Consider the following 144,179-nt stretch of genomic DNA (forward strand, 5'->3'; position numbering starts at 1 on the left):
TGCAGGTCTGTGACGTAACCTATAGGGTCCTGGCTGAATCCCGGACATGATGGAAACAAGAAATGTCAAATAACCATGAAACGAACGTGTGACCACAGGAGCTTAACGTGCGGAAACGTAGACGCACTTTAAGGATGCGTTGTGTAGTGTATGTATTAGTTACAATAGGGTTAACATAAGCACGATTGTTCAGCGTAGTCCCATGTTTCCACTTCATTTAGTTCAATATTTTGCTCTGCGTCGACTACTTTACTTCTACTTTGACCAGCTTTAGACCATTAAATAAAAAACCGTTAGGCTGCTTGTTTCATGCTAAAGTAGGGATTTTATATTTACAACTGTTAACACTGCCTCTGTATGGTATCACTCCACTTAGACTTATATGACTTATATTGACAATAATGGGACATTTCTGGACAACAAATACAGTAAACACAGAACCCCCTCCCCAGAAAAGTTCATACAACCTGTTGAGCAGTCTCTTTTGTCAGGTGGGGATGCAGCCTTAAGTGTGGCAACAGCGACATCCAGTGTCCAATATGGAGTCCAACCATTATAGATTACAACCTAATCCTAAATTTGAGCGTATTTTTTCCTAAATAAACAATCAGATATTATCATCACCTACACACTAAATCGAGCTACTTAATAAAATAATTTGTAAACAGATTTAATAACCACCAATATTTCATCAATCTTAGCTTCCAGAGGCATCTACGTCACTGTCCAATCACGACCGTTAAACGACGTAAACGGAAGTCACTGTAGAGCATTACAAGCATAGACTGTAGAAAGCATCGCAAGCTAGCAGTTTTCTAAAAGTTGTGGGGAAAAACGGAAAAAAATACATACTGCTAGCTAGGCCGGCCATGAAGTAGATAAAAGGGAGAGCTTTCTGGGTCACAGCCAAGTTGGGGGCCCATGGAAGTCAGCAAAATCATGGTCCATTGTAAGGTAATCCATAATGATTACATTTTGTATAACCTGACTAATAACTGATCTAATCAAAGCAACATAAAATGAAATTTATTTATTCATGCTGTTGTATAGTGTAGCCTTTTTTAAAGATAGAGCCCCTTTCCTAAAAACAGGATTAGCTTTTTATTAGTAATGTTAACAATGTGGATGGGCCCACTGAACTAAACTATTAAGATAGTAATGTCAGATTTCGTAGCTGAGCTATGGTGTGTAGAAACATCAGGATGCCAGAAAATAAAGGAGAAGAAACTGAGACAACTTAAAATAAGTAAATAGAGAAAGAAAGAAATGCAAAAGAGTTTTAAAGTGGGAAAAGTAGTGAAATAAAGTGGTAAAAAGAGATAAGAACAGTTGTAAATAGTTTAACAGCAGTTAAAATGTGACAAAGGAAATGTTTCAAAGTGACAAAAAGGAGTTTAACAGGTAAAAATGGGCTGAAAAGGAAAAAAAGGTTAAAAGTAGAAGTAGTAAATATGGACTAAAAAGTGAGAAAAACGGGATACAAAAATAGATGAAAATGGTGAGAGGGGTTAAAATGTGGCAAAATAAATTACTTGTAGTGGCAAAAATGCATTAAACAGGAAAACATGACCAAAAAAGAGAACCAGATGAAGTGTTAAAGCATGATCAAATATCAAAAGGGGTTACAAAGTGGTCAAAATCGGTTATAGAAATGTAAAAATGGTTGGAAATTTGTGAAAAGGGGTTAAATAGTGCAAATGTTGGTTGAACAGACAAAAATTAGAGGAAAAATGGTCAAAAGTGACTTAAACATTGCAAAATGGCCAGACAAGGTAGAAAGGTATTTGATTTACACAACTTAGTTAAGAATATGCTATGTAAACTTAGCAAATGTTGTCAAGGGAGCTAGGTTGTCTTCTATTATATTTGTGAAATGTCTTACATATTTTTGATACCACATCTGCAACAACATGTGATAGTAGGTCAGACGTACAGTAAACGATTATCATAAATACTTAAAAGTCAATGCTTTCTACAAGAGTTGTAAAAGTCAGACATGTAGTAAGCAGTTTAAATTTATAACATCATAAGCCAGCATTAAACCCCCCTTGACCAGTATCAAATCCAACATAGGCCAGCATTAACCAGCATCAAACCAACATAGAACAGCATTTAACCAGCGATGGCGAGCATCAGAATAACAACGACCAGCATTTAACCACCGTTGACCAATAATATCATATCCAACATTGACCTTATTTTACCAGCAATGACCAGCCTCAAACCAACATAGACGAGCATAAAAACCAGCATTTACCAGCATCAAACTAACAATGACCAGCATTTAACCATCACTGACCAACATCAAATCCAACATAGACCAGCATTTAACCAGCATCAAACTAACAATGACCAGCATTTAACCATCATAACGAACATCGTATCCAACTGTAGCTAGTGTCAAATCAACATAGACCTGTATTTTACCAGCATTGACGGTCATCAAAAAAAAAGACAAGCATTTAACCATCACTGACCAGCATTAAAACAACAATGACAAGCATCAAGTCTAACAATGACCAACATCATGACCAACAATATATTGCATCAAACCAGCATTTACCAGCATCAAATCCAACAATGACCAGCATCAAACAACAATGACCAGCATCAAATCCAACAGTGACCAGCATCAAATCCAACATAGGCCAGCATCAAACCAACAATGACCAGCATCCAACCAACAATGACCAGCATAAATTCCAACAATGACCAGCGTCCAACCAACAATGACCAGCATTAAATCCAACAATGACCAGCATCAAACCAACAATCACCAGCATCAAACCAACAATCACCAGCACCAAACCAACAATCACCAGCATCAAATCTAACAATGACCAGCATAAATTCCAACAATGACAAGCATCCAACCAACAATCACCAGCATCAAACCAACAATGACCAGTATATAATAAGCACTGACCAGCATAAAACAGGGATGGGCCATATATTAGCAAATTATGGTAGCTATTAGCCAGCATTAGCTTTTGCCAGAATTGAATTAGCAAAATTTGGAACCTTTAGATTGTGTTTTTGCACTTTTTGATAACTATTTAGGGTTTTCTGAATAAAAAAACATTTTGCCAGCTTTACAAATCTGTTAATTGGGGTACAGCCACACAAAACACTTTAAAGTCATTTACTTTATTACTTAATTAACAATATAGTTTGAGCTGATACAAGATTTTCTTTAAGAAATGCATGGGACATGAGTTAAATTATTATGCTTCTAAATTATACTTGTGGTGATGAATTTGAAGAAAATTCTATCATGTATTTTAAAATACTGAGATTAGAAGTTCTCAGTAAAATGTAAATTAAATGTGTATTTCCAAGTGAGGCAAGGCTAAAGGTGAGTTTATTTGATCGCTGGGCTGGAAACAAACATCCTCATGCATACTGACTGTATTTGCATGTAATTTGATGCAGAGTAAACAGCAGGCTGTCGTCATTGTTAAAACAACTCTGATCGAGTAGAGAGACATCACCCCCTAGCGGCAAAAATATATCACTGTACACCACAGGGGATCATACTGTTTTCATTTGTTAGGACAGGACTACAACATTCTCAATCATCTTCTTAATTGACAGGGTATTTTCACTGTACTCATATGTCCATGGAGCATAATACAAGTAATGCTATACAAAGTGGACAATTTTTATGATTAACTCCAGATGTTGGAGATTGTAACTTTATGCTGTCTCTATTCCTCTTTAGCTTGTGTTAGTGGATTTCCTGGAGAATAGTGAGACGCTCTTATCCTCGCCCTCGACCCCCAGAGGAACCTAAAGGGACAGCACTCCCTGCAGAGGCACCAGATGTGAGGGGCCTTTTGTGAGGCATCAGATAAGCTCTGTTCCCAAAGCCGGGCCAGATCAGGTATCATCAGCGGCTGTACGGAGGGGCGAAACCCAAGCTCTGCACACTGGATCAGGTTTCTGTTTACACGAGCATGGTCCCTGGATTCATCCAACCAGAGCAGAGCATGGAGGACGGCTGGAGACAGGTCCCAGGGAGGAGAGAGGCTCTGAAATAGCCCTGCTGTCCCGTCTGTCTGTCTACCTGTCTGTCTCTACACATGGGGTTTGGTGTCTCAGAGAAAGTTCTGCAATTTAAGGATGCAGTGGAGTCACCCAAGTCAAGTTTGCTTACGTTTTAACACAGAACTTTATGGATTATTTTCATTCAATGATTGGAGTTTGAAATGGATTTATATGTAGAAGATGGTCATTTTGACTAAACTAAAAAAAAGATTATGGGTTCAATGTTTTACTATCTAAAAAGAAAAGAAAAGATAACATGAGACTGCTAAAATAATGAGTTATCCATCTCGTCTGGAATAACGTGTTTATATAGCTGAATGCAACCTGATCCTCTCCATCTTTTCATCAGCAGCGTGGAAACATAATCTGGTAATAAATCGCTTGGCCTTTACCTTCAAGAATAACCAGGGGACAAATGTTTGTGTTTAAAGACATTTGTGCACATGTACAGGACACACACACACACCTCTCTCCTGTATAATAGTAAATCCAGCCCTCAGGCATGTGGTACTTTTCCCAAGGCAGGCATAGTTAGAGGGCAAAATATGGGCTTTTCAGGTGATTTTGTGCAGCCCACACACAGACACACATATAAACAGTGATCAAACAGATGCCATCTGAGAAAGCCTCCCTGTCATGGTATCATTTGACTCAGTGCACTCTTTTCATCTCTTTATTTTAAGACAAAAGTATTTGTACAGTGTTTGTACTGTGTCCCCTCAGATAAAACACAGTCTTTGCATTCCTTATGAAATCTATCTGTTGAGATTTGGGAGGGGTGGGCGCCAAGTGTTGGGTTACATCCAGTGGGCCCTCCCTTCCCAATCTGCAGAGGGCAGCGTCAAGTTACATGTTAAGAGTACGAGTTGGGCAGGAAATGGGTGACAAAACAGTGGAAAGTTTGAGAATATGACGAGTTGGTGACGGTGACGAGTTGAATGTCATTTTTACAAGTGTAATAAAGCCAAATGCGTCATATTGCACATACCAGAGATGTACAGTATATCTTTAAAAATATATAACTTTTTTTAGCTCAAAAAAAAAAAAAAGATATATGCTGCTCTTTTATACTGGCACATAGTATCTTGTTTCTTGTTATGCTTCACATATGCTCTATAATTATTTTGGGTTGTTTCAAATCAGGCTGTGCTCTGTGTTAAATAGTCATGGAGGCATAGGCCATAATTTTAATTACACTGCTCAGACTCAGACCTGCCCACAGAATTGGCTGCACCCCTGACAAACCCAGAGAATCGGCCCACCCCAGTTGTGATTTATTGAAGATATCAGTGTTTATGTGTTGGATCAGTAGCATTGGTGCTAGCGTCCTGTATAACAGTTACCTCATTTTGGAGCTGAAAAGTTTGTCAAGCTGTTATGTGTCTGACGTTTGTTCGTGCCACATTTAATTTTTAGTCGCTTTTCACCACTGGTCATTTTTTGGCACTTCTTCCACATTTAGCCCATTTTATACACTTTTAATTTTTTTTGCAACCCTTTTAACCCCTTCTTCATTCTTTATCTGGCATTTTTGCAACTTTTTTGCCACTTAACCAATTTTTATTTTTGCCAGGTTTAGCCTGTCTAACCCTGTTTTGCCACTCTTTGCTCATTTTTGCCTATTTAAACTTTTTTTAACTGCTTTTCACCATTTTCTGCCCAAAACAATATAGATAAACATATACGAGGTAAAAGGAAATTGGCAATAATAATGATATTAAGAATTAGATTAATTAAATTACAAAAAGAAACTGAAGTACATAAAACATACATAGTATAAAAAGCTAATTTTGTTTAAGAAAAAAGCTCTACTTTTTGAAAAAGGCTTTATTTTATACGATTCTTTTTTGTTGTTGTTGGTTTTGTAAGAGTGGTTATTCAGGTTAAATATAGAGTATTGTCATTACAGAGTATCTTTACAATGGGCCATGATTTTGCTGACCTCCATGGGCGCCAGAAAGCTCTCCCCCATATCCCCCCGTACGGGTGGCCTTGCTCAAACTAATCAAAACTTTAAACCAAATTCTGTAAATATTTCACTGGATCAGGACAAAATTATCCTGACACTTACTATACTTGTTTCTAACAATATACATAGCTTACATGCCTGTTTTTGACTGCTTTGAACTCCAAGGAAGCGTTTAGGTAAGTTTGTAAGTTAGGTGAGTAAAGACGTTTTTAATTTATTAATTTTTAAGGTTATGTAATTTATAATTTGAAAGTTAAGAACTTTTGTGAGTTCAAAGTCTCATTGAGTCGTCATTTAAAGTTACTATAGTCTTTAATTCGACTTTACTTTGAAAAACGTAACCGGAAGTTGCCACTCTATTCACTGCAGGTGCGTGACGGTGTTGCAGAAGTGAGTTAGGATTGTTCAGCGGCGGATCCTCCAGCCCGGCGCGCACGCATGTTCAGTGGACTCTCATGGTGTGAAGACCCAGATGAGGGACTCGAACGTCCGGGAATGACAGCCGCTGTCACCGGGAGTGACGGCTTTCACTTGGAGCTACACTTCTGAAAAGGCTCCAGTTAACACTCAGCTCTGATCCGGACCGGATCCAATCAGACGAGGACTATGCCAGAGATGGAGAAAGGGAGACCTCCGGAAAATAAACGCAGCAGGAAACCTGCGCACCCCGTGAAGAGGGAGATCAACCAGGAGATGAAGGTGAGAGAGAGTTGATGATGAGTTTATAGCCGGAGAGCAATTCATAACTTGTGGACGAACGCAAAGTCTTCCCACTCAGGCAGGCGAGAGTGAGCTTCGCACAAATGAATGCTGGGAATAATCAGACACGCACTGTTTTTGTTTTGAGTGAATGCGCTCCTTCTGATTTAAATGTAAGCAAACATGATGTATGGATGCACCATTTTTGTTGCGCATTTAGTCAAACGTTTGCACCCATGAGAGAGGATAAATCTTTACAAACTTTTTGAATATAAACTTTAATGTCAAGCAGAGGCCAGAATCACATTTTTTTTTTTAAATTATGGTTGTTTTCAACGAATAAGACCAGGTTGGCCTTCGCCTTTCAGTGACGCCATGCCAGGCCAGCTGTGGCTGGACTCTAATGTCCAGCGGAGATCCAGATGTGCGTCACTTCTTCCCCGCTCTTGCACACTTGCTGTACCACAGAGGCTTGCCCTTATACCTCACAAGCAAGAAAGAGGATATTATTGTCCTTCTGATGGTAATTATACTTGGTCCCACAATGGGAAAACACTTAAGCACACACAGTTTAAAAGAAGGTAAATATGATCAAAGCAAGCTTAAGTTCCTATTAAAGATAGATTGTGTTTATGCTTGGAATTGAAAACTCTCCCCTTTTGCTGTAAAGCACACACAGTGCACAAGCTCTAAGTTCAATCAGAGTAACAGACATTATTTCCTCCCACCATTATGAGTCTATTACTGCATGGAAACTAATCCATGGATTGTCTGCTTTGTTTGGGTTTGGACACTGGCTATTTGAGATTGTCGACTGCGGTGGTAAGGGATACCCAATGCTCCCTCAAGCAGGAGCTCAGAAATCTAAAAAGACATGCAGTTTCTCTGGGGATGATGGGGGATTCTGGCCTTTTCGTGAGAGAGGAAATGTGCACTTTTTGTGTAAGTGGTTTGGATTGTAGCGCTTGATATCCAGGGGAGGTGTAGTGTTACAACTTAACTAATTTTAATCAAAACATGTGAAACGCTATCCCCGCTTGATGTGAGCCCTGCCTGGGCTGAATCTCAGGGTCGGCCCCGGTTTGTTGCCTTTGGCTGCAACTCTCTCTGTGGTTTGGGATATGGCTTGTCACTCTCACAAAGCAGATGTTTGTCTGAACTGCCAGAAAGAAACAAAAACAACATTGTGGGAAGTTGAGGGGTGGGTGAAAGAAAACAACGTATTTTGTTAACAAGAAAACAGAAAATGATACGGGGACTGGATGCAGGCAGGAGAAGTACCATTAATGTACAGTCTTCCTGGAGAACATAGCAATACACATTTAGATCTCATGCTAAACTTGAGTTGTGACAATGCCATTGTTGGTGCCACTGGTTTGGGACTAGAGGGGATTAGTGGAAATGTAGATATTTGTAGCGATGGAGTTTTCCAGTATCTATAGCATTACCATTATCTGCTTTGATACTGGCCCCCTGCACAGAGTAAATAAGGTACAGCGTAGTGTATCAGTCTCTGCAGCAGTACAATGCCTTGGTTTATTTGCCCCTTAATTGTTGATTGGATGCAAAACTGGAGTTATGACAATACAGATATCAGAATAGAAACCAATATCAGTGATACTAGTCTCAGTTATAATGCCAGTAGGTGTATCAATATTTACACTATAAGTGTACAACAATGTATTCCCCACGTAATCCACCAGAGCACCAATGCAAAACCACAGTCAATTAGTCACCTGCACATTGATATGATGCACAACTAGTGTTGCACCAGTACCAATGTTGACTTTGGTTACAATGTTGTCAGTTGCAATACAGATTTCGTTACAAAATTTACTCCATTACAGCATGAGTGCTGAGTATAGACATGCATGTCATCCCTCTATATACAGATCTGATTACAAACCACTGTTGACTTTTGACAAGACAAATTCCAGTATCTATATCTATATCAGTGTAGATTTAGGTCACTAGAATACGTGGCAATACCAGTATCTGTATCAATATTGGCCTTTACTTATGGCTGGCAGATATGGACCAACATTCTTATCACCATCATTTTTTAGCTGAATATGGATACACAATACAAATAAATAAGTAACACAAACAAGGTCAATTCTAAGTCAAATCAGTGTTCATCAAATGCCAAATGTCCTACAGGCAGTATAATTAACATATCAATGCATTGCCAATGTAAACATGAAAAATTACATTTTAAAAACTGCCCATTTCAGCTTGGACCCTGGTGAAGGTTACAAGCCGAAATGTGTTGGACTAACAAAGTTGCACTTGGGAAGTTGTTGAAGTTGTGCCAGAAATACCTGCTTAACTTTTATTCAGCTAAGAGAGCTGAAGAGACAAGAAAATCGTGAGAAAGAGTGGGGAAAGACAGTCCAGTTTAAGGGTGCTTGCTCCACCAATTGAGCTAAACCAGTACAATTTGATAAATGTAACTAAGAATCAGGCCTGGCATGTTACCTTGCCTTACCCTATACATACGGCCTTCTTGCGGTTATGAATATTATTTTTTATTAGCAGTTATTAATTTGCTCTTATTGCTGTTATTTATATTTGGCAATGTTGCTGTTTTGGGATCCGGCTGCCCTACTGTGAGCCTACATGGAAAAAATTAGGCTGGAACAACAGCGCACATTCCTGCATTTCCCATGCCAAAGAAGGAAAGCCTGAGGCAGGAAGAGAGGCAGCAGTAAACCCAGAGCAGAGCAGGCATCACTCACAACAGAATGACATTGATTAAGTCAGATGTAGCACAAAGGAGGAGCTGGGGTGGAGGAGGGTTGCAATAAGCAGCTTGCAGAGGGAGCAGCAAAGCGTAGCCAGGGTAAAGCCATTTATACATGGTAGCATGAGTGCGATTAGCCAATAGCATGCTTAATTATTCTTCCAAGACTTAAAGGAGTCACAAGTCATCACAAAAGAGTCACATGTGGCTCAAGAGCAAAGCGTTGAGTTTCACTGGTCTAAAGGTAGTGCTGGGTAATGCTAGGATATAGCTTAATGTTGGCAATCACTGTTTTTCCAACAAAACTATGTCTATGTAGTCTCTGCACTGGTATCGGATAGGTTGAAGTCTAAATAAATGGTACTTTAGCCGGGAACACTCCAGACAAGTAGAGTTAAACCCTGGAGATGTGCACCTTTAAAATGAGTCAAATTGTGAAGGGGCAAAGGAACAAATGAGAAAAAAAGGCAGGAAGGCAGAAAAACTGACTTCTTGCTCAGCTGAAGTCCAGCCTAGTGTTGTCTCTGTAATACATCTGTTTCAACACAGCATTCGGACCTACTCCCTCCACGTCAGACCCGAGCGCAGCACTGGTCACCGGATACCTCACTTTAATCATCGTTAGGCATATTTAGCTGGATATGATACCACTGCTTGCACTCAACCCACACACTCTCCCAGACACACATACACACACAGCAGAAAAGTGAGCAAGCAAGGGAGAGATCCATTTCTTCTTGAGGCCCGAGTGCAGAGCAGAGGTCGGAGTGAGGAAAGCAGGGGAAAGAATGTGCAGTCAGTACTACAGCACTACAACACCGCCACAGCAGGCCGGGCTGTGCTGGAAAAGGGTGAAACCTGAGAGGCAGAGCTGTGTCGGGTGTCATGGCTGGAAGGTGGAGGGGAGGATGATGAGGATGGGAGGTGGAGGGTAGAGGAAGAGAGACAAGGGGAGGAACAGGGAAAGCTGGGCAAAGAGAGAGAGTGGTGGACACTGGAGAGAGAGAAGAGGAGTGGGGCATTTCCGAGAACCGTGGGACCTTGCTGTGGTGTAGGGTGTCCTGCTCTGATTTCTGCCCGTTCAGGATCATGTTTCTCCTCCAATCCGGTTCTCCCAAAGCCACAGAGAGAGGTGGGTGGATAAAGAGAGAGACCTTTGTGTTGTGTGTGTATTTTTTTTTTCATCTGGTCGTAATAAAAAAAAGCAAGACCACACATCCCATCTGTGGAGAACAGTTTTCTTTTCTGCCTCTTTTTTCCAATTAAGAGAGATAAACAAAGGATGATTCATAGATTTCACACTGGTGTTAGGTTTTAAACCTTTCCGTCTCAGATTTAGCAAGAGTAAACAACTTGAACACATCATGGAAAAAGCGTCATACTGTACTCCACTGTGCCCGTATTCATTTCCAAAGTGGGCTGAGGCTAAGAAAGAATCCCTCACATTGATTCAGAGTAGGGAGGTCTGATTATGTTTAACATAGGATAAAAAGTTCCACTAACAACCCTAAGATGTATGCTCACAATTCCCCATTTGCAAGGCAGGCCATGGCTCAGTTACCCTATCCATTTACATGGAAGTTTAATCAGCAATTTCTTCTTTTCTCATGCAGACGTTTGCCGAAAGCACCATGAATGAGCTGCTGGGATGGTACGGCTACGACAAGGTAGATCTCCGAGACTCGGAGGCCAACGAGATAAGAAACTACAGAGAAAGGAGGCAGCATGTGTCTGTGCTAAAAGGTGAGGGCAGGTGTGGGCATTTCACTTCTACAGAAGAGCTTTCTTGAATTAACTCCAACAGGTTCTGCAGGTTTCAGTGCAGACATTGAGTCACTGTTCAAATTTGCCAGACATAGTGTAGATGTATACTCTCAAGTTTCATTCATTCAGATACATCTGTTGTTTTTCATTACCTTTTTTCAAAGTACATCAATGTAGGGCATTGTTATTTCAGTATCTCATATACGGATTTTTGTATTGCATTACATGATAATCATCTTTAGGTTACGGTTGTGTTATGTCTTCCAGAAAACTCATTGCCAAAGCCAAAAAGCATGGAAACCAAGGTTGGCCACTCAGTCCTTGCCATGAAGAGTGGAGAGAGAGAGTCCTCCAGTGTCCCCTTATCTTCACCATCCTCTTCATCAACAAGCTCATCCCTGACCACCCCCAAAGAGCACAAGAGCGCCCCCGTCATTGTTCCCCTTATAAAGCCATCAGCAGGTAGTGTGATATGGACCCACACATTAAAAGATGTGATTTTGGCCTTAAGCATCATCTTCTGTCTCATGTTACACATAAGGAAATAATAATCGATTACCAGTGTTGGAGTTATGTGTAAGAAGTCAGGGTGGAGGGTCATGAATCAAAATAAGGGTTACTGTGTTTCCCTATGGCTCCTGAACAATACTCAAACAGCATCAGATTATCTTTTACAAGTCATTTTGTTTTACAATATGATACATTAATACAAATATGTTACAATTAAAACTTAGATCAAGTCTAAAAATGCCATCCCATCCCAAGCCAAACCCATCCCATCCAGCCCAATTAACTGTAATTATTAATTAACAATTCAAACCAGACTTTTTTTTCATTAATTGGCTCTTATGAATAAAGTTTTGAAATACAATTTTGTCATTTTGATGACAGAAATCTATTCAAATGAGATCCTAATGCGCACAACGTGAAAGCCTGTACTATTGACATGGCATAAGTATTGTTTATGATAAACAGAGCTGTAAAGATGATTGGCTGATAAGATCACTGGGTTCTGAATGAAATAAGCTTTTTAGAGAGCATCTACAGATTGTACTGCTCTTTACTCACCTCATACGTAAACTGAAGTGCATTCGATCATGTGATCAATTTGGGTATTTGCTTCTTTTTCTTCCAACTGTGTGTAACTGTGCACTGTGCTCCCTCTCCCTCACCTCACTTGCCCCCAACTACACTGTGTGCTTGTAGAGTGGGGCAGACTCACAGTTCCACTTTTTAACATCTACATTTAAAAAAAGATCTAATATTTATGAAATATACCTGTTTGAGTGTAGTTTCAAAAGACTTCTTAGTTTGAGAAATGTGACAAGTTGACCTTTGCAGAAATTCTTGGACTTTGTGAAGTGGGTCTGCACCAAGCAAAGTTGTTCTGGGTTTAGCAAAGAAAAATGGGCAAAATTAAAAATCTGGGGTTAGATTAAAGATTCAATTCAAGATTCTAAAAGCTTTACTGACATTCTGCAGCATGTGACACATGACACGAAAGACATTAGATACTGAGGTCCCGGGTTTAAAATAGAAAAGAATAAGAATAGACTTTAGAAAATCACTGTACACTATACAAATACAAATATACAAAAGAGATAAACAATGTCCTGACTGTTGCAGTATGAACCGGGTGTGTATGGAGGTGGGAATATTTCAGTTGTAATATTGCACATTTGTAGTATTGCAGTCACTGCTTTGTACTGAAGCAGTGTCCTGGGCTGCTGTTCAGCAGCAATATAACTTTCCTGGTATGTCTGGCAGGATTCTTTGACTGCTCTCAAGTCTGTCCCTCTCTTCTGGCCTGGACCTGAATAGAGGGACAGGGATCCTGGCCCAACCCAGTTCCTGTAACCCCAGTTCTACTTCAGGCCAATCTTGGGCAAAGAATCTAACTTCTAGTCACAATACAGCAAAGCATGGCAGGGCAGGATTTATAGGATAACACACCTGGTTATGATACCTTACGATAAATTATGGCACAGCAAAATACCATACAAAATAATATAATCCGTATGATACTGCATGATATGCCGTGATAAAGTATAATTTGATAAAAAAAATACTATTATATATTATATATTACATTATAATAAAATATAATATTATAATGCCATTGACAAAATATAATATGAGATAATGCAATACGATATAATAGGATACAATTTGATATGATACAATACCACACAATACAGTAGTACTTGATATGGTACAAAACGGCATGATAAGACCCAACATCAAGCCTATCCATAAGGGGGGCAAAGGGGAGAGCTTTCTGGGGTCAAATCAAACTGGGGTCCCATGGAGGTCAGGAAAATCGTGGTCCATAGTAAAGTTAGGTTGTGATAACCATACGTTATATTTAACCAGAATAGAATACACTCTTATAAAAGCAACAGTTCTGTATTACAATATAGCCTTTATCAAAATGTAAACCCCTTATCTTAAAACAGGAAAGGGGTTTGCATTTGCTAGTGTTAGCAATGTGGATTGGCATATTGACTAAAACATTTGGAATGTAGTGGCAGATTTCATGACAAAGCTATGATAAGCTCAAACGTCAGTGTGCCAGAGAATAAAGTGGAGTGAACTGAAATAACTTTGGGGGAAAATAATGAAATAATTGCAAAATGAAAAAAAGGGCAAAAGTTGGTTAAAAGTGGCAAAAATTGGCTGACATAAAGTGGTATAAACTGGTTACAGAGAGGCAAAATTTGGTTAAAAGGGGCAATAACGGGATAATAGCAGCATTAATGGGCTAAGAAAAAAAACAAGAACAAAAATAGGCAGTAAATGGTGAAAAGCAGTTAAAAGCGACAAAAATTGGATAAAAATTGGTTTAATGTGGGAAAATATAGCGTAAAGAGGTCGAAACTGTGTTGAAAAGGGATTAAAAAGTGGCACGAATAAGTAATTTGAATACCAGAGCCTAATTGATACCATGGCACACTTTTCAGCTCTGAAGTGAAGTAACTGTTAGCCAAGATGTTTGCATCAGTGCTGCTGATCCAACACACATGCATTGACATTATCAAAAAAAAAAATCACAACTGATGAGGGCCCATTCACTTGGTTTGTCAGGGGCCCAGCCAAGTCTGTGGGCAGGCCTGCCCAAAATTAAACGATTTGATGCGATGGGACGCAATGCCATGCCACGCAATGCAATAAGATACGATATGCTTTATCATTTCTGTAGAAAAAGTTGCAATATCTTATTGTCTTTCCAGAGATAAGTAAAGGATTAGCTTCTTTTTAAAGTACGCTAGGAAATGAGTGATACCCACACACATTGATTCACCATTATTTTGAGAAAAAAAAGCTATGCTCTTAGTCAAAACTTTACAATCTAAGATATTGCAAGGGGCAGCTCAGCATGAGTCAGCTCACTAAATCCTCATAAGATAATGCTGATGCTTTATTGGCTTGCAATGATACTCTTTGCTGCTCTTGAGTATTTAAACTGCAACACTAACAGTTGTTCTGACAGTTCTCAAAATTTCTGGGTCTGTTCAGCTATTCCAAAAAAAGTTTTATGCGCAATACATAAAGAGGTACGCTTTTTATTTTGTTTGCCAAATATTGATATAAAAACTAAAACTCTAGATATAATACAACTGTTGCATCTCTCGTGTTGTTTTAGTGAGTCTTACACAAATACAGCCGATGTATCTACAGATTCACAGCTTGATAAATGCACAGAGCAACAGTGCAGAGAAAAGATCTCTGGGTGCACTTAAAGATTATTACTCAAGGCTTCTTTAATTAGTTCGTGGTAGGGTATATCCCATAGGAAGCTCAGGAGCCCCTCCAGCTGAGGGCCAAAATCCTGTAATTCTCTAACGTACTGACATTGTGTAAACATACTTTATCAGATAGCCACATAAAGGATCAGTTTCTATCCTAAGAGATAAAGCTGACTATTGTCTCCTGACCTAGTGTTTGATTACATTGTCACACATTTGGAGCACTTAAAATCACTAAGTTCTGTCTGTTTACAAATGCTTCAAATAGTCATTATTATTAAAAAATAGTAAGATTAAGACTTTTGAAATAAAACATTGCTAAAAGTAGTCTAACCACATAACAATATGTAAACCCAAAAAGCCTCAGAGCCTCCTGAAATGAACTGTTTTGACAAACAGAGGAGTAATGCATTCATTACTGAACCTCACACTTATTTGTCTGCTTTTCCCCTTTCAGTGGAAGATGTACAAAATGTGCAGATAGTGTGTGTTTGGTGCCAGAAGGAAGGTGTGAAGCGCTACTCTCTGTGTATGGGCTCTGAGCTGAAGAGCTTCTGCAGTGAGAAGTGCTTTGCTGCCTGCAGACGGGCCTACTTCAAACGCAATAAGGTCAGTGGTAATGGAAGGATGTGTAAAGTACACATAAATAGTTATTTGTCTGTTGGGATTCTAATTTTTTGGTGAGATGTTGAAAATCCTGATATCTGTATGGCCATATGTGACCTGTAGATGTATTTCAATGTGATGAATTCAGCTAACTGTCAGACACTAGTGTATATACATGCACATGCACACCAGCTGTTTCACTCTCTGTAAACATGACCCAGGCATCATCAGTCTTTGGCAGGTAAAAAGACCTTCAAAACAAGATACCCCTGATCTTGTGAGGTCATAACTGATGGTTTAATTTACTAGAATTTAAGAAGGGGTATCTTTGAGAACAAACTTTTTAGTTATTATTGAGGCGCTGGTGTAGGAATGGTGGGTGGAAGGTCAAAGTGTGTAGAGGACACTTAGTATCAGTTTCATGTTAATGGAGAAGGGCCCTGCCATTAAGTGGCTTTGGTCTGCAGGACAGAAAATCTACAACTTTGGTGAACCGCTCAGGTGCGCATTTCTACGATTTTTCACCTTCCATTCTGACATGGATATACCCTCTTTAGATGTGCGGTGTGACAGCCGCTTCATCACCTTTCGCCCTCACTGTTGTTTATACTGGGGTAGGTTTTACTCTCACAACAGAGACAAAAAAGGAAGGCAGAGCAGACTGTGTGCAACAAGCCCTCTAGTTTTTCGAAGGCAGAGAGGAAAGCGTTGCCGTTGGCTTGTCGCTGCTTGTCTGAGAGGAAAGCCAGGAGGCCTGGGGCGAGGTGTCCACTTTCAGTGCATACCTTACCTTCAGCTGCCTCATGTTTCGTAACTCAACACGACTCAGTGGGTCACAGAAATGGGGGAGCACTCCGATCCACAGCAGATCAGCTTACATAAATCAAGAGGAATTTCCTATATTAATACTGGCAAGGTCATTAATAAAATGACAAGCCATGACCTGCATTATCTCTTTCTTTGGTTGAAGAGTCTTGATTGTTTCACAACACATTAATTCCCTTTTGTCAGGCTGATCTTTAGGAGTTCAGAAGTTTTCCTACCTTGAGGACTAAAAAATTAACTTAAAACCACAGGATGATCTCAGTGAAGTATTTTTAGCTCAGGCAGGTGCTGCTACATTCATGAATAGGAGATTAATCTATCAAAGGAGGTCTGATAAACCGCTTCACAGTGTTTCTTGTCAAATGTGTCACATTGTGGTTTTCCCCTATCAGGCCAGAGATGAAGACCTCCATGGTGAGAGATCTCCTCAGCACCCTCATACGGAGGACTCGCCCAGACTGGTGTTGAAGATAAACAGCAATGTCAGAGTAAGAAGACACTACAAATAAATCTTTTGTTTTCCCATGAATATGACATAAAATAAGATTAAATGAGCTGTAATACATCACATTACTTTATACTTGTGCAAAAAAAACAATTAAGCTAGGATCTGTTCCTTCAATGACCCTCCACAGTCTCTCTCCCCTGTGCCACAGGTATGTGATTGGTGCAAGCATGTCCGCCACACTAAAGAATACCTGGACTTCGGCTCTGGTGAAGAACGACTCCAATTCTGCAGCACCAAGTGTCTGAATCAGTACAAGATGGATGTTTTCTACAGAGAGGCTCGTGCAGCGCTCACAAGCTCCAGCCCCAGTAGATCCAGCCAGGAAGGGAGGGCAGAGAACAGTTTGGGAGGCCAAAAGCTACTCACTCCTGATTCTTGGAACAGCAGCAGTGCAGGAGAAGCTCGTCGTAGAAACCTTTCCCCCAAAGTGCCTGCACCAATCCTTGGATCGGCAGAATCCACCTCTATCTCCCCCTCAGAGGCTTCCTCTTCGAATTCCAAGGTCACTGTATCTGGGTTGAGGACACTGGAGAGACCCATCCAGCCTCCTCCACAGCCCCCGACTGTTGAGGTATCACCCCATCCTACTTCCCTTCATCCTCCACCACCTCCTCGTCCTCTTCTGGAACATCCACCAGTACCTCAGATCCCCATACCGTTCATCAGGCCTCCTCTTCATGCTCAGGGCCTGAAAAGCCCCCTTGCCAATCCTCCCAGAAACCCAGCGCCCTCTTCAAGTCCTATCCACAGACCTCCCCATTCTCCTCACTTGCAACCCCCCACCTCCTCATCCATGAATCCCCCTGGACTGATGCACCCTTTCCCAGGAGCATACTTCCCTGGCTTACACTCCCCACCCTTGAACATGATGCCAAGAGGTCCTGTCCCAATGCCTCCAATAATGAACTATGGTATTCCCTCTTTCAGCCCTCTTCTGCCTCAGCCCACTGTCTTGGTGCCTTACCCCATCATTGTCCCACTTCCTGTCCCTATACCCATTCCTATTCCCATTCCAGTCCCTTCAAAGGCTACCCTAGAAACTCCAAGTGTAATCCAGCCTGTGCCAGAGGGGACAGAGAGGGGTAGATCCAGGGCTACAAGGCCGCCAACACCAGGGATTCCTGAGGGGAGTACCAGATTGATAGCCAACAAACTGGGTGGAAACTCACCAAGTGACCCCAGCACTGATTGGGTTAAATCAGAAAGGTCATTCCCATCCCCGGCATCCACCCCCCACAGTGATACATCCTCTCCTAGAGCACAGTACAATGACTCCCCCAGCTCAGCCCCAGAGTCAGAGGGCCTGACAGACTATAAGCAGCACCAGTCAGAGCGACAGGTCATCCAAAGGGTTCTTCAAAGGACCCAAGTAAAACTGGGAACAAGTGCCAATGGAGTGGTTGATGTATTAGGGCTCGGGGAGTCAGGAGTGGGGCAAGGTACCAGATCAGGGCTCCACAATATTATCAGACCAACCCCTCCACTATCTCAGTCCCCTTTACATGACACCTTCTACCACCAACAGGACTCCCACTCTCCGCTTTCAAACACGCCAACCAGCCCCAATGGGAGCAGTCATCCAATGGATGCCCCATCCTCTTCCCTGATATCTCAGGATCATGGTCCAAATGGAACGACCTCCTCAACACCGGCAAGCCCAGACTCATCCTTAACCCAGAGAGTGCCAGCATCAACCCCTGACCCTGCAGTCAGTGAGCTGGAGGCCATTAAAGAGAACAAGTGCTCCGTGGTTGGTGCAGTAAGGGTTGAGGGTACAGGTAGTCAGTCAGAAGAGCCCCTAGCAATAGTTGGGGAGGTAGGAGAGGACCCCCATGTTCCTGATGAGGACCATGCCTATGCCCTTCCAACAGCGCCAAAGATGGGTGGTACCACCACCCCGTTGCTCTTGCCCAAGCTCAGGGACAAGGGTAGCCTGAGGAGCCCTGCAAATATTCCCAGTTCTGGAGACATGGAGCCAGCTCTGAAGAGGCGATGCCTACGAATCCGTGATCAGAATAAGTAGAGGAAGAAGGTGAGAGATTCATATATATGACTAGGAAAAGTATAGATAACATAAGACTTCTGTGGCATCAATTTTTTGTTGGGTTTCACTTGGAATGTGAAGCTCTGATATCTTCGCCATAGATTTAGAGCAGGGGTGTCCAAACCTTTTCCACCGAGGGCCACATGCAGAGGAATTGAAGGCTGGCTGGGCCACATTGAGAAAGCTCATTTATAACGTGTTAAAGACATTGAATCCAATGGTAAACTGTTTAATATATTCATAGAAAATATCCTACATCACAGCTTTCCATTAATGGCTTTTTAAAATAAAAAGCTCATAACTGTTAAGGATTTTGGGATTGCCAATCAGAAGAGGGGCCTTCCCCTCTAGATCTTCCCTGGTTAGGATGAAAAAATGGTGACAGCTGATCTCCACATTCAGACTCAAAACAAGAGCAAACTGCAGGAAGCTGTGTAACTTTATAGTAGTGATGGTACTTAAAGATGATCAGAGCCATCTGCTTTCTGAACTGGACCAAAGACGGAGCAGGAAAAGGAACAAATGAGCTTGATTAGCGCTATTTTCTTCTGTAATCCATTGTCTTTATTCACCAGGGCGCTATGAATCGAGTCTTTATTTTGGTAGTTAATTTTTCACTATTCATGTTCACTAACCCTGATGTTAAATATAAACATGTCAGCAATTTCTTCTCAGCAGATGTTAGTTTACAAATTAACTCAGAGCCTATACAAATAAAATAATTAGGAAGGATTATATACAATTAGAATATACTACCTTCTTTCTTTTAGCTAATTGTCAAATTTGTTTTATTAAGATTTATGGCTTTTTACACATAAATACTGGGTGTCATATATTTTAACTCACCCATGACGGGAGCGGGGCTGCATTCAGTAGAAGCAGTGATGCTGGGCTTTTGACTGGAGGATGCCTGGCACGTCTGGAGCAAGTTTGGATGTTGAGATGCAAAGGATATCACAGGGATGGCTGTCTGTTATATTAGTTCTCAGTCTGCTTTTGTTCAAAGTAATCAAGGAAAATGTTTGCTCACATATGTAAGTTGAGCCGAACAGACACATTATTCTTTTTGCGTGGCGTGTCATCAGAGGAAACTTTTCCTTTTCCAAGCTTCGGTAGAAGTCGGGTAAGGAGAGAAAGTGGTGTTTATTCTTCAGTGAAGCCGCTAACACGGCTTCAAAAATGTTCTTACCTGTTGTTGTGCCTTTGAAAGTCATCAGATCAAGCAGCTCCTCTGTAAAGCAAAGTTGTCGTCAACTACTCGTTAAAAGATTAAGAGCTGTGGCATCGGTGCTCTTGTCACATGTGATGGAGTAAAAATCAAAAGCACAGGCTTTGTCTGAAATTTGTTGTTTTAAGTTAGCTGACAAGTCTTTGATTCGCTGGGCAACTGTGTTCCTAGACATACTAACATTGTTGAAGTCCTGCATTTTCTCTGGACATATTTTTTCTGCGACTTTGGTGAGGCACTGCTTTATGAAGTCTCCCTCAGAGAAAGGCTTACCATGACAGGCAATGAGATGAGCTATCTCGTAGCTGGCTGTTGTGGCATTTTCTTGAGTTTTGTTGGCCCGGAAAAATGCTTTTGCTGAGCTAGCAAGCTGGCGGTAATCTGCTTAACTTTCAGCTCTCGCTTGGCACCGGTATATGAGGTGTAAGAATGTTGCTTCGTTTTAAAGTGTCGTCGAACGTTATAATCTTTCATAACTGCAACGGTTTCATTACAGATTAAACAGACACTTCTCCGTGACCTCAGTGAAGAAATATTTGTTTTCCCACCGTGCCTGAAAGTTTCTGCACTCACTTTTTATCCTGCGTTTCTTTGCTTCTGTCATGTTTCATCACCCATCAACACTTCTTTGAGTGATGAGCTACCTCTTCAACAAAGCTACACCACCTAGTCTCGAAACTAAGAAGTACAATACAGTCAAGCACAAGCTTCATTTTGCTTTATTTTTAGAATGTACAGCGGGCCAATAAAAACGGGCCGTGGGCCGCAGTTGGCCTGCAGGTTGTAGTTTGGACACCCCTGATTTAGAGGCTCTGATAGTTGTTATCAATCAACTGCTTCCAGATTATCAGCAACTGAAAAGATCACAATACTTTGAGATAAGACAACCAATGTGTTCCAAATCACATACTTTGATTAGTACACTTAACTGCAGTATGCTTCAATGCGGTGCACAGCACTAGTCTCAACAGTGTTGTCCGAAATTGTGTACTGTTGTTTTGCACTATCAGCTATAGTTTAACCGTTTCCTTTTCTTCTACTCCTTTTTTGTAAAGCCTTATTGTGGCTGTTATCCAACTTTCCAGAGCTAACACTAGCTACTGCATTTGTACTAATATTTACAACTTGCCAAAAATCTGACATCTAATAAAGAATGCCCTATAGTAAAGACAATACATCAAAAACCAACAAACACTACAATGTTGAAGCCTTTTTAAGATGTGCTACCATTGCTAGAAAAACTTAAGCTAGCTGGCAAATTCTAACATTAGCTAGCACACTAAAAGTACCAAATCATGACAAAACCAATAAGGCATTCGTTAAAGGTGGCAACTGTCATCTTCTTTACGGAGTACAAGAGGATTGGCTTAACTAACCTCACATAAGCTTTGAACAAACAACTTGTTAGCTAGGGATGAGTATCAAAATCCGGCACCAACATGGTACCAGTACCAACATATCCAATACCTACCGGACCAATTTACAACACGGATGTCGATACTTCATTTTAGTACCTTTCCACTCCAATGTGGCCAAGGCAAGAAATATGTCATGGAATTTCCTTTTCTTTTCCCATGTTCTACTGGCATCTGTTCAAGATATTTCTGCAAATCATTTACGATACCCAGACTGCTTTTATTCTCTGCAAACTATGAACACACACTCTCAAAGTATTGATTCAGGCACCAGTTAAAAAGTATTGCTTTAGCACCAGTATCAGAAAAAACCCAAATGATACTCAACCCTATTGTTTGCGTACTTGCTAACTAAAGTAATATTAGCCAGGGAATGTTATCAGGAAATGTTTGATTGCTAGTTGTGTTCCAAAGCTAGATGACGGGTTTTTCAAAAAAGTTATTCTACTTTGAATTATGGAAAGAAAATTGCTGGGCCCCTGAAAGACCCTAACCCCTCAACAGACATGATTGACTTATACAAACTGATAACCATGGGATCAGTCACACTGCACCTGCTTTTGGAAAACATTTGCCTCCTTGGCTTGGCTCTGATCAGCTTTTGGAATCTGTTAACGCGTTATTGTTGGGGTTAAAAGCCCTAACTAGCTTCCTCTTTTTATTCTGCTTTACTTTCTGCCCTCCCAACTTTTGTCAAGGCCTTGGAAAAGCATTTAAAAGTCACTTAAGTTAAATTGGACCCCACACAAATGTTCACTGCATGTACACATCTTTGAAGCTTGAACTTTGAGCCACTTAAGAACATTTAATATTTTAACCCTGAATAAGTCTTAGTTTAAGGATAGGAAAGTGTGCACATATACACATTGACACAAACAGTGCAAGCTTAATCACAGGTCTCACAGTATGCGCGTGATCACTAAACAGCATGGCGCCAAAGAGAGAGAATCCCAGTAACCTGGCACTCCTCGGGGCTCTAGGGTTACAACAGGGGAAGGAGGTGGAGGGCACAGGCAGTGAGAGTCACTTTGAAAGGCGATCACTTCACCACTATTTGCCGGTCACAATGCTTTGTTTGCTGCCAGTTTTTAAGAATCAGTTTTTCATTGATACATGAGTGCTTGTCTGTTTTAATAGGATTGAAAGATTTTAATGGTACATCTGGTTCAAAAAAGTTTGCAATGAATGAGATAGTCGGAGAATCAAGAACGGATGGCTGCCGCTGAATCAAAACCATGACCTTGAGGTTATCCAATGGTCTGTCCAACCTGACGCCCAGACCAAGGGGGAAGAGCCAGAGGGGGATCAAATTTGCCCCTCTTTTCAGTATGGACAGTGAGACAGTGCAGATATGTTTCTTTTTTATTTCTTTTGGGGCTTTTATCCTGTATTAAAGGACATTTTAATAGAGTAGGCAACCAGGGAAAGAAACACAGGGCTTAAATCTGGACTTCTCACTTGGAGGAAAATAGCCTTGGTACATGGGGTGCGACATAATCATTAGTGCCCCACAGACAGGACGAGAGGCATCTGGCTGCAGACCTCTATGGCAGTTTTGGGCTAATCTGTTGTAGACCTCTACAATGGGGCATCCTCACCTGTGGGGCAGGAAGTGATGCACTAACCCTTGTTGGGTTTTACCTTAGTTTGTGTTGTGTTATTTTGAATTTTATCCCCCTAACCCTAACCATTTGGGTTTGGGTGCCTAACCCCAACCCTCTTTGGATTTTTCTTAATGTGGTGGGTTAAATTAAAATTTACCCTCTGTAAATTTTCCATTTTTATTCATAAGATTCTGCTGTTGTGAACAATAGCCACTTATCACTCATTCTAATTCAGGCTTAGGTGATGTATGTCACTTCCCACCCCACAGCCAAGGTCGCCCCATTGTAGAGGTCTGCAGCAGAACGCCCTACCACAAAGGTCTTCAGCCAGGTCCTCATTTAGACATGTCTCTGAGGTCACTACAAAGACAGAAGTGATTGTTAGGGAGACTACAAGGCGCTGTGATATGTGAGATAACCCTCTGCTGTGATAGAGCTCTGGGCCTAAGGGGCACAATGAGAGCATTCCCATTACACATGTCATAATGACACCCTGTTCTGACTTTGGCTTGTCTCGACTCCCGTGTATGCATTCAGAACTCTCTGCTACTTGCTTTCCATCCGCTTCCTTCGTTTCACTCAGCACTGACATCCACTGCCAACCAGATGTTGTTGTTAAGAGTGCAGCAGAAAATCCTCCTCACTTTGGACCAATCAAAGGCCCTATTGATTTCACTCGCCTGATTGGTTGTCCAAATGGCCGTAACACCACCCGATGTCCTCACCCGCTGGTATCTTGCCATAATGAGATCACGTTACCATTTTACTGTATGCCCTGAGATTAATCCGTTGATATTATTGGGATGGTTTGGATTTCATCTGGCTCACTTTTCTCTCCATTACCCTTTCCAAAGGCCACAGGTCGGCTTAATAATTATGTTTTAAATGACGATAGAGAAGGAAAAGCACAACATGAACCTTTATCTTATACCCCAGATGTTTTGTGTCTAAGTTACAAGATCCCCTTTCACCAAATGAGTTCCCACTTAATGCTTTGTCATTTGTTGTGGTTTCATGCATCCCCTTAGTAACCAATACATATGAAATCACAGCATGCTGCTTGTGTCGTGCAGACGGATTTATGGCCCTGCGTTTTGTGTAATGGGAGCTGGCTGCTGTATGTGAATGACTTTAGCTTGCCACCTCTGAGCCTGTCCTGTTCCATTGTCTCCAGTGCTAAAAGTTTTTTAAACAATCTCCCACTCTGACAGAATCTGCAGCCAACTGGAGGATTTCACCTCAGGAAACAGCTCTTTTTTTTTTTTTTTTTACTCGTCTCAGCTTTCCCTGCCTTTATTTGGGATATTTTATAGCCCCGTGTAATCCGATCCCACCACATGGGTATTCGCTGAGCGTTTGAAACTAAAACGCAATGGGACAGAGGGAGTACAGAACCCTAGTTTGGCCCTTACATGTGTGTTTGAATGAAAGTCTGTGTTGGTGTGTGAGGGAGAAAGAGGCCAGATGTTCTTGGTTTGATTGTGCCCTGTGCGACAGTTATCTGAGTGTTGACATGACTAAAAGCCTCGTTCCCTGTTTATGAAGGGTGGATTAAGGAATGAGTGTCCAGAAAAGGAGTGGGTGGTAATAAGATATGCTAGATATGTAAATTTAAAAGAATCAGCCAAGAATCTCCAACATCTCACCACTTTTTCTGTTTCTTTTTGCTCTCCCTCTCTCCTCCTGATGAACAGACTCCCTGTTTAACACTGTATGGCGGTGCCAGATTCAGTGCCACGCCCTCTTGTGGACAACGCCAGTGCTAACACCCTCAAGCCAGTCCCTCAGCCTGTCAGCCCACCAGAGTGCTGCTCTGCCTGTAGACCAGCAGGGTGCCAATCCAGGAAGCTGTCCAGATGGCCGTAATATCACAAATCAAAGACGGGGAAGAACGACACAGTCACAGTCACTCTGTGTTGGACCAAAGAATATTTCTAGCTGGTGTGTTGTTGTGGTTATTAAAGTGCTTCACGAGGAGCATTTTGGACCTTGTGTGACATTGACCCAAAGTGTGGCTGTGTGTGCTCTTCCTCCTCCTCCTCCTCCTCCTCTCCTTGCAATCCACAGCAGACAGGGCTTAGATCAGCCTTGTGTGGTCTTCTCAGATGGAGCCTGAACATGATCTCTTTCCAGGGGAAACGGTTTGTTTTCTCTGCCCGCCTCGCACAAAGAGCCACATTGTTCCTCTCCCCATATCCCACGCTGACTCCCCACTCCAGGTTTTGGGTTACCTGGCCGACGAGGGCTCAGACTTCAGGAGCTTTTTTTATTTTTTTGAGCGACAGCCAGGAAAATGGTACACTCTTTCTCCCCCTCCAACCTCGCCCGCCCAATCTAAATACGGTACACAGCAACATACAAATTCTGAGGTTTGATTCCTCACAACCGGTTGCTTGTGATTCCTTACCCTGCCGGCGTCCTCCAAAGGAGGAGAGGAATTCTGCTGAGATTAAAAGTCCATCCTCTGGCAGTTTATTCAAAGAGCCGAACTGGGCTGTAAAGACGGACGACTGAGGAGGAAAGGATGCTCCCGCTGCATCCTCTAAAACAACTACAAAAAATATTTGGGACATGTAGAGCTGAATGGTCTGAGAACATTTAACTCGTCCTGATGACGCTGGTTCATAAATGTGTGATAACAGACCCTCCCTTACTTGATCTGCCAAAGCTTTCAGAGCAGAATTTGAATCTCTTCAAGCTCCACATGCCATGCTTGTTTGCTGAAACATCCTTGGCACATGGAAGTTTTTCAAAGGCTTGTAATATTACCAAATGTGGTGTTATGCAACAGTCATTTGCTGTAGTACGCAGCGATCAGTATTACAGTCCCTGCTACCAGGGACTCCTGAGATTTGATCATTTAGAGGCTTTGTCAACACTTTAACCCCATTGTAAAGTTTCATTTTTTTCTAGTTGAACTCTTCACAGATATTATTTGATGTTACAGTAACTTATGGATGATGCATCTGTAGATTTTCCACAAAAAAAAAACGCTTTATTTCTTCATTTCTTTTCTCTGTTATGATTGTACTTTGTGCCTGCTAAAGCCCTTAAATGCCCCCTTGCTGTTTTATGTTTGTATACTGAATCCCCACTAGAGAGCAGTGTTTGCCTTTGTAACTTTGCACCTGCCCTTTCTTGAGAAGAAAGCAACAAGAGGCCCCAGAAGACGCCTGCTGAAACCGTGAACATGACACTGCACTCAGTGCCACCTAACTAATATCAAATGCCAAGCAGATAGCTGTTCTTCTACATGTCTCTGCCATTATTTAATCATTATAAACCATCATTTAGTCGACTATAACAGCAGTGTCACCGACAAGAAAATCAAGGCTGCCCCTTTTCTTAATCAAGAGTTCAAGAATCCCCTGGGATAAATAATCATCATGGCCTAAAATAACTCCAAATATGACCCACCCCCCCCCCCCATCATTCCAAAATGACATCAGCCTGTATGTGTGCGACAGGTTTCCCCCCACTCATTCCAGCCTACATCTTCACCACAGGTCATGCCATCGTGTTAGTGTCATCCCCTGGCCAGGGGACTCTTTGTCAACAGCTAATATGAGTCGGTGTTGACGTCACTCTGAGCAACAAGTGGCCAAACGAGAAAACATTTTCTTCAACTGCCATCATTGGTTTTATGCACATTTTAATCATTGCCATTTCAGATCTGATACCTGATATGTTTTATCTGTGCGGAAGACTTGTGTCTTTCTGTCAGACATTTTTGTTGCTGTCAATGCCTAAAATACATTTCTGACCTCCCCTGTCAAACATATATCCCACTGTCTACATAGATTATTCACAAATTGTTTGTATCAGAGTATAGAAATTTTATCCGAAAGCTTTCTTGGAGACCTCTTTATAAAGTAAAATAAATAAAAGTTATTCTAAGAGAAAGGACATCTCTGGTGTGTTTCCACAGATCTGTTATTATCAGGGTCCCCATGACCTGGAAAACAATTGACCAGTTTTCCAGTCATGTAGCATGCATGGAAAATGTGAGAAAAGGCTAATCACCCATGAAAATGTTTCAAACAGGGTTCCTGAGGGTCTTAAATTGCACATTTAAAAATTAAGGCCTCAAGAAGTCTGAATTTTTCCAGTGAGGGGTTTTTGTTTGCTATTATTTTAAATGTTTTTCTCCACAAATTGTTGCATAAATATCCTTCAGATTTCAGGGAATTCAGTGTTGGATGCTCTAACTAACCTGGGGGACTCTGCACTCTGTGCTCTTTTATACATTAGTCCAGTCCTGTAATATCTGGGCTACCAGGTTGCCTTATTTTAACAGGTCTCACCTGACAAAGGTATTTTTCTGCTTTTTAATAGTTAGTCAAAAATCATCAAATGCAAGTGCCTATAACCAAAAAAAATGTCTTTGCTTAACTCCATTTGACATTTTAGAAACGATTCATTAAATCAGAAAATTCAGCCCTGGTCTTGTGTACTGAGAAATCTCATAATCATTTTATTTTTGACCATTTACTGTGCACAAAGTGGTATTCATTTTTCTCAGTTTAGGTCTTAAAAGGAGAGGCATCTGGCTGCAGACCTCTTGGGCGTTTTGGGTTCATCTGTTGCAGACCTCCACAACGGGGCAACCTCAAGCGTGGGGTGGGAGGTGATGTACTAACCTTCGTTCCTTACCTTGTGGTGCGTTATTTTTAATTCTATCCCCCTAACCCTAACCTTTAGGATTCAGGAAGCCTAATTCTAACCCTCTCAAGGGGTTTCCTTAATTTGTGGTGTGTTAAATTTAAATTTACTCCCCTCAGTAAATTTTTGATTTCTATTCGTTAAATTCTGCCATTGGGAAAAATAGCTATATTGTAACCTCTGACAGCGAGCGGAAAACATACATAACTCAGTATCTCATTCTGAGTAATGTCCTTCACTTCTCGCCCCACGGTCGAGGTCACTCCATTGTAGAGGTCTGCAGCTGAACACCCTGACCATAGAGGTCTGCAGCTAGATCCTGTAAAAAGGTTTTAAAAAGTCTTAAATTATTATTATTTTTTTTTTCAATCCTGTAGAAACCCTGATCAAACAGTTTCTTTTAAATGTCTGAATTAAAACCACGTCATAATATTTGAGGGCAAATTACCCCGAAATGAAATAAAATTGTGAAAAACAGGTTACAAAAATGCAAATTAAAAAGAACAGTAAGGGGGTATTTTAGGGGAAAATAGGAAGAAACATATGGTTATAAATGCCTCAACCATTGTTGTAACGAACTTATATTTATAAAATTAGTGCTAGACATGCAGATATTTGGATTGTTCTATGATCAATTAAATCACATTTATAAGCAAGTTCATGGTTAGCCATAGACCTTACATCTTTTGAGTAAGTGGTGTATGATCACAATTCTGTCATCTCTTAAAATGTGATTAAAAAGCTCTGGAAATTTCTCTCTGGAAGAGTGGGAACCCTGAGTATTTATAGTGGGCTATTTTGACTATCTTTTATTTCTTTTCCGAGTAATTAAGACTGTTCTCTAAGTATCATTGTAATTTAAGTATGAACCACGTATCAGTTTAAATGATCCAGACATGATTTTGTAGATAAGGCCTGCTAACTCACTGCTGTTCCTGTAAATGTCTATTTTTAGTGCCAGCAGTCTGCAAGGCAGCGCATCAACATTCCTAAAATACTGAAAGTTGGTCTAGTCTCTGAGCTGTGACGGTAAAACTGATGAATGAGATAAGAGAGCAGGAATTCCGGACTGGTCAGGGCCTCCCGGGCACTGATTGGAGGTATAATGGGGGGCGGTGATATCCCGGACTAAAGCTACTTTTCATGGGTACAATTAAGACGAGAAGACCGGACATGTCCTTTAAAAACTAATTACTACAAAAGCGAAAAGAGAACTGAAATTTAGAGCGATAGCTTTCAAGGCTCCAACGGTAGTCAAGCTAACACCGGATGTTGAACTTTGCCTTCAGAATAAAAGCGTCAAACACCCATGCCATTTTAATGCTGCTAGGTTGCAAAAAAAAAAAAAAAAAAAAAAAAAAAAATTTTTAGATGACAATTAAAAAGTTTCATTTTTTTTTATATAGGTGCTGGGCCAAAACCTCACACATCTAAAATAACAACTTAAAAAAACTCACAGTTGTAGCATTGATTTTTGAAAAAAAAAAACAAAAAAACAAACAAACAAACAAACAAACAACTCCCAACTCCAACTTTTCATAGAAACATACTTACTAATATTTACTAATATTTGTTTATTCACTTAGACAGGCTTCATTACACATATATATATATTTAGTATGTAGATTTATTTTCACAAACATTTGCATTATATACCCAAGCATACATTGCACGTGGGTTGCAGTAGCTCAGGCTGTAAGGGCTCAGGGAACTGCAGGGTTGCTAGTTCAGATCCAAACTTGGAAATCTGTCTGGTAGATGAAGAGGTGCCAGTTCCCTAACTGCTGATGTGCCCTTGAGCAAGATACTGAACCCCCAGATGATGCTCCATGCGGGCAGCAGTCCACCATACTCTTTACATCTTCTTTTTAATACTCTTTGTAAAAAAAATTAAAATAAAATAAAAAAATAAAAAATAAAAAACTTTTAAAGCTCCAGTGAGAAACTTTTGGTTTGTGTTGGCTTTGGCACCCCCTCTGGACATACCTCCTTGTTGAAAATGTTGCTAAAGCACCAGTTTTATCAGAACTTGATGAAATTTCTTCGTTAAAAGAAGAACAAAGAACAGCGCTGAGTTGTTTTCTTCTCAAAAACGACAAAAGTCGTGTACTGACATGTCTATAGTGGCCACGGTTCGCGTTATGCTGTTCTCTATGGAGCTTATTCCTCGGTAGCGGCTACAACGTCATGTGTTTAGTTGCTCTGATTGGCCTGTAAAGATGTGACAGACAGAACGTTCATCCAATCACCCACCGGGTTTTTTTCAAAGGCTCTGCCCTTTCCCAAACGCTGTGTATTTCCAGATGGATGTGTGAAACAAATGCATCTGGCGTGTCAGGTTAGTGTAAGTGGTGTTTTGTGACAAAAGTTGCATCCCAGTCAGATGTACATCACTCATTGTTAACATTTGCCCTGCAAGACTTTAAAAAAGTCTTCAATACAGCACCCAGTCTGACACCTACTCAGTTTCAGAGCTCACAAATATCAAAATTACCTTAGGGTTAGGGTTAGGGTAACTTGTCAAAGGGCCTTTAATTCCTGATTTTTAAAATCAACCTCTTTCTGTTTTGAGTATCTGGTATATTAATTCAACAAAAATATGTTTACATATCATTATTATTCAACTAGTAGTACTAGTGGACTGTTATTGCCCTTACTAGTGCTACTAGTGGCACTTTTTGCTCTACTAGTAAGGCCTAGTTGTGCACTAGTAGGCCATAATTTGAGTACTAGTACACAACAGTCGATATCACCAATGTCAAATATATGCTCCAAAGGCTTTCTATACTGTTGTACTGTAGACCTTATAAACATACTTTAATGTGTTATTCACGCCATGAACACCTGCCAAACGAAAAAAAAACCTTAATGACCTCTACACTGATTTCATTTCAGGAGCATATAAGACAGCTTTGATTATTAGTGCAGAGATAACTAACGATCTTCATATTCATGATAGTTCTTGGTTAAATTTAAAGCATTCTTACGGCCTCCCTGATGATGCCAGAAGGCACACCAGGGTGCCATGGCAACCCTGTTATGAAAAGCTGCTTTCCTCATATGCTTCTTATGTATATTTGCATGAAATGTATATATCATTAATTGATTTGATAATGTAATACTTATTTAATAGTTATTTAGACTATATATTTAAATAAGATTAAGGAAAAAGTCATTGTTGAGGTTAAGCCTAGACCTGTAAGGAAGCTGGGCATTCAGTAATGAAAGATTTATGGAGAAGAGATGTAATTCAATTCAAGTGCACATTTGTCCCTTCTTTTTTGATATGTGCAACAAAACATGTTTTTACCAAGCTTATATTGTGTTATTTTTCCCGTTTTATGTCAGACCATTCTTTTGCGTATGAAATTGTATCTTTATTTTTTGCATTGTCGAATATATTTCAACTCAATTTGTAGTTGTTGGTCATGGGAGTTTTACTTTGAAAGTCCTTACCGGAAATCATGCTCGCGAATCCCGCCTAGCTTGCCCGTGCTCAGTCCTACAGGTTGAACACGTTGTGGTCGGATCAGATTTTGTTGTAGCTACCTGGGAGCAGACCGGGCACACCTGGAAGTTCACCGCGCGCCTTCTTTCGGCCTTAACACGACTCTTCCTCTCGGTTTCACTTTCCTCCAACACATTAAAAAATAAAACAGGAGCGAGACTGAAGACTTAGTCAGCGGATAAATAATTAACCTGACAAGTCAAAGCGCAGTTTACAGGACAGCTGACATGACGAGCTGAGGAGTGTCGCTACCGCCCGCCTGTGCGCCGAGACAACAGGCCTACAGGTGTTTGAGTATTTGTGATTTTTGTGGACTCTTGACCTGGATACACTGGACTGGAAGCATGCTGGGAGCGGAGAGCAGGCTGGAGAGCCGGCTGAAGAAGCTGGAGTCCCTTATGAAGACTCCACAGTCGGCTCTGAACTTTCAAACACTACTGGTGAGTGTAGGCTGATACCGTAGGGCTGGGCGATGTGGATCAAAAGACACAACTCTGTAGTTTCTGGCTCAATGGCGATGAGGGATGTATATCGAAACTTTACTTTATAAGAAAATAGCTGTCTCAATACCTATATTTAAAACGCTGATTCTATCAGTACAAGTCAGACGATATACCGGCTTGATAACATGGCAACAAAATGAAAGTCCTACTTACTTTTTAATTGGCAAATTTTGCTGTTAAAACGCTCAACAACACTGTTTAACTTAGCCACTTTTACAAATGTTGTCAGTTTATTTGCGCATTGAGACAGTTCGCAGGAGATTGCTTGCAACCTGTGTCTGTCTAAAATGTCTATGTGCTATTGTATCAAACAGGTATGAAAATCATAATATGACAGTTACTTACAAAAAAATGAAAATATGATAATTGCCTATTAAGTCTAAGCATTTCAGAAGCTAATCATAGCGTATTACTGTGGGCTTCACTATGGCCTCACATTAGGCCTGACGTCTATTATTTTTCTTTTGAATCAGTCAGTCAATAAACAATATCATTTAACCCTATCTCATTTAAAATACATCGATATATCTTTTTTATTATTATCAACTTTTCTCAAGTATGAGCAAGATAAACAATAAATGTGTCATATCTACCCTTAACCTGAATATGTGGCAGGTAAGTCAAAACCAGTCATACAGTCACACAGAAAAAGGAAGAATGCATGTTTTTGTCACTGTGTAAGTGAAAGTTTGAGCATGTTTATCATTACTCTGGCATTAAACCACAGAGAAAAACTCCACTTAAAACTATGTGCATCTGTTCCTGCATTTTAAAGAGTTGTTTTATTTTATCTCTATCAGTTATAAAGGGACTCCATGAGGGAAATGGACTGAATAAGCATGACATTAGAAATGACCAGCATACCCTTCATTGATTCTTTTCTGCCTTTCATCATTGCTGAGTTTCTTGGTGTGTCCTCTAATTGACATGCCCTCTCTCTGACCTGTCCTAAGAATGTACTGGGCCAACTTTGATAAAACTACTGCCAGTGCTAAGCCTCTGTGGCCCGACCTCTGACAACAGATACACATTTTTATGCTGATATGGCACAGCTTTTGTTCTGATCTCTCACCAGGCTTCGCTCACCAAAACTTCATCTCCTTTGTTTGGTCATTTAATGTACAAACCTTTTTAGCAGTGTATGATCAAAACAAAGGTAAAGTCTGGTAATCTGTCTTTCATACAATCCAGGCACGCCTCAGGAGTTGTCATAAGAGATGGACATGATTGTCTGCATAGTTACGCTTTCATGCAGCAAATGAAGAGTTTGAAGTTGCTGCATAGAATGGCGTCAGAAAAATAACGTTATTAACAGAGTGGTAATGCTTGGGCATCATAATGAGGAAAAAATAATAGCCTGATGAAGTGACGAGATATGCTTAGGGAGCATAACATGGTCAAAAATATAACTTCATCAATGCCTGAGTCATGCTTGGAGACTGACGGATAATCATATGTAGAGATCAAAGATCAAATGACATCAATCTGTACCAAGTGTAAATAGATGAGGGGTGCTCTCAAATAGCAGCCGACCAATTTTGTTTTATAAGGGCCAACGCTGATAGCAATTATTAGTGGTTCATGAGACCCAAAACCAACATTTGGAACTGACATGCATTTATTATGACAAACAAAATACACTTTATGTGAGAAAAGGAGAAATGCATGATAAAAAAGTGCATGAGTGGTCGCAGTGTTGATTGCCAAGTAATTGCTGATCAGATTGTGTTTTGGGCGGGACAGTAGATGAAACTGGGGAGGGAAGAAACATCTCGCAGTGGAGCCAAAATAGCATATTTTTTGTACACTTTATTGATTATTGGTCAGAGAGTGCAGAAACATATAATAATCAACCAAATATCAGGGTTAGTGGTCACCCAGGTCGATAACTGGTTGACCCCGACTTTCGAATCATAATGGGGTCAAATGATAACATTCTGATCAGATGGTTGGGAAACATGGGGTCAAAATGAAAACCCCAGTGATAAAAGGGATCATGCGTAGAAGGCACAATGCGATCAAAATGATGACATTACAATATCAATGATTTACTGATGCTTAGAGATCATAACTTGGTAACCTCATGAAAAGACCATTGAGGCTTATTGTCAAAAATTATAGTCCACTAAATATAAGGATGTGTCATACTTGGAGATCAAAACGATTCCCTGACACAAAGATACTGGATGCTTAGGATGCTCACAATGGGGGCAAATATAAAACTGGTTTATCAACTATCTCAGTTATGGGTTCCAACTGGTGATTTGATTTTCAAATGAGCTGTAGTCATCTGAATGATAACCATATGTTTGTGCGAGGAATGCTAATAGATCAAGATGGTGGCAGACCTTACTTATATTGACAGTACTGGGGGGGTCAGTGGTGTCAAAATGGTTATCAGATGAATTTAGAGACTTCATTGGTGTGCAAAGCCTGATTAATGGATGAGTCAGGACTTTATAGTCATGATGGGGTAAAATATGTGCCCTGGTAAATAATGAGCTATGCTAAGGGGTCATAATGGGGTCAAAGTGATAAATAAGTCCTTCTTTGAAATAAAAATGGGGTCAAAATGGTAAACTGAGTTGTAAAAGTGTCATGTTGGATTATCTTTACACCACTAATGAATGTGTCTTCCTTGGGGTTCATCACCTGATTAATGCGTGAGTCAAGATTTGCGGTCGATTCATAGTCTGATAAATACAAAGCAATGCCAAGAGATACAAATGAGATCAAAGCACAAACTTGATGAACTGATGGCTTTGGGTTTTAATGGCTCAAAAATCATGTCCTGATGAATGGATGAGTCTAGCTGATGGATCATGATGGGGTCAAGTGATAACCTGGTCAGTAGTCTGGACATGCTGAGGGATTAAAATGGGATCAGAGTGATAGCTTATCAAACAGATGAGGCAGTGGAGATTTTGGGTTGTACTTCCAGGTGAATAACATAGGTAAGCCCATTATTCTATTTTGTTTCTGTGCTCATTGTTGATTGTCAACGCTTAAAGTCCCTACTCTACTTGAACTAAAGACAGCCAAACTTGTCATATACAATCAAGCAGCTTACTGCAGTGAGTCAATTTAAGTCACTGACTTCCCATCCAACCCTCAGCAGTCATCACTCTCAGTTTGATCACTGCAGTCAGCTGCATCTGGTTCTGAGCTGCACGCTGGTGGAGTCCACAATGGCCAGCATGCTGCCTAATGCAGGGAGCTACCACGCAGGAAGCTGGAGTGACTTCCTGGAATTATGATGCTGTTAACCTGCTGTGACCTCACATGACTATTTCCTGTTTGTCCACAATCAGCTTTGTCGCAAAGTTGTTTGAAGCATTTTCTAAAATCTGGAGAACGAAGGATTTAGTTCCAAATTAGTCCCTTTAGGATTTCCTTTTTTTTTTCCTCTCTGTAACCTTTAAAGTAATTAATGCTATTCCACAGAAAGCAGAATTTGCATGTAACCAACAACAACCTTTGCAAGTGATGAATATCAGTGGATTGATATGTTTTGCAGCTGTAATTTGACTGTTATATTTACCTTTATAGATTTTCCATATAGATGCAGCCCCATCTACTCATGGGTCTGGATTTGTAGGATAAAAACAGTATTATGTTTCGGCAGGCTTTTGTGCGTTCAGGAAAAAGAAGGCCTATTTGGAAACCGAAAGCAGGCTGAATGTTATCCACACTATGTACATAGCAGCTCAATGAACAGATATCTGCATGGCAGAGCTGAAAACAAAGGTAACGTTCTCACAAAGATGCAGCAAGACAAATAAGACTGAACAAATGAAACCACCAACATCAGCAGAATCCAAAACACTTACAGAGTCTAATCAACAATATAATCAGGAAAATAGTTTAACAACATCGTGAGACATCAAGAATTCAGACGTCATATGATGCCGTGTGTTTGTGCCAGAAAACAGTAAATTTAATCCCCAACTTTCGTCTTGGCTCTGGATCAGAGCCAGACAGCTGTGCTCTGACAAGAGTACACCATAAGGTCAGGGAGCAGGTTAATTACCAGAGTGCTTGTCTATTTTTCTACTTGATTCAGATGCAGAGGGAATAAACATCTTACCTGCTGAAGGTGTGTTTTAATCCACATTCCACTTGCCTTTAGTCCTGGATGATTAAAAGGGGCAGGCTGTGACTCTCTCTACGGGCGACAAAAATTCAATCCCTTCTGTCTGTTAGCATCACTATGCTAAAGTTTAGTGAAGTATCAGATGATAGACAGGTTCTATTCCTGCCAAGTCTGTCACAATAAAAGCCTCCAATGCTCATCATCATCATAATTTTTAAACTTAGGGACGTATTTCATGACTTAAATTTGGTCTGGTGGGTTATAACTAAGTGGCCTGTCAAACGACAAACCTAAAATACATTGTTTTTATTCGCTTGAGAGAGCCTTTAAGTTTTCTGTCCTCCTCTACTCCGCTAATCCAGTTGACAGTGCTGTGAGATACCTCATTTTTCAACAGAGCTGTCAATCACAGTGCATTATCGGATGTTCATTACGTAATGAACAATTAAGAGAAATATATACCTGTGCAATTATGAGCATGATAATAATATTTAAGGCAGAACCTGGGGTTTTTTGACTTCATAGTTTCCCCATCTGTTGACACAGAGCAGGTGGGCTTTCCTAGATATACTGCAGTCTGTCAGCAGGGGGAGGTTTAAATATTTTGGCTTCACTCCCAGGCAGCTCCTGCACTCTGTCACTCTAAATATACAGTGAAGACATAGACAAGCATTCACTCTCTCATTCACAAGCCTCTTCATGTGTTTTAACTATGGAGTACACAGAGAAAACGTACTCTTTCTGTGCATGAAAGAGCCTGCACATAGAAAGGCCCAAGCTCTTTGTCCAGAACCTTCTTTTTATGAGGCACCAGAGTATAATCAAAAGATTTACAAACACAGCTATTGTGTTTAAATAGTCGACATTATTATTCCCCTATCAGCATATTCAGTGATTACAGAAAACAAATGTGCCAGTAACAGTGTTTTTAGTCGTTGTCTTCACACCAGAACTCTCAGAGAGGATGGAGGTAGCGATTATAAAGGTAGCTAATATGCAAATACAGGCTATTTCAGAGGTATGTGACACATCCAGTGTGCTAAAGCATGTGCAGATCAGACCCTGCATGAGGAAATACATGGAACAAAATCTAGCACAGTAGAAACTTGTCTTCAGTTTCTCTGGTGACAGGACTCATTTTACATTCTGAGATCCTGTCTATTGTTGTTTGTGCTCAGACTGTATCAGCTAACAGAGGAGTAGGTGGGAGGTGTTGTCTGAGGGAGGGAAGAAACACACAATAAGCCGTAACTAGAGGATCATGTTCAGATATGTTCAGATTCCAGCCCAGGAGTGAAAAATCAAAGCAATTGTTTTCAGCTCTGACTGGTTTAGACCCAACCAGCAGGCGAGGACTTCAATCTTTAAGCTCTACGTTTAAAATAGATGTGGGATCATAAGTTAATGTGTGTTATCTCTAAATCCCATGACCAAGCAAGATAGCCATCCACAATCTTGATGATGTCAAGATAGGGAATAAAAGCCTGTTTTAAACAGTAAGAAACCAACGTGTCAGATTCCAGGAGTTTTCTGTTTGACGTCAGACATTCTTGTTTAAGGATTCAGGTTGGATTGTACCTTCCACTCAGCAAAACCTTTACATAATGTACATTAATAAATGTACATAATGTAAAAGCCAGTTATAACAGGGGTGGAAACTAACACATTTTAGTTCTGTATGTACTTTTAGGAGTAGTTTTTCAAAGAAATAGTTGGACTTTTACCTAAACACACAAGCTGTTAAAAAGTATGTCATAGCTGCACATGATGCAAGCAACAGTGACGAAATCAGCTTTATTTTCCTTAATTTTTTTCACTTCCCTTACTCAACAGATACTATCAGCTTGTTTTACAAAGTGGAGACAGTTGTGCATTGTTCATAACTAGGGCCCGACCAATATGGATTTTTGGGGGCAGATGAGATACTGATATTGGGGAATAAAATTCCCAAACCAGCTGATTAAAATCTTATGTATTTTTTTAAATTAATTAATAAATAAAAAGAATAAAATTAGTTACTTCAGATCGATTTAATATAGTTCAAACATTTGTTACATTTGTTAAAGATTTAAATTGAAGGCATTTAACTTTTTCAGATACTTTTATTGTCAAAAAAGATTTATCATGAACAAAATGCTGTGCAAAAATGCAGTAACCTCTGGAAAACAGAGATATTGGTAATGTGCATCACATTCTACAGATTTGTCTAATCAAGTGGTCAGTGAATTTATTTACACATGATGAATTTATTTTATGTAGGTAATAGGTAAGTGGATAAGTGCCGTCATAATGATGAATGAAATGCGCCTCTTCGATGTCCTCTAAACTTGCATCCACATCTCTCTCCTCTATCTGTTGGAACCATGAAGTCTTTATGACTCAAGCTCCAACCATAAACACACCCCTCACCCCCCCGCTGGTCGTAACGCGTGTTATTGTAATTTGTTCTGGTCTTATCCATCAGCATTTGGCTTCCTGATTAAATTTAATATTACTGTGAGAAATTGCACCATTACGTTAAATGTGCGATTACTGACTCGGCTAAAGTTTATGGCTAGCTAATGTTAAGCTAGGCTATCCTAACTTTAGCTTGACGGACACAACGAGGCACGTCATGACTCATGGACAGGTGTGTTGAATTGAAACAGGAAGCACATGGAGTAATTGTTTATTTCACAAACTTGTTGTAATTTACCATTGAGACAAACAGTTCTCTCCAACAAATGTGATGCTCAGCCACGCTGCTCTGGGCTCTTGTTCACTCTGCTGTAAGGAGGTAAATAAAGAGTGGCCTGAAAAGATTTGGAGCACCCTCTACTGAATAAATAATTAAACACAGACATTCAGTAAAACCAAGTCATATTCCCTGCACTTTATTAGTGAAAATACAAGTGTTAACATGGATGTTAAATAATCGTTAATCAGCCAACTTTTGGGTGAACTTTGGCTAATCAAATCAGCTGGCCAATTAATCAGCCAGGCCCTGATAACATCCATTTTTGTGATGAGCATGTGCTGTTTATTGTGTCAACACAGAGGCTAGATTATACAGCTCACCGCTGTCAAAGGCTCATTAATACAAAGCACAGCACTTTAATTTCTCTGCATTCAAATTAAAAGCACTATATGTTAATTTTTTTTAAGAGGTGAAACAGAAATTCACAGGGCAGAGGATTAAATATTAAACTAATGCTGAATGGACAGTGAGTGTGCTAAGCAATGCATTTTATTTGAATGCATTTGTTTCACTGACTAGTTTTGGTAGGTGCTATATGACTAAACTTTACCTGCTTGCTTGTTTCCAGTTGTTACATTTACATTAATCGTACAAAATAAAGCACAGACTATAAATTTAATGAAAAAAGTTGCTTTCTGTGTAAATTTATAAACTTCTGGGGCCTGTATCTGTAAGTATGTCTTGTAAGTATATCTCATAAAACTCAGGACGCCTGTGGTCTGGTGTTTTGTCAATGTTTCTCATGTGCAGAAGTTGTTGTCCTCGAGGTAGACAGTTGTGGTTTTTTTTTTTTTTTCCCCCACACTACACCCTGGTTCCTGACTCGATCCATGATGTCTTCCCGAGTGGGAGGCCAAAAATAAGTTAAACAAGGAAATCCCATCAAAATTCAGTTAGTTTCTTCACAAACCAAATATGCTTATGGGTTCTGTGAAGTCTTCTTCCCAGCAAATGTTAGTTATGTTTACATTTAATTTTTCTACAGAAAAATCATTGTGTAGATTCCCCAGGTCTTAAAAACCTGCTGTTTATGTTTGTACTGTCTTGTCTAACCGTTTGTAAAGGTAAAATTGAAAAACTCCTCAGGGAAGTTTGAGCTATCAGGAAAAAGTTTTCAGTATAGCATACATGCATAACTTTCCTGACTGAGCTAAACAGATGCCCACAAAAACTCCCTTTAAGGCAAAATAGTGGACTTTCAAATACAAAAGAAAAGGGAGAGTAGTCACTATTAGCAAACAAAATTCCTACATTTATCCTGACCAGAAAGTGTAATCATATGACAGCCAAGGTATGCATGATACTATTGGCATGATAACGGCAGATATTAACATAAAAAGTTAAAAAAAAGTGACGACAAATATGAACATTTCTGCTGATATTTACAACCAGTATATTGGCTGTTGATATCTGCCATGGGTGCAAAAAAGTTTTTCAAATTTTCGGCAGGACCGAAAGTCAGCTGAAGTCTTTTCTTTGTCAGTCACATTCCTTTAACTTTAAAGTGTGTTTTTAAGGAGTGAAGTTTTACGTCTTAACTAGGGCTGGGAAATTAATCGCAAATTAGATTAAGTCGTAATATTGCCTGCTGCAATTTACAAATTGCAGAAGTTGCAATATTTCTTTAACTTGAAATTTTAACTTGAATTTTTTGAAAAATACATAAGATAAGGAACCTAATAATAATCATCTATTAAATTGCAATCCCAATATGGGGGGGGGGGGGGGGGGGGTGCAGGATGCAGTTAAATTATTTTTGCAAATCGTTCAGCCCTAGTCTCTGTGTCGGGCTCTGTGTCAGCCAGCCAAAATCTTCCACACTGAACTCATCAAACCATGTCTTTATGATCCGTAGTTTGGAATAGAAAAGGGCCTTCCCCAAACTGTTGCCACAAAGTTGGAAGCATAGCATTGTCCAAAATGTCTTTTGTATACTGAAGCAGTAAAACTGCCCTTCACTGGAGATAAGGGGCCTAGCCCAAATACTGAAAAAACTGCTCTGTACCATTGTCCTTCCTTCCCCAGACTTCACAGTTGGCACAATACAGTCAGGCAGGTACGTTTTCCAGACATCTACCAAACTCAGACTTCCCCATCTGACTGCCAAACAGAGACGTGTGATTTGTTCCTCCACAGAACATGTTTCCACTGTTCCACAATCGAATGTTGGTGTGTGTAACACCATCCAATGCTTGGCTTTGGACTTAGTGATGTGAGGTTTGCATGCAGCTGCTCGACCACGGAAACCCACTCCATGAAGCTCCCGCCATAAAGGCTTTTGTGCTTACATTAATGCCAGTGGAAGTTCAGATCTCTTCAGCTATGGAATCAGCAGAGCGTTGGTGACTTTTACGCACTTTTACTCAGTGATTTCACATGATCTTCCACTTCTAGCTGAGTTGCTGTTGTCCCTAAACGCTTCCACTTTACAAAGGTGGCATCCTATCACAGTACCACACTTGAAGTCACTAGAAAGACCTGAATACAATCATTTACAGGTGTGGCCAAATACTTTTGTCCATATAGTGTAGGTAGGGCTGTTTATAGATGCATAGATAGAGTTCAAATGCTATAGAGTTCAACATGGCAGCCAGACTGTGGCAAACAGATCTCTCTCCAGTAGTAACCATAGCTGCTAAGACACACACTTGTATACACACGCACACACAGTGTAAAATGATCACATATCCTGGAGCGCTCAGCCTGAATCCAGAGCCATAAGCTGTTTGTCCCACAATAGCTTCTGAGCCTTCAGGTCTATTTCCACCCGTCTGCACTGGGGGGGATCTCTCCACACGGCTGCTATTTAAAGGTACAGAATTGTTCCACATGCCTCTGCTGCCCACCCACTCACATGTCGCCGAACAAACAGACACTAAAGACCTGACTCAACCCACACACACACACTCACTGGATGACTCCACTTGACCCTTGTTTTTGGGGAACAGAGAGTCCTACTACTCCCCCCCTCCCCCCTCCACCTGCCCAACTGCCCCAACTGGCCCAGCAGCCTCATGAGTTTGGATCACGGGGACATTTCGGTTCCTATGTGAAACTCAACACCGCTGATTTAAGCGCTGATGGCACTACAGAGACCCCTGCTATTAGTCTGATACTGCCAACTGCAGATTTACATGTGCCATATTGCTTCCATTTCTTGATGATAGATTTAAGCTGAACTCCAGGGATGTTCTGTGCCTTGGATTTTTTTTTGTATCCATCCCCTGACTTATACTATTCAGTAACATTTTCTCTGAGTTGCTTGGAGTGTTCCTTTGTCTTTATGGTGTAATGGTCACCAGGAATACTGATTAACCGGTGACTGAACCTTTCACACACATGTGTCTTTAGGCACATTCACTGTCCTCAGGTGATCTCCAGTTCACTGATTGTGATTGGCTGGACCTCTGTTGAATTAGATCAGTCACTTTAAAGGGGATAAATATTTTTGCTGTCATGAATATTTTTGTTTAATTTACAGTACTTTGTCTAAATCTGCTTTCACTTTCACATTAGAGTTTTTTTTTGTCTTTTTTTTCTCATAAAGGTCAAATTATATTAACCATGATAGCTTTATAAAATCACTAAAAAAGTGAAAAATCCACAGAGGTGAGTACTTTTTATAGCCACTGTATTTTTTATATCTGGGGGCAGAACCACTGCACACAGTCACTGATGTTTTGTTATTAGATAGATTACTCTGATTGTAAAATGTAACTTGATTTGATTTTCTCTAAAACTCTGGACAAAGTGTTTATTAAACAGTCATTAGCGCTGTTGGTTAAAGCCAGGATTAATTATCAGTGAAGACAATAATATTATTCCTTCCATTCCTCCTCATTATGTCCTTTTTTTCAGTTTTGCCGTCTTTTACCCTTTAGACAAAGCCCAGGGTCACCAAGTTTACAAAACTCATCCTGACAGATTAATGAAAGTCATTAAAATATTCCTTCCTTCCTTCCCAACATAAATGAAACTTCAGATCAGCTTTGAAACATGATATTTTATTTTCAAAATGAGAGTTTCAGCCAAACATAAGAAATAAGAAGTCCAGTGTTTGACCATATTAGCTGTATTTAAAGCAGTGGTTAGTTTAAGAGGTAAAATCGTCAGTAAATGAGGTTTTTAAACACAAGAGATAACCTAGGAGTTACATCTTCACACTATACTTTTTTTTTTTAACTTCTCGTTTTGTTAAATAACTTTTTTGTCTTTTGTGTCTTTCAGGATTCCATGAACGCGTTGGCTCATGATTTGAACTATCCAGCCTTGAGGAAAAACAAAAACATAGACGCCTTTCTGAACCGATGTAAGAGCTACAGTGTGCTTGGTTAAAGGTCAAAAGTCTTGTGCTTTGATTGAGAACATAGCTGCTCTGTGGAGCAATGTGGATATGAAAAGATCAATTAGTTGCTTGTTTGCAGACACACACAAACTGTATATGAAAGTAAAGTTAATGGCCAGACACTGGTAGACATAATCTAACAACTTAATGCTTAAATGTAGAGACTGAGTAATAAATACAGTTTTAACAGCAAAAGTCCACAACTCAAAAGATGAGTAAATAACAGTTCAAAGTGATCAGTATCGAAGGACCTGAACATTTTTACCCATATTCACCACTAACAATTATATGCGATATAAATGTTGGTCAAATGAATGGATCTGCCTCAATTTATTTATTTATTTTTCTTTTTTCATCCTCATTCCTTAAACTTAATTGCGTTCTTAGGACTGAAGTTTCAGGTCTGAACTATTACTAGTTTATTTCCTCAGATAATGAAAAATTAATTGTTGCACTCAGGGTGTAAGTGGCCAAAAATGGACGCCATTCATAGAAAGCAGCAAAATCATATACATGAATTTTCCCCACTTTTTCTTCATTACTTTTTAAAATCAAGATTGGACCTGATCATAACTATAAAATAATAATTAATTTTAAGGATTATTAACCTTTCAATGCCAGTTTAAGAGCAGAACCCCCTGATTTTTAGAATTATAAAAACACAAAAAATGAGGGGAAATAATGGATATACTACATGCAAAAAGATTTTTTGAAGGGGGTTTAAACAACTTTGAATATGTCAAAAAGTTAGCAACAACTTTGACATTTATGCATCAGTATTTCTTATTATTTTAAGGTTTTCATAAATTGTTACACTCAGGTGTAAATGCCCTAAATGGACAGCCACACAAATAGCAGCAAAATACATATAAATATATATACATTAAAAATAACTTTCAACTTTTCTTGCATTATTTTTTTGATCAAGATCAAGATATAATGTAAATAGCAAATCAAAGAAACTATTTATTACCACAAATTAAATTTAAATGACTGGGATTATCATGGCCTAAAATATGTAAATAATGAGCAAAAACTTTAATGTATTATTTATTATATATTTGTATCTTAAGATTTTCATTAATTTTGAAACTCAGTGTGTTAGTGGTGGAAAATGGACACTATTCAAAAAAAAAACCCTGCAAAATAAGAAGAATCTTTTTTGCTTTTTGTCATTGATTTTTTGATCAACACCAGACCTGATCATCATTAAAAAATATTGAGTAGCTTTTAGGAATTTAACCCTTTAAATGCCAGTTTGAGAGCAAAAAACAAACAAACTATTTTTTGTATTAAAATAAAAAAAAATGTTTTATTTTTCATATATTACAATCAAATCAAAATTCCTTTCAGGGAATTTATCACTACCATGAATATGTGAATAATGAGCAACATCTTTTGCTTTTATGCATTTTTTATATTAAGATTTTTATTGATTCATACAACCAAGTTGTAAGTGGCCAAAGTTTGTACACCAAAATTAAATTGCATCTTTTTTTTTCAGTTTTTTTCTGCAATAATATTTTAATGAATTTCTGACCTGGTCATAACTCTACAATATTGATCAATTTTTAGGAATTTAAAACTTTTAGTTTCAGTTTTAGAGCACAAAACCCCTGATTTTTGTAATGTAAAAAGCACATAAAATGAAAGCTTTTTTATGCTACATGCAAATTGAATTTCCTCAAACGGGATTATCATAGTTATGACTATGTTTATAAAGACCAGCAACTCTGATTTTTATGCTCAATTGCTGTTGTGTCCAATTTTAAGATTTTCATGAATGGATTTCATGGAGTTGTCACTCTCAGGGTTTGTAGTGGACAAAAATGACGGCCAGGGTATATTGTAGCAAAAAAAATCCCTACTTATTTTGCATTATTTTTGTTCAACGTCACCCTGATCATAACTGTGAAATACTGATAATCTTTTATTGTAATTTAACCCTTTTTAGTTCCAGTAGAGTAAGAAAACCTGATTTCTGTTATGTAGAAAACATAAAAAATGATTAATATTTTTATACTACAGTGCAAATTTGATTTCTTCACAGTGGATTATCACAGCCATGAATACGTTGATAATGTGCAACAACTTATTTAAGATTTTAATGAACTGTTACTATAGTGCACCTATGGAAAACCATGGGGAAAAAAGCATGCAATTTTCCCTCTGACCAAATATGAGAAAATGGCTGACATTTGGTGATGAACAGGAAAATCTGCAAATTTGAAGCAATGACCCCAGAATGAAAGTCTAATATCATAAAATGTCTGTTTTTTCCTGTGATGGCTGGAAGATTAAAAATTGTGGTTTTGTTGGGTTTTAATGGAGCCTTTTTGGTCACAAACAACCCGAGTTTAAACCAAAATTGTCCAGAGCTTATTAATGACCTGTTACTGGTCTGTTATTAGAATTTAAAAATTGTATTGAGAAACTAGAAAAGCACTCAGAGAGCGCAGACCTCCGCCATTAGCCCTATCTCCCAATAGTAAAGAAACCTTTAAAAAATTACTGGATCCAGACGGTGATCTGGATCACTCCCAAAATCTAATCAGTTCTTCCTTATGCCATTTCTGACATTTCCTGAAAATTTCATTAAAATCCGTCCATAAATTTTTGAGTTATGTTGCTAACAAACTAACTAACAAACCCTGCCAATCAATAACCTCCTTGGCAGAGGTGAAAGACTTACCCGCCAAAATGTATGTTTTTAGTATTGAAAAGTCAAAGTAATGAATAAAAGAACACAAAAAATACACAAAAAAATGCGGCTAAACAGCTTGTATACCTCTGAGTGGTTTTAACTTTAAATAACCTCATCCACCTCTCTCTGGTCAAGCGGTTTAAAATTTTCCTGTTCCTTCTTAACCTAACAGTCTGTTGCCATGGTAACACACTTCGTTTGTCTATCTCCGCAGATGAAAAGGCGGTGAGTCAGCTGAGGGAGCTGCAGGTGAAACCGGACGACTTTGAAAAAGTGAAGCTGATCGGTAGAGGAGCATACGGAGAAGTACAGCTGGTGAGACGTTTGTGTCTGCAGGGAGTCGATAAATGAATCAGCGTGTTGATGTTGTTCGCAGTCCGTTTTCTTATTATGAATAATGCAGCAGCAGTGCCGTCAGGAATATAAATGGAGACAGAGCAGGAGAGAGGCTTAAATGTTTCTAAAAGCAGCAAGTTGCACCAAAACACCTCAAATGTTGACCAATAGAGGGCGCAGGAATCCTTTAAATCCCCAAACATGAACTATGTAACCTCCTGCAACTTGTTTAGAGACAAAATTAGCTTCTCTTTCCACATTAACTCCAATTAAAATAACTTTGAGTGCTAAAAACATCATGAATGGTTGCAGTACTTCCTTCTATAGCGCCATGTTTTCCAGATGTGTGATTCTGGTGAGCTAGAGTCTGGTTTTTGCTAAGTGTCTTGTGGTAGAAACAAGTCTGGACAGGCTTAACGTGTAGGAGAGGAGTGTGAAGTCGACTGTGGAGGAAGGGTGGGAGGGGGGCTTACTGTGTTTTTGCTTAAATCTTGTATAAGCATGTCTTTCTGTGGGTGTGTTCCTGTAATTATGGGTTCCCCTCTCTTTCCCTCTTGCTCCGTCTCTTATTTTATCTCTGTCATTGTGACATTCTTACCATTTTGTTCTGGCTGTCCTCGCGCAGCTATCATTGTTTTTTAAAGCTGATGTCTCGTCTCGCTGTGTTGTCTTACTTCTCCTCCTGCAGGTCCGTCACAAAACCTCTCAGAAGGTTTATGCCATGAAGCAGCTTAACAAGTTTGAGATGATCAAGCGGTCAGATTCGGCCTTCTTCTGGGAGGAGAGATACATCATGGCCTTCTCCAACAGTCCCTGGGTCATCCAGGTGTGCACATTAACAACTGAAAACAAACAGCATGTCATGAGAGGGATGGAGGATTGAGAATTTAGACATAAGAGAAAGATGCAGAGTTTCTGTCACGTTTGTTATGTGTACATTTTATAGTAGCAGCAGATCATAGTTTGTGTCTGGCATTTAGGCTCTGACCTTATCACTCCTGGAGGATTGATCAGATAATATCTTACACCCCTGTCAGCGTCTGCAGGAGGATGCTGTGGTGGTGGTGGGATTAAAAGCCAGAGCAAAGTACTGATGCAGGTCAGGGCTGGCAGTGGCAGAGCAGAGGGAGGGACCGGAAAACTCAAATACACGTGGCAGGATATTTGTCAAGTGATTGGATAATCATGAATGTCAAGTGAAGTCAGCGTGGCTCGTGCAGGGTGACCGTGAGGTCTTAAAAAGTATTAAAAGTTGATAAATCAGTGCAGTGAAAAGCTTTTAAAAGTATTGAAGACTATTTAATGCAAGACTATAATGCCTTAACTTTTCTACTTTTAAGTTTTAGCTGCAAAACCTGTGAATGTGTACCTCTAGATTGTGGTATGACAACTTTTTGAGAAAAATCAGACCTTTATGGTATGGTAGTGTAAAAAATGCTTTGCAAACTTTTCTAACAGTAGATTGTTTGCTTCTGCCATGTCTAGGTCCACTGCAGGTGCCACATTGTGAAGTCAAATCTTCTTTGCTGCAAAAACAGTAGATGGCAGTGTCACAGCCTTAGTAAATCCATGGTGCAAGCATCCATAATAAAGAAATAATCCTTATGAAACATGTTGATTCTAAGTCGAATAAATTAGGCCTTTGGTTTGGTGCATAGACTGACTTACTTGCTGATACCATATTTGGGCATCATGTGATGCTTTTCCAGCATTTGTATCAGTATTAGATACACTCTTTTTAGCAATCAGTGCACACAAGGAGTTTAAGTTCAAAATCATCAATTCAGCTTTTACAAAATGCAGTAAAAATATTTGTACAGATAAGTATTATGCAGAATGAGCATAATTAAGTTTTTTTTTGTTTGTTTGTTTGTTTGTTTGTTTTTGTTTTTGTTTTTTTTGCTAGAATGCCCATTAGGGTTAAATAAATTGCTTGAATTAAATTGAATTGGATGGGGATGTCCTTGAAGGTCCTTGAATGTCCTTCAGGAATTATAGAAATTGAAGGGAGTGTGTTTGGCTATTTTGGGTGGTTTGCTTGAAAGTATTTCCATGCAAAAGTTTGGGTTATGCTTGAAAAGTTTCACTGGAAGTTTTAGGGCGTAATTTGATTTAAAATTTTGAGGCATTTTCATTGGAATTTGTGAAATTTGCTGTAAAAAATTTAGGTAAGTTCATGAAAATTTAGGAATATGTCTATATTGGATAGTTTCATTGGAAGTTCTTGTTAAAATTTGCTTTGAGATTTCTTGGCAATTTCATTGGAATATGGGAAATGTTTTTGAAATTTTGAAGGTTTTAGTTTGCACTGCATGGGTGAATTTGCTTTCAGAATTTAACCTATTTTCATGAAAATTTGGGGAACTCAACTGGGATTTCTTGGGGTAATTTGGGTGGGGATATCCTTAAATTTTCAAAGTTTTTAATGGAGTTTGAGGTCGTGTATTTGTAGGTTTTTGGGGAATATGCTTACAAATTTTGTTGGAAATTAAAAATTTTCAATAGTATTTTTATTGGACTTTGAGAAAAAATCTTTGGGAGTGTCTCTTATGCATTTTCAATGATATTTGGGAAGTGTGTTTAAAATTTCGAAGAATTTGATTTGAACTGTTGGGGTGTATTTGCTTTGAAAATTTTAAGTATTTTCATGAAAAGTTGAAAAATGTATTTACATTTTTGGGGAATTAGGGTGGGGATATCCTTTCAATTTTCAAGATTTTTCATGGAATTTGGAGGAATGTATTTGTTAATTTTGGAAAATTTGATAAGAAATTTTGGGGTAGTTTGCTTTAAAATTTTGGGTAATTTACTTAAAAGTGTCCAGAAATTTACATGGAATTTTTGGGTAGTTTTTTGTGGAATATTTTGGCTTCTTGGCAAAAATTCACTGAATCATTAAGGGGAATATATAAATGAATTTTGGGTTACTAATTATGGGATACTTTAAAAATATCTTTCAGAATTTTCACAAATTTCTTAGTAATTTCTTTGAAATTCTAGTGAAGTTGTGTGGAGTTTGAAAAGAAAAATTCCAACAAAAGCTCAGGTCTCAGGAGGTTCAGTTAATGTGGTAGCGAGCAGTGAGCCAATAGTGTAAGAATGTGACAGACAAAAGTAAAAGTAGTTAAATCGTGGTTGAAGTCCGTCTTTATGTCTTGCACAAACATGTACAGGAAAATTGTGTAAAAGTAAGAGAATAAATGATGTAAGATTTAAAAAATAATCCTTTATGTGATTATGATGAAGCAGAGACTGATTATTAAAATGATCTAACTGAAACCTTTCCTTAAAAAGATTAATGATGACAGCCAAAGCCTACAGGATTTCTGAGATTATGATAATCTTGTAAGACGATATTTATTTTCATGTCTTTTAACCAGCCTCAACCTCATGTTCCTTGATATTAAGCTGATGTCATGGAGATTATGACATATGACTGGTGTCTGCTGTTTGATAGTAGATCCAGATTATCCAGAAATAACACACACACTCTGGAGTTTAATCTTTTTTCCCACTAATACAGCTTGCCAACCTGTGTGGTGCTTTCAAGGACATAAACTAACAGAGTTTGTCATCCTGTAGCTTTGCTGTGCTTTCCAAGACATCCGCCACCTCTACATGGTGATGGAGTACATGCCTGGAGGCGACCTGGTCACGCTCACCATGAACTACGACATACCGGAGAAGTGGGCTCGCTTTTACACAGCTGAGGTGGTGCTGGCGCTGGACGCCATCCACTCCATGGGCTTCATCCACCGTGATGTGAAGCCTGACAACATGCTGCTAGACCAACAAGGACACCTCAAACTGGCCGATTTTGGCACTTGTATGAAGATGGACTCAGTAAGTCTGACTCTGGATCTATTTTTAAAACTTCATAGGCCTTGATCTTTTCATCTAGAGAAGTATGTATTTTTTTATATAGAAATGAGTATATGGATTATTTGAATAAAGGAGGTCAAGGAGGTCTGTTCTGTCTCAGGTGGCTTTTTTATCAGTGCCCCATTGCACCACCTAATGTTGAAATATAGATTTGCAGCTCCATGCAGCCCTCTTGCATCAGGTTGTTTTGAAAGTCTTCAGGAGTTATTATGCCTAACAACCAATCAAGAGCACAGCTGAGGTCCCGCCTTTTCTGTGGGTCAGGAAATGTTTTTCCTTCCTTTGTTTTTTATGAGTGCAATTTCTAAATAGCCGGTTTATGAGTGGTTACACACGTTGGAGCTCCCTGAAAATATAACAGTTTACAGAGTGTCTTAGAAACATGATCAAAACAGCTCAGAGATTTAATTCTGCTCTAGATTTGTTGTTGTTTTTGTTCTCTATCCTCATGTTCTTTTTTCTACTTCTTCATCACAAGCTGTTTTAGTCTGAGTGAGTGGCTTTATCCTTTCTCGGTATGTCTTTTCAGAATATGTAGTTTTTGAAAAGTTTCAGGATTGTTAATCAATTGCAGATAGGGTGAGGGCAAAGAAAGCTTTTTGTTCCACATATTTACCCCCTTAAAAACAACTGTTATTCAGTCATAGTAGCAGTAGTAGTAATAATAACATCTTCATTCATATAGCACCTTTAAAAAGGTATGAACAAAGCTTAAAACCTCAGACACAAAATAACCTAACCAACAACAACAAAACATGCCGTATTGTGATCGCTCTGTCCATTCGTTTTGACGTATATTATGTGGTGAGTGTTTGTTTTATTTTGGCCAGAAGGGAATGTCTCTTCAGTCTTAAAAGCAGTTATTTTGGCTGTGATTTGGCTGCAAATCACAGCACTGAGTCTGTGTGGATAAATCTCAATCAGGCTTGCAAATCTGGACACTGCAATTTTACTCCATTCTTTTTTGCAAAGCTGCTCAAGCTCTGTCAGGTTCCACGGGGATTGGCCCTGAACAGCCCTGTTCAAGCCCAGGCACGAATTCTCTATTTTATTAAGGTCTTGTCTTTGACTCAGCTACTCCAGAACATTCACCTTGTTGTCTTTAAACCATTTCTGTGTAGTTTTCACTGTATCTTTCGGGTCATTCCCTTGCTGGAAAATAAATCTTCCAAATCTTCGCTCTCACAGACTGGTTTTCTTATATTTTGCAGCATTCATTTTACACTCTACCGTTACAAACCTTCCAGGGCCAGCTGCTGAGATGCATCCTCACAGCATAATGCTGCCATCACTGTGCATCGCAGTGGAGATGGTGTGTTTGTGGTGATGTGCAGTGTTTGGTGTCTGCCAAAGATAGCGTCTTGTCTAATGGGCAAAAAGCAACCTTTTGTTTGAGTTGCTTGGAATGTTCCTTTGTCTTCATGGTGTAATTGTAGCCAGGAATACTGATTAACCAGTGACTGGACCTTCCAGACACAGGTGTCTTTATATTCAAATCGCTTGAGATCCATTCACTGCACTCAGTTGATCCCTGTTTACTAACTGTGAGACTACTAGCACCAATTGGCTGGACTTCTGTTGAATTAGGTCGGTCACTTTGGACATTTCTGCTTGAAACATGACAAAAAATAACTGACAAGAACATTTTGGTCATCTTACCAAGTAAGAAATTTATCTATAAACTCAACCAAAATTTCACTGAAACGTTTCACCTTTCAATTTTTTGTCTGTGTTTGCAGACAGGTATGGTTCACTGTGACACAGCTGTGGGCACACCGGACTACATCTCCCCCGAGGTGCTGCAGTCTCAGGGTGGTGACGGTTACTACGGCCGAGAGTGTGACTGGTGGGCCGTTGGAGTTTTTATTTATGAGTTATTTGTCGGTAAGTGCTCTAACCTTTACACTCCTATGTTTTATATTTAGTAAAATAACATGTCAGCAGGAAAAATTTCAGGTGAAATGAAATGAAGTTTCATTCCTGTTTTTCAAGGTGAGACTCCTTTCTATGCCGAATCCCTGGTTGGGACTTATGGGAAGATCATGAACCATAAGAACTCACTCTTTTTCCCCGACGATGTGGAGATGTCTAAACATGCCAAAGACCTCATCTGTGCCTTCCTGACTGACAGGTTTGCACATGGAAATCATTTCATCACACTCTTCTGCTTTAAAAAAATCTGAATAATTTATATAAACCAGGCTGCAGCTGACACATAACAAACACAGATATTTTCTGCTCTGGGTTGGAGAAGATTCTGGCAAAAGCTGAATTAGAAAGACTGTTTTAGAAGCAACATGTTAGCTGTAGATAGAGCTTGTTTCATAACATGATTAAAGATAAATCTGTGAATATGCATAGCTTACCTTTATATTAATACTGTAAATGAACACAGTGCTGTAGATCCATTTTAAGCAGGAACAAAAGATTGTCTAAAAAGTGTGTGAATTGGACAGAAATCCTCTAAATTGAAGTGCACTGCACAAGCAGTCTTCTTTAAACATCACTTAATTCAGAAGTTTTAATGCTACATGCAGCCTGGTGAAGGCAAAACAGCTGTACATGTTTGGTGACTAAAATATTGTGTTTAATAGATCAGTTTTCTTCATAACTTTGGTTTCAATCAAGAAACATGCAGTACAGTCTGCCCACATATCTCATCTTTGCCACGTATGTCATTTTTATTCTTTTTTGTGCGTTACATGCCTTTATAGAGAGGACAGGACAAAGGATAGAGTCAGACACAGAAACAAATGCTGTAAATGGCCAGTAATGGTGAGATTAGACACCTTTGAGAGACGCAGTGCTCATGCAGGCTGTCTGAAAGCCCTAACTTGTTGACATGCAAACTGAACTGCAAAGCAAGACTGCTGAGATGTGGCCGTCAAATCCAGTCTGAAACGGCTGTTTGCAAGTGTATTGGCCTGTTCTTTTTTTGTATACTTATAAAAGTATATGTTTACCCGACATATCAAGATAAAGGCCTCATTTCAAAATTGAAGAGGTAAAAATGAAGGGTTAAATTGCTTGTAATGCAATTAGAAAAATTACTTAATGAATGTATCCACAAGAGATCTACAAACTGATAAATAGACATCTTAAGACTCTGAAGTAAATTTTCAGCATGTTTCAGGCCCAATTTTCTGCTCATACTGAGGCTGCAGTCGAAAAAAGAAATTTTTCGTCCTCCTTAACTTACACTTAGTACACCATCATAAAATATGAAAACAGAATTTAAAACCTGTATGCAGTAGTGCTGATCCCAGCTATAATTAAAGAAATAGTATTCTTTTGTATCAGTAAATACATAGTAGTACTATTTCAGGTAAACTTTACATAAATCTGTGGGTGTGGGTCATGCACTAGGTTCCAGACCCATCCCCCTGGAAGAAACCACTTCCTGTTTACATTAGTAGCCCCGCCCCCTCAGAGCTCAGACACAGGCCCTTTCTGCTCCCGTACAGAGCAGCCTTTCATTTGTCCCTTTATTTACCTTCGCACTCACTATTCTCCCACCACAGACAGAATCTCACATGTGCACGGCTGCCCAGCCTCACACACTCACACCAGTACATTCATTTACCAGTTAACCCACACGCTCTGTCACTGTCGATCCATCCTGCTGAATCATTCCTGTGAGAACCACCATCCTCTTTCCTCCTTGGCCTTTCTTTTTTACATCTTCCCTCCTTTCCATGTGTTTTTCATCAATCAGTTTTTTTTCCTCATCTTGGACCACTGTCTTTTCCTCCTCCTTCTTTTTTTCCTGCAGAAGCTCTTTCTCCTGCATGATTTTAGTAGTTGTACTTCTGCTCCTTGGTTACAAGTCAGTTTTTTTTTGCTTATTTGTGAGGGTTTAAAAACTCTCCCTATTCTCGTTTTTCTTCCTCTCTGCCCCTGCCCTCTCCTCTCCTCTTCCTCTTGGCTGGGTCTGGAATGTCCCACACGTGGCAGGCCCAAAGTGCCGCACCCCTCCAGCCCTGTACCCAGAGAGCAGGGAGAGTTTTAAGAAGGTAGAAGCAGTAGGTTTAGCTTCTGTTGATCCCGACTTTTTCTCTCCTCCTGAATCTTTATCATCTATCTGTTTAGAGGAGGTTCCAGTGCTCACCAGCGGTCATGTGGCTCTCCATGCTGGTCAGTGTGGCCACCGGTCACTTGGCTGTGTGTCGATGACGATGCTGGTGGGTGTAGGGGCGGAGCCGGGTGTGAGTTTTGTGTTGAGTTTTTGCTCACAGTCTGGTTTTTGTGTGTGCAGGGAAGTTCGTCTGGGCCGTTCAGGAGTGGAAGAGATTAAAAGTCACCCATTCTTCAAGAATGACCAGTGGACCTTTGACAACATCAGAGAAAGTAAGTGTGTGCACGTTTCTGAATCTGATTTTATTAATGACTTCTATGCATGTGAAGATTTTCCATTTCTGGTAATGTCTGACCCGTTCTGCCTCCTATTATCTCAGTTCTTATCACCTGCAGCCCATTCCTCTGCAGATCTGTTTCTTTTCAGCATGAGCTCATGGTTTATTTCCATCTCATAAGCAATAAAGCATTTATAAATGTGTCATATACTCTTATATTCTCCTTCTTTATTTTCTTATGTTTGAAAGATTTGATGTTGTACAAAACCTGCAAGATTATTGGCTTACTGAGAAAAGACTTAAGAGCATTGAAATACATTAAACAGTGTGAGCATATGCAAAAGTATTATTTGAAGTGTTTCAACATTTAAAAGTAGATGAGGAGTGTATAAACTTTGCTTTTGCTCCCTCATATGAGATATACATAGTGTTTCAATGAAGCCGTTCATTAAGAGGAGCATGTTATGCTTAAAGGAGTACAGCAGCAGAACAGAGTTTTATTTAGTTAAATACAAAAGAGAAGATAGCTTTTGCATTTTCTTGCAAATTAATTTTAATGGTTATAAATGGTATGCCTTATGATATGATGAGATACGCTGTTCTTTCTGATTCTTTGTTACTGTTATCTTTAAACCCAACAGTAATGGAATCTTTCTTAAATTATGAACATATGCTACTAAATGTGATTAATTATAAAGCCTATATTTAATCAGATTAATTATAGACATTAATTTGTGTAATTGATACACAATAAAATATGCAATATGATATGGTAAGATATGAAATAACAATATGATACAATGCAATAAATGAAATAATATGATACTGTAACAGAATACAATACTAAACAACATGCATTAAAACAAGATTTAATACACAATAAAATAAGATAAGCCACACCTAAGTTCAAGCCAAAATCTCAAGGCACACCATCTTCATAGCCATGCTAAACTGCCTCTAAAAACTTTCTGATAGTATTTTTAGTTGATGTATAGTTGTTGTAAGAACTTATGGTTGTTCAGATTCACAATGCTACACAACATGGGAACAACTGAATTACACAAATACATTCTAATATTTATATTTTTTTGACCATATCATCCTTATTCAAAGCTGTTAATAAAAGCCATCTATTGTAACTAATCCAAGACTTTCTGTACCATTTATAAGTCATTTTTACACCAAATTATCCAAAAAACATGCATATGAAACTAAGGCACAGTAAGAAAATACTAGAAATACTACGGAAAATGTTGGTTTTCTATATGGTTGTCCAACTTTTTTAATACTTGTATACTCATAGTAATCATGCATGGTTGTACAAATTCTCAAGGCACACCAGTGTGTCTTGCCATGCCATTTGAGAACCGCTGCAATACACTAATGGACACTAGGACTGAACAATTTAAGAAAATAATTAAATTGCAATTTTTTTCCCCAATGTTGCAATTGAGATTGCATATGCAGTTGTTTCTTAAGATGCATCATCTTATGTATTTCCCAAAAAACAAGCAATAAATCATTTTATATTGTAATAAAAACAATATTTGGTAGATTAAACCAAGGTCAAAAATTAGGTCAAAAAAAATCTAACTGTGATTATTTTGACTCATTTAGTATGAATTGTTGTATTGAAGAGAATGGTTCTATGCCTTTCTCATTTTTAATAAGAAAACATTTAAAAAATAAAGAAGGTGGGATTTTTTTGCCAACTTTTATAGAAAAAATTTATGCTTGAAGGTGTGCATGTTTGCATGATATGTAATGCAGAATGTCGCTGTTTCAGAAAATGTATTAATCTGGTATTTTGGCACACATTTTGGATTGAAGAAATATTGCAAAATTGCAGTAGGCCGTTTTGTGATTTAATCTTTATTTTTGATTCATGCCCAGCCCTAATGGACAGAATACAGCACAATATCACCAGAGACACCATGATAAGACACCTCTGCCTTCTACAATACAGTACAGTAGGTTATGATATGATATAAGACAATTAACAAGTCAATATGGAAAGATACAAAATCATACATTACAATACGATATGATACAATGCAATTAAAAGAATTTAAAGTACTGATACACAATAAAATACAGAACAAGATGCATTAAAAAAGATATGATACATAATACAATAAGATACACTAAGGTACACTATCATAAACAATACAACATCTGATGCGTTAAAATATCATACAGTTTGGTGATGGATGTGATACAATATTATATAACGCCCATTATACAATATGATACCTACTATATACACAATATGAAAGATATGATTCCAGTTACGATAATGTATGATTCATAAAGATAAGGGGCACCAAACAAAATGGTAAGATGATATACTGACACAGGATAAACCAGGCCATACAATACAATGCCACATGATAAGATATGATGCGATATAATTAAAGTTAGGACAAGATCAGATAAGATGAGATGCATTCAGTAAGATATGGGACACCACACAAAATAAGATAAGGTAAGATAATATACTGATACAGGATAACACACCAGTCCATATAATACAATACCATATGATTCCAATACATGCGATACAATATAAGCCAGAAAATACACCATTTTTCCCAGATATTGTTACAGTTACAAATGTTTTTGGTATACACATGTTTATTTTACTTTATGTGCATTAGAGCAATAGAAAAAATCAATATATATAATATAATCAAGAAGTTTATAACCCATGGAACTGTGGCTAATCTCCCTGGATGTGGACAGAAGAGAAAAATTTACAACAGAATGCAATGCAGGATAGTTGGAGTGGTCGATAAACATCCTCAGTAAACTTCCACACAAATTCAGGCTGTCCTGCAGACTCGGTGCAAAAGTGTCAGCTCGGACCATATGTTGTCATCTGAATGAGATGAAGCGCTACAGCAGGAGACCGAGGAGAACCCCACTGCTGACAAAGAGACATAAAAAAGCCAGACTGGAGTTTGCAAAAATGTACCTGAGTAAGCCTCAGTCCTTCTGGGAGAACATGTTGTGGACAGATGAGACTAAGGTAGAGCTTTTTGGAAAAGCACGTCATTTTACTGTTTAACGGAAAACGGAATGAGGCCTACAAAGACAAGAACACAGTACCTACAGTCATACATGGTGGAGGTTCAAGGATGTTTTGGGGTTGTTTTGTTGCCTCTGGCACTGGGTGCCTTGACTGTGTGCAAGGAATTATGAAATCTGGAGACTATCAAAACATTTTGGGCTGCAATGTAGGGCCTAGTGTCAGAAAGCTGAGTCTGTGTCAGAGGTCATGGGTGTTCCAGCAGGACAATGACCCCAAACACACCTCAAAAAACACCAAGAAATGGTTGGAGACAAAGTGCTGGAGAGTTCTGAAGTGGCTAGCAATGAGTCCAAATCTAAATCCCTTTGAAAACCTATGGAGAGATCTCAAAACTGCTGTTGCAAGAAGCACGCTTCAAATCTGAGAAACCTGGAGCAGTTTGCAAAAGAAGAGTGGTCCAAAATCCCAGTTGAGAGGTGTAAGAAGCTTGTTGATGGTTATAGGAAGCGATTGGTTTCAGTTTTTTTTTCCCAAGGGCGTGCAACCAAATATTAATTTGAGGGTGCCAATAATTTTGTCTGGCCCATTTTTTGAGTTTTGTGTAAAATTATGTCAATTTTGTCTTTTTTCTTCTGATTTGTTTGTGTTGCTCCAGTGCACATAAAGGCAATAAACACATGTATACCAAAAAAATTTGTAATTGCAACAGTTTCTGGGAGAAATGGTGTATTTTCTGGAAAAATTCCAGGGGTGCCAATACTTTTGTCCATGACTCTACATTAACATATGATTTCATACATTACTGGACATGATATAATTCACTGTGATAAGAGACAAGATACAACAAGAAATCTCTTTACAATATGATATGTTATGATATGGTTGATATAGAACACATTACACATTCAATACCATGCCATATTATTCCATTATGATGCAATGCAATATGTTATATTATAGAAATTAAGAACAGTAATAAACATGCATTCATGCTGTTTGCTTCCCTGTTATAAGAATCATTAAGTTCCTGCAGAGATCTTGACTTCACTTCAGAGCAGTGTTTTCTAGATTAAAGCCATAAACTTCCTGATGGAAAATACAGCAGATGCCTGTTCAGAACAATGCAAATGGAGGAGACGTGCCAAGAAAAACTTTGTTTTAAATCAAATGGTTTTGTTCAGTATTGCTGTAATTATGAATATGATTGACTAGTGATTTATTTTTCTTATTACACTTTGTCTGAAATGGGCACACACAGTCTGAGACACTGTAGAGTGGAGGGACATGATCACTGAGTTAAACTTGTAATAAAACCAGTGTTTGTTCAACTAACCTTTAAATCTTCAGAAAGATTCAGTCTTATCAGACTCAGCATCTCTAAGGAAGGAAGGAGAGAGAAAAAGGGGATAAATGAAGACTTTAAACAGGACCTCTGTGTCTGAATCGAATCAAGTGTAGGCTTTTTCTCTGTCTCTCAGCCTCACCTGGCTCTGATTAAGACAACAGACACAACTTCAGACTGCCTGGCGGTGTGGAGCATAAAACACACTACTGTGGCACCGCTGGGCTGCTCAGTTTGCACATTCACGTCCTGTCACACACAAACGCCCACTCAAAACATGACTGTGCTCCCATTCTGGCATCCTGTAGAGCTGCACGTTCCTCCCAGTCCTCTGTGTCTCACTTGGGATAGCTTTGCCCCCTGCTGCGTGCGGTTTTCTGTTGAGATTTTCCCATTTGTTTTCATGTTTATGAAGATTATCAAGCTCTGGGACGGTTCAGGAAAAAGGATCCAGCACCCAGGATAGATGGGACAGGAGGCAGCACCCCCCGTAGCGGCGGGCGGGGCCGGCTGTGTGGCCAGCTTGGACGGCCCTAATGAGAGGGGCGCCCCAGTTTGGAGGGCTGCTCCCGCTCTCTCACTCTCACTGCGGCCATGGCTGCCTGTCATTAACCGCCCGCTATCAGAGAGCATTCTGGGAAGCCATGCCACAAGGGCCTCCATGGAGCGGCCTGTGTCTCTTTCTGTCTCACCACATTTCTGCTGTTTTTTTTTTTTCCAAGTTCTTCTTTTATTCCCCGCGTTAGCTTCATTCCTGAGCTCGGTTCCTGCCTGTATTTTCTGCACCGTCTTTGAGGCGCATTTGTCACGCTGAGGGTTTGTGTTCTGACCCGACAGTAATGAGCTCTGGTCTGAGCAACTGGATCCATAATGGCTGCTTTCTTTTCCAATTAGGAACTATTTATAGGCTAAAGACTAGCTTAGTTTTATCTGATTGGCCCTTTGACACGTTTTTGTCCATCTGTTGTGCAGACTGTTTAAAGCTCGCCTGCTCCTGTGAGAAGAGAAGTGAGCGTTTAGGCTCTGTCTGTGAAAGGAACTGTGTGTGGGGCACAAAGCGAGCTCTGTGTTGCGAGAGGAGTGGTGTCAACCTCACGCCAACCTGCAGAGAGTCGCTCCTACTGCGAGCAGTGCCAACGCTGGCAGAGTTTACTCCTGAAAAAATGTGCAAAGTTTTTGGAGGATCTATTTTAAGTTGAAATGCTGTTAGAAGCAGAGGTTAATCTTTAAATCTTTGTTAGTCTGACTTTAAATAAAGCATCATTCTTCTCTTTTCTCAAAAGAACTCCCTTTTTTAACCAACTTTCATCTATCAGTCCAAAATATTTTATATGGAAAGGAATATTTTTATCTTTGCACACTGTACATCAAAATTTCCTATGCTTTGGCAGACTGAATAAGATTGTCCTCCAGGTTTTCCTACATTTTGCCACATTCATTTTACCCTTAATCTTTACAAGCATTCCAGGGCCAGCTGCAGAGAAGCATCCCCACAGCATGATGCTGCCACCACTGTGCTTCACAGTGGGGATGTGTTTGTGGTGATGTGCAGTGCTTGGTGTCTGTCAAACATAGCGTCTTGTCTGATGTCCAAAAGCACCTTTTTGGTCTCATCAGTAAAGAACTTTCTTCTACTTGACCATGGAGACTTCCACATGCCTTTTGGTGATCTTGAGTCATATTTCTTCAACAGTGGCTTTCCCTTTGCAGCTCTCCCATAAAGCTTTGACTGGTGATGAACCCGGGCAACAATTGTTGTATGCAGAGTCAATCCCATCTCAGCTGCTGAAGCTTGTAACTCCTTCAGCGTAGTCATAAGTGTCTTGGTGGCATCTCTCTAGTCTCCTTCTTGCATGGTCACTCAGACTTAGGCAGCGTTACACGTGAGCCATATTACTTTGATTTCTTTATGATGGATTTAACTGGACTCCAGGGAATGTTAAGTGCCTTGGATTTTTGTATCCATCCCCTGACTTACACCTTTCAATAACCTTTTTTCTAAGTTGCTTGGAGTGTTCTTTTCTCTTCACAGTGTAATGGTAGCTAGGAATTCTGATTAACCAGTGACTAAACATTCTAGACATATGTGTCTTAAAACTAAAATCACTTGAGACAAATTCACTGCACTCAGGTGATCCATGTCTCACTCATATTTTCATTTAATTGATATGACTTTGCAGTATCAGTTTTCACTTTCAAATTAAAGACAGATTTTTTTGTGTTTTTTTCTTGTGAAAAAAACAAATCATATTCACCATGATTGATTTTTAAAATCAGTAACAGGGTTAAACATCCAAGGGGGGAATACTTTTTGTTGGCACTGTAACAAAATCACACGTCCTCCTCCCAGTGAAACTACTAAAAACACTCGCATGCACTCAAAATAAAAAAGAAAGCAACAGCACCAATCAACACACAAATACACAGTCATAAAACCATGGCAGGGTAAAGTGCATTAATCACTTTGTTCACTTGAATCTCGCCCAGGGTGATACCAAAAGAAGTACCTGGCAGGTACAAGGTAGGATCCCTAATGTAAAAAAAAATAGAAACTGTTTGAGCCAAGACAAATTGAGCTGCTACCACATATGGGGCAAACATTAGTACTCACCCTCAGTGATTTTTTTTTTTCAGACTTACTTTCTCACTACATTCACTGAAACATCAGGCTTAATAAACTCTTATCTTATCATAAACAGAGAGCCAACATAAATCCAGCATTAGCAAGCTGTTAGGAACAGTGGACAGAACAAACGTGCTTCAACAGGCAGAATACTCCAACAGAACCAGTGTGAATGAGGGAGAGGTAGAGAAAAGATGGATAGAGACCTCCTCCTCTCCTTAACTCTCTCTGTGATTCTGTCTTCCAGCTGTTGCTCCAGTCGTGCCCGAGCTGAGCAGTGACATAGACACGAGTAACTTTGACGACATAGAGGAGGATAAAAAAAATGCTGAGACCTTTACTCCACCCAAAGCCTTTGTGGGCAACCAGCTTCCATTTGTCGGCTTTACTTACTTCAAAGAGGACCAGTAAGTGTTTCATACACCTATTTTACTTCATGTCTGCAGTTTTGCATTCAACTTATGTCTGTGCTTGTCTTTTTGATGTATTTTTGTGAACGATGCTTGGATTTTCTTTTCAAATAAAATGCTGCCTTCATGTGTGGGCACTTCTATAAAGGCTTTAAGGCTAAGGAAACAGGCTTTTAAGGATATTTCTGTTTCTAAAACGACAGCTTCACACCCAAACCTTTAACACAGCCTTACAGCAGTCAGACACTGTTTGCCTGTTCCAGCTTCACACTGCTGCCTTGTTCTGACAGCCCCTTTTAAAACCCTCCTCGCTTATGATGGAGTTTTAAAGCTCTGCTTTCTGCTGTTTGGAAAAGAAGTAAAAAACAAAAATAACACATGTTTCAGCTTTATGATCCTGCTACAATTTAATCAGCAAAGTTTTTAACTCTGGGTCTTTTAAGGCTTACATTTATGAATCTGAAGGAAATAATCATACATCAACTTTATGCAACAGTATAGATTAAAAGTCTAAGCATAACTTTGCTGATACTCTGGGAGAATGGGGCTGTTTTAATTCCCTTGCCACAGTCCACACATCTGTTTTTGCACATTGTCACTTTGGTTGTATCTGGTTCAATCTCTCAGGAAAAGACTAGCTTTGACTGCAAGAATTTTTGGTTGAAAATCCCAGAAGAAAACCTTCCCTGTTACCAAACTTAGCTCAGCATTCAGCAGAGTTACTGAAAAGACTGCTAAAGGATACAAGTCAAAGAGAGGCAACTCTCAGGTAGAGAGGTGAATTAGTAAATTTAATTGTTACAACAGTTTAGGCCTAAAATCAATCCCAGAAAGTGCCTTTTCCTCTAAAATATTTTGCTTTAAGTCATCAAATAAGCATAAATACAAGGGTTAAATGGTAAAGGGAAATGTGACATCAGGATATCATTCCTTTCCATGATATACTGCAGTGGTTCTCAACTGGTGGGTTGGGACCCAAAAGTGGGTCGCGAAGCTGCGGATGTGCGCCTGGGAGAAACATTGCACCAACTTGTCTCTGAGCCCTTATAAAACATGCAGGTTTTGTCCTGTTTCATTGTTTTGTTACACCTTTTGTACTGCCTTAGGCCCAAGTTCTACTATTTTGTATTAAATACATCTGATTAACCGAAAAGAGCTCTAAAGTTTGGGTCACTATTCTCCTTGAGGAGTTGATGGTGGGGCCCATGGCCCAACCAGTTGAGAACAACTGATTTACATAGTGTATACTGTACGTAAAGTTGTGCCAAGGAAATGCAGTGAGTCTTAAAATTGCCAATCAACATTTGGATCTCTAGATCATTTGTAATTATTATCAAACTCATCCTGATTTCAGAGGAAAACTAAAAGAACTCCAGATGTTGTACTTTCCATCAGGAGTGGGCATTGCTGGGTAACTCATGATATGCTTTACAATGTGCATCATGTTGCCCATGATAATAATATTAAAAGGATACAGTGTATCTGTAACGTGTTATATTTCAAGACAGTCATACAGGGATAAATATTTATATCTGATTAACTGAAGAATATTACAAATATACAATTGCATTTGTTCGCTGCAGTTTGTTTTTAGTTTTTGCCTCTTATTCTCATCCTTGAACTTCTCTCCTCCTCTGTTTGACATTACTGTTGTATAATGCATCCAGGAAAATAGTTGGCTGTTAATCATTGAAAACACATGGAAAACAACAGACTAAAGCTAAATTTACTGGAAAATCTCTTGCTGTCCTGGAAAACTAATTTCATATCAGAGTTCCCTTAAATAACCTTGATACTTAAAAGTTGACTTGACCAACTCAGTTAAAGTCAAATTGAACATTTATTTCTCTTCAATTTTCTTTGTATTTTATTTTTTGTATATTACTGATTACATAAAAAAAGTATTTTTTTATCTCATTACTTTGTTGATTATTCAGAGGAACACACTAAAATAATTCATGGCTGCAACCTGTTGATTTTTTTCTGTGTAGTCTAGTTATTATAGTTTAGAGAGATAAAATTCAAAATTATATTGAATTTAAATTTATATGTTATGATGCGTATTACTGTGTAAAAGTTTTAGGCATGTTTGGGCCAAAAATTGAGACTGTAGTAAAGTGTACTGCACGTGTAGATGTAAAGTGTAGATGTTGCAAGTAAGCCTTCTGAGGCGGGAAGCAGGATTGACACAACCCCGGTCGTTCTCTGGATGTCCTTGCATTTAATAAGAGGCATGGGGAAATAATCTGTTGAAAGAAATAACAAAGTCCACACCTTTGAGGCAGAGTAAGGGGTGGATTCGGTGAGTAAACATGGACAAGGGCAGGGGTTCCCAAACTTTACAGCCCATGACCCCCCAAAAAAAACGGCGTTAGAGATCGACACCCCCTTCTTCCCTTGAGAGGGATAGAGTATACAATATTGCACAAAGCACCATGTACAAAACTTGCATTTTTGGTGGTTTTTACAACTTTTACATGCATTTAATCACATATATTATGTAATAACTATTTGAACTGTTTTTAACAATATTTTCAAAAATAATGGACGCAATTTCTGAATTTAAATCATATAGATTTCTCTTTGTTTTATGGAAAGCATCCTGCAACCCCCCCTTCACTGACCCCAACTTTGGGAACCACAGGACTAGGGTACTGTCCGTGTGAGTAGTAGCATCGCCACAAGGGTCGAAAAACGCCATCACAGTGCTTATCACCAGGGATAAAATGGCACGGACAAAAAAACATTGAGCTGGACCCTAACTGCTGAGTGACATGTGTTGACATGTGTCGAGCTTGACTCTGACTGCTCTCCTCCCTTCCTCCAATCCAGAGTTTTGGCACATCAGGCCCATTAATGAACCCTCTACATCCTACATGCCTAAAATGTATGCACATGACTGAATATAAGTAGGTTATAGATGCCTTAATCAATATTTTTGTTTACTTGAAATTAAATTAAGTGGGATGTCACTTAAAAGTCTTGGAGAATGATCTCTGGAGGAGAGTGGGGACCCTGAGTTAGTTCCAACCAAGTGTTCTGATTAGACAATAAACTTTCCATGAGTGCTGATACAGAGCACAACACCATGGTGGCTGCTGACATCATCTATCACGCCACCTCACTTAGGTGTTCTTATTACAGTTCGTTATCATCACAGCAGACAGAGTTTGCTCTGATTAATCTAGCTGGTACCTCTGAGTCCCTGAGCAGACTTTTATGTAACTTGCTGCATAATTAATTAGAACATACACACAAATTTTTATCAAACCAAGTCCCCTGAGGTATCCATGGACACAGACAAAGTAGCAAGAGGAGAAGCAGGAGAAAGTTTGGGTTACTTGGCGCTGGTTAGGGTCGGTTTGAGGTGGCAGTAGCTCAGCTGAAAGGGACTCTGATTAAGTCACACTATGGACTAAGGTGTGGAATTGGTGGTTGCTGGAAAGGAGACTATTTGAACTGCTTGGGCAAAGGAAATAAAAAATATCTTGTATGGTATTGCTTCATTAAACCATGGTTGTCTTTGTCATATTCTTTTTTTCATTTTCCTTACTCTCACTCATGTCACATGCCACTGTGAGAAGTCATAAAGCTGTGATGCAAGGAGTCAAATTGGAAGGAATATCAGTATTATGCCTTCTATCCACTGCTAAAGGTTTCAGTTGTTCCCTGTAAATGATGATCTTATGCAACTTATGAATTCAGAGTAGAAATCATGAGGCACTCTCTTGACCATCAAGTGAGCATTTTGAGTCTTTATAGGCCGAAATCTTTCACTTTATTGTAAAAATTTGACAATGTGTGAGCGTTGGTTGTTGCCAGTGCTGGAAAATTACCCGTGTTGAACTCATTTACATTTATTATTGGTTTTCCTTTCTCACTCAGGCTGTTGAAGGAAGACAACAACAGCTCTGTGGAGGATTCAGAGGAGAGTAAGGAAAGCTCTGAGGATAAAGAGAAAAGATCAGAAAGCAAGAAAGAGGTAGGTGTTTTTGTTGGTAACAGAAGGCAGACAAAGCACACAAATTAAAACATGGAGATTTAAACCCAGTAGTATTTTTAATCCTGCATCTGTTGTGTGTCTAACCAGCTGCAGAAAAAGCTTCATCAGCTGGAGGAAAAGCTTGACCATGAGATGCAGGCCAAGGATGAGCTGGAGCAGAAGTGCAAGTATGACTTTCAAATATGACACTCTTTGGTGTTTGAATATGACAGAATAAAAAGCTAAGTTGTCATTTCCCCACAGGAATGCCACCAACCATTTAGACAAGCTGGTCAAAGATCTAGATAAGGAGGTAAGAACAGTTGGATACATTTTATTTAAACTTTGCACAAGTGCGTTTTATTTCAGTTTAAGTGTGAGGAGTTTAAAGCTGGTTATATAACAGACTAAAATTAAAACTGCTGCCTCAATATGACCAACAAAAACAAACATACCAACAGCATAAAGATTTACTGTTTTAAGTTGTTATTCTAACGCCTGAAACAGATGCAGCGGGGAAGGTGTCAGACAAAGTGATAAACTGTGAAACAGCCTTTGGTTTGCATTTGTCAAGACTGATTAAAGAAAGCAGGATGAGAATTTTTATTGTATATTAAGGGAAAATGCCACCCAAACCCACCTGGCCCTATGCGACCTAGTAGCCTCCCCCCATTGAGTTAAGAAATCTTTTAAACAGAACCTGTCTGACAAGGTGAAGTTGCCTAAAAGATGTCAAAAAGCAACACATCATGGCACCATTTCAAGAAATTCAAGAACAGATGAGAAGAAAAGTCATTGACATCTAAGAGACTGGAAAGAGCAACAGAACCATTTTTAAGGTTTTGGGACTCCAGCAACCCATGGTGAGAGCCACTGTCCACAAATGGAGAAAACTTGGAATAGTGGTGAACCTTCCCAGGTATGACCAACTTATCAAAACTACTCCAAGAGCACATGGATGACTCATCCAGGAGGTCTCAAAAGGGTCCTGAACATCTTAAGACCTGCAGGCCTCACTTGACTAAGTTAAGGTTAGCATTCATGATTCAGCAATAAGAAAGTGACTGGGAAAAATGGAAAAAGTACTGCTGACCAAAAAGAACACAAGGGCTCGATGCACATTTGCCAAGACTTAGGGTGAAATATTCTGTTGACTCCCGAGACAAAGGTTGAACTTCTCTTTCATCTTGCATAAAACTAACAGTGTAAAATGAACATCATACAAACAGTCAAACATGGTGGTGGCAGTGTGATGGTCAGGGTTACTTTGGTGCTTCAGTACCTGGACCACTTGCTGTAATTGATGGATCCATAATGTCTGCTCTCTACCAGAAAATCCTGAAGGAGAATGTCCAGCCATCAGTTTGTGACCTCAAGCACACTTGGGTCACGCAGAAGGAGGATGATCAAAAACACACCATCAAGTCCATTTCTGAATGGTTCAAAAACAAAAAAAATGAAGGTTTTGGAGTGTCCTAGTCAAACACTGGACTTCAATCTGATTAGGTGCTGTGGCATGACCTTAAACAGGCTGTTCATGCGGCTGACTTAAAAAAAAACTCTGCAAACAAGAGCAGCACAGCCAGTTACTAGGTTTAGGGGGTGATACTTTTTCAAATAGGGCCAGGCAGGTTTGAATGAGTTTTTCACCTTAATAAGTTGAGTCATCATTTAAAAACTTAATTTTGTGTTTACTTTGGTTATCTTTGTCAAATATTTAAATGTGTTTCATGATCTGAAACATTTAAGTGAGACAAATATACAAAAGGAAGGGGGGCAACACTTTTATACAGCACTGTAAATGCTCGTAAAAAGCTGGTAGAAGACTCAAGCTTCATATATGGAAACTACTGCCAAAATCCTATAAAAGTTCATATAAAACCATCATATAACCATACTAAAGTCTATTCATTTACTCAAATTGTTGTGATTTCCTCTCTGGTCAGATGAACAGCAGGCAGAAAGTGGAGGCCTCACTCAGGCAGCTGGAGAGAGAGCGAGCTCTTCTGCAGCACCAGAGCAGCGAAAACCTTCGCAAAGTGGAGATTGAAATGGACAGGAAGCGCAGCCTGGAGAACGAATGTGAGCGCCCAGGAATTATCTCAGTGTTTGGCTAGAACATCTACTTTTTTTATCCTTAAATGTCATATGATTTTCATGAAAACGAAGCCCAGTTATAAAACAACACACTTCTGTAGGGCTCAGTTGTTTTATTTTCATGTATTTTACATGCAACATGAGTTTGGCCTGGAGGGTTTCTGCAGCCCACTTGTTGTGAGAGGCATGTTTATTGTATATGATGGCTATCAGAGGATGGGTGGTTGTATTTCTAGGCTCCACTAATCAAACCAAGTACTACATAAAATCATTTATTCTTTCATATTTTCCTCCAGTGAACAACCTTAGGGACCAGCTGGAGGATCTCAGAAAGAAGAACCAGAATTCTCAGATTTCCAATGAGAAGAACATTCAGCTGCAGAAACAAGTAAGAGCGAGCCTTTTTATATCAACATCTCTCTTCTTTTAATAACTCTCATAAAGCTTCACTGTTTCATGTGTTTGTTCTTATGCAAATGAAATATGCTAATTAAATAAGTAATATTGAGGCAAATAACTGTGCCTGGTGTTTTTATCATTCTTCTTCTTCTGCTTCTCTCTCATTAAATCCCTTTAATAGAGCTGCTGTTCTGACCCACTTTAGCCTGCAGTGAAATGTTTCATCCTCTCTCATTTCTTGTCTTTAGCTCGAGGAGGCCAACGCCGTCCTGCAGGATGAGCAGGAGGCGTCGGCGCGGCTGAAAAAGAGTCAGACTGAGGCGCAGAAACAGACTCAGAACCTGGAGGTCAGCCTCAGGGAGATGCAGGAAACAAACAACCAGCTGGAAAACGGCAAGATGGAGCTGGAGAAGCAGCTGAGGGGGCTGCAGGCCGAGCTGGAGGAGGAGAGGAGAGATCGTAGCCTCCGGGCTGAAACGATTACTGACCTGCAGGGTGAGACGCAGCTCTCTGTTAGACTTTGATTTCAGAAAAAGTGTTAAAATTCTCTGGATAAGTCTTTTAAAAGTTAGACTCTGCAAGTGAGACTGTTCTCAGCAACAGTACACTCTGCAGTTCACATGAACATAGTCAGAAAGCTCAATATTACACTGCTGCAAAATCAATAAGAATGCACGGAGGCATAATAACAGTGCACGCTGTTGCAGAAGCACACTCTGAAAAGGGCTACAGGGTTATTTTGCCACAGTTTAACTGACCTCTTGTGACTTGTAGTATATTGTGACTAGAGGTAGGGAGTAAGGAGGGAAGTTAGAGGTATCTGTACTTGTACTGAATATTAAGTATATTTACTTTTCAGATACTTTTTGGGATCCCTTTTGCCTTTAGTGACAGGACAGTGGAGTAGAGATAGAAAAAAGCAGGGGTTTGAATTGAGCTAAACCTGCAGCCAACCTTGCTCTGCTATCAGCTCAGTCTTAAGGTTGCCGAAATATGTGTGCAGTATAGACAATGTTTAGTAGTGTGCCTGCAGTTTTTGATACTGAATATTGGGAATTTATGGCTTCTATTTTTGCTGCCATGGTATCAAACAGGTATAAATGTAATTTTTTTTTTACCTATAATAGAAATTTAGCTAAAGATAATTGAGTTAATAAAATGATAACTCTCCTTTCAGACTAAAACTTTAGATATTTTATGCTCTGATCAGTAGGCTTGATACTGTTGGAAGAATTGGGACTTTATAAGGCATCACTGTTCAGGTGAATGTCGATGAAGACTTGAATAAGTGCAGCCACTGTATGGCAGTGTGATCCAAACCTTTTAAATGAGTTTTACTTGAAGAGGCAGCTTGATATTGGTCTGTAGTTGTTGGTGTCCAGGTTTGTCTTCTTTCAACTTGGTTTAGTAACTCAAGACTGAAGCTTTATGTTTGAGGTTACCGCTGAACATTAGATCATCACACAGTCTGCATGCAGTGTTTCCTAATGAGCACGGGGCTGAATAAAAATGCTGTTAAGAAATGGTTGTTAAATTTTACTTCCATAATCCCCACCATAGAAACCAGCCAACGGGTATTTATGAGCTGTTTATATTCCAAACTTTAATGTGCCAGCCTAAATGTGAAAGGTCAAACTAAGTTTTGAAAGGTTAATTTGCTGCCATAACTGCCGCTAATCAAACCCTAATCATCTGAGCTGCTCCAAGCATCGCTTCAGGAAAAAGTTATTACACAACATGTAGTGAGCGGGTATGTGAGTGTTTGGACTGAATATTAGAATGAATGTGAGTGAATCGTTGTTTTGGATCAGGCTTTGGGAAATATCAGATCATAGGTGGAAACATCTGTTCAAAAGGCTGAGAGTTGGAGCCAGGGTAGAGCCAGAACCTCTTGTAAGCTGCTGTTTGGAAACTTAGTCCACACAGAGGTCAGAGGGGACAAATCCAAACAACGATGTCGACTGTTTGCCTTCATATTTTTTTTCTTAGTAAAACTCTCCATAGGGGTGGAGTTAGCAAAGGGAAAAACATGAGGTGTGTTATTTTTTGAACATTGGAAGCTGAAAACTTGCGGGAAAATCAAGCAACGTCTCATTCAGGTGTATTTTCTTGATGTTTTTAAAACTTTATATCCTCTTTTAAGCTCTCCATATCTTTCTGTTCCTGTTTCTCCGCCTCAGGGCAAGTCTCTGGCCTGAAGGAAGAAGTGAAAGAGAGGAAGGACTCTCTCTCCAAAGTGAAGAGTGAGAAGAAGAAGCTGCAGGAGAAGCTCAATGACCTCGAGAAGGTTAGTCAAGCCAAGAAAGACTCCTCCTTTAATTTGACATTTGAATACAATGATGGAATAGAAAACATTTCTGTGAAAATATTGGCAAACTGACCCATTTTTTGATTTTGTAGGAGAAGAGTAATCAAGAGATCGACTTGACTTTCAAGCTTAAGTCGCTGCAGCAGAGTTTGGAGCAGGAGGAAGCAGAACACAAGGCCACCAGAGCCAAGCTGGCAGATAAAAACAACATTAACCAGTCCATCGAGGAGGCAAAATCCGAGGCTTTAAAAGGTGAGCAATATGGTGCCGGTTACCTAGTGGGTATGTCCTTGAAACAGAAGGAAAAATGCAGCCTGTGGCTCCTGCATGTCATTTTCCACTCTGTCTCTATCCACTTTCTAAATGAAGGGAAGAAAGTCCACAAAAAATAAATCTTTTAAAAGGTGAACAAGTGGGAGGATAATCTCCTGACAGATGGTTGAAGGATGGAGGAAATTATCAGTGCATTTTTAGTTTTTTCCAGCAACAATATGTTACTTTAGCACATTAGAAAAGTAGTTCAGGAGCAATTTGTCAGTTAAGTTGTACACCAGTTTTCAACAGGATGAAACACATTTAGTGTTTTTATTAAGACTGACAAGACAGCTCAACCTGTGTGCCTTGATGGCAATCTTCATCCTGCTGTGAGTTAAGCTTAAGAGCATTTCATTTAATTTCTCGAGACTGATTTACCCCCAGAAACAAGAATTAAAGCTTTTTTAATCAGAATATTACTTTAGATTGCATTACAACAGCCCCAGGCACAGTACAAAATGCTCCTCCAGCTGTTCTTCAATAGTACCACTTACTTTTCCGCCTTTTGTTGCCCTGTCCCTACTTTTTACCTCCGCCAAGGAGATTATGTGATTGGGAGAGTTTGTTTGTTTGTTAGTTAGTTAGTTAGTTTGTTTGTTAGCAACATAACTCAGAAAGTTATGGACGGATTTTGATGAAATTTTCAGGAAATGTCAGAAATGGCATAAAGAAGAACTGATGAGAATTTGGGAGTGATCCAGATCACTGTCTGGGTCCAGGAATTTTTTAAAGGATTCTTCACTATTGGGAGATAGGGCTACTGGTGGAGGTCTGCACTCTCTGAGTGCTTTTCCAGTTTGAGATGTTACGCTGGCATCATATTCAAAAATAGTTCCTAACGGTAAAATGTCTCAGGTTCAACATCTGATATATTGTGAATAAAATCTGTGTGTATGAGATTTGCAAATCATTCCATTCTGCTTTTGTTACATTTAAAACAGTGGCTCAACTTTTTTGGAATTGGGGTTTTATTTTATACATGCCTTAATTACAAAGTATTTTTTCATGACAGTTATCAAAGCAATACCCTGGCTATTTTTTAATACCCAGGGATAGCGTATCACTGCTTAGTCCTTTAGTATTTAATAATTGATCCTTTCAAATGAAGGATCAGACATTCTCTGTCAACAAATGCATGTTGTCTATGAAGGGCAGGGCTAAGCGGCTAACTGAAGATGCAAAGGTAAAACACAGCAACAACAATGATAAAAGAGTAAAAGTATTGCAATAATATTGCTCCAGTAATTCAGGAAGGCTGTAGAGGAAATTGAAGATATCTTTGGAATTTTGACATCCTGCATTTGGAAATATTTTTTCTCGTGTCCAGCAGGTAGAGTACAGCCCTCTGTCCTGGTTGCCATTTATCTGCTTCTGAGAGCAGCTTTAATTAAAAGCAAAAATTGCTTTGTCAATACTGTGAAAATGAAATGATGACTGATTTGTTTTCCTGGCTGTTTAATTTCTCCAGCGATGGAGAGCACCCTGCAGGAGGAACGCAGCTTGAAGCTGCAGGTGGAGGGAAAGCTGCTGCAGCTAGAGAAAGATTACTCCATGCTGGACTGTGACTACAAGCAGGCGCAGCAAAAACTGGACGAGCTGCGGACACAGAAGGAGAAACTTTCTGAGGAGGTCAGTCCTACTGTTGATAACATCAAGCTGCAGTTAACAAAAGCACTTTTGTCACAGTCTGTACTAACAAGTGCCTCTACTGAACTAGAAAGTGTAGTTACAAGAGCTCAGAGAGAAGTAATTTACAACAGTCTTGAGTGAAATAAATTTGTTATGCAAGTATATCAGAGAAAAATAAAGCTTAACTTTAACTCAACGAGGTTTCCAAATATTTGAGCTCCAAAAGCTGACAGAATTAACACTGACCATGCCACTCTTTAATCAAATCATAAGCAGGGACAATTATTGATCTGCTTGCAGCTGTAATTCCCTCTGAAACCATCAACCATGCCTGTGTGCTTTGCTGTGTCCGTGCAGGTGAAGAACGTGAGCTCGCGTCTGGAGCAGGAGATCCACAAGCGCAGTCTGAGTCAGAGCGAGCTGAAGATGCAGAACCAGCAGGTGTCAGTGCTCCGCTCCTCAGAAAAACAGCTCAAACAAGAGCTCAACCACCTGCTGGACATGACGCAAGTCCTGGAGAAGCAGAACCAGGAGCTGCGCAGGTTGAACACACAAAACAAACAGCACACTCTAGTAGAGAAATATTACATAAAAAATTATATAGTACAACTTCAGCCTATTACAAACAAGCTATAAAGAACTGATGTTTTACATGTAGAGGTTATAACTATCACTAGTTTCCATCTCCTGTCCTGGGTTAGGCTTTTAGAAAAAGAGAGAAAGAAAGGTAGAAGGAAAAAGTTTACATAAGAATTACATACAGAGAATTTTACACTTTGGGCTGCTGTGTTAATTGGCCTTAACTCATGTGGTGTTTTAGCCAATCAGATAGAGTTATGGGTGGGACAGTGTGAGGGAGAGCTCAGCACAGAAGCACAGCCAAAGTAGGGGACTTCTTAATTGATTAATCCTCCTCCATTGATGCAATAAAACGCCGATAACAATTATCTTTAAAATGCCAAATATTGGCGCCATTAATCAGCCAGATTGAGCTTCATTTGTTTCAAGCTAATTTTAAGTTAGCTATGTATTTGTGCTACTTACACTTTATAAACTAGGTAGCTGAATGCTAACTTTAGCAGTTGTCCGACTGTTACTAACAGGTTATTAAGTATGTTGCTTTATCTGAAATGTGGCTGAGTACCCTCCTTTTTTTAAAAACAAAAAAATACCTAATCAATTCCAGAAGAGTTTAATTTTTAATTAAACAAAATATCACAGCAACAGGTCATTCTAACAGTGTTTGAGCTTGCCCTCATGTGCACTACATCAGAAAAATGTCCACCATTCAAATATGGTCACTGAACACAATGCATATTGAACATAAAGACATAATGGAGTTGTTTGTTGTTTTACTGTCTGCTAATTGTTGTGGAGAATCTCATTCAGCATGTTGTATTTAAGGGAAGTGTTTTGGCTCTGGTGGGTGGCTGGCAGGCTGAAATGATTGACAGCTTATTGGTTGGTCTCCAGGGAGAAGCAGGAGGCGGGCGGCCAGCTGAAAGAACTGAAGGACCAACTGGAGGCAGAGCAGTATTTCACGGTAATTCTACCCAGTAATTCCCGTCCTTTTGTGCACCTTGTCAAACAGAAGTGACAACCAAATATTTCTCACTCAGCATCGCTAACATTATATTGTCAGACAGGAACGGAATCTAAACTGATCCACAATGTGGGGCTGGTGTGGGAAGATAGGAGCAAAGCGGGTATTTTTTCCTGCATAGCATGCCATATCTGTGATAGGAAATTAATTAAATCTCCACCTTTCCTCCTCCTAGACCCTTTACAAGACGCAAATACGAGAGCTGAAGGACGAGTGCGATGAGAAGAATAAGCTGTACAAAGAGGCGCAGCAACGTCTGGCAGAGTATGAGGAGGAGAGGTAACTGCATTGTTCTGACCTCTGAGTTTTCAGTTTTTCAACAACAGACCCTAGACACATAAAAACACTTCAATTAAAGCACAAAATTAAACAAGAATACATGAGTAAATTTAAAACATTCATAACACTGATAAATGCATAACGCAAAACACATAGAAACTCATATTGTGATGGTGTTTTCCAAGCTAAAATCGAGATATATTGAGCCTTTAATAGTGTGATATTGCACGGTTAACATTTATCTATTTTAAGAAGAATGTAGCAGACTTTCAAGATTGTTATTTGCCCTTTGTGAAGTCGTCTCCTACCTGAAGCGGAGGACTTGACCTTTATTTGAATGACTTCAGTTTTAACCAGATTAGCAGCATCTACAGCCAAAGTTTACTGCTGATAAAAAAAAGACCTCTGACAAAGTTTCATTTTTGTTGAAAAAATGCTTTTAAGCACCGCAGTGACAAAAAGGTCACAAAAATGAATGCACACCCAGGCATTTTAAAGTGACTCATACATCAGTCCGTCTCTGAATGGCACAATCACAGCAGGGATTTTTGTATTTCAAAGATTAATCTGGTTGTATAACTTCAATAATTCCATACTAATTGGTTTTTCCCTTCTTCTCTTCATAGGGACTCCCTGACAGCTCAGCTGGAGGCCAGTCTGACCAAAGCGGACTCAGAGTATCTGGCTCGCTCCATCGCTGAGGAGCAGTACTCGGCCCTGGAGAAGGAGAAGATCATGAAGGAGCTGGAGATCAAAGACATGATGGCGAGACACAAACAGGAGCTCGGTGACAAGGAAGCCACCATCAGCTCGGTGAGATCAGAGTCACAGTCAGAAACTGTGAAATTCATAATCATGCTGTTTTTGCTTCTAAAGTCTTTTCTTAATAACATATTGCATTCCTGACAGACAGCTTAGCACAAAAAGTAAGGAAATTTGTGGATGGTAGACCATTTCTTTGTTGTAACAATGCTCCCTGGCAATAAATCTTATACTGCTGGAGAGCCTGTTTATTACCCTTTTAAATGGTGCCACATTTGTAAGGATCATGCATTTGTGGGATGAGCATGAGAGCTGAGTATGTGGGTTGGGCCTGTGAACAATTTGCCAAATCTTCTCTGCCAATTCCAAACAGCTTATTTTGCTGTTGCTATTGACTCTTGTTTTAAGCTTCTGGTACCTCCAGGTGCTGCCAGTCAGTTGCTTGATTGGCAGCACCTGTGAGCATGGACCCTGCTACAGTGATCAGTAGATGTCTGCTCCAAGAATTAGCCTGTCACGTTTGACTGATCTGGATGGAGCCCGTGCGATAGGCTAACTTCAAGCTGGTGTTCCGCAAAACCAAGTTGCACCATTTTTTGGAGTGAGCCCTAGTACCACCAATAGAGTAACCTCCTTAGGTTGAGGCAGTGTGACGGTGTGGGACGGTGTGGGATGGCATCTCCTTCACTGGAAAAACGAGGCTTGTCATCATTGGAGGCTATCTAAATGCTGAGATATTCAGATGAGATTCTGCAACCAGTGGCAGTCCCATATCTCTACAGTCTGGGACCAAACTCTATCCTCCAAGATGACAACGCTCGCCCCCCACAGAGCATGGTTTATCAGAGAATACCCCTAGATTTTTTTTTTTTTTTCAATTTTAAAGTCATACTTTTACCAGAAAACAAACTCAGAATTGCAGAGTTTTTAAAAAGTGAAAATTAACAAAAAAAACCTTGCAATTTCTGAGTTTAAAAAAAGTCTCCAATTTTGACACTATAATTAAAAAATTGATTTTATAGAATTGTAAATTTACTGTATTAAGACAAAAATGTAAAGAAATTAAACTAAAAGCCGTGGTTTTTTTTTTTTTTACTTTTGGACTTCATAATCTCAAAAATTGTACATTTTTGTTCACATACATTTATGACTTTAAAGTCAAAATTTTCTCTTTTTTTGTAACTTGAAGATTTTTTAAACTTGAGAATTTCGATAGTTTTTTCTTGAAAATTAACAATTCCTCCTTGGGTTTTTTTTAACAGTGGCCCTAATAATGCAGTAATGGATATTTTTTACATAAATCATTTGTCAAGAAAAAGTGTATGTTGGCCTATTTTGTTCAGATTTTGTCAAAACAATTAAACTGATGTGTACTTTTTCCAAGTGGGTCGTCGGGGGGATTAGCTCTTCTTAGATACCAGTCGGGGGAGCCCTAAGGAAAAAAGGGTTATGAACCACTGCCTTTGAGGACATCTATTTAACACAAATGAACACATTATCATGGGAAAACCAGCTCTAATTTCCCAAAATAACACAATAATTAGGTGAGCTCCAAGAAAACAGCCAAAATTTACTTAGTATTATAGAAACGCTGAGTAAAAATAACATAAATGGATGTATCCCTACTTAGGGCTTCTATATTTTATAGACTTTTTTCTGTGTTTTGAAGCACTCACTCATGAAAAGCTGAAAACAGGTCCGCTACTCAGTTTTTGACTTCTAATCCTGCTGAAGGTTGTATTAAGAGCTTTGACATCATCTCCTTACCTGTACTTACAGGTAGACTGTCTAGTCCATGACCTCGTGATTTAATCATGATTGTGGCCTGATTAAGGGTAGAAATGTCATGAAATCACTTGATTTAATTGCTCATGCAAGTTTAATATGCACATTATGTACGTGTGTAATCCTAAAATAATAAACCACTGAGGAGAAGATCAGAATGAGTGTCTGCATTTGTAAAACAATTACTGATTGACTCAGTGTTAATAGTAATATTAACAGAAATAGAAGGCATATTAAAGATGCAGGATGAGACCAAAAGGCTTGACAAAGGCCTGACCTGTTTTGAAAGACTGATAAGTTAGAAAGAAGTACCCTTTAAGACTTGAATGAAAAAAAAAATCCTCCTCTCCCTTTGCTGCTTTGTATCACTTCCCTAAGCCCCACCCGCCCCAGATGTACTCCAGTCATCACCACTTCAAACCGTTCCACTCAGCTGTATATGTCAGACTGAGAGGACAGTTACACTGACAGGAAATCAATATCCCAAAAACAGTTAAAGAGTTGCTACAGGACTGTATCCCTCTAAAAGTTCAGCTCTGAGCACCACAGAGGCGAGGATACTAGAGTGAGATAGGAGTGAGAAAGCTGCCAGCACCACTCTGCAAAAGCTTTTGTTGCTGCTGCAGACTTACCAATGTAGACAACAGAGAAGAAAAGAATAAATGACTCAGAAAATGTTGGTGCATGTATTTTGGAACGTAATTTTAATGCTTTCAGTAATGCATTAAATATTGTTAATTCTTTCACAATAGTGATAGACGACGCTATCTGCATTTTCCTGGCATCGGCAGATACTAGCTAATAAGTTCTTTTGACCTCACAGCTTGGATTTTGCTTTGACACTGGACTCCAATAGTGGACTCCAGCAAGGTATAGAAACATCCCAGCAAAGATCAAGAGAAATGGCAGGCACCTGAGCTTCACTCTAAGTGTTTTCAAAGGGTCTGAATACTAATGTCAATGTGATATTTCAGTTGTTTTATTTTCTAAAGATTTGCAAACATTTCTAAAATTCTGTTTTTACTTAGATTAATGAGAATGAAAATTACTTTTTTCAACTGTAGTAAAACGGTGAAGGGAGTTTGAATACTTTCTGAATGCGCTGTATATATCAGTGTCAATATCGGTATTTGCTAAAAAAGAGTAAATATAATCATATTAAATATGTGATGAACTCCGATATCATGCACCCCTAGTTAGGAAGTAAAAATAATTATTTTTCATGTTTATAGTCATGTATAAATTTGTGTGTTTTTTGTAGTTTTTTGTTTGTTTGGAAAAGCATTTGTTACATAACATCCCTTTTGGGTACAATTCAGTTTCCACACCTCAATTGTGGTCAAGAAAATGATCTCTGCTAATCCATATTTTCAGTAGAATTAAAGAACAATTGCAACAAGTGGGCGGGAGGGGCAGGGCTTGCTCCATTTCTTCTCATATTAGGAAAAAACACATTCAAGTTTATATGTTTACACAAACCTAAACAAAAATGTTTATCATGTAGATGGTTTCATATTACAATCATATCCAATTCACAGAGATTACAGGTTTTATATATTCTGTCCTTTTTGACCAAATCCTGAAAAAAAAGAAACCCTTGAAAGAAAATGACAGTTTCTCCAGAATGTAAATATCCTGTACAATATCAATCCATTCTTCAGTTGTGGGTGCTTCAGGTTTTAACCATGTTCTAGTGGGAGCCTTTTTGTTTGCTGCCAGGAGCATTGCCAGCAGCTTTTTATCTTTCATAGTCCAGTCATCAAATGAAATGTCTCCTAAATACAGGGCTTCAAACTTACAAGGTATTTTCCCCGTAAAGATGTTATTTAAATGTTCAAATTTGTGTTTTCTATGTTAAATCCCTATGTATTTCATGAACTACACTCTTTACAGTCATGTGTCCTAGTCTGTCTGCTTTCATTGGCACGTTGCTAGCTTTCCTGACTTTAAGCCGTTACCAAATGCCAACTAGACAGACAGATTTACCTTAAAATACCGACTATAGGTGACACCGATAGCTACACTGCAGTCTGTTTTTGGGTGTCTCCCAGAGGGGAAAAAAAGCATTTAAAGGTTGATATTGCCTGATCGCTTGTTAAAACTAGCGTTCCACAATGTTTAAATACTCATCAGTAGGCAACTATTTTCTTCACATGCAGAATTTTGAACTAATGAGGGAGAAAAGATGGTAAAAGGTGGTGCTTGCCTAGTCTGTTGCTGTGTATCAGAGCACATTGTGAGCAGTGAAGCGACCGCTGGCAATACATCATGAATCGAGCCGAATTTTTCAATCAGGCCTTGTGCAACGTGGGATGATGGCAGCTGCACTTGGGGTACTGATGATGCTTGTCTCAGCACATATTGGTCATGCTAGCACATGGGTTACAGCCAATTGTTGATGAATATATGTATTACAAGTGCATCTTATACACTGGATTTTACATTATTACGAATCTACTCAGTCACAAAAATGTTTTTTTTTCTTGTAGAGAAAATGTCCTTGCTGCTGTTTTTACCAATAAGATTTACCTTTCCCTCTCATCCCCTCCACAGCTCGAAGAGTCCAACCGTACTCTGACGGTGGATGTGGCAAACCTGGCGAGTGAGAAAGAGGAGCTTAACAACCAGCTGAAGGAGCTGCAGCAGCGTGAGTGTCATCCTGAGTTAATGAGCACCAGATTTCTGCAGGAATGACATTCCCTTAGTGCTGGAAAAATGTGTTACAAAGCTGTCTTACACATCCGCATGATTTATGATGAGAGGGCTGTAAAAAAGCAGTCATAAATGTCTCTATCAGGGAAGCAAATGTCCATAAACGCAGCAGAATACTGGTAGACAAATTTGCAGCATAAGTTAGACTGTTTCTGCTGAAATATGAGGAAAAATACTGCATGAATTAATATTCTTTACTTGTTTTTATACAGAACTCCAGAAAGCAAAGGAGGAGGAAAAGAAGTTAAGCTCGCTCAAAGTAAGCTTTGAAAAGCAGCTGCAGAATGAAAGGACGCTGAAAATTCAGGTATGATGTCTGGGCACCTACACAGGTCTGAAATACTTCCTTTATTTCATTCTTTTACTCTTCACAAGCAACTGTTATGCCATGATAAGAAAAATGTCAAGCTGCAGGCTTGTGCTGCACTCAGATATCTAAAAGGAGCTTAAAAATCTATCTGACATTCCTGCAGCCTTCCCTGTTTACCCACAAACTCAGATTTATCCTGAAAAGATCTCTGTAAAGCTGCATCACCCTGTTTTTCTCCATTGTTCTCAGGCTGTCAACAAGCTGCACGAGGTGATGAACAGGAGGGAGACGATGAGAGGAGGCCACCGGGGCACCAACACAGAAGTGCACAGGAAGGAGAAGGAGAACAGGAAGCTACAGCTGGAGCTGTCGGCCGAAAAGGAGAAACTGAACAGCGCCATCGTCAAATTCCAGAGAGAAATGGCAGAGATGCAGGCGGTCAGTACACCCACGCAGCACACCGGCATACCAGCAAATGGCACAGCGTGAATACATACTGCCACATTTACTGAAAAAAAACCATCTGTGTTTCTGACTGATACGGAGGATTTTTAGAGCTCATTAGCTCTCTTGGGTGGTGTAGGAAAACACTGGTTATCGGTTGAAGACAGGGCACAGAAATAGGCATCTTTCTCAAAATGCATATTACATATGCATCATAAAGATCTGTCCATGACTGTTTCCAGGCAACTTTTAAGCTCCTCTAAGGACATTTTATCTTATGAAACAGACTAAAATTGATACAGATGCCCGTCTGTTATCTTCTAAAACCCACAAGACCTTCAGCAACAAGGCTGATTATTTAAAAACTATTATCAGCCTAAAAGCAAGAAAATGGCAGACAGTATGCTGCCAAAATAGACTTTTCTGAGACAAAAAGCTCTGAGGAGTGATACATGTGGGGCAGGCATTTTACCCCAGTGAGCTTTTTAATAGTTTTTGAGTTTCAGCAAACCAGTAAGAATCAACACAGGCTTTACATTAAGACGGGCTAAGTTGCCTGTAAAATGAAAGTTCCATTTTCTGACTCTCCATAACTGGGGAGTGGTCATAAGAGAAACTATGTTACTGTTGTCCACAGGGGGTGCATTCCCTTCTCTTCCCTGCTACACCCCGGTTTCCAACTATCTTCTTGAGTCTTGTTCTGATTAAAAATGTGGCGTATTTCAGATGAAACTTTTGCTAAACAAGGGCCACATCTGAGCTAATTGGTACACTGGCAGCAGCTATTGTATATATTGGCTTAGAGTACAGCTAGATCTCACCTGTTACTGTCCTACACTGAAACAGGTCAATAGAAGAATGAAAACATCTTTTCTATAAGCGGAAGCTTAAACCGAGGCTGGTTGGGAGCAGTGCAAAAGCATCTTCAGTGCCAAGAGAAGCTTTCAGTGTGGTTCTTTGCTCTTGTTGTAATAAAGAAATGTGGTCTAATTCTGATAAAACTGCCGATATACTATAGCTACATCCAAGCTAATCACTACACCGACAGCAGCCATTGTTGTCAGGTTCCAGTACAACTAAACTCTGCCGTAGCTACCGCCTTGCTCTCATCAGTTGATGCTGGTCAGTTCTCAGACCTTTAATCAGACCCTAAAGGGACTTAAAACCTATTTGCAAACCAGAACTTAAAACAGTTTGCAGTGTTGTTGCTGTTTCACTGAGGCCAGAAAGCAGCGCCACTTCAGCATTAATCAAACATGATCCGGGGTCCTCCCTGCTCTTTTGTGTGCAGATGTTGAGGTGTTTCCTAAGTTTTTTGTATTGTAACCGCTGTGAAACAATCACAAAATAACATATTATTTCTCTGTATCAGTGTTTTGTTTGTAACTAGCATCGCTCGCTGTCTCTGCTTGATCCTTATACTGATCACCCACCACTCTGTATTTGTGCTCTGTCTTTCTGATTTTTTTAAGACTATTTTTTCCCAACTTTTATACTTTTCAGTAAAAAATTATTTGAAGTATGTAGTATTAAAAAGTATCAAAGAATTTGAAAACGTTACCAAAAAATACCCCCACAATGGTCAGATCACAGCAGAACCGATTCATACATTTTTTAAAGCAGACATCCACAGTTTGGAAAGTCCAATGACTGAATGACAGTTTTTTTCTCTTTTACTCTGAGCTTTATTTGTTAACAGAGCTCTAAATCAGGGCCTCATATCCTCTTTTCAGAGCATCAGAAAGTCAGAAAATTTTAAAAAAGAAAAAAAATGAACCCTTGAACTTACATCAGCCTGATTATGGAAAACATTGATGACAGAAATCATGCTTGATAAATGTTTATCAGATGTTTTTTTTTATTTATTTAATAAATTAGCCTGTGTTCTGTCACAGAGGAGGTGGTGTTATACAGCAGCCAGTCACAAGAGGGTGCTCCAAATGTTTAGGTGTTGTTTTGGGGAGTCATTTAAAGTCTGGGCATCAAATATTCATTCAAGTGTCTACCAATACCCCTTTCCATTTTGTACTTAAAATATAGGTAGGCTTATTCCATATTTGGGACAAATTTAGCTCTGCTTAACTTGTGATGCCCTTAATACTGATTCTGAACAAGCAGTTAAAAAAAAGACTGAATGCATCAGAGGAAACTTGTTATTTCAGAGTATTTGCTCTGCTGTATTATTTATAACTTATTTGTTGTATCATGGAGAATGTCTGGTCCCCTTTTCCAACACTGTACTTTGCTTTGTCATGTGTCTGGGTGTTTCTTTTGTGTCATAGCACACAGGTATAACTATATACACAGACGGCTCTGTGGGGTTTTCATTACGCTTAATAGAAAATACCTTGGAATGACAATGGTTCATGTGTTTTGTTTAGGTGATAGCAGAGGAGAACCAGGTGCGTCTCGAGCTTCAGATGGCGTTGGACAGCAAAGACAGTGACATCGAGCAGCTTCGTTGCCAGATCTCCTCCCTGAGCATCCACTCTCTGGACTCCACCAGCATCAGCAGCGGCAACGAGCTGGACATGGGTGAAGGATACCCAGGTAGACCACACCCCCATCTCAATCCTTCCACTTTTAAACCACTTCTGCATGTACTCTGTGTTCTCCTCTCTGAAGAATGTCTTCCTGAGTTCTTACTGTTCTCTTTGTTTTCACTGCGAGTTTCTCTGTCTTCCAGGCCAATTGATTTTGACCTTTTCCTCTTAATGCTTCTTCCTTTTCCACCCTTATTTGACCTCGACTCCTCCTGCGGGATCTGGCACAGTGCGCATTACTCACTCCCACACCTCTGAATCAATGTCCTTCACCTACCAGCGCACGCACAAATCTGTCTGCATCGATACGCGGCCCAACCTTCACTCTGCTCACTCTCTCTTTGACTCTGACTCTGACTCTGAGGATGATGATGAACATGATGGGCGGGTGGAGCAGGGACCCCGTCCCCTAGCTCTCACCTACGATCAGCCCACAGAGGATGAACCTGCAGGTGACCCTGCATGATGAATGGGGTTAAAAATAGAACTCTGCATTACATCTAACAGCTATTTGTGACATTTAACAGCAAACTATTTGTGTTTTCAGACTCTTTTTTTTCCTAATTGACTGGAGTTGAGAAACAACCTTGGTGTGTCCCTGCAAAGTCTCATCTAATCCCTCTGCTCTGTTGTCTCTGTCTCTGCTGTGCGATAATCCTTTTTATTGTGCACTGGACACGGGAATTCTCACAGCATGATGCTGCCCTGCTTTGCTTAAAATTTTCCACTGCAAAAGATAAGAGGACACATTTCTCAAATACTTGAGGTCGTGAAGTTTTCCAAAGCTTGCATTTTTTCAAGCTGCCAATTTAACTTAAATTGTACTAACAGATATTTACCATATTTTGTGCAGAACACTGGTTATGATGCCTTTAACTCCTGCAGAACAGTCTGTTAACAAGCAGCAAAGCCAGTGCCCTTTGGTTTAAGTGAGGAACCATTTCTCCTCCATGCAATAATAGGAATATCATACCAAAGTCTGAAAATGTTAGTGTTCTGTCACGTACTTTGAAAGCTTTCCTCTTAAACTTTCTTGTTTTTCCTCTCAATGATCTAGACTCCAGGCTAGAAGGCTGGATTTCACTTCCTTCCAAGAGCACAAAGCGCTTTGGCTGGGACAGAAAGGTAAAATATCTGCCTCTTTTATCAAATCAGAATTATTTTCACAGTAATCACCAACACCACCGAGTCATTTCCTCTTCTAACCCTTTGGCTCTTGCTTCCTTTTCCTTTTCTTTACAGTATATAGTTGTGAGCAGTAAGAAGATCCTGTTCTACGACAACGAGCAGGACCGAGAGCAGGCCAGCCCTTTCATGACCCTAGACATCGAGTGAGTCATTAAAAACAGGGATTAAACACTATGCCATGAATAAAAGTTTAAAATAAACATCATATTTTCCTGGAACAGTAGTTTCTACTCCAAGTAGCAAATTTTAATTGCTTTGAGTCATGCCAGTGATTTAAGGAGACTGTGCTTCAACCCTGCATGATCAGACAAATTCATCAGATTTGATAGATATTTGTGACTCCTATATAAATATATTGAACAAAGACCTCACTAAATATCTGCATTTTTAGAAAGCTTTTTTAGTCTGCACTACCCTCTTGGTAGTGTGATGTCATCGGGCTTCAGCGGTCCTCTGCCCATACTATTTCTATGCATTAGTCACCCATCAAAGATTCATTATGCGAGCATGATCGCACTGTCAATGAAGAGAAAATCATGAAGACGTTACTCTCAGTGTAAATCAAAGTGAATGCAGTCAAAGAGAAAAAAGACACAAGTGGAGCTGTCTTATAGTGTCTGTATTAGTGCTGACTTAGTGAGGGAGAGAGAGAGCATCTACCTGGCTGTGCAGTGAGTCCTGGCTTTTGACACCAGTACAGCTCTAAGTCAACACCTGGTTTGATCCTCCTCACATCCTAATGTCTCAGTGATCACATGGATGCTTTCCTTCTCTGTAAGCATGTATTAAAAAAGATGGACTGGTGGGATTCACGCCATCCATTAACCCTTAGAGCTCACAGAGCACGGATTTGGTAAATTACACACACCCCCAGGATGTCCATATATGGACATGGGGGTTGTCCACACCAAGGTTATAATAGTTTTGGATTTTTCTTTAGTTTTTATTTTTATTTCACTTTCACTTTTTGTGTTCAATTTCAATTTAGTTTTATTAGTTTTTACTGCTGGTTTGTTAGTTTCATTTAAATTTTGCAAAATGCTTTGTTTAAGTTTATTTTTTATTTGCTTTAGTGTTAGTTTTAGTTTTTTTTTTTTTTTCAGATAGATTTCAGGGCTGAGTGAACATCATTCATTCAACTCCAGACATAAAACTACCACTGTGTGTAGTCTTAACCAATCAATTCTGGCAATTTTACACTCCCCAGACATGGGTGTAGTTGCCAGTCAGTATGGTTGTGTCAAAGACTAAAACTAAGGATATTTTATCTCTATTTTTATTTTATTTCAGCTGCTTTTGTAAGTGCACTCTACAGTTTCAGTTAGTTTGTTGGCTAAAGCTTAGTTTTTATTTAGTTTCAGTTAACTAAAATGATTTTTTAATTATAGTTTCAGTTATTTTGTTAGTTTTAGTGAACTATAATAACCTTGGTCCACACGAAGTAGAGCCAAGGCATATAAAAATTCCGCTAGTTTTATAGGTGTTCAGCCGCAAACCAAACGACTGAACAGTCTTTTTTTACACTAAAGTTATCACAAGATATCCTGGGGGATAATACAGGATCGTACCAAATTTAAAAGCTAATTAACCTAGCAATGTAGATACATTTCAAAGTAGATATGATGCTGGCTTAGATTAAAAAAAATTAAGAGGGGAGAAAAAAGAATAAATGTGAAAAAAGGGTAAAAAAAAAAGGGTAATACAGTTTATTACATTAAGGGTGAACTTTAGTGATAAAAAGACTTATTCTCTAAGTTTCATCACTTTTTAAATATTTTCTACTTATAAAGCAAATTGCAAAGTTACTCATCCTAATTTCCTTGGTCATTTTTAACTCTTCCATGTCCCTGTCTCCTTCAGTAAACTGTTCCACGTCCGATCTGTCACTCAGACTGATGTGTACCGTGCAGACGCCAGTGAGATTCCAAGGATATTCCAGGTAACACTCGTCCTGCTTCGTTCTCTGTCTGCCACCTCCCCCTCCTTTCACACTCTGTCAGTAGATATCAGGTGTGGTTTTCTTAATTCAACTCACTGTCACTAAAATTCCCCCCGCCTTCTTTGATTCTGTCAGATCCTGTATGCCAATGAAGGCGAGAGTAAGCGTGACCAGGACGTTGTAGTAGAGCCGGCACCGTTTGGGGATCAATCCTCTTTCATCAGCCACAAGGGCCATGAGTTTATCCCCACTCTCTACCACTTCCCTTCTAGCTGTGTGGCCTGCCCTCGACCCCTGTGGCATGTTTTTAAACCCCCGCCGGCACTTGAGTGTCGTCGCTGCCGCACAAAGTGCCACAAAGACCACCTGGACAAAAAAGAGGAAGTCATTGTGCCTTGCAAAGGTCAGTTTGCTGAAATAAAGAATGAAAACACATTTCTTGTTGAGCATGGATTCACAAGTTTGTCCATTTAAAATGAAGGGGAGAAATCATCCTTTGTGTTGACTGTTTTGAAACCATTTCAAAACTTCTCTGTTTTTATTTTTACCTCATTTCTCTTTCTTTCTTTCTTTCTTTATCAGTGAATTACGACATGTCCACGGCCAAAGAGCTGCTCCTGCTGGCAAGCTCTCAGAGGGAGCAGCAGCACTGGGTCAGCCACCTTCTCAAACGCATCCCAAGGAAACACCCGACTATGAGTCCGCCCTCCGCTGCTACTAGCACCCCTCCTGAAGCAATTCCAAGGTCCTCTCCCCGGAATTCTCCACGACCTTCCCCTCGGAGTTCACCTCACCTATCTCCCCACCGTGGAGCCATGAAGATTCAGTCCACCAGACAACCGCATTCATCAGGAAAGGGCAGGTGAGTCAAAAAAACATAATAAAGCTTAGTTTGTGTAATGTTTTTTCATGGATTAACCACTGTAGGGCATTATTATTCTTATAGTGAAATTCAAAAAGCTGTGCAGAAGGTATCTCTAAATTCAGTGTTTTAGTTTTGCAAAAACCACACATTTTTTCACATTTAAATATAAAATTTGTAAGGTTTGCTCTAACTATAATTCAGTCACATTTTAATCATAATAACACACATAAACACCAAGTTAAATCTCAATGACAAAGTGTTCTAGTAATTTACTTCTTAATGAGTCATGTTTGTAGTGTTTGGAAGCCATTTGTCTTGACACACCTTCATTTTACTTTATTAAAACTTAAAATCCCTTGTAACTCAAGGCTTTTCTTGAGCTTTTAATGTCATGCAAAAATCAAATTTACTCCAAATCATTTCAAGACTCGGTTTAGGTGCACATAAGAGCGAGATGCTGTTCTCCTGGAATCAGGTACAAGGTCTCACAGAAAAACACAGAAAACAGAGATACAGACATAAACAAACAAGATACACTATATGGACAAAAGTATTTCATTTCATTTATTTGGCACATTTTAAAATACAATGACACACAACAACAATAACAATAATGGACGGACAATGACAATAAGCGATTAAATTTTAAAAGGCATGCCAAGGAAATCCCAAAAAACCCTCAAGGGGCTTGGAGAGAAGGGCTTCCCAACATAACAGTTAAACTTTAAAGAAAAGACAATCAAGACAGAAAAAGGACAACAAGACACCAAAAACAGAGGCAGAGCAAAAAACAGGAACAAAAAACAACAACAACAAAAAACAAATAACAACAGATGATGGATTATTCACATAGCAGTAAGTTTTTGACAGAGTTTTTAAATGACCTTGGGGAAAGTTTGGCCAAGTGAGGAGGAAGTGAATTCCATATCCTGGGAACGCTAGATGTTATACTAAATTGTGTAGAAATTGAGCAATTCAGAGTTTATTAATTTAATAAATATTAAGTATGCCAAGTTTGCGGGACAAGGGTAATGAATGACTTCTTGGAGCTAAGAAGGTAACAATTCTCACTGCTCTTTTTTGCAAGTGGAAATTTGGCCACCTGACCACTACACCAACAAGGACTGTAATGTCATTGTATTAAAATACATGTACTTTAATGTAGAGTTCTAATAATATCACTTACAGTTGGCCGTGGAATATCCAGCAGGGATGTAATTCCATGAACTGTCTGATTGCAAAGGTGTCATACATCACAGTACCACACTTTACCTCTTCAGGACGGCACATTTTTATGTTTACAAATGAAAACTGCATGGCCAGGTGCTTGCTTTTATACACCTGTGGCAATGTGTCTGTTTGAAACACCTGAATTCAATATTTAATATCTATGACCAAATACTTTTGTCCATGTAGTGTATATGACAGATTAAAACAAGGAACATGACAGTGTAAAAAAACACAGGACACCAGTGTGAAGCCGCTGCAACCACATGCACCACCACTAGGGATGCACCGATACCAATCCTGGTATCAAGTATCGGCCCAATCCAGCCCCTCAAAGCTGGATCGGTTATCGGTGGGAAAGGGCCGATCCCTGGTGTGATCCAGGCAACCAGCTCTAAGCCTTTTTTACAAGGTTGTTTGCACTATTTTTTCACAGAATTGTCACTTTATTTACAGTATGTGGTTAAAAACACTTGTGTAATGCAGTTTTTAACTGGAATGTTACCTCTGATGTACTTTCTTTGTTTTTTGCTGCATTACCAGTCTACAGGGTATAAAAGTTTACAATTGAATTGTAATTTCTATAAGTTCTGAAGCATTGCTTTTACCAAACTGCTGGTAAACATTTGAACACTTTATAGTTTAAATAAATATCAACTTCAGTAATCTATATGTACTCATTTTTTGCCTTTTACCCCAAAAGAATGACCAGTCTTATCTTACAGTAGGGTATGCAGGTTATTCTTTTAACACTGGTATTGGATCAGTATCGGTATCGGTCGATACCCAAAGCCCAGGTATCGGAATCGGTATTGGGACCAGAAAAGGTGGATCGGTGCATCCCTAACCACCACTGCCTAAAACAGTGGTTTCATACTTGTTTTTGCCCAAGGCACACCCAGGATCAAGCCATAATCTCAAGACGCACCATTACTTCCATGCAACATATCCTCATCAACATGTATTTCTAGTTCTTGTCTTGTTGTAGGAATAGCATATGGTACAAATTCCCATAGCACACCTAGACTTGCCTCAAGGCACAGCATTGTGGCGAGGTGCACCATATGAGGGACACTGGCCTAGAGCGCTTCCCATAACTATCAAGTTAATTCTGATGACATTTTTCTGAAGGAAGCATTACTCAATGAACCACAATTAGAGTGTGGAAAATCCTTAAATCTGGGATACGTCTTCAAAAAGATTAAGTGTCTTTCAGGATATTTGAATATAAACTTACAATCTCATAAAACCAACATGGTCATGGCTCTGTTGCCTCTGTTGTGATTTTTTTCAGTCATGTGCTGTTTGAAAGGAGCTGAAAACTGCGACTAACAAAGGATACACTGCTTTATAGAAGATTCCTGAAGCATTTGCATGTGCCAACTGCACTAATGCAAAAAAAAAATGATTTTGCACAGCATCAATACCCTCTAGCAAAGTAGGCAAGTCATGATAGGGCAACTATACTATCACAGCCACCCTGGCCAGTCAGCACCAGAGTCATAAATGCAAATTATTTTAACAATTTATGAATGTCAGCCCACAATGCCAGTTAAATGTTGCGTTTAAGCTGTGACATAGCATGAAAGAAGGCTACTCAAAGTAGTAATGCGGTAACATATTCAGTACAGGAATGTGGATATTAATCTGCAATGCTGGTGCTGCTAGCATTGATAATGCAGCATATCAAGTTACCTTTGTTTACCCACAGAGTAATGCATATTGCTAAGTGTAAATAATTTCATTTAAAGTCTTACATTTTGTCTTTGAAGAGTAAAATCAGCTGAAATTACAAAGGCTACAAGCAACATGGTTGTAGATGGTGTTTTGTGATGTGAAATTAATTGTGCTGAAATGTTGGCTGTTTTCTGAGTTTGAAACTAGTCTGAATTTCAATTTCTGTTTAACTGACTCTGATGTTTGTCGAAGTATCCCTAGTAGCTACCTCACTGAGTAGGAAGAAGGCACTAAATAACTTCAGTTTCTAATGTGTTGCGATTAGTTGTCAAAGTTTGCTCTCAGCCACATCCTAACTGGCTCTCGTCCCCCAGCACTGGCCCCATGCTCCGTATCATCCTCCACTGACCTCTTCACTCCTGACCCCACCATGCTAACGTCTCTCATGCAGGGAGGCTGTAAGTAGTCGAGCTTGTTGTGCCCGTCTGTAATGCTGTGCAGCCGTGTCTATTAATACCTCACCTCATCTTAACAAGCAGCACTCACACCTCACATAGTTCCACACCGCCCCTTTGTAAACCAAGCATGTATTATCCCTGCTGTTTAGGAAGCTCATGAGCCTTCAATGAACTTCACATTTACCATTTCAGATTGCTTGATTTTGGCCTGAAAGACTGGAGTTGGTCGTTGGATGATGTCGATAATGATGATGATGATGATTTATTCTTCTGAAGGAAGTGAAGGAGGGGGGGTCGGAGGGTAACTGCACCTCTGCATGTGTTTGAAGTTATTAGGAGGTCTTAATGGAGCTAGAGGAGTGTTTATGTTTGCTTTTTTTCCATTTTATGTTTGAGTGAAACGTGTTTGAACATAACCACAGTAACTGTGTGATGGTTTGGAAAATGTGTGTGCTCATATTTAGCTTGTTTGTGGGAAGTAAAACAATAAGGCAAATGTTCATTGTAAGGGAAATGAGAGACATGAGGAGATTCATACCATTTATCAATCAGGAAGTCGCTTTAGCCTGGGAAAAATAGCTTGCATAGCTCTATCCAAAGGTCATAATTCTTTTGACAAATACTCACATATAGAAAAATGTATCATCTGAAATGAGTTCATAATATGTTTTTTTTAAGTCAGACACAGGCAGGTAATTTTTTAACCTTCACACTGACCAAGTCTAACTGGTTTACATTGCTTTTTGTCTGATACTAACAGTGTACTGGCTGTGACTTCATATTTACATGAGGGCAGTGTTAGTCTTGCCCTCAAATTTTATGTAAAAAAAAACAAAAACTTTTTAACACATAACACTAAATATATCATGTTTTTGATAATTGGATGTTAAGATTAAAGACAATTTGCTAACAGGTTAGCACAAAGACTAGATACCTAACCTAAGCTCCTCCTGCTTGCTAGCATCAACTACATAACATAAAACTTTTTTAAAATGGTTTTTAATAGAATTTGTAAAACTAACAAATCAAACATTAAATACTGGTTCAGAAAATAATTAATCACAGACAATAAGGAACACTGTACAAGCAGAATTTGTACAAGAATTAAAAGGTGAGTCATGCTAGCTACTAGCATACTGCTTTGCCACTTATCAGGTGACAAACCTTCGGCCTTTTTTTTGGTCTCTTATGTAAATATAATTATAGGTGGGACTTCAGGTGATTTAGCACGTTGGTTCTCAGCTGGTGGGTCAGGACCCAAAAGTGGGTATGAAGTCATCAGCTGAAGTGCATCTAACATGAAATTTCAAAACAAGATGCTTTTATCAAGTCATTGCATCACCATGGAATGGGCAGAGGGGGTTAAGAAATTCCCATGCACTCCTTTGTGCCCATTCACACATGCATGAACTGATTAGCAACTTTAGCTAGGGTAATTAGCCATGCACCACGACTCAAGAAGTATTTTTGCAACAGAAATGTTTGAAGTTTAAGACCTCTCTCCGCCAGAGTTTCCTGTAGGCCACAACCACGGCGGTGCAGAGCAGCCGTATCTGTTTGAAGCGTTTGCACAGGCAGCGAGAGCTGAGATAGCCGATGCCACGAACCTGGAGGGGCAGGAGAGGAGGAGGGCGTCTTTGAATGGTGACAATGCCCCCCTGGAGGATTTTAATGTTATAGCTTTAATATTTTTGAACAAATTGCCAAGTTTTTTGCACTTTATAATCACCATATTTTTTACATTACAGTCGTAATCAGTCCTGAAACTCTTAATCCACCTGACTCCCCACAGTTTGCTGAATCGGGTGATGTAGTTTTTATAGGATCTGGTGAAGAGAGCTGGCAGAACATACAGTACATAGCTTGCCTCAAGATCAGCTATTGCAGTGGCCTGGTTTCAACTGATAGAGTACAGCTGCTATGCATATTTCTAAAATATGCATAGCAGGATTTAAATACATTCTACTCAAATGTGCAGATTTGAAACCAATTTAATCAACTTCCTTAAAGAAATTACTTAATACCCATACAAAGAAGTTAACAGCTGAATAAGTGGTCAGGGGGTTTAGCTGTGTTTCATTCTGACCGTACTAAAAAGATGTCTGTGTGAATCTTCTCACCTATCTCTCTGTAATCAGTCAGTACAAGCACCATCTGGAAATAGGCTTTAATATTTTACTTCTTTCCAAAAACACGGATGAAGATAATTCCAATATTTCTCTGCTATTTCTGCATTTTACTCATGCATTGTGAGGTTGTTGTTGTTGTACTGGATTGCTTCCTTGTGTAATAAGTGTGGATTTTGTGTGGGCGTGCGTTTGAAGTCCAGCCATCCTGTTGGTAGCATCCCAGGTTTTCACATTATTTTGTTTTTCTCTCTCTGTGTTCACAGTTAACCCCGGCTGATCAAAGATGTGCATTTTCATCTCCGTGGATTAACGGCGGTGGTCTGGAGGCAGTGTCTACATGTGTTGTTTCTTCAGGGAAGTAGACAGGAAAAAAAAAAAAATGCTAATCACAGAAACTGGCTGTCGTCATGAGAACCAGGACTGTCTTTGTTATTTTAACAAGAGGGAAAATCAGCAGTATTCATATTCGAGTGAGATTTCATTTTCATCTTAAAAAAAAGTAAAACCTCAGCCTGACTCTCAGTGATTATAGCTGCCTTATTTTAATATCACAGAAACATGGATGCTTGATTCAACCAGCTGCAGTGACTCACGTGGATTTGTGTGAGGTGTAAGCATGTGTGTGAACATTTGTATATAGGATTAAGAGGTCTGTCTGTGTATTGTAGCACAGATACTTTAGCTCCAATGATTAGTTTTATTTTTATTGATGCAAGTCAACAGGACATTATACAAAATGCTTGTTATGTAAATGAATATGATTTTACTGAAAGAAGGATTTTTCACCATCATGACTGTTTATTTCTTGGAAATATTACAACTCATAAAGAAAATCCAATAAACAGACTAAAAAGAATCAAGTGAAAAGAAACTGTTTTCTTCTCATTTTTTCCTATATTTGAAAAAATTCCATTATCTCGTAATGAGCCACTTATTCTTCATTCATTGTTTGAAATCCCTTTTATAGGATTTGTCTCAATACACTGCTGTGAAGGATTTGAGGAAAAGAAAGCAGTTCCTAATAACTTTTTTTTGTGCTTCAGCCCTTTAGATTTAAGTGTCCGGCTGAATTCCTTTTAAAAAGTTTTCTTTCTAATGGTGTGTTCCATTTGATCCTGGAAGTTCTGAGATGCCAGGCGAATACATCACCCTCTGAAGTTGGAAACCTGAATCAGAAGCAGGAGAAACTTAAATAATCCTGAGTCACAAACTTGTTTATAGAACACCGTAGAGTTGGATGTGGTGTCACTCCCTGCTGACATTGATAAGATCAGTCCAAAGTCACGTCCTGCTCTCCAGAGTAACCACACTCCTATTTAGGTGAACACAAGCCCTAAGACTGAATAGCAGTATATGAGAAAACGCCAGGAGGTCTGCTAGGTAAATGGTGATATTGATCACCTCCATACCAGGAAAATCTATTAAACTGTGGGAAAAAAAAACACTTTTTAAATTTGGAGGGATCATGCTCAATGTATGTAGAAATTTTCAGATAGCAGCCTAGAGGTCCATTTAGAGCTTTAAAGTACTAACTTTCCTGTTCCCATTCATTCCTAACGGCCATCCCCTAATTCCTGACTGCCAGCAGACATTCGGGATCACGTTTGATCATTAGTCATAGTGTCATAACCATTCAAGATAGACTTACAATGAGCTACCTTAGTGTTAATAGATGGTGCATGCAGGAGACAAAAATTAGTATGCTGTCAACCTTGTTTGAAGAAAAACATAGTTAATATGCAATCTTGTTTAAAAGAACAACATTACTCAATATCCCAAAGCGTCATAGTGATGTCTCTAAATGGAGGAGCCTGCTGTTACATGCGAATTCAGTCAAGACCACTCTTTCAAGAAACACACATTATTTACTGTTATGATTGTTTCTTTATTAGCATTCTTTAAGTTGCACTTATGGCTATTATTTATATTTGGTGGTGTGGCTGTTCAGGGACCCCCCCACAAACCTACGTGGAAATCCTCATGCAGGAACAGCCTTTCCTGCCTTTCCTATGCCTACAAGGAAAGCTTGAGGCAGGGAGAGAAGCTGAAAAAGAAAGCCAGACTAGAGCAGGCATCATATGGTATTGATTAAGTCAGAAGCAGAATAAAGGAGGAGCTGGGGTGGAGGAGGGTTGCAAAAGCAGCTTGCAGAAAGTGGCAAAGCTATGATCTCAATTGTATGGCAACACTTGACTCCAACTAACACTATATGCTTAATTTTTGGCCATTGGCTGCTGCAATTGAAGGTTAAGATTGGGGAAAAAGTGGGTGGTTACATTGAGCTCTGTGTTGACTAAAGCTGGCACCACATACATCACCTGTCACCTGATCAGCTAAAGCCTGGCACACAGAGATTATTAAAATCCGAAAGACCCCTCACAAACACAAATAATTACAGATTTTATGTTTTGTTCTTATATTGGGCCGTGCAGCAAGATGACAAACATGGTACTCCACACACTAACAGATTCATTCACGAACAACCAAAGTCTTCACTCACGTGGTTCAAATCTCACACAGTTAGCCATGACATTAAGGGAAACAATCTAAATGTTGCTAACTGTTAGCTACCTGCTACATCCGTTGTAGTAGCAGCTCCTCTCCTTGTCATTTCAATTGTGGTATGTTCAACAGGAAGGAAACACCTGTGCCACAAATTCAGTCGTCCATTTCTGGTCCATCCAACTTCATGCTTCATGTTTACAGTCATTGCTATAGCTGTGTTTGCTGTGCTTCCTCTTTCAGTCTGCTTGCTTCCTGATTGGCTATTGCTCCTTCTGCTCAGTGGTCCTTGGTTTTCTCCCAACACAACAGGATTTCTGATTATAAATATTGAACACGTTAAATATTCATGCTCTTTAGTTGGAGCGATTACTACGCAGACTGGAGAGGGAAAGATAATTCTTAAAAACACCAAAAACAGGAAAATCTGTCAGGTTAATGTTAAGAACTGTTATCTGGTGTTATCTCTGTGTTGCTGACTTTGGTTGGAAGGGGGGGATAGGACCCCACATTGTAGTGTACTGTTTGCCTTTCTGTACAGGAAAAAAATGGGTTGCAGTAGTCTGTTTTAAACCTCTAGAGGGCAGTCACTATGCATATTTCTAACAAAAAATGTAGAATTGAAACAGTAACTAAACACTGGGATATGAACCCTATACAGAAAAAGCACAGGTTAGCAGCAGGTTGACTCTCCTTTCTAAGATAAATATCAGACTTTTCCACAATATTTTTCCAGTTTTGCTACCTCCATGCTAAATTTTAAATAAATGCACATGATAATGACTGCTGAAATGTAACAGCTTAGATTTACTCTGCATTCTCTGCAAGCAGCGCTTAGTAATATTTAAAGACATTGCCAGTGGCAGCTGAAATAAATACTTTTTTTTTTGCTGTAAGGGCTGCTGTTATTGAGAAGAAAAGTCAACCTTTAAGGGGGCAAATCATCTATCTAAGAGATCCTTAGTGTGGACTGTTGTGCTTTGCAGGTGTGTGATGTCTTATTTAAGCTAGCATCAGAAGCATTTACAATATTGGTATCAGCATCTTTGAAGCTTAATTATGCCATACCTGAATTTAAAGAGTGGTATGAGTGGTGTCTAAAATATTTTTACACATTTTCATTAAAAACATTGTAAATGATATGCAGTGTACACTCTATAGTAATACTGAATGATTTCACAAGATAAACAAAAAAAGACAGTGGCATAATTATAGATTTCTTCTGCACATCTAGAATTGGACCACTGTGATCCTCCATTGGTCTTCTATCTGACTGAAGTGTATTTAAGGAGACTATCTGAGCTATACCAGAAAAAGGTCCGTCTATTGAACTACTGCATGTGGAGTGAGTGGGCTTGACTGAAATAAATCTTTCAGAACAGCCTAAAGCCAACTGGCACTAGTCATACATAATGTAATGCTTCATCATGTTGCCCATCTGCTAAAATGGTATCTCATACTGCAGGGCTAATCCATTTTCTCCATCAGCTGTGTGACTGTATGTTCCAGTTAAATAACCATGAAAGCTGCTGTACCTGCCTGTTCAAGTGACCTCAGGTGGCACGCAATTCTCTCCCACTGTTCTCCTCATTACATCTCCTAATTAAAGCTCCGCCCTTAACACTGTGACTCTACTGAACCCCTCCAAGACATGTAGCAATGTGCTGCTTAGCTCGACTCACCTCCTCTGGTTCCTTGCTGTTTTGAACAAGGTCTTTCCAAGGAAACTGCACTCCAACCAACATAAACCACCATTTTTGTTTCATGGATGAATTTCAAATAAGGAGGGAGAAACCCCACAAAGAAGGCCACTTCTAAACAGCTTTTCTCCTTTGTTATGTAAAATTCATCCATGATACACAGCACGTTGTGCTTATCAGCTTTAACTGTTTTAATCGAGAGCACCCTGGGGGCAGTTTACTTTCTCTATGTGTTTAAAGCTCCAGTTAGGAGCTTTTAGCTTGTGTTGCAATAGCACCCCCTGTGGAGAAAACATCACATCTCACTTCTTCTGAACGTGTCATATATAACCAGTGCTTTCTGTTGAAAAACCTCATCCTGCTAAGAATTCTTTTGAAGGGAGCTGTAAACAAAGACTGTTTTTTCAAGAGTTAATAACCTCCCTAACTTCAGTTGATCCATGCACAAAGAATAATTTTGCAGCACTAGTAAAACTCTATGCTGGTTTTTATTACCTGTAGCTCAGATGGAGACAGCAGTATTAATTTCAGTCTGTTTGATAACCTGTTCATCACTCCTTGCAATATCTTTTAATCGTAATTTCCTGCTTTGTACCACCATGACAGTGGGAGGATTTAAGTACTCCTGCTTTTCACTAAAAATAAAACTCGTATTTTGTATGTGTAATTGTGACTATTGTCATTACTATTATTATTATTATTATTATTATTTCCATTTTCATCTGCATGTTGAGATCTACTGCTGTAATAGACACATGCTCACATGTTGTCAACCTTGTTTTAAGACTAACATGGAGTTTTCACAATATCAGGTAAAAGAACTACACCACTCACAATCCCAGAGTCGAAGTGACATCTCTGATGAACCTGCAGTTGCCAGGTTTCAACCCGTAGAGGATGGTCACTTGTCCTATTTCTGAAACAAAAGCTGTTTCTCAAAGTCCTTCCTCTTTAGGAAGGATCCTACTGAGTCAGGTCCCTCTGAGGTGAGGCCAGAGTTCTCCCTAGCTGGCAACTCTTGAACACACATTTGGAACAGGCTAGTGAGTGTGCGTGATCATGTCATAGGAATGGTCGCACCTATATACATGGCGGCAGCAGAAGTAAAAAAGAAGGGGTACTAAGAACAACTTGTGCAACTTTTACCTAGCACCGTCTAATATGCTATCACATTATCATATAATCATAATACACATAATAATATGATTATATAATCCTATTCATCATACAATGTAATCATATTATATGACACTACTTTTACCTATCCAGCTTTACTTTGATGCCATGAAATAATGATGACATATTTACAGCGGAAAGAGGAAATTTAAAAGTGTATTAAGCACTCAAGAACCAGGGTTCCTTCTGATATTGTGCTATTATACTGTATTTATTTTTTGAAGAGAAAGGAAAAGGGTGCACACTGGATTGTGAGTAATTCCTGTAAACAGAGGATACATACATCCTTGAAAATTCTCTGTTTGAAATATTTGGTTCTTGGAAAAATTTTGAGGCTCCTCGACATTGGAGCAGTCCTCCAACGGCACTCGATGATGTAGTATCCTCAAAAAACGCCGTTCAAGAATCCTTCCTTGGCCTTGAGATACAGCAAAAATGTAAAACTTAAATGCCTTGAACTCAAACGCTGAAATCTCAACCCTAACTGATGAAAAACATTAATTTATACCTATATCCATAGATTTATAGCAGAAAAAAAGAGGTCTTGAGACTTTGATATCAAGGTTTAAGGTAAAAAATACTGACTGGCCTGATACGGAGTATGATGAAAAGATACTTTACATACCTATTCCTCTTCTCTGATGAGTTAAGTTTCAGCAATATAGATCATAGTCTTCAGGACTGACAGCCAGTCGTGTCTATTCTTCCCCTCCTCTTTACCATATACTTTAAATGTTAAAGTTAGTCAAATATGTCTTATTCCCACTTACCTGCATACGTATTTAGTCTCTGTGTCCCTTCTCATCTAGCTTGTCAAGCCATTTCAACTTGTGATCCTTGATGGTATTTTCATGTTGCATTCAGTACTGGCTGTGTTCAGTCCTTGCTTTGTTTGACATTATTTCTCTAACAAAGTAAGCTTTTTCGTTTGGCCACTCTCCTTTCTCTTAGATAATTTGTGTCAGTTAAATCAAATCATTTCATCTCTGTGCTAGAGTTGTTTTCCTCTGAGTAATTTTCTTTGTTTATGAAATGAGGGAAACCTCAATGATTTTCAGTAAAGGTTGCTGATGGTATTTCTTTTGTCATGTTGCATTTAGATTGAGTCTAGTTGTACTGCACTGGAACACGACACTGTAACATGAGGATGGGATGTGGATTTAAACCCAGCACAACACACTGCAGCTCTAAAAGTTGGTGAATAAGCACTTCTTAAATTTATAGAATGCACACTCAATATAACTACATGAATCAATTCTTCTCTGCCCTGTGTCAGAGGAGATCTGATACTCTACAATTTACACAGTACAACTCAAAATGCTGAGCCTCTGAGGAGCACAGCCTTCCTTGTCTGTGGTGTGTCTGTATCTGCCGGGTCCAGAGAAAGAAAGCACAATCAGTGACAGAAACCCCTGTGTCAGTTAACTCTGGCCCTGCTCCCTGAGCCAATCTCCACAATCCTCTCCCCTGCAGATGAGTTTAACTACACCCCACTACCACAGACACTAAAAAACAGAAAATGTAGTCTTTTTCTAGTGATAGTTAGACTTTAAAGTAGCACCAGATTTATTATTTGGTAAACCCACAGCACAAATTGTCCAGTTTTGGATGTCCCCTGGATTTTGACTCGCAAATCTGTTGCAACCACCTGTCCTTGACTAATGGCGGTGCAGTGACGGGTCCTTGTTTACACAATAAGTAATGATTAGAATGGGGGAACCTGCTCCCTGAATGACTCAGTATTTTGCAAGAGAACACAGCCTGGTCTGATGTAAGGAGCTGCCTGCATGCAATTTTAAATCAACAGTAAGTTATTTTTTAGCTTGTGATTCAGAACATTATGTGCATGAGTGGGAAATGAGGAATGTTTAATTTGTGCTGAAATATCTGTGCAGGGTATTTAAGAGCATGCTGCTCCTTCATTTTTAATTCTGTTTTGTCTCCTCATGTCTTCAGTAATGGGTTCCTGGTGCTTCTTCGCTTTCCTCTGGTCGGCGTATTTCTGCTATGGCACGCTGTCCTGCCCACCTCTTTGCAAATGCTACCCCAGGAGAGCTGAGGTTGTCTGTAATGAGGTTCCCCTGACAGAATACCCCTCTGAGGATCTTCCAGAGGACACCACCATGCTGACCATCCAGTTCACGAATATCACCTCGATCTCTGAGCAGCATGTGAACACAACACCTCGGCTGGAAGGGCTCCACCTGTACGGCAACCACCTACAGAACCTCTCCTCTCACTTTCTCAGAGGTGTTCCTCTATTAAACACAGTGGATCTCACCGGGAACAAGCTGTCTGAGCTGCCTGCAAATGTCTTTAGCCATGCCCCTCTCCGCAGCTTGGTGCTGAAGAATAATCTTATTGAACAAGTCAATGTCGAGTGGCTTACTGATAACAGCAGCCTCACCTGGTTGGACTTATCAGGAAACTGTCTGACAGAGATCCCCTCTGCTTTTCTACAGAAACTGCCCCATCTGGACAATCTGGACATTTCCAACAACCGTCTTGGGAAGCTTTCTCCAAACTCTCTGCTTCCCTTAACCAAACTCGAACGGCTGAACCTGCAAAATAACAAGCTAGAAACCTTAGATGAATCCACACTTTCGGGGCCCCGTAACCTCACGTATCTGTTCCTCAGTCGGAATAAGCTCAACAAACTGCCCTCAAACCTTTTCCAGGGGCTGAGTCAGCTTCAGCTGCTGAGTCTCGATGACAACCAGCTGAGCCACATCCCAGTGGGTCTGCTGGACCCCCTTGAGTCTCTGGATGAGCAGGGACTGGACCTGTCCAACAACCCATGGCTGTGTGATGGGAAGGTGGAGTACCTGTGGAGGTGGCTTCAGAAGAACAAGGTGAAGGTGTTCCTGCCAGAGACCGTCATATGTGCCAAGCCACCGCCTCTGAAGGGGCGCCCAGTCATTTCACTGACAGACAGTGAAATAAATGTCCAGTCTTAACCTTCTCTATCCTCACAATGGTTTAATGTGATATGTCAAGGGCTCCATTCAGCCTAACTAAGCTGCCTTACCATTTGTGAAATGTTGTCTTTGTTTTTCTAATGTGAATACGTAATAAAAGATTTGTGGAGTAAAAGAATTTAGGGTTGTCTGTCTTTGTTACATTTCAGTGGCAGCTAAATATGCTGTTAAATGTACAGTTTGACTTTTAAAAACTTTTATAAATATTTAAAGACAATCAATATCCCTGTCAGATTGGTAGAATGGCCATGAAGCTTGGCAAATTTACTTTGTACTTTTATTGCCATTAAAACAAACATGTTGGACTGTGTTGATCTATGGGCTTAAAAATGCTAAAAGTTGGGTCTGTGGCCAGAATTAGCTTTGAGTTTTTTAGTCCATCCAAAATGCATAGCTTACTTCTGTACTAAATACTTTGACTGCATAAGTGCACAGTGGTGCTGTCCATGAATCGACCATAAAATGATGGACACTTCACATCCTCAATGAGCGCCATATTGGTGACATAGCTGATGATGCTGTAACGTTAGCATGCTAGCGTGCTAGCATAGGTTAGTATTCCCTAGCTAGCTAACGTGTTATACGCACTGGTAGCAAATTTCAACCAATAAAAAAAGCATTTAAGACAAAATAAGCTTATTTTATAGAAGGGAATAATGTTCACAAGGGCACTTACATATATTTGTTATTTGTTATCTGTAGAAAATCGGGCCCCCTTTTAAAAGCTTTAAATAGCTTCCTTGGTGCGAGCCCTTTTCACACAACTATGTAATTGCTGCAAATGTTGTTTAATCATTGCCTGTGTGTGAAATAAACCTGTTAAAGGGATACTTCAACGTTTTGGCAAATTCGCCCATTGCCATAATTCCTATAGTCTTAGTAATAGGTTCGTTACCTTCAGTTGTCACTGCAAGCTATTTTTAGATCGGCACTGCCGAGTTCGGAGCTGCTGTGCCAGTTCAATGTTAGCAGACGGTATTCTGGCTTTCCCTCATCAAACACATCAAATACACAATCCAACAACTCCAAAACACTCATGTGGACAAGTTGTGACCTGTACATTCACCACCAAAATGTTTTTGCCAAAATGTTGAAGTATCCCTTTAAACCTGTTCAAGCCTGCATCAGCAGTGACCGCTTTTCTCGAGACAGTTTCATAAACCTGCATCGGAGAAATGTGGGCTTTGCTGAATGAGGACTTAAACTTGTCCGTGCGGCTGAACCATCTGTGCAAAATGGCATCATCTGAAAGCCCACCAACAAAGCGCCAACTCTTTTCAGGACAGTGATGTTACTTCAAACTTAGCCAATTCTGAGGACTCCACCTACCTCCCCACTGAACTGATTGACACCACCACTGCACAGTAAGTTCACATTTCATGTAGAAAACTTTATTTATTTAACTTATTATTTTCTGTAGGGGTGAAATTTTGGAGTCATGTAATAATAGTGCACATCACTGCACTGCACCAAACTCTGATGTCAGGAGTAATTCACAAATGATCAGAGGTCCATGGGTAATACTAATCCCGGTAGAAATATGCTTTACACTTTTATCAGTATGATGTGATGTTTTAACATTTGTGTATACCAAATTCACAGTATGTACAGCCATGAGGTGTTTATTACTTCAATAAAATATTACTTTGTTATTTTTTACATCAATTTTACATCAGTTTTTTTAATCATCTTTAGTCTTTTTTCATGATTTATTTGTTTTTTTCCATCATTTTCTGTCAGTTTTTTTAAATCTTTTTTTTCTTTTTTTCATGATTTTTTCATCAATGTTTTCATCTTTTTTGGTCAATTTGTTTTGTCATTTTTTTGTTTCAATGATTTTCATCATTGCACTAAGTAATTTAAGTAGTTATAGTTCATTAAAATGTTTTTTTTTATTTAATTTCAAAATATGACTGATAGAATAGTTCAAAGAAAATAAATGCCTTGACTTGAAGTGAAATCGAAAATGTAAGAACTTTTATTGACCAAAATGTTTTAAAAACCAAGAAGAAAAGCAGGAAAATCAAGATTTGTGTGTTGTAATGTATGAACTTTTGAAAAGTACAGGATGTTGGATGAGCTGGTTTGTTTGCTCGGGGTTTGTTTGCCTCTTGCAACATTTTGTCCTGATTCACTGCTGGCAGCAAATAACCAAACATTACATAAACTAAGTCCGTGATCTCAAACAGAAGGGATTCAGCCGTCTTTCTTATCAGGTAAGATCCTGCCTGTATGATCAGATTGAATTTTGACATTTCCTCTGTATCCTGTATGAATGAGTCTCTTATCCTCTACATGTTGGTATTTTCCAGTGCTTTAAATATGAATTTGTGGATACTCCTCTTGGCTTTCTCTGCACTGGCTGAGTGTGTCTGTCAAACACAAGGCACCCACTCATGTCCAGATCTGTGCTCCTGTTCCTTTTCACCTTTGGGTGCAGAGGTGGAGTGCAGCCAAAGCCTTCTAACTCATTTCCCTGAAGAAGGTTTACCCTCCAACACCACGCGACTCTCCATCCAGTCCACAGACCTCCACGGTCTAACAGCTCAACATTTGAGTGCTGTTCCTCTTTTAAAGCACCTCCAGCTCTATCACACCAACCTGACAAGCCTTCCAGCGGATCTGCTGAAGAACGTTCCTCTTTTAAACAAGTTGGATCTGACAGGGAATCAGCTGGTTCATCTTCCTCCAGATATTTTCAGCCACGCTTCACTTAGAAGTCTTCTCCTGAGGAACAATCAGATTGAAGAAATGGATGCTGAGTGGTTTTCTCACAACACTAGCCTGACCTCGCTGGACCTTTCTGGGAACCGTTTAACAGCTATGTCTGCTGCTTTCTTTCAGAAGATGCCCAGTCTGGAGGATCTAGACTTAAGTGACAACAATCTGCATGACATCCAACCTGACCACCTAAAGAACCTTCACCACCTGGAGAGACTCAATCTTGGTGGTAACAAATTAAGCTCCCTACAACCCACGACTTTCTCAAACAACCTGAAACTATCCCATCTGTTCCTGAACCAGAATCAGCTCAGAGAACTACCAGGCAGCCTCCTCAGAGGTCTCGAACATCTTGAGCTTGTGATGCTCAATCAGAACCGGCTGCAGAGTCTACCATTTGGACTGCTGGATGAGAGAAAAGATGATTTCAGGGTGGTTTTATCAGGGAACCCCTGGGTGTGCGACAAGAGGATGGTGTATCTGTGGAAGTGGCTCAGTGCCAATGCTGACAAAGTCTTCTTTTTGGAAGATGTGACATGTGCAGAGCCAGAGGCGGTCAGACAACGACAACTGGCCATTTTACCTGAGACTGAGCTTGAACTGGGCAACACTGGAGAGTAGAGTCAACAATCTACAGAAAATCTGTTGCCAAACTTTGAAATATTGCTGTATATTCCACTTTATCAGATGCTGAAATAAAACTTAAAGGTAACAATCGGAAAAGACGCCATCTAGTGGTGAATAGTAGAAGTAATATGTTTCACTGTTTTCTCAAAAACTGAACCATGATGTTAGTAAATGAGTGTGTATATTTGGTTTTGGCTGTGAATAAAAAGTGTGATTTTAATGAAACTGAATGGGACATTCTTGTCGTGACCAGTTAAGGTTGTACATTTTAAATCTGACACTGCACAGAAACTAATAATGAATCACATCAGCTTTGCTGCTTATCTTTGAAAAATAAGACTGAAAAGAAAAAACTATCTCCCCAGCTCACAATCATTCATTATAGAAATGTAAAGAACTCATTTCACGAGTATTCTTTATTTAAAAGATAAATCATGTTATGAAACTGGTATTTAAAGGATTAGAATCCCAAATTTGATTCATTATTGGGCCGTTTTGAACAGGACTGAAGCTGATCGACAGATTTGACTCAAAATTATTCCTCTGTCATGTTATGTATCATTCTGCAAGGATTTTCTTCTTTTTACGGCTAAGAGGTGGCAAAGTGTGTACCTAACACCATATTACAATAAAAATACATCAAAATTCATGTTTTCAACAATCTTTGGCATATCTGAGACTAATTTCAAAAAAATCCCCCAGCACCGTTCAGTCATGTTATAGAAAATAACTCCTTTTTGACCTGATTTTGTATTAGAAAAACATAAAAACAACAAAAAAAAAATTGACATAATGCACCCAAACTGGCATTTAAAGGGTTAGATTACCAAAAGTTGTGAAATATCTTGATTAGGACTTAGGTTGATTGAAATCTTCAACCCAAAAAGTGGATAAAAATATTCATACATAATATTCATATGTATGTTTTTGGAAGTGGACATTTTGTCTTTTATTGTCTTTACAGGAAGAATATTTCAGTGACACTTGGTTTTTTTAAAATCATACTCTGAGTTTAGGTAAAATAATGATCTGACGGCTGACTTGTCCTGGTTTATAAGTGATAATAAGCTGCTCAACATGAACAAGCTCATTAAAACTCTAAGTTTTGTTTAGAACAAGCTTGAAGCAATGTCATATGTAAGGATAAGTGTAGCCAGATAACCAAAGGAAACTCTGGGTATGTTTGACTTTCTTTGTACAAGCCTCTGATCATCTGTCTTTTGATGTAGCAGCTATACACACTTATTCACAATGTGTGATGAGCCAGGCATGAATATTCACATCTGACACCCGCTTGTTTTTTCCCCTGATATTAACAGAAGCATCATACGTCTCCCAAAGCCACTCTTTCAGCAGCAAGCTCCAAATACCACCTGGTGGTTATACTGTATGCCCTAATAAAATACACAATTACCTCTCCAGATGGTGAGAGAGCAGAAAGAGGGCTGGAGTGGTTTTTCACCTTGACCTATTAACTTTAGTGTATTTAGTTGACCATTGAGTAGGAGTGGACTTTTATGCAGACTTTGAAGGAAGTCCTCTGATGCATTCTTGATATATCTTGATCTCTAAGGGATAAACATGAAGCTCAGTGAGCTTGACCTATGACCTCTGACCCAAAAGCAAGACTCAAAACTCAGAGCAACAGAAAAACTGGTCAAAATACGAACTGGAAACACGAGAGAAATGCTGGGACGCTGACAAGAATGACCAGACGAAGTGGGAAAAAATGACTTCCTAAGTCCTCTCCTATCCACTTTTCGACCTTTCCATTCTTTCTTTAATTCTCTCGTTTCTGTTAATTATATAAGTCTACTTGGCTTCTGTCTTTTTTTCAGCTCGTTATGTGAGAAGCTCTATACGCCGCCAATAAAACAAAATATCAGTGGTTACAGATTTTTCTGGTCTTACTTCCATAATGATCAGAAATAAATATAATAACCACAATTTAGAAAATATGCCAGCTTTATCGCTTGAAATGGTTTTGATTTATACACTTTCATCACACTAACTTAACATTTTAAAATAGCAAAACAAATGCAGTTTGAAATACAGACTGATTGATTTAGCCTACTGTTGGGATAAAAAAGGGAAAAGAAAAGAAATAGGCTAGTTATATGTGGGACCATATAGTTGTCATGTCTGTACTACACCTGTTTTTATCCTTATTTCCTCCCATTTATCACATGAATAATCAGTCTGACAGTGAAAATTACTCATCCTTTGCTCTGATGAGTGGTCAACAGGTGCGTCACTTTAATTGAAACCAACGCAAAGAATTGTGGGTTGTCTTTTCATCTCCCCTTTGTTAAAGGATGGTCCAGTGGGACTCAGGAAACATGAGGATGGACTTGAGTACAAAAAAGTTTTAGAGTTAACTCAAAGACATGACAGTATTTTGCACTTCACAATGCACCATATTTTTTTCAATGGTGTTGTAACTTGTCTTGCTGAATTAGTCAGGGACGTCCCTGACAATGTATGCAGCACTGAGTATTGATGGTGCTCTAGGGGTGTAACAGTACGAAAAAATTTTAGTTTGGTACGAACCAGTGTTTTGAAGTCACAGTTTGGCACTTTTTCAGAACGGTAATTAAAGCAAATAGATAACAGAATTTCTTTTTCTTTTTTTAATTAAATTGTATTAAAATAAATAGGCTGAATAAATTACATTTAAATAATTAATCATGCTGCAATCTCCCTCCAAAAGGTCTTCAATTAATAAATAAATACATTTTGGAATTACTAGGTTATTTTAGTTGATATACTGATACGTTTACACCCATTTCTTTAAACACTAAAATTTCCTAGCCAACTTGAACATATCATCATGCAACCGAAAGTTAGCTTGTTAAGTATGCTAACTGGCGTCTATCCTGCAGACTTCAACAAGGACTTCAGCACTTGATTATTTTTTAACCAATGGGACCTACTACAAAGTTTGGAAGAACTTTTCACAGCCCATCTTGGCGGACAAAGAGGTTAGAGCCGTGTGAAACCTGAGGATAACTTTACCTATGACACAGCTGCAGACATGATGGAGCCCCCCCCTCCTCCGAGGCTGACGGTTGAAGGTAATTTGATTCACAAAACCAGAGCACCACTGTTATAATGAAAAGATCTTAAATCATGGGAAATTCATAACCGGCTGGTGAGACTTCTTGTCGTTCCTCCTCGTTACAGTGATGTTCTTGTTTGATTGGAGCCTTTTCAAATGTTTTGATTGATCCGCTGGCCGACCTGCTGTCAGCAACACACCTACTGTTGTCTTTGTCCACTGTTGTATTTTACTGGAAAACAAAGTGTTCCTTAACAGGACCCTTTTATCTGGGAATATTCAGACTGCTGCTGTCGTTTGTTGTGGTTTTGTGGTTGCAAGGACAGTGTGGAAGTGAGTTGTTGTCTAGTTTATGATGCCATAAACTAGAGAACACAGATACCATGGAGCTGAAAAGAGTGCCAAGCAATTGTTAGGTTCTAAGGTTCAAATTGTTAATTAATGACACTTTTTAACCCCTTTTCATCACTGTTTCCACCTATGTTTGGCACATTTGTTTTTACTGTTACCCACTTTTGCCTCTTTTAAACAATTTTTGCCACTTTTAATCAAGTTTTGCTACTTTTTACCCCCTTTTCAGTACTGAAGCCACCTATTTTTGTGATGTTTACCCCAGTTCTGCCGGTGTTAACCCATTTTTGCCATTTTAACCACTTTTCAACATTTTCTATCAATTTTTTGCTTTCTAAACTCATATTTGCCACTTATATCACATTTTTTACTCTTTTCACCCATTTTTGCCACGATAACCGCTTTTTAATATTTTGTCACTTTTTACTTTTTTTTTTTTTTGCCAATTTCTCCCTTTGCTTTGCAATTATGTTGTTATTTTTCCTTTTTGTTTTAATTCCCTCTACTTTATTCTCTGGTTTTCTGATGTTTGTGCACATCATGGCTATAGCTATGAAGTCTAACATTACTTTTCCAGTGGTTTAATCAGTGTGCACATCCACATTGTTAACATTACAGAAAATTCTGTTTTAAGAAAATTGTTTTACATGTTGAAAATGCTGTATTGTAATACCCCATAAGCAAATAAAGTTAATTTTAGTTTCTTTGATAAGAGTGGTTAATATCCAGGTTACATATAAATAAAGTTATTACAGCTTAACTTTACAATGGACCATGGTTTTCCTGACCTCCATAGCCCCCCATATGTATGGGCCCCAGGAAGTTCTCCCCTTTATCCCCCCTTATGGGCGGCCTTGATTGTAAATCATCTTACTATGGCTACAGCATAGTGCAAACTGGCAACAAACCACAGGCTGTGCTGCTCAAGTCTTCAGGGGCCCCAGCAGAGGGCGCTAATGTTACAGTAAAAGTAGAAACTAATAAGAACACATTGTAATCAGTTTAATACAATTAAAGTAGTATAAAGAGAACATTATGGAAAACATTGGCAAGTAGGATCATCAATCCAGCTACATTTGGATTTCATCCAGTCCACTGGGCGGCGTACGACACTCAATAGATTTCCAAAGCAAAGTGCAGCTCATTTAAGAACCAATTTACTCCGTGGATCGCAGCCAGCAATGTGATGAATTGAGTCTTGATGCCAGTGTATATTCTGATTACATTTGGCAAATAATCTAAAGGAGATTTTTAATCTTCTCATCTAACCTCATGATTGATGTTTACATAAATAAACACCTTATTCCAGAAAGCTGTCTCCAGGAAAAGAAATATGCAGATTTGTCCAAGAAAAACAAGAAATTGAAGCATTTTTCCTCTGTGTTTTTTTTAAGGATGCTCACTTTAAAAGATCCGTCTCACTCGTTGTTGGTTGCATCACAGATTGCGGCTTTGTTTCAGTCGTGCTTTCTCATTCCTAATGATGTTGAGCATGTGGGAGTGTGTGGGCAGCGCAACGGCTGTGTCTTCCAGCTGACCTCTCCGGATGTGTTTTAATATCTTTGTCTTTCTTTAAGTCTCTCTTTCTCTCTCTGTTAATGTATATATGTGTTTATTTCCTGTCTGCACTGACTGTCCCCCATGTCCTCAAGCCTTGATCACACTGAGTGCAACCCAAATGTAATTTATCACTCCTATAAAATATAAAACATTGCTTCCTCTAGAGGCTGTTACTTATGAAAATTAAACCTTGTTTGTAAATGCTCCCTAAAGAGTAGTTGGAAAACTTCTGAGGTTTGATGTATGCCTTTCATTCCACCTCCCGTAACTGTTTCCTTGAGGTTGAGGGTTGAGGAGTTTACTGGTCTGAATCCTAATTTGCTCTTATGAGAACTCCCTGCAGACCTATACATCTGTACAAAGACACTATCTCTAAACTGCTTCTCTTGTGGTGAGGCATTTAATCTCCATCTGCTTCAGCTAACCCTGCAGGTTCTTGTGTTTGTTAGTGTTTAATGGTGTGCAGGTTGTTTAAATGAGGAAGAGGCTCCTGACATCAGTATGGAGGAAGGAGCGTGCTCTCTGACTCGCTGCTGTACTGTCTGCTAATGATCACTGACTTACGTTGAACTCCAAAAGGTCACTAGCAAGCTCTTCACGCACTTTAAAATGACTGTGGCCTTTTTGACTTAATGTTCTAATAATGGGGACATGATCGCACCTGAAAGCCCCTTATTAGCGCAGAATGGTACTCTAATTACTTGACATTTTTGTCAGAAAGGGCTAACACATAATGTCCCTGTGTGTATTTCTAGATTAGAAACTCAGCTGAGTCTTTGCTTTCTGTTCTGGTCATTTTTAATGCCTGACTTCTGCCTGACTTTTTCTCTGAAACACAAGAATTTATCATCGGCTGTAGAGCAGTACAGCCTCAGCTCACAAACACTAATTCCAAATAAGTTGAGACCTGGTGGAAAATGTATTGAAAGCTTAAATTCAGCTGAATACAGCAGAAAGAAGATATTCTATGTTTAAACTGAGAAGTTTTGTTTTTTTGGAATAACACATTTTCCTAATAACTGGGACAGGAGCATGTTTACCACTGTGTTACATCACCTTTTCTTAAAACAACTCTGAGAATCTGGGGACTGAAGACACTAATTGTTGAAGGATTAAAAGAGAAATTCTTTCCCATTCTTGCTTGATGTATGATATATGCAGGTTTATGTTTTCCACTTTTGCACTTGCACCATACGTGGAACTCATGCAGAATGTGGCTCTTGCGGAGTTACTCAGGGATGTCCCTGAAAAAGACGCCATCTGGATGGAGTTATACGTCAGTGTAGAGAATGTATCTCTGAGTTTTAGTAGTGCCGTCACAGATGCGCGAGTTACCCATGCCATGGGCAGTAATACACCCCCACACCATCGAAGACACTGTGACAGTAGCAGTGGTTACATTTTTTTTCACAATTTGATTGAATTTATTCTGATCAGAGATTTAAACTTCTCTGTTCACATGGACACTAAAAGATATGATCTGATTCAGATGTGCATGCTCATGTTTCATACATTTAATCTGAGTAAAACTGCTTTGACATGCGCAGCATTGATCCACTGGTCAAATCTAAGGAAAACTGCTGTAGAAGAAGATGCGTTTGTTGCAGCCAGCACTCACTTTTTTTTTTTTCAACTCCTACTTGCATGAAATATTGTTTTTCTCTATTATTTCATGTCTGTACCTTATATTATCAGATCAATTTGGTGCTCTTTTAAAATTTCAAGTAAAACAGCTGTCTCAGCAACAGATCAGTTTTGTTTTGCTCCCGCCATGTTTCTGTCTGGTCCGTCCGTTGAGTATCGGCTTAAACCACCCCTCTCAATCAGAATGAAATTTCTTTCCAAATAAGCCCAATCTAGGGATTTTATTCCACATGAAGTGTATATGTATATATGAAGCATTTTTATAAAGATAAGGCATTTATTCTGATTACAAGTGATCTATGTAAACATAGCTAGTGTTAATAAATAGCTGATGACTCTCTAATACTCGCTGGCTTTGGATCTTTCTGTCATTTCTTATCTGGAATTATCAACAGCAAGGGTTAAGGGTGCGAAGTGGAACACTTATGATTATGGACTGATAACTTAAAACAGTGTTCATCAACTGGAGGCCCAGGGGCCACAACAGGCCCCACATGGCTTCAAATCCGGCCCCCAGAGGATTATTACATTCAGACAATTTAATAAGCAGGCAAAATATGGAACGACCTTGTTTTGCCTTCTTTCTTGAAGTTTAAATAAAACCTTCAACCTAGCAGCCCTGAGTATCTGCACGGATCTGTTTCCTGCATTTTTTTTTTTTTTTGGCCAATCGTGACGCAGCATATTAGCATCAAGCTCAGATAGTCATCAAGAGAAATCATTTAGAAATATGTAGCTAAAGTATCTCAATCGCCCCCTTGTGGCTGGCCACATAGGCGACAGGGACTGCTCTCACTATTAAGGAACTGTTTTTACAGGTATGTGTTAAAAAGACGAAAACATTGATTTGATATCAGTTTATTTCAATGTCTGGCCTCCACAGTGTCAGTCAAGAAAAAGCTGGCCCAAGTGAAAATGAAGTTGACCCCTTACTTAAGGATCAACTATCTGAAAAGGAATACTTTAGTAGTGCAGTGATTGTTGAAGTGGTGGACAGGGTGGATAGTTCAATGTTTTAAACTGTTACAAAGTACAGTGGACACCTTGATGTAATGTGCATTTGTGCTAATTACTTAAAAAAAATATCACATTAAATGATTAAAAAAAAAAGGTGACACCGATGAGGATTTTGTGTACAGGATACTGAGCGCAGAAAAAGAAAAAAAAAGCTGGTACAAAGTGAAGTGTTCCTGTAATCACATTACATTTGTCTGTACCACAGTAGTGTCATGTGTTACTGCTGCTAACTTAATAATCACATTACTGGTGTTACTGTAAATCTTAAAACGTCCTATAAAACAGGAGAACAGAGTAAACAAATCAAGCGTCCCTTTGAATGTGCAACATTCACTGATTCACATGAATGACACGTCAGCTTGAGTCTATTGAGGAGGAGGAAGGGAAACGGCGACGCGGTTCAATTAACGGCACCTTTAGCTACGTGGAGATATGAGCATTACTTTTACAAAAGGACAAGAATGTGACAGTAAAATTTTAAACTGTGCCTAGGCCAGAAAGAACTCTCTACTGCAGTGAACTCTGCATCAGATCTTTCCGAACACCTGCAGAGGCAGTAAACTAACACAAGGCTAGAAGCTAAAGACCCCTGGAGCTCAAGAGAGTCCCTGGATAACTACATGATGCCGAAACCTACCAAGCAGCCAGAGCTCGATTTTTAACATCAGCCACAGGCAACCACAGAAGCTGAGATATGCAAATGCGTTGGAGGAAACTTGTTCTTGACTTAGATTTCTGTGAGGTGCTGTTTTTGTGTGATTTCGTACCTTTTTTGTATTTAAGAGCAGAAAGGACAGATCTTGTGTAAGTATTAATTATTAAAAGAAGGATTTGTCGTGTAACGTAGAATTATTAGTTATTTTATTGGCTTTATTGAACATAACATATGACAGACATACTGCTGACTAATTTCTCGTGAAGTACTATACACTAAGTCCTGTCTTGTAAAATCACTTCTTGTGTTGACATCACTCACGTATCCTTACGCCTTTTATTGCATGAAATAGTGCCATAATATTTTATAACACTTATGTAAGAATATATATTGTTTATCATTTTATTTTCCATTTGCAAATGAGTTAGCTATGGTTAAAATAGTAATGTAACTGATGACTTTTGTTATAAAGTAACTAGTAATGTGTAATGGATTACTTTTATGGGTAACCACCCTGACTTTGCTGTGGGCACAGCTAACTGGTTCTAGTGCGGTTTGTTGCTAGGCAATAGGATTGGCTCTTTGAAAAAAGAAAAGGCAATGGGGGACATTAGATGCTAACCATCTAATGAGACACGGCTGCATTTTTTTGTGTCTGGGACGACTTTCTTCTTTTCTCAGAGGTCACCACTCTTTTTTTTTTTTTAATGTGTAGCATTGTTGGTCTTTCAGGAGGATTTAAATATTTCCACCATTTAAAATGAGTTGTTACTATGCAGTCTTTTCATATTTCAGCTTACATTCGTCATCTGTGTTAGTGTTAAAAAGAGTCCTACAGGACAGTCAAAGCGAAGCTCCAAGGATGAAGTAAAATTAATCCCAAGACAAAGTTTGCCCTCTAGGACACACATCTATCAATGGGCATATCTTTTCTTTGTAGCGGTGCACCTTTGTTTTACATCCTTCATATTTTGCAGGTCACACTCACCTTCTTAGGTTATGTGTTTTGAAGCTGAGGCTAAAATAAGAAAAAAGGCAGTCCGCCTCATTAAAAGCTAACCTGGAGGTGGGTGAGACGAGTCACACTGTGGCTGCCTTTGGAGGCCCGAGGACAGTGCACTGCAAGCTTTTAACAGTAAAACCCTCCCACTGAGCCCTTTATCAACCTTCCCACGTTTTGTTTTACTCAAGATTGACAGTAGTTTGTTTATGCCTCAAACCTGTGTGATCAGAACCAGCATGCAATGCAGCTCGCCGCCTTCATCTAGCATGTTTAATCAAGCGGTTCAGCGTGGAGAAGTAGCACGATCCCATGCATTAACCTGCATCTTCATTTATCATAATCCTACATGCATTTTATTCACCTCTTTCTGCTGCTCATAAATCATCACTCTGCTTGACAACATAAACACAAGGAAAAAAATGTCCTGCTGCATTTGTGCATCATCTCATTACTGGCAAAAAGTGCTAAGGCCACTTCCCTGACTGTATGATTGGTTGTTGTAAATGGCCTCTCGTGCTCTCCAGGGAAATGGGCTATTAGGAGCCGCTTCCTAGATGGACGCCGTGTTTAACACCCTGCCACAAATTGAGGCTACTTTATTGCTGAAGTAAAGATTTTGATGGAGGCTGCTTCAATATCCTCAGACTTAACCATCAGAGGAACACATTAACCTTTGGAAAAATACAACATATTTATTTATCAATCAAAATGCAACAAAACATTAAGAGATGAGAATGGGGACAGAAGTGGGAGAAACTGCAAAGGCGATCTTAAAAGACGGCATTAGCTAAAAATATCACATGACAACAGGAACTTAATGGCAGCCAAATTGATGGAGGGCAGAAGGAAGCAGTGATGACGCATGCTAGGAGAGGAGATGAAGCATCAGGTTAGAGATGCAGTTCAATTTTCTCAGCCAGACACAGCTTGTTGTTTGTGATAGAATAGGAAAAAAAGATACATGCAGTATGAGTAATCACAAGCACAGTGGAAAGACAATTCTGAGCTTGTTCCCTTCCATTACGTGTTACATATTATCTCAGTTACTGTATTTTTGGCATTGTACCTTGTTGATTTATTGACTGTGATATAATGAAAGTGAATGGAATTTCTATATTTAAATATCTAATCCTCATTTGTTCTTTTTAAGATTAAAGCTGATTGTTGTGATATGAATCTACCTCAAGTGAAAAACAGGTTAGTACAATTTACACATTTGAGATTTTTCAACTCTACCACTATGTAGACCTTTCACACCAGTGACTGCTGAGTGGTCAGCAGAGTAACTCTATGACTGTTGAGTGGTCATCAGAGTGACTCTATGACTGTTGAGTGGTCATCAGAGTAACTCTATTACTGTTGAGTGGTCATCAGAGTAACTCTATGACTGTTGAGTGGTCATCAGAGTGACTCTGTGACTATTGAGTGGTCATCAGAGTGACTCTGTGACTGTCAAGTGGTCGTCAGAGTGACTATGTGACTGTTGAGTGGTTGTCAAAGTGACTCTGTGACTGCTGAGTGGTCATCAGAGTGACTCTGTGACTATTGAGTGGTCATCAGAGTGACTCTGTGACTGTCAAGTGGTCGTCAGAGTGACTATGTGACTGTTGAGTGGTTGTCAAAGTGACTCTGTGACTGCTGAGTAGTCATCAGAGTAACTCTTTGACTGTTGACTGGACATCCGAGTGACTCTGTGATGACAGCCACCATGAGAAGACACAGAGCACTTCGACTGCAAAAATCAAGTTTTTTTGGATTTGAAGTTGCTTTAACTATTTGAGATGATAATAATACCATAAATTCTACAATTTGGGGGTAGTTATTTCAAAAGTAGATGTAGAGATTTCCGTGTGAAACTCTACATTTAGTACCTTGAACATGTCATGTTCAGAATATATAGTGCAGGGGAACATCTCCCACCACTGTTCATACCAGACCAAATGAGGCTGCCTGTGTGAAACCTCAGTATAAATCATCTACAACATGAACTGTTTTATTGCTCATGAATTGAACTTTTCAACTGCGAGTAAGAGAAAGCCTATGTTGTGTCTTCTGATACTTTTCTTTTAACACCAACATTCACTTGTAAAGATCCAGATACAGGGGACCTACATCTGCTTTTTCAACTACAGCAGCTCTGATCTCTGATTGATTTGCCGATTACCTCCCTAGAAAAATCACCCACTTATTTTTTACTCCTTCTCATAACCTCATCCGACTGTAAACATCCACTCTCTTTAATTACTATGTAAATATGCCTCTGTAGCGATGCATCGGGTATGATCCCTGCAGCTTTGTTCTGAGCCTGCTGCTAGAGGAAAAAAATCTTTATAGTAGATACTCACCCTGATTTCCTTTTGTGTCCTACTCTGTAATTTTTCTTCTCAGGCATGGCAGATTGATCTCCTCATTGTCATCCATCCACAATCACCCGCTGTGACCCTATGGGGGGCAAACGGGGCCAAGGGAGTAATTACCTCTGAGCACAAAAGACAAGGACATAGCATTTTATCACTGTTTGATGTCTAAATCTCCTCTATGACTCCTCACATCCTTTGCCCATAAGTTTTTATGTCTCCTCACTGACATCCTTTCACACTGAGCTCACATGGATTATCATCCGGCTCCATTTGTCCAGAGGGGCTTTATGTAGCACCTATAACAGACCTTTCACCTGTTTTTGAGGTTGTTGGCATGAAGCAGAGGCCTGTTTGCACTATGCAGAGACTATGTCAAGGTTACTGAGGGAGATCATGAGTCACTGATGAGTGTCAGGAGAGGTCAGGCCATCTGTTTGTACAGGCCAGATAAGATGTAGTGGCATATAATTCATTTAAAACATATTGATGCGTGTGTTTGACAAGCTTCTGCAAAGATCTTTGTATTAGTAATCAATTATTCAGAAACGTCAGAGCCAATACGACAAGTAGAGGAAGACTGCTGCAGGGGGGAAATGAGGCTGTCTGCATTGTTTAAAATTAGCAGTACATCTACTGCTAACTAAGCAGTATGTTGAGTCGCATTTGTTTAGTGCATCAACTGCAAATAAAGATGAATTACACAGCTCCATTTCCTCCTGTTGTGTACAAATAAATTAAAGAGTTTGAATATTTGAAGCCAGAGTTGCACAGCAGACTGAGTCCAAGATCTGACACCTCGCTGACGCTGAAGAAAACATACTTACTGCTAAAATGGCAAAATCCCTCAGGAAGGTACCATCGACTTCAACACAGATATTAGTGTTTATTTAAAAATAAGTGACTCTTGTGTTAATCATTTTCTTTTTTGGTCCACTACTCTGCTAATCCAGAGCACAGGAGCACATTAAGAGCGTCGTTTGTCAATATAGCTGTCAATCATGAGGTTACACCCCCTTTTAATAGAATGAAGTGACTAATGAACACAGAACTTTCCTGCAATATATATATATTTTTTCTTTTTTTTTTGTGCTACAGCCTCTTTGTTTACTCTGTATTGGTCCATTTTACATTTCAGTGTTTATATATTTAGTTCTAGTCGAAGCCTTGGCTTTCAATTTTTTACTCTAATTTTAAATCTTGGTTCACATATTTTACTGCCATTACAGTCATTATCTGAGAACTATATTTGAAATTGTCTAGTTTATAATGTTCATTTTGTATATAGACATGCATATCTTGTTTATTTTGTTAAAAATCTTTATATTTGCTATTAAGATTTTTTTTTTTGTTTGACTTCTGCTGTTTGCTTTTTGTAATGCTGCAGCTCCAAGTGCCTTGAATTGCTGCCTTTGGGGACAAATAAAGTTTTTTTTCAGTTAATTGAATTGAATAGCTGGTGATTAAACTGCAGTTACTGCTGAGGAGATAGAATGTTTAACCAATGAATAGGCTGAGAAGGGGGTCTGGGAATATTTGCACTCATTGACTACTGAGAAAAACATGGATAAGAAAATTTATGTCTGATACTTTCAGATGCTGGAAAGATTTGACTAATTAAATCATCCTTTGCGACTATTTTTCTCACTCTAGGGTACACACAGTATGCCTGTAGAGAACTCAGAGACTGGCAGTCACCCAATACGACTAAGTGGAACAATCAAAGGGCTTCAGGTCTGAAATATTTTATTGTTCAGTTACATTTTTCACAGAGTGCATGTTGCATGTCCACAGTTTCTTTCAGGTTTTGGTATTATCAAATGGAATATTATCTGATACCTGTTGCCTAGGACTCCCTTTCTTGTTGCCATAGTATTGAAACAGGTATAAATATTGTTAAATATTCACTAGTTCAAAGTGAGTTTCACTTTAAAGGCAGAAATCATTCTCCTAGCTGTCTTTTTTTCATAAAAAGGGTACTACATGTGTGAACAGCACTTGATTTAGTGTGTCACATTAGAGAGAAGTCTGCACATTAAAGTAATGCAGTGCTGGAAAATGTGTGTTTGAGTCAATATGTGACAGATATAAATCTTCAGTCCCAGAGGAGGTATAAGTCTGATGTCACCACCCATAAATTTTGTTTTTTACAACCTACGGTTCCATATTAATTGTAATCATTGTAGCAAACCACTGTGGGACAAGGATGTTCAGCTCCATAAAACCTCATTGTGTCTGGATGAGATAATCAGCAGTGGCAAGTGCATCAGCAAGCAGGTCAGATCTATCACTGCGGCCGCTCTCTCTCAAGGCCAATTTCCTTAATTAGATGTCCATACATTTATCAGCGGAAGTGACACAAGGCCACTACAACATGGCTGATTCGGGGAAATTTTGCCCTTTGTAAGCCATTTTCAAGTGGGGACCGTCAGCAAAGGCTGTGAACTATGTGACTGAGAAGAAAGAAAGAGCCACTTCCACTAGACGCAGAGCAGAGCTCGTCATATCTCTTTGTTCTGCAGCAACGGTACACAGGAGAGCTGTGCGCTTCTTTCATGTGTTGCTGTTTATAACTTTTTCTAATTCAATCTGTTTGCCTCTCAATTGACTTTTGAATAGCTTTAACAAGCTTCAGCTTTGAAAAAGTTATTTGAAGCTGTCAGTGGACACTGCTTTCAGAGCCTAAGTTCATCTGGAGACTGTGCTTGGCATAAATGTGAAGGTTGTTAATCCAGACGGCAGAGCGCTGATCAAAGAAGCCAACACAACGGTAACATGTGACACCATTCAACAAAATGACACTTCAAACAACACAACAGATTACAGTAAACAACATGAATGAGCATGACACGGATTCTGACTTTTAATTTACATATTTATATTTGTGGAGAGGCTGTTCCCCTTGGACTGAAGAGACTGAATATAAAAAAGGGATTTCACATTATTTTTCTGCCCTGTGAAGTTGGTTCAAACAAAGCCTGGGGGAAATACGGCTGCCTCACTCTGACCTTCAACCAAGCTGAAACTTTCAAGTTCTTCCTCTTCACATTTTTATTTCAAATTAAAATCCCTCACACTAGAAAAATTTAAAGGTTTGCTGTGTGTTAAACATGAATCTCTGTGAAAAATTCAAGTCTTTACTTATAAGAGAGAGTGTTCAATTCCAGATAAGTCATCAGTAGCCACCGACAATACAGATGTAAGCTTCACCAGAGATTTCTACAAAATAACCATAATGTATTGAAACAACATTTAACTATGATATTACATTATTGTTGTATTTTCAGATCTTATTTGAATAAAAATGCATGTGTTTGGACACTTCTTTTCATTCTCAAGCAGCAACCTAATCATAAAGACTAGCAGCAGGATGAAACAGCTGACCTGGACTAAACAAAAATCCCCCAAAAGTTAGTCTTGTAACACTAAATCTATCTGCATTGCACTAGTCCAGCTCTGAAGAAAGATCCCAAAACAGTCTGGCTACAGACCCCCCTGCCCCCCTGCAGACCACTGCTGTGGGACGCCACCTATGTCAGAACAGAAATACACACTAGGGGCGCTTTCACATTAGGCCCGGTTGTTTCGAACCGCGCCGCAGCAGGATTCCTCCCCCTTTCCCCCCGGCTTGCTTTCACACTAGCAACATCGAACCTTGCCAAGGCGCACTTGCATATTTACTCTGTCTGAAACAGCAGGTGGCGGTATACACGTATCTGGTTTACTACCCCGCAAAGGAGGAGAAAGAAGAAGGAGCTACCATGGCAACCACCGGGGTCATGACCTGAGCAAAAATTATTTTTGTTTTGACCCGGCAAAAAGTCCATCCTGCAGCCATGGATGATTAAATCACTTTTAAGATGCCAGCAACTTCGCTCTTTGTATCTGCACATCTACTACAGCTCAGAGGATTAAATGGGCTCGCGCTGCGCAGATAAAGCGGTTTTTGAGGTGACAGGAGACTTTTATTGCCTTTACATCTCCTCTCACTGACTCCAACTTGTGTTCATCTGTAAGGTGAGTCACAACAGACTGTTTATTGGCTGGATTCTGATGATTTCCGCCCTTTATTGAGGAAATGTGAACAAACTGCCGTGCTGCGGAAAGAAGAATAGTTTTTACGATGAAGTCATAAAGCTGATACGACGCCCTATCCTGTATCCGAGCGCAGTTGCATTCACATCTCATCCAAACCATGCCAGAGTCCACTTGAATCGCGCCCGAGACCACCTCCCCAAGTGGGCCCAGGCCCGGTGCCCGGGCGTGGTTCGTTTGCATTCACACTACCCAAACGAACCAGACTTTGGGCTCAAGTGCACTTGGATCCGGGACCGGGCCTCTAGTGTGAAAGCCACCTAAAATTTTAAAAATCAAAATCGGACTTGACTTCTGGTTAGGCAAGGGTAAGGGTTAGGATGCAAAATTTAAAAGTCAAAAACCTGACCAGCAAAACCTGACAACAAAACTAAATCAAATAGTTTCATTACCGAAAAAAAGCTTGTCCTCCATGAAAACAGCTAACCTAGCTAAGGCAGAAGCTAATGAAGCTAATCTAGCTACATAAGCTATCTAGGTAACGTTGCTTGTGTAGCTAATGTAGATGTAGTGAACAAGGCTACGTTAGCTATGTAAGCCTTTGCTATGTTGGCTATAGCTCATGCAGCTACATAGCTAATGTAGCTAGGTTAACTATAGCTATGATTGCTAAAGCTTGCTTAGCTAAAGCTGACATAGCTGCATTTGTTTATGTAGCTTCCTTGATGAAAACATTTAACATAGCAAAGGTACCTTACATGGTTCTGTGAGCCACGTGAGCTACATAGATAATGGAGCCATGTAGCTAACATTGCTAAAGCTTAAGCTAACGATTAGACGGAGAGGTGGCTAAAAACATGTATGTAACAAATTTGAACCATTATTTTTGACATATTTGGATATATTTTGTCATATATATTTGATATGTTTTATTTGATGATTAATTGTCAGAGAAATTATGCAGTTACATCCACATGCTTTATGTTTCGAGATTGTGATCAAAGAAGAAAAGGCCACTTTGTGTTCAAATCCAGCCTGTGGCGTCTTTCCTGCATGCCATTCCACCTCTCTCTATTTTCCAGCTCTATCCTCTGTCCTGCCTCTCAGATAAATTTTTACAAGCACAGAAATAAGTACTTAAAAAAAGTTGGCACTTTCAACATAGACGTGGTATTATTAAAGAGAACAGAACAATCTAGTTCACAAGGAATGACAGACAATTTATCAGTCTTCAACAGGCTTTGTTGTTGAAGGGCCCACCGTACATCTAATCAACATTCATGCAACATCCAATGCTCTTAAAAGGTCAAAAGGGTTTTCAATTTGTTCTTTTCTCCAGCTCACCTAGCACAAATAGCTTTGTAGAGATTGTTCAAAATAGCAGGATAATTTAACACAATAAGAAACAATGAGCCGCAATACAGAGAGCATTTGAGCTGCTTGTTGTAGCTACTCCCAGTGTGCAGCAACAATAACTAATGCTTTCATATTAGTGCTCCTGAAACGATAATGAACAGAAACAATATGGTGTAATGATAGAGTATAATAGATTCTGCACATGTAATGACTTCATAAACATTTTCTTGCCCCCTTTGGTAACTGTATTACAGAAAAAAATGTAATCAGACAGAAGAGAATGTTTTCTGCAGGATAACTTTGCCCTGAGCTTTTCTACACAGGCTCATTTACAGCAGCAGAGGACAGGTGTGTCAAAGAGACCCTGCATCACCTTCCTGAGACTAGCATTATACTGAGACTGCACTGGAACACCAAGTCTCTATTAAACATAAAAAGCAATATAAAAAACACTGATAAAAAACCTGGAAAATAAGGTCATAACTCTTCAAAACACAGAGTTTACTCAGAGACCTTGTATGCTCTCTTCTTTTCTTCTTTCTCGATTTACTGCCTCTCTCTATTTGTTGAGGTCACTTTAGCAACATCTATTACAGTTTAATTTGGTGCACATGACTCACTGAGCATAAACCTTTTTTCTTTTTTAAAAAACTAAAAACCTTGTATTTTTATCCTCTAGCAAAGTCTCTGATGATCATGAGTAAATAGTTACTAAAGATGTTTTTTTTAACCAGCAGTCTGGTTCAGTTCAATTGTTTTGATATGAAATTACTTGTGGTACAACTGTCGAAAGAAATCGAATTGACTGATCTGTGCTATCCTACCTTTATGACACCCTCCTAGGGTACAAAGCGTTACTATCCGACAGAATTTCTCCCTCGTTTTGTCATGAACACTCTCTTTAAAAGTAAATAAGAATATTATATTTAGCAAATAAACCTTGTGGGGTACTAGTTTCAATGGCACAACATCTCAAGTAATGAGACATAGCAAGCTGTTGTTTGTTAGCAAGCCACTTCTAATTGCCAGCTCACGTATGTGAACGATGGTGGCCAGCTCCTATTTAAGAGCCAGCTCCCATTTGAGAGCCAGCCATTTTGAGAGCCAGCTCCTGTCTGAGAGCCAGCTCCCATTTAAGAGCCAGCTCCCATTCAATAGACAGCTCCTGTTTGAGAGCCAGCTCCCGTATGAGAGCCTTTCTCCTTGTGCCATTTTTGTTATTTAGATGAAGACAGCAGCAGAGGAGACATTCAAGAACCAAAACTTCTCCAAGTGTACCTATCTGACAGCATTTCTTCCTCCTCTTGTCATGAACGCTCTTTAGAAGTAGGATATACAATTCAACAAAGAAACCTTGTGGGGTACTAGTTTCAATGGCACAACATCTCAATTCAAGACAAGTTATGTTGTTTGCTAGCTGGCCTGTTCTACATGCCAGCTCTTTAATGTGAACGATGAGAGCCGGCTCCATTTGAGAGCCAGAGCCCACTTAAGAGCCAGATCCGGTTTCAGAGCCAGCTCCCATTTAAGAGCCAGCTCCTGTTTGAGAGCCAGCTCCCATTATAGAGTCCCTCTCCTTTTTCCATTTTTTTTCTTTTTTGTTTAAGATGAAGACAGCAGCAGAGGAGGCATTCAAGAACCAAAACTTTTCCAAATGATAGGCTGTAAGGGTGACCAGCTCTTAATACTGTCAAACAATCAAAACTTACATATCTCTCAAACAAGCAAATATCCGACACTACTGATATGTCAACACTAGCTGTGTTTCCATTATCCTTAGAAATGTGCAAAATCTAAGTAGCGCAATAAAAAATGTTAATGGAAACACCTACATTTCAAAAAACCTCTCAAATATCGCAAAAAAGTTTTTACGCTCTCATGAGGAGGTTTTTCAGACATTTTGATATAGAAATATATCGCAAAAGTGCCACAGAAACACTTTATCAGCATTTACAAGTCACAGGACGTAACGTTCAGTGTCACATGAACAGTCACTCCGAGATAACATGACGTGGTATGTGTAAACAGAAGAGGAGACTGAGACTTTTCTTAACATCATACTTACACCCTTACGTGGCTTTTGCCATACATACACACTTTGCCTCTGAACTATCATCCGTTGCCTTCGTGTTTTGTTCAAAATTATCTAGGCAGCCACTGTAGACGCAACCATAACCGTACCAGCAGTGATGAGATTTTGCGATAATTTGGGCTCATGCCCAAAATTTCCTTCAATGGAAACACATTCAAGTACAATTGTACTTAGTAAAAATTTAAGAAATGTCGCTTTTATTTTGCGAAAAGCTGTAATGGAAACGCAGCTGTAGTATCAACAGCCCATGTTTGCCAACTACCTGCATGTGGACATAACCAGCTTGGCAACTAACTTAAGCCTATTGTTTCACAAACCTTGCTGCTTTTTGCATTGTGAACTAGTCCTGTTTACATGGCCCACTGCCAATGCTACACAGTGCTGAGAGCAGCTGACAAAGCACTCTGTGGAAATGGAAAGAATGCCATTTGAAAGTTTTGTATTCTTCGCTGGACTTAACCTTGCCACCTTCATCAAGTAACCCTTTGTTTTGTTTTGTTTTTTCAAAGGTTCTGCCCTTCTCAAACACTGTCTATAGTGTTGCCAGGATGGATGTGAAACATAACCCATGCTATGGGTATGTGAAAGACTATCACCATGCAAGTATGAGGACATTACAGCTTTCCTTTAAAATTCCAGAAATGTGTTTGGATGTTTGGAGGGATCTGTTAAAACATTTTCAGTCAGATTTGTGAAATGTATTTGTAGTTTTTTAGTGTTTGATCTGAATTTTCTGGGGGGAATTTGCTTTGTAATTTTTAGAAATAGAATTTTGTGAAATTTATTTGGAGATTTTGATTGGGAATTGGAGCAGGTGTCGTTGATTTTCAGGGAATTTTCTGTCTTTTTCGCTGGATTTTGGGGAATTCGACATTTAGGAGGATTTCACTTTAAAATCTTGGTGAATTAGAGAGTTTAGATGGAATTTGTGAGAAATTTTTTATTGAAATGTTTGGTCTTTATGATAAAGTTTTTCTGAAACATTTGGGGAATTATTGAAGAAATTTTGGGGTACTTTGTCTGGGAAACACTAAAAATATGTTTAAAATATGTCCACAGAAATAAAGGGTGATTTCTTTGAAATGTAGGAAATTTGTGTAGATTTTGGAAAGGGAATTTGCCATCAGCTATTTTTGATTTCAGTCTTAGTCCAAGCTTTCATTCTCTTTCCTGAATTTGGTACTAAATTGTGGTAGTGTGTTCTATGCACCCTGCCAAACCTGGGGTCCCTGCTTTCTACAGCTGAGAGGCAGAATAGCTACAGATGCATTATATTTGGACAGATTCACCCACAGTAGAGAAATATCATGGGTTTTGAATGTTGAAGTCTAGTCTTTTTATTGAAGAAGGCTGTTGACGTACATTAGCCATATACTTAGTCAATTACATTAGCACTGGGCTAAGAAGGCCTTATGGTCCATCATCAAGAAAAGATGATGAATGACTCCACCATACCTATCTCAATGACAGACACCATTTCTTACTGACTGAAGACCCCCAACAACTGACCAACCGACTGACATGTAGCCAAAATGTATTCTCTGAAACCTTTCCAGTGCCGTAATCTCTCCAGAAACAGGACCTGAGCTTTAAAACCTATCAGGTTCTACGTATGCCAAAAAAGTGGAAAGAAAAAAACAAAACAAAATCCAAACTAAAGCTCAGGTCTCAAGAGTTTAAGATCAACTTTAAAAACACTATTTCAAAAGTTTTAAAAGTTTGCTTTAAATGAGTGAATTCACATTGACACAGTGAACCCATCATCAGAGCCTGATTCCCTAAGAATGGGTTCCAGCTTCTTGCAGTGCCAAGAATTGCTCATTATTTGCTCCAGTTTAAGATTCAAACATGGTTTCAGGTTTAAAGTTTGCCCTTCCTTTGGGCAGAGCTGTGCTCTAAAACTGATAGGGCACAATTTATCACCATCAAGATGATGAGCTTAGAGGGGAGAAGGAACCTTTTCAAGTTTATTGGCAGGCCAGACTCATAAATGTATGATTTTTATATCAATTGAAACAGAGCAAGCTAGGACACTTTGAGGAGAAAGATCATTATCCTTAAATGGCTGCAGACTGAACATTTTTATGAAGTTTTTTAGCTGCTGACTGATTTATGTTATATGTGTATATTTTATATAGGTAATATTAATTACAAAGTTGTATTCACAGACTTCATTTAACTTAAAATTTATTTTTCAGTCATAACTAAGTGGAGCTGTTTTCCTAATCACTAAGCAGTGAGTCTGTATCTCATAAATCTCATAAATATGGTGCACTTACAGTAATATTTCACTCATGTGGCTGTTTGCAGCAGTGTAAATTAGAGAATTGGTTTCCAACCTGGGTCTGGGTTCCCTTAAAGGGGGCGCCAAAAAAACTCAAGGGGGCATGAGGCTTTGTCTACTTAAGTTGTCAAAATTACGTTGTACTGTATATTGAAGTAAAAACATGATTAACATATTTAATATTTTATACAAAGGTTTTTGGCAATGAAAACATGTGCAAGCCCATTTTCTAGGGTTTTATCATTGAAACAATTAAAATTGTACATTTTTTACGGCAATGTATCTCTTTGGTCTGAAGTGCAAGGCCAGATATAAGGAGGGATAAAGGGGAGAGCTACCTGGGGCCCCGCCAAAATAAGGGCCCATAGAGGTCTGCAAAATCATGGTCCATTGTAAGGTCAAGCTGTGATGGACATATTTTATTTTACCTGAATAATAACCACTCTTATCAAATCAACAAAAAATGAATTTTTATTGTATATTTATATTTTAGTATGTATATTTTATTAAAATATATCGAGCCTTTATAAAAATGTAAACCCATTCTCTTCCCAGAATTTCCTTTTTGTTGTTAACAGTGTGAATGGGCACACTGAACTAAATGATTGAGAAACTGATGTCAGACTTCAGCGCTATAAGTCACGATGGGATGCCAGAAATAAAGAAGTAGAAACTGAGAAAACTTTAATGGAAAACAATTGAATGACTGTGTGAAGAGTTAAAAAGAGAAAAAAAAAAAGAAAAATGAGTGAAAGGTGGCAGAATTTGGATAAAAGTGGCCAAGAAAAGGCATAAAAAAAGCAAAAAAGAGTTAAGAGTGGCACAAAGACGAGGCAAAAATCTGCAAAAAAAGTATATAAAAGAAATAGATTAAAAGAGGCAAGAATGGGTAAGAAGCTCAATAGATTACTTCGAAGTGGCAAAATATGATAAATGGGGGGCGAAAATGGGTTTTAAATGGAAAAATGTGGAAAACTGAGGTTAAAAATGTCAAAAACGGGATAAAATTAAGAAAAAAGAGGCAACAGAAGCAGTAAGGGGTTTAAAATAGCAAAAAAAAGTGCTGAAAATTTGCAAAACTAGGCAAGAATCTAAAAAAAATGGTCAAAAGTAGCAAAATAGGTTACAGAAAGCAAAATGGACTTGCAAAAATGGGTGAAAAGTTGCAAAAAATGCAAATACATGCCATGTAAGTGGCAAAATGGGTTTTAAGTGGGAAAAATGTGGAAAATGTAGGTTAAAAATGGGATAAAGGTGAGAAAAAAGGCAACAGAAGCAGACATTTGTTAACAATAACAAAAATAAGTCCTAAAAAAATTGCAAAAATACTGTACCAAAAATGGTTAAGAAGCTGAATAAATTGTTAGGAGGTGGCAAAATAGGGCTTTAAGTGGCTAAAATGGGTTAAAAGCCACTTAAAGGTCTAGCAAAAATAGATGAAAGTTGAAAAAAATGATAGAATTTGGCAAAAAGAGGCAAATAAGTGGCAAAAATGGGTTTAGAGTGCTAAAAAAGTGTCAGATTTTAGTTGAAATTTAAAATTATTGTTTAGAAGTGGAAAAATAGGGCAACAAGCTGCAAAAATTTGTTTAAAGTGGCAAAATGAAGTGGCAAAATGGGACTCCAGTGGCAAAAATGTGGCAGAATAAAACTGCAAAAAAGAAAAAAAAAGAGCTGAAAGTGACAAAAATGGATGGAAGGTGAAAAGGTTAGATGAGGCAGCACACATACATGATTTCAACATTAGAAACCAATAACAGCTTCACACACTTTTTAGCTCCAAAATGAAGTAATGCTGTGGATCCAAGACACATGCAATGATATCATCAATAAACCACAACTGGGGGAATGCTCTGGGGTTTTTAGGGGCCTTGACAATTCTGGAGGACGGCCTTCTGCAATGTAGTTACGATCGTTTTTCTGCTTCATTTGTTCAACTTTAGGTAGAAAAGTTGAACAGGCCTTGTGTGAATCAAGCTTTCTTCCTCTTCTCAGGTGAATCTCTCTCTGGATTCACAGCTTTATTGAATCTGTTGAGGCCACACTTTGGGAACATCTATTACAGTTTCATATTACACTCAGGACTCCCAGCATAAATCTGTATTTTCATTAAAGTGAAGATAAAAGGTAATAACCTGGTACTCTTATCCTCCACTCATACTCTGCTGATTTATATTAAACGGTTGAATTCACACATGCAGTATCAGTGCACACATATCTCTGCTGCTGTCTTCATCTCGTGTTTGCAAACCTTTCTTCAACTCTCTGCAGGAGGAGAAGCTTTACATCAGACCACGTCTCTGTTATTCACTGAGAGAGAGGAAACCAGCTCACCAGTGAGAACTATTTTCCAGACAAATCTCTTTCCTCATATTGCATCCGCAGTTATATTTCCTTTCCATTTATTGCAACTCCAGGGTAAATGTACTAGCAAACAGCAGAAGGCTGCACTTCATCTTCACTGGTCAGTGTTTAGTTTGCACAGGCACCGCTGTATTGATTTCACAGTTTCACACTTCACATTGACATCTTGAAAGGCTTTGGCGTAGTCAACTGCAGGGCCATTTAGTAATGCATTTAGGGCAATACATTACCTGGGCACAAGCTATGAATTGAACGTTTATTATATTCTTCAGGTACCGTAAATTTCCCCAGCTATTTCTGATCTGTGTTCTTGAAAACCCAGAGGAGCCAAAGTGAGGAATTTGCAGGAGAACATTCTGAGATTTAAAAAGAAGTGGAGGAAATGAAAAGGTTAGGGAAAAATAAGACAGTTATCTTTCTGCTGGCTGGCTGAGTGCACAATTCTACTCTGCTATTTTCTAGAAGGTCATATTTAATCTATGTAATTATTGTCATGCAATTTTATACAGCTCTCTGCTTGAATCAAAATGCCCCAGGGTGCACCTACGCAGCGTTTTAAACAATTCTGTTGGAAAGGAAAGTAAAGCCATTGGGCACACATTAACGCTTCTCCTGCAGCATGTTTTTCCTCTTCTTCTGAATCTGACATCAGGGAGATTACCTTTTCCCTCTCCTGCTGCTGAAAAGATATCTCCAGCAGAGATAGTGCTGGGAGGGATGGGCTGTTAAGCAATAGCATTATGCACCCATATTCGTATTCAAATTAATGTGTTTGACCGTCTTCTGCAGGATATGAATCCATTTATATGTCCCATTTGGACCGTTTGTATGGGACATTATCTGCTTTCAGTAAGGCCCTGGGAGCGATATGTCATCCATGATGTGTTCTAATGCATCTGCCAAGAGCGGTTTGTTTTCAATGTTGTTGTTTTTTTTGTGTGCAGGATAACAGAAAAGCTCCTGGACAGATTTTCAAGAACTTAGTGGTAGGTGGTAACATGGGTCAAGGACAGAGACTTTGGATTTTAGACAAAAACAAACTAAAGTAACCGGCTGTGGGTCGCATAGGCCCAAACATAGCCTATGTTGAACGTTAGTTCTGACTAATGAAGGAGCATGCAGTCCACGAACATTTAAAGTCCCTGTTCAGTGATAGAAAAAAACTTTATTTTAGGTTTGCTGTATGACAGGCCACTTTGTTATGAACCATCAGGCCAAATTTCAGTAATGAAAAGCATCTCTAAGTTTATAACATTAAGCTTCAAACTCGGTAAAGTCTGCTCTAGGATGGTGTGGGCGGGTCAGATGAATGAGCCGAAGCCACGCACACTCACGAGAAAGACGATCTTCTCACATTTAAAAAATGCTACAACAATTTCTCTGTTAAAAAAATGCTCTGTTACAATTTCAGTTTTTTTAAAGCCACCAGAGAAATAACCACATAAATGTCATGACATACATGACAGAGCTAAAAGGTGTTTTTATTTTCTCACTGTCTTTGACTCTTCAGATTTTCCTTATATCTCATTTTCTGAGTCATGTGAAGTTATGTGTCTATCCCATTTATTAGGCGTCTTTGGTGTTAATTTGCTGCTGAAAACACTTGATTTCCTGATGTTTCTCTTCAAAATAAAAGTCTTCAGTGATGATTAGCATACAAGGCTTTTATTGTGACAGACGTTGCAGGAAAAGAGCATGTCTACCATGGAATAGTTTACTAAACTTGAGCAAACTGGCACAAACAGACTGGAGGGATTGAATGTGGCTGCTTAGAGAGAGACAAAGCCACAGTCTGCTTCTTTTAGACATTCAGGTCTAAAGACAAGTGAAATATGGATTAAAACACACCTTCAGCAGGTAATGTTTGTTCCTGCTGCATTTGGATCAAGTGAAAATATGGACAAGCATTCCAGCAATTAGCCTGCCCCCCTGATCTTGTAGTGAACTCTGATTAGAGCTGCCTGGCTCTGTTCTGGAACAGAGACAGAAGTTGGGGATTGAATTTAATGTTTTCTGGCACAAATCCCTTTGTTTTACTTTAAAAAACAAGTATGCCACCATGGCTGATAGATATGGGCAATGTACCTCACAATGAACAAAAACACAGAATTGATTGATAATCAATGAAGGCATTGACATCAGCGAACAACAGACTATTGAGATAAGCTGCTCTTTGGTTTTATATTATTGTAGCATTAGGGGGGAGTGGTTATCCCCATCCCAATCTGTGATGTGGTGAGGCACTGTATTTGCCCTGCCAAAATAAAACCAAGCCAGGAAAGAGGCGAACAGCTTTCTAACAGTCTTAATTCAAAATTTGGTCACACATACAGTAGATCTCAGTGTTTTCATGTTTACATATTCCAACATATCTAGTATTTTAAGACACAGATTTCAGTTTTCAGGGACTATAAAGTGAAATCTCAGGCTGAAAAACAACCTAAATAAACACCCTAATAAAGGAGACAGGTTCCTTTGCTGTGCTACATACCTCCATGTTGTTAACTATGGGGCAAGCCAGCCAAACTGTGAAACACAGGGTTTTTTTTTTTCAAATGACACCTATTTTTAGTCACCATTTTAATGAACACCCCCTCATTCATACGCTGTGTTAGACCAGATGTGCGCATTTCATAAATCACACATGGACCTTGTTGTAAGATGATTTCTTCACCCAAATCTGTGCTGGTTTCTACACAAGTTAGATAAATAAGGGCCTATGTCACTGCCATAGTTAAGAGTGTAGGCTTTAGTTGTCCCCCTCACAATGCTTTGACAAATTTTATGTACAATTTTCATCACTGGCTCTTATGTGTTGCCTTGCTGTCATTCTCCTTAGGTCTCTGGTCTCCTTCTCTACTTGCAGCTATTGAACTAAGCAGTTTGATGAGAGTTAGGTTTGTTCTTCTTTTTTAACTTTTGCTGTTTATTGTCCAAGCTGCTGTTTCACCTCTTCCATTTTAAGCATGCACGTCTAGATTGCTGGTTTTTTGTTGTTTTAGTTTTGCGGTTTTCCCATTTTCAGTGTTTTCACTTTTCATTAGTTCATTTGGCAGAGTAGAGGGAGATGGGGCAGTCCTACGGCCCCTTTCTTTTGTCCTATTGGCTGGCATCTACAGCCTTTGTTTTGTTCTTTCATTGGTCATTTAACATTTTGTTGAATAATACTGGAAGAAGATATTTGAACATATAGAGATGGAAAAATGGTATGCTGCATTTTATTAAAAGTGTGTTGTATTTCTGAATTACAGGTCTATCGTATTCATATCATCTTAATTAGGAAAGACTTAACTTTAAGCATTTATTTATTGCACAATCTTATGAATGAAACAGGAGGTCTTGTTGATCTCTAAGTCTTCATGAGGTCAAAGGCTTGGTGAGGCCGACAGCAGGATGGGAAATCCCCCTTATGGAGTCTAGACACTGTTGTTGGATATGAAAAAGGATGTGGGACGTGATGCAGGGTGGCCATCTGGTGATCTGGACCTGACACTGATGAGCTGGTCCTGAGCACTGATGATTTGGACATGAAGTGACTGGGATGGAGGAGGGTGACATGGACCCATGTTGAAGACAAACTGGCAGCACTAGAGAAGAGCAGCAGCATGATTGGTCTGTAAATGTTTTGTCAAAATCCGATTAGTTTAAAGATCGAACATCCAAGATCAGCTGATCATTAGAGAATAAGCAGAGAGACAAAGAATGAGCAGTATGAATAAATGAATATGGAGCAGTGTTTCTGCTAAACCTTAACCTAAGCTTCATTTCTTTGATTTCAGCATCTGATAATATATATATTTAGATTCTTATCTGCATATCTTCTGTGCAATTTCACATTAACAAAACTCTTGATGTGAGGGTAAACCAAACGTGATCATTCAGGTCGTACTTTTAAAATCCAACACTAACAACATCTGTCTACCAATGCTAAAACTTTCTCACTCATTCAGATGTATTTTAGAAAACAGTCAGTGAAAACCATCAGGTGTGAGGGCTGCTGTTGTGTTTGTGTTGTCAAATGATTAATGGGCAGACGTGGATATGATTAATCAAAAATTAACTTAATGAATTATTTTTAAATTTGCAAGGATGTTAACGTCAATAGAAATGAACCAAAGTTAATGTCAGCATTAACTGATATTATCAAAAACAACAAAAACATAAGTTATCGCAATAGATTTGATCACCTGAGGGCTCATGATGGTAACACAGTAACCATGCCGTCGCGGACAAGCCTACGAGTTACAACAGGTGTTTCGTGTTAGCTAATGGCCATGTTATATGGTGACTTTCAGCTGAATATGTCCGTGGTTGTGGTGTTTATACGTGTTATTTGGTTGAATATTAACACGTTCTCATTCTTCTTCTTCCTCTGGATCAACAGACTATGCAGTTTTAGCACATTACTGCCCTCTACAGTCTAAAATCCTAACTGCTATTAAGGGGTGTCCCATTTCTAAGTCACAAGATGGCCCTTACACTTGGTTTTGAGGAGAGAGTTAAGACTGAGGGTAAGATTGAGGGTTAAGGGGAGAATTGGAATTCAGCCTTATTCTTAAAGTCCCTGTAAAGGGATTTTAAAAAATCTTTATTTTAGGGGTGTATGACAGGCCTCCATGTTATGAACCACCAGACCAAGTTACAGTCATGAGAAACATCTTTAAGTTTATAAAATTAAGCTTCTAACTCATGAAAAAAGACTTATTAAAATCTGCTCTAGGGTGGTGTGAGTGTGTTGGTTGAATGAGCTGAAGCCAAGCCCACTCACATTACAAAAAAAACCCCTTTTAATCAGTGCACAGCTTCCTGGCACTGTCAGAGCAGAAAGACAGAATTTGGGGATTGGATTTACTGTTTTCTGGCACAAATCTCTCTGTTATGATACTTTAAATGACCCGTAGTCCACTGTGGCTGATAGATTTGGGAAATTTTTCTCACAGTAAACAAATACACAGCATGAAGCTGGCTGTTAAATTTCAATAAAGGCAGCTAACAACAGTACTGAGATGAACTGCTGTGCAATTTTTTTTATCATTGTAGCGTTAAGGGGGCAGGGTAATCCTCTTAGTGACAGGTGATGTCATGGGCTTAGAAATTTGCCCTGCCCAAACCAAGCCAGGAAAGAGGTGAAAAACCTAATGGTCTGAATCTAAAATTCCAGCATAACTAGTGTGTTAAGACACAAAGTTTGGATTTCACTTTACAAGGATTTGATATCGCTTTTATCCGTTCAGGCCCACAATCCCAGTCAAATGCTCTATTAAAACTCTGCCAGCCACTATAAGCCACTTTAGCTAGCTACTGCCTTTCTGCCATAATGCTCTTAATTTTGATGTAAACAATGGTGAACTGATGGCACTGATAGCTCCTTGTTGGTACAGCACAGTTTAGCACTTCTTTGATGAAGAAAATGGGTATAAAGTTGTCCAGAGGCTGTGTCAGGTTAAACTCACTTATAACTGAAGGTATTAAGTGACGACATTCAGCACAGGAATGTGGGCGTCAACTTTCAAAGAGGATCAAAGGCCGGCAGTGATTGCACCGCTAACGTTAGCCACATTCTGCATTTAATGGAGTGTGAAATATTGGCTTAGGAATCATCGCTACACTTTACATTCTTTGGTCATCGCCAAACATTTTACGCGGTAATTGGCAAACATTTTCAGAATGTTTTCACCAACTGTTAAAAAGATCTGGCGAAGAAGACCCAGGACTGTTGAGCAGCTAGAATCCAACATTAGACAAGAATGGGATAACATTCCTCTACCAGAACTAAAGCAACCGGTCTCCTCACTTCCACGACATTTACAGACTTGTTAAAGGAAGAGATGATGCTGTACAATAGTAAAAAAAAAAAAAAAGCCCTGTTTCTATTTTATTGAGATGCATGCAATCAAATTTCTCATAATATAAAGTAGAAAGAAGTGGACAAAGCCTGTGTGACGTCAGCCGTTTGATTACAATAGGTGGACTCAAACAGCTTTTGAAGCCAATCTGCAGTGGCTTCCATATTGAAATCACTCTCAACCAAACTTTGGATTAACCTTACGGCCCACCCACGAAGCTCGACTTCCTGTCAGCTAAGCTAGCTAGCATTCTGGTTGACAGATGGGTCACATGAGCACATGAAGACATAAGCTGAGATACGTTTAGTTTTTTTTTTTAACCAGGTTATAAACCAGTTTATTTCTGGGGTTAAAAAACAGCTTTTTTACGTGTGTAGTGTTTGGGACTTCCGGTGTTCCTGCAGCCATTCTCAAGTGGACACTCGCTGTATTGCAACTTCTTGCAATTCAACATTGGCTTCATTTTTCAGGACAGGAGGTTGCCGCTTGACTTAATTGCATTCAAAACCGTGTCCCAGCTTTTTTGGAATTGGAGTTGTACTTGGAACTTAAAGAAAACCTCTGCTAAAAAATGACAACGTTCACGGTGGCAGTCATGGAGTATTTCTTTAAAGAAAAACTGCAAGCTAGACATACATATGGCAGGACTTAAGAAGAAAGTGGCAGGTAAAGTTTGTTATGGTTACTGTACACAGAACTCATGAATATCCCTAGATTTTTATATTGAGCTGCATTTGTGAAGCAGCCTATGTTTTTCACACCTTATTCACCCTAGTTTTTGTTTGCCAGCACCCTAGGTCTATGTGATGCGGATGTATGAAGGAATGTTCTGGCAAGCAAGCAGGTAGACATTTACATCAGAACCACACGATCACGGTGAGGCTGCCTCATACTTTTGACTTCTTGCAAATGCTGTATTTTTTTTTTTCACTCACTTGTTCCTACTGTGAATACATCCAGTTACAAAAAAGCACTGACATAAAGGAACAAACTGTCATTTTAGCGTTGGATGCTGTTGCTTCAAGCATCAATCATCCTTTTATATGTCATGTCCTGCTTCGTCAGACATCCGTTTTCACTCACACACTCAGATGTGATTCCACACTGTAAAGTCTGACTCATGTCACTTGCAAAACCTCCTTCATTTAACCTTTGCTCATGTCATGTTTGTGTGTTAAATGGTTTATTTTGTGCTGCTATTTAAAACTAAACTTTTTATGTTCAGCCTTACAGAAAAGTTTTGTGCTACCAATTGACTGGAACTGCCGTCATCTTAAAGCCCCATGTCTTTTGTATTCATCCTGCTTATACCCTCCTAATAGCCTTTAAATGTGTAAGAGGATATTTTGTGGGCATCACTTTGCATTAGTATTTCCCCCATTTTTGACAGTCTTTAACAGTCGAACATCTGAACAGTATTGCAGCAGAGGAAAAGGTGTGATGTGGGCGAGAACTCACCTACCTAATGTGTCAAATATCGACATTTTGTCACAGCCCTTTCCTTTTCAAATGATGCAACGGGCTTCCAGCTAAATGTCATGTTAACCTTCCTCAGCAATCAAGAACGCTCAGAGAAACAGCATTTATTGATGTAGTTTAAAGGCTGAGAAAGTCTGCACAGGGCAAAGGTTAGGATCAATAGATTGGCCAGACAACACAGGGCCTTTTTTTATGCAGAATCAGGAATTGTGCTTTTGTTTGAAGGTAAGCTCAGAGGAAAAGTGTTTCAAAGCATTGGTCTATAACTGATACTACCCTTCACTATAATCTTGGCACCGGTAGGGGCTGCAAAAGTCCAAACAGGCGGAGCCACAGCTATCCCTATACACAGAGCTGGGCACTCGTCAACTGATCCATTAATTGTTGATAATATTGGAATAATTTTCAGCATGTATATTATATTAAAGAAAATTATCAGAACCTTTGACTTCATGTTTATTCAGTTTCTTTGAACAACATTCTTGCTACTTGAATTCATTTGTTGCTAGGGTTGGATTTCATTCGTTTTCCCATCATATATATCAATACTTTTTGAAAAGTTCACCTGCCTAAATAGTCCCAGAGTCAGGGGGAGAGGCAGACAGTATGTCAAGAGAGCTTATTGAATAGTCAACATATTAGTGTGAAATCCTGCTTGAACTACATGAAGTTTCGTACTACAAGACCACTGGTACTCACAGCGACATGGTTTTGCTCTGACTGAAAGCAAGCGACCTTGCAAACTGGAAGCATGTCTAGAGCGATGCACAGCGCAGTGCAGATCAGCTTGAAATGGCAGAGATCATCTGCGAACTGCGAGTTCACATAGGAAACAACATCAACAGTAGATTGTATAGCCTTTCTGGGGTGGATTTGCTGTACATTGCGACATGATTCCATAATTTTATTGCTTCTGTCATGGCTGAGTACATTATGAAGCTAAAACGTTCATGTTTGCTACAAGGGAAGTTTGGTTCCATGTCAAATTCTGTGGTTTTTCATCTCAAAAGTTAACTTTTCCTTGGCACTGTTATAGCTCTATGACACTATGACCTCCAGATGACCTTTTGCTTACACTGCATGATGAGCTAATGTTGGTATATTGATGATGTATGATGTATTTTGAAGTGGACCAGATACTTTGCATGTTTTTCTGGCTGTTTGGATCAATCTGCTCCATCTGGCAGCAGCCATTGCCGAAAATACACCTGCAGTGTATTTCCAATGGAGCAGATGGGCACTTCAGGAATGCGACGGAGCTAGACAGGCATAGGCACAGTGGAACTGCTCTAATGGACGAGAGAGAGAGAGTGAATTGCCCTGGAGTAAGATTCACTGGCAGATTGCGGCACAGCCGTTATATGTGGAAATTGGAGGTTAGACATGAAACATTGTTATCAAAAGCAGAGAGGGGAGGGGGAGCAATCATGCCAAGGCAAGGTACTGATCAATCGTGCACGATCTGACAGTGCCCTTAGAGTGAAATTGGTAGTGATACATCAGCGAGGTCTCTATTATTTGTGGATTTTCACTACAGACACATGGTTTTGACCTAAGGTCATTAAGGTAGATAAGCCGTACTTTTAACTGTTATTTAATCTAAAAAGTTGACTTTAGTTTATATATCAGGGCAACTTATATACCAACATGCTGAGACACCTGGTGACATCCACTCAAGGGCATCCAGCCAAGCTCACTTTCATTTCATTAGCTTTAGCTAAAGCTAACATGGCTACACTAGTTACGTATTTAACTTTACTACATAAGCCAATATAACTAAGTTAGCTTTAGCAATGTGAGCTTTAGCAGCATGAGCTTTAGCAACATGAGCTTTAGCAACGTGAGCTATAGCAACATGAGCTTTAGCAACATGAGCTATAGCAACGTGAGCTTTAGCAACGTGAGCTTTAGCAACGTGAGCTATAGCAACGTGAGCTTTAGCAACATGAGCTTTAGCAACATGAGCTTTAGCAATGTGAGCTTTAGCAACATGAGCTATAGCAATGTGAGCTTTAGCAACATGAGCTTTAGCAACGTGAGCTATAGCAACATGAGCTTTAGCAACATGAGCTATAGCAACGTGAGCTTTAGCAACGTGAGCTTTAGCAACGTGAGCTATAGCAACATGAGCTTTAGCAACGTGAGCTTTAGCAACATGAGCTTTAGCAATGTGAGCTATAGCAATGTGAGCTTTAGCAAATGTAGCTAAAAGTTAAGTAGCTGCATAGAGAACGTCTAACGTAACTATATAAGATTACGTCGCTGCTTTGTGAATTTAGCTTTAGCTGTGTTAACTCCATAGTTATGTCATCTATGTAGCTATGCAGCTAACAGGGCTATGTAAGCTACACTTGTTGCATTAGAATGTTTTCATTTGTTCCTGTAAGTAGAGTATTTACTCTGCTTTATTAAACTCTTTGTAATCAGGTTTTGGTATCCTAACCCTTACCCTAATCAGAAGTTAATTTAATTCAATCTCAAAGGTTTTATCAGTATTTCTTTTCTGAAAGAGATGATGTCTCAGATGTACGGTTTGCAGCCAGGAAAGCTTAAGAGAGACAGAAAATATGGGGTGAGAGTGGAGGAGGACATATACCAAACATGCGCCAGGATCAGGAATTCTGCGACCAGTGCATGGAGGACTCTAGCCTCCATATATGAGAGCCTGCTCTACCAACAGAGCTCAACCGGTGCTCAATGTTAACATCTGTTAGCCAGTTTAGACTGCCTGTGCCAACCTCATGTGTTCATAATTTTACACAGCCCAAAGTTGAGTCCATATTCATTTCTGCTGTATTGAATGTGTGAACAGTCTTAAAGGAAAATTGAACTTGGCAGAATTGTGTTAGCAGTTGTTGAAATAACAAAGGTCAAAAAGAGTTCTTCATCTTTCCATCTATATATGTGCACAATGTTGTTTTGAACTTGCATTTGTCTTCACTATTTGTGCACCAGCTGCAGACGGGGATTTCTCTATTTTTAGACACGAGACATGAGAAGAAAAGGATCCCAGTCCTAAAGGTCAACAGAGAGGCGAGTGAGGCCTCTGTGTGTTCATGTCATCATCACAATGTTTGTCTGTAACTCAACACCAAAGCCCCACTACATCACCAGCTGGATGTCGGTTTTGAGACTACCGATAAAAACCAGCGCAATCTCAAAGAAGTGTATCTGAGGGTTCAGGCAGAATGTCATACAGAGTTTATTTACAGCATACAAGCATGATCCATAATTTAACACTAGGTTTAATGAAATGCTGAAGTGCAAACGCAGCAGCGTGATACTGACGCGGGCACGGCATGCTATAGACTTTTTGCTGTTAATTATTCCTCTGCACCCTAGCTGCACACAGCGCGGCTGTGAAATGAAACGTCTGAGAGATAATAAACAGGAGGAAAACAGAAAATCTGCCCTCTAAGAGCTTTTCTCAAGTAAACAGCTACACAGCCTGTGATACTTTTTCAAAAAAGAACTCCTTTGCACAAACTTGTGCATCACACTTAATGCTCAGTCTTTTAAATCAAAAACACATGTTGGTTTACCTTAGATGGCACATTCAATTTGATCCAGAGCCCTGAAATGTAATTTAGATGCTATAACCCTTAGCAGTAGCTGGACATGCTCATTATAATGGGGGCTATTTTTGTGTGGCGATAACGAGCACCGTTTTGAATAAACACTTCGTATCTTAAACACCCACTGAACGCCACAGTTGACCAACATGTGGGTGTAAAAATGGGTGATTAGCCAGCAGGTCACGGTGGAGTGGCTCACACACGGCTGTGTTGTGTGCGTGAGAAAGCGTGAGTGTAATTATTTGTAGGCGTCAGAGAGGGAAGGGAGATGTTTGTCGACGCCACTATGTGCGTGTGCGCCTAGTCTAAATTTGAACGTGAAGGTGCTTGTGTGTGGCATTGTTCTGTTACACAATGCTCGCCTTTGACATTCCAGCTCCACCTGTCAGTGCCTACAAAGGCCTTTCTCCACCGCCGGTGATGTGTGCGAGTCTGCTGCTGGTCCAGAGGAGATAGGGGGAGAGTTGTGTTAGAGGCCTGTGTTTGTGTGTGGGTGGACAGCGAGGGCCGACCTCCTGTGCGATCCTTATTTCAGGCTGTAGAACTTCGACTGCAGCTCAAAGGGGGGAACAGGACTGTAGAGGGGGCCGAGACTGAATCAGCGGAGATGTAATGATCAAACAGGCTGACATCTTGTCTCAGTGATCAGTGCAGACAGGCTGTTAGGAGGATGATTCACCCTTCTCCATTCATTAAATATGTGACAGGTGATGCTGGAATTAGGCCCACGCAACACGAAGAAAATCTGAGATTACATTGTTCAATATGCAGAGCAATTATAATATGAAGGGCCATAAATAAACAAATATCAAGGATGTTTTATTCAATGCATGCACCCATGGAAATTTCTATGAAATGTCATAGCAGCCTGCCCCTAAATCTCCCTGAATTATGTGCATTCGCACCTCACAGTGGGAGACTTGTTCTCTGGAACAGGAGGGAGTAAGGGTCTCAGGAGGCAAGACATTGCTCACAGTGACTAGAACTACTGCCTGGTGTTTTTGTAAGCAAAATTAAGTTTAATGGTGCAGGGAAACCAAAATGCAATGTCCTCATATGAGGATGCAGAGTTGTAGGAGGTTAAAGTGTATTGCGGGGCTCAATCTTAGGTCCCTTTTTATTAAATGATGCAAGACAGAACATGACAAGGGAAGGACAACACACTAGCAACACTGTACAGAAAGATACAAACACTAAAGACAGAGGAAACAATACAAGAAGATAGAGACCAGCAGGCGCTAATAACATTACAATGTTTTAAGTTTGAAGGTGTTGAGAACTGCTGCCTGGCAAGGTCGTCCATAAGAGGGGATAAAGGGGAGAGCTTTCTGGGGCCCCGCCAAAAGAGGGACCCATGAAGGTCAGCAAAATCATGGTCAAATGTAAAGTTAGTGACGTTAGCAATGTTGATGAGCACATTGAACTAAATGATTGGAAAATAATGTCAGACTTCATAGCAAGGCAATAATATGCACAAATGTAAGGATGTCAGAAATGTAAGTACAGGTAACTGAGACAATTTTTTTTTAGAAAAGGATAGAATAATTGTGACAAAGAGTAACAAAGATATGTTAAAAATGGGAAAAAATGGATTTGAATAGTCAAAACAATGCAAAACTGGGCAAAAGGTGACAAAAGTGGGTAAAATTTGGCAGAAATTGATCAAAAGTGGTAAAATGGGCAAAAACTGTAAAAAAAAAAAAAAAGAAGTTGCAGAAATGGGCAAAAGTTGCAAAAAGCAAGGCAAAATGGTTGAAAAGAAGCAAAAATCGGCAAAACGCAGTAAAAATGGATGCAAAGCGGCAAAAATCAGGTAGGATTGCAAAAAGCTGGGGCAAAATTTGGCAAAGATGCAAAATAAAAGCAAAATGGTTCAAAAGTGGCAAAAATGGGCAAACGGTGGCAAAAAAGGGGCATCAATGGGCAAAAAGGGTACAAAGTGACAAAAATGGGCTACAAGTGGCAAAAATGGACAAGAAGTGGGGAAAACATGGCAAAGTGGGTGAAAACCAGCAAAAATGGACAAAAAGTTTCAGAAATGGGTACAAAATGGCAAAAGAGCTGAATTAGGCAAAAGTTGCAAAAAGATGTTATGGAAATGGGCAAAAAGTTTTTTAAGTAAATAAAATAAAAGTGTCAGAGAGGGTGAAAAAGGGCAACATCGGGATAAAACTGGGAAAAAGTTTCATAAAGAGGGCTGCAACATGGAAGAAAGTTGGCAAAAAAGTCAAAATCAGAAAGTTTCCAAAATGGAAAAAATTGCTAAAATAGCTGCTAAAATAGGCAAAAAGTTTCAAAAAGCAGCAAAAGTGGGTTAAAAGTGAATGTTTAGTTTGGATATTTTGGTGAATTTTTGTTGACATTTCAAGTATTCTACTTCTACTTTTTATGTGGATTTGGATGTTTGAAGGAATGTATTTGAAATGTCAGGCACATTCATGTAAATTTTGGACAAGTACTGCAATTTTGGGAAATTAATTTCAGGGAATGTGTATGTTTAAGCAAATTTTCTGTCATTTTCAGAGAATTTTCAGGAATGTTTCTGTAAATATTTGGAAACTTAATAAGAAATGTTTAGGGGGGATTTGCTTGAAAATTTTTGAACTATTTATAGGAATAATGGAGCTCTGGGGTATTTTTTATGGAATACTTTAAAAAAAATAGGTTTAGGAATTTTCACAGAAATTTCTTTGAAAGTTTAGGCAATTTGTGTGGAATTCGGTATGGAAAATTTCCTTGAAATTCAGAACTTTCAGTGGAAATTTTGTTAATGTTTGCACTTTACAAGCTGTGGTCCATCTGCAGACATTTGTGGGCATAATTTTTTGTCTCTATGTGACGTGTCAGGGAGGCGGTCAGTCTGGTACTGCTGGGGAGTTATGAAGCCCAGGTTGTTCTGATAGCAGCCTTCAGCTTATCTGTATTGTTGAGTGTGGTGTCTCTCATCTTCATCTTCACATTTACCCAGAGATTTTCTAAGGGGTCGATCAGACCAGTTGCTTAACCAGTCAAACACAGTAACACCATGGTCAGCAAACCAGTTTCTGGTGTTTTTTGCTTCACTGTGGACAGGTGCCAAGTCCTGCTTGAAAAGGTAATCAGAATCTCCATAAAGCCTCTCAGCAGTCCTACCAGACTTTTCTTTTCTAGTCAAATTTCCATGAATAGGCTTTGATACAGCCTCTGAGAACAGTCATCAGTTTCAGCAGTGACCTTCTGTGGCTTACCCTCCTTGTGAAGGATGTCTGTGATTGTCCTCTGGACAGAAGTCAAGTCAGTAGTCTTCCCCCTGATTGTGGTTGTGTGAACTGAACCAGCGTAGAGAGAGAGTATAGAGAGAATAAAAATCTGACTTTTCCACAACATTCTAATATTTTGAGATTGTTAACTTTTCTTTTATTTTTGTGAGCTGCAAGATGTAATCATGAAGATTAAAACAAAAAATCTTGCCTGGCCCCAGTCACTTTAAATATCTTCAAGAACCTCAGTCAAATCCAGGTGTCTCGTTTGAGATTTGATAACCATGACCTGGATGAATGAGAACCTACACAGGCAATCAAAATTATATTTTCAATTAAAGCAACACAACCAAGCCACAGCTGTGATGAAAGCAGTTTTTTCAAAGCTAAAAAGAATTAGACTTTTAATACTCCAAATACAAAACATGTGAAACTGGATTTATTTAGCACAATGATATCTGATTTAAACTTTCTCAATAATAAAATCTCACAAATAATGGAAGTGGAATATGCAGGGTAAATTTTTTGTAGGAATAACTGATTGTTGACAACTTTCAGACACACCTACTAGTCCCCATCAGTATTTGGTTTTAGGTGCAGTGGGAGAAAATGTCAGGGAATTTATTTATTTATTAAATATGCCAGATTGTAGCCATAGGCTAACTTACCATCTGTAGTCCCCAGGCTGGTTGGTGGGACACAGATGACAAAGAAACTCACAAAACACAAAACAACAAAAAGCAGTAAACAGACTGTACATGAGTTGACAAAAATACATCTTTAACAATGAAAAATGTGACTATTTTGCACAAAATGACTAATAACAAAGCTACCAGTGGACTTTTAAGTGCCTGTGGTGCTGAAGAGCCAGGGTGTGTAGTGCTAAAGAGCTGATGCACTGCACATCATAGTGAAGTGCTGGTGAAAATAGCACATTTTCTCTAATGCATGTTAATGTAAAGCACTGCAGTGATTGCAGTAGCTGTACTCTACAACATTTGCATTTACAGAGGTGTGCATGTACATAATATTAACCAAGGTTAGCATGCATAAATATGTTTATGTATGCAATATTGTATTGAAGTTGCATACATAAACATAGACGTATGCATGTATACACTATGTGGTGAAATGTGGTCATCAGCCTCATCTTCGGATGACCCTTGAAAGTTGCAAAGCTGGATTATTCAAAGTGTCTGTAAAGTGATCAGAAATCTTTATTTTAGTTTTTTGTATGACAGACCACTGTGTTATAAACTACCATGCCAAATTTCAGTCATGTAAAACATCTCTAAGTTTATATAATTAAGACTAAAAACAATGACAAATGAGGCAGTGATTTTGCTCTAGGATGGTGGAGGCGTGTCAGTTGAATTAGCCAAAGCCATGCCCACTCATACAAAATACGATTCTCTCAAAAATTCTACAACCTGAATGGAGGAATCACCCAACTGCTCTGCTGCTGTGTTACCTGAGAAACATTCTGATTTATGTCATGACAGATGGAAAGTTTAGAGCTAAAAAAGTCTCAGTTTCATTTTCTCATTCTGTATTTAACTCTTCAGGTATTCCTAAAACCTCATTTTCTGGGTTATGTTGAAGTTATCTCTCCCTCCCATTTATGAGATGTCTGTTAAGTTGCTGCTGGAAAGGTACATTTCCTGATGTTGCTCTTCAAATTAAAAGTCATTAATGATGATTAGCATTGGAGGCTATTATTGTAAAAGACCTGGCAGGAATAGAAAGTGTCTATCATCAGATACATCACCAAACTTTAGCATTGTGGCTTTACCAGACCAGAGGGATTTACCTGAGGCTGCTTAGAGAGAGACAAAGCCACAACCCGCTCTTTTAATCATTCAGGACTAAAGACAAGTGAAATATGGAAATATGGATTAAATCACACCTTTAGCAAACATAGATTTTAGGGTTTTCACATGTTTACAGAAACCTTACTCCAACATATCTTAAGTTTTTAGACACAAATTTTGGATTTCACTTTACTGGGACTGTGATGATTAAAAAAAATGTCCGGCTAAAGGTGGTCGTCACCTCTAAGTGAGGCTCTAGTACGGGTGGAGGTGGTACCAATCCTTCTGGCATGTTTTCAGCACTTGAATGGTGTGGGGTGTATTTGTGCCCATGGCATGGGTAACTAACACATCTGAAAAGGCAACATCAAT

General features: G+C 39.2%; 4 protein-coding genes across 10 annotated transcripts; all 4 read left to right on the forward strand.

The window, feature by feature from the left end:
- The first annotated feature begins 6,409 nt into the window (after positions 1-6,409).
- Positions 6,410-27,102, forward strand: LOC121521684 (sine oculis-binding protein homolog). 2 transcript variants are annotated; one of them, XM_041805817.1, is made up of 7 exons: positions 6,410-6,715; positions 11,072-11,201; positions 11,490-11,684; positions 15,426-15,577; positions 16,792-16,887; positions 17,035-18,939; positions 24,893-27,102. In XM_041805817.1, exons 1-6 carry the CDS (start codon positions 6,623-6,625, stop codon positions 18,928-18,930), a joined length of 2,562 nt encoding a protein of 853 aa, XP_041661751.1. In that variant the 5' UTR covers positions 6,410-6,622; the 3' UTR covers positions 18,931-18,939; positions 24,893-27,102. The 2 variants fall into 2 exon arrangements, with proteins under 2 accessions (XP_041661751.1, XP_041661752.1); XM_041805818.1 differs by having other exon boundaries at positions 17,056-18,939.
- Positions 27,103-31,382: 4,280 nt separating this feature from the next.
- On the forward strand, positions 31,383-93,233 carry LOC121521529 (rho-associated protein kinase 2-like). 6 transcript variants are annotated; one of them, XR_005992858.1, is made up of 34 exons: positions 31,383-31,808; positions 42,929-43,010; positions 45,965-46,065; positions 46,775-46,912; positions 49,669-49,929; positions 51,708-51,852; positions 51,961-52,099; positions 54,224-54,315; positions 61,564-61,723; positions 65,612-65,708; positions 65,817-65,896; positions 65,973-66,021; positions 67,655-67,790; positions 68,102-68,193; positions 68,453-68,699; positions 70,385-70,491; positions 70,605-70,764; positions 72,296-72,456; positions 72,814-72,998; positions 73,930-73,999; positions 74,235-74,338; positions 74,965-75,151; positions 79,439-79,532; positions 79,810-79,904; positions 80,157-80,345; positions 82,733-82,901; positions 83,125-83,346; positions 83,952-84,019; positions 84,137-84,225; positions 85,943-86,021; positions 86,157-86,424; positions 86,604-86,883; positions 90,165-90,248; positions 92,641-93,233. XR_005992858.1 is itself a non-coding variant. In XM_041805591.1 (34 exons), the coding sequence occupies exons 1-33, from the start codon at positions 31,713-31,715 to the stop codon at positions 90,520-90,522; spliced, it is 4,524 nt and encodes a 1,507-aa protein (XP_041661525.1). In that variant the 5' UTR covers positions 31,383-31,712; the 3' UTR covers positions 90,523-90,549; positions 92,641-93,233. The 6 variants fall into 6 exon arrangements, 4 of the variants coding, with proteins under 4 accessions (XP_041661525.1, XP_041661527.1, XP_041661528.1 ...); XR_005992859.1 differs by lacking the exon at positions 92,641-93,233 and adding an exon at positions 90,441-90,541; XM_041805591.1 differs by lacking the exon at positions 90,165-90,248 and adding an exon at positions 90,441-90,549.
- Positions 93,234-99,449: 6,216 nt separating this feature from the next.
- Positions 99,450-100,851, forward strand: LOC121521651 (leucine-rich alpha-2-glycoprotein-like). Its single transcript, XM_041805774.1, has 2 exons — positions 99,450-99,561; positions 99,712-100,851. The coding sequence occupies exon 2, from the start codon at positions 99,714-99,716 to the stop codon at positions 100,710-100,712; it is 999 nt and encodes a 332-aa protein (XP_041661708.1). The 5' UTR covers positions 99,450-99,561; positions 99,712-99,713; the 3' UTR covers positions 100,713-100,851.
- Positions 100,852-102,914: 2,063 nt separating this feature from the next.
- On the forward strand, positions 102,915-104,306 carry LOC121521658 (leucine-rich alpha-2-glycoprotein-like). Its single transcript, XM_041805784.1, has 2 exons — positions 102,915-102,949; positions 103,046-104,306. Exon 2 carries the CDS (start codon positions 103,056-103,058, stop codon positions 104,073-104,075), a length of 1,020 nt encoding a protein of 339 aa, XP_041661718.1. The 5' UTR covers positions 102,915-102,949; positions 103,046-103,055; the 3' UTR covers positions 104,076-104,306.
- The last annotated feature ends 39,873 nt before the right edge of the window (positions 104,307-144,179 follow it).

The sequence above is a fragment of the Cheilinus undulatus genome, linkage group 14, assembly GCF_018320785.1.
Source record: "Cheilinus undulatus linkage group 14, ASM1832078v1, whole genome shotgun sequence".
NCBI lineage: Eukaryota > Metazoa > Chordata > Actinopteri > Labriformes > Labridae > Cheilinus > Cheilinus undulatus.

What these genes read in the sequence shown, in the direction of transcription:
- LOC121521684 (XM_041805817.1), top strand. Translation starts at nt 6,623, where the DNA reads ATGCCAGAGATGGAGAAAGGGAGACCTCCGGAAAATAAACGCAGCAGG. An exon ending in AGATCAACCAGGAGATGAAG is followed by an intron (nt 6,716 to 11,071) that starts GTGAGAGAGAGT and finishes TTTCTCATGCAG; the next exon opens with ACGTTTGCCGAAAGCACCAT. An exon ending in AGATAAACAGCAATGTCAGA is followed by an intron (nt 16,888 to 17,034) that starts GTAAGAAGACAC and finishes GACCCTCCACAG; the next exon opens with TCTCTCTCCCCTGTGCCACA.
- LOC121521529 (XM_041805591.1), top strand. Translation starts at nt 31,713, where the DNA reads ATGCTGGGAGCGGAGAGCAGGCTGGAGAGCCGGCTGAAGAAGCTGGAG. An exon ending in TCAAAGATCTAGATAAGGAG is followed by an intron (nt 66,022 to 67,654) that starts GTAAGAACAGTT and finishes CTCTCTGGTCAG; the next exon opens with ATGAACAGCAGGCAGAAAGT. An exon ending in CACAGAGGATGAACCTGCAG is followed by an intron (nt 83,347 to 83,951) that starts GTGACCCTGCAT and finishes TCAATGATCTAG; the next exon opens with ACTCCAGGCTAGAAGGCTGG.
- LOC121521651 (XM_041805774.1), top strand. Translation starts at nt 99,714, where the DNA reads ATGGGTTCCTGGTGCTTCTTCGCTTTCCTCTGGTCGGCGTATTTCTGC.
- LOC121521658 (XM_041805784.1), top strand. Translation starts at nt 103,056, where the DNA reads ATGAATTTGTGGATACTCCTCTTGGCTTTCTCTGCACTGGCTGAGTGT.